This window comes from Lepisosteus platostomus, chromosome 6 (genome assembly GCF_059453375.1).
Source record: "Lepisosteus platostomus isolate fLepPlt1 chromosome 6, fLepPlt1.hap1, whole genome shotgun sequence".
Taxonomy (NCBI): Eukaryota; Metazoa; Chordata; class Actinopteri; order Semionotiformes; family Lepisosteidae; genus Lepisosteus; species Lepisosteus platostomus.
The window spans coordinates 50,325,767-50,466,419 of NC_142616.1; the positions used below are offsets into that span (position 1 = coordinate 50,325,767).

General features: G+C 38.1%; 2 protein-coding genes across 4 annotated transcripts; both read left to right on the forward strand.

Moving 5' to 3' along the window:
* The first annotated feature begins 10,236 nt into the window (after positions 1 to 10,236).
* Positions 10,237 to 111,192, forward strand: synpra (synaptoporin a). 3 transcript variants are annotated; one of them, XM_088636220.1, is made up of 6 exons: positions 10,237 to 10,655; positions 10,792 to 10,857; positions 88,886 to 89,010; positions 102,252 to 102,450; positions 106,347 to 106,538; positions 109,452 to 111,192. In XM_088636220.1, exons 1-6 carry the CDS (start codon positions 10,638 to 10,640, stop codon positions 109,746 to 109,748), a joined length of 897 nt encoding a protein of 298 aa, XP_088492346.1. In that variant the 5' UTR covers positions 10,237 to 10,637; the 3' UTR covers positions 109,749 to 111,192. The 3 variants fall into 3 exon arrangements, with proteins under 3 accessions (XP_088492346.1, XP_088492345.1, XP_088492347.1); XM_088636219.1 differs by lacking the exon at positions 10,237 to 10,655 and adding an exon at positions 53,504 to 53,586; XM_088636221.1 differs by lacking the exons at positions 10,237 to 10,655; positions 10,792 to 10,857 and adding an exon at positions 75,359 to 75,611.
* Positions 111,193 to 117,207: 6,015 nt separating this feature from the next.
* Positions 117,208 to 120,461, forward strand: LOC148661840 (sentan-like). Its single transcript, XM_088636222.1, has 4 exons — positions 117,208 to 117,357; positions 118,007 to 118,041; positions 118,410 to 118,549; positions 119,792 to 120,461. The coding sequence occupies exons 1-4, from the start codon at positions 117,248 to 117,250 to the stop codon at positions 119,942 to 119,944; spliced, it is 438 nt and encodes a 145-aa protein (XP_088492348.1). The 5' UTR covers positions 117,208 to 117,247; the 3' UTR covers positions 119,945 to 120,461.
* Positions 120,462 to 140,653: the final 20,192 nt, after the last annotated feature.

Sequence of the window (140,653 nt, forward strand, 5' to 3'; positions counted from 1 at the left end):
TATGTAGGACTTGTTAGTTTGTTGTATCGACACTACTGTCAAGGAGAGTTCTTTCCGGACCCTATGCAGATGGCACAATCCAGGGTAGAGTGAGGAAACAATGGGAAAAGGGCGTGCAGGGTACGAGAATGAAAACAGGGGGGGAGTGTCCATGGAGTGCTGGTGGTCGGGGGAGGTGTGGCCAAGGCAAACAATCCAGGGATGAGTTAAAAGAGAAATCCAAAACAGAGCAAAAGTCCAAGGTCAGGCGATCCATCCGAGACAAACGATTAAAAAAGCCAGAACCGGGTCGGTTCCAGAGCCTGGAATAGCGTCAGCGTCTGGCTTTTAAGGAAGAACTGAAAAGGGGCTGGAACAGGGAGCAGGTGCGGGAGGTAAATAAACAAGGAAGGGCTGGATCGCCCTTAAGAGGAGGGGTTTATTATAATCAAAATAAAAATAAAAAATATAATTACCACTGATTATTAATTCATGAAACAAATACTGTAAGTAAGTCACCCAACATAAGGGCATCTACAAAGCATAATATATATATTAAAAGAAATATTTTTTTATTAACAAAATAGACAGGATGCATTACATTCTTTGTTGGAATCTTGTTTATTTTTTTGCTTCATATTTTTGTAGAATTTAAAAAAGAACGCTTTTTTTCACTGAAAAATGGCCAATGTAATCAGGAGGCCAGAAACATAAATGCCAGAAAATATTGATTGGTCAAAGGTTTTTTTAAATGGATCCGGTCAAAGAATCGTTTTGGAGTTTATTTGTAATTTCTGACTGTGGATTTCACTGGTGCACTTGAACCGCCAGAGCTGGAGATGGGGGTTGGAAGGGGGAAGAGTGCTGATGAACAGCAGAGGGCTTGGCTGCAGGTGATTGTCTGTTTGAAGACCGAGGGGAGGGCTGACCTTGCTCCTGCTTCATGTGAACAGTAAGTCCTGGAGGGAACAGCTCTGCAGCGGCTACTATTGCTCTGAATGAACGGCTTTTGTTCAAAACTAGCACCTGAACTCTAACAAGAACTGACTGATGTTCATTAATGTTTTTTGCTTGATTTTCTGTGTGTGGTTTTATACAACTAAGTTTGAATTTACGAAGCCTGGGGTTCATAAAACAGATCTCGCCTTCTGCTATCTGGACTGGCTTTAAATATAGTTGATTAAATATAATTTGGTTAGTTTGATTCCTCAACTGTTACCCAACACCCAGCATAATATTCATGACAGATCTAATTATTTAAGACATTTCGATTGATAGAGTAAAATAATAGTATATTATTATATATGTAATAGTACACCTAGTTATTTTAAAGTGGAACCAAAGAAAATGGTAAAAACTAAATTATTCTAGCTGTGTAAAGGAGTCCTCAGGGAATTAAATGTTATATGTTGATAACATTCATTCATTTTCTAACTGCTTCTTCCAATTCTATCGTCTGAGGGGAGCTGGAGCCTATCCCGGCAAGCAACAGATACAATGTGGAACACACACTGGACAGGACACCAGTCCATCACAGAGCAGACAGACACAAACACAGATACACCTAAGGCCAATTTTCCCAAAAGCTAATTAACATACCAGTAAAGTATATTTTGGGACTGTAGGAGGAAACTGGAGCACCCAGAAGAAACCCACACTAACACAGGGAGAGAATACAAACTTCACTGATAGCACCCCCAGGTCCAGAATTTAACCCAGGGCACCAGCACTGTGAGGCAGCCATATGTCCATATGTTGATCCGTATTACATATATTCTCAATAACTAACACTATACATAGCACAATCACAAAATGACTTACAGTGTGGGTTATAATGCAAATTCCAGTTAATACATGTATGAAGTGTAACAAAACACAAGACATTGAATATACAGTATATGAAATAACACTATTACATTTATATTGCTTGTCAATAAGTTAAGTAAGTCCTGTAATAAATAAGTCCTAAGAGATGTTGGTGTGCCTGCACTGCCTACAGAGTCCCTCACTTTCAAGAAGCAGTGTCATGTGTGCACAACTAAGACAACTTGGAAATACCCTGAGTTAAGCACTTTGTGTTTAGCACAAAACTCTATGTGATAAGGTTCTGGAGTTACAATACAATGATATGCATGCAATATAGTTAGTAACATCTACAAGCAAACCAAAAATATTTTGGATTTACTGCCTACAAGAAACAAAAAAAAGCTTACAAATGAGAGGAAGTCATTTAAGCTCCTTTGTCTCCTTTGGATCCTAGCAGCTAATTTTCGAATTATTTAGGATGTCACTTGTCTATAGTGACATCTCTTGTTTTTAGAATATTAATACATTTTATTGTTATGCTATAAAAACAGAATATCCAAATATGCTGTGGCGAGTTTCAGATGTATTTTATGAGGCAGCCATTCATCTGTAAAAAATCATTAAGGTTTTTTGTTTTCAAGCATGGGTCAGAATCAAAGATACTGTATATGTCTTCCTTCATAGTTTTTATTTTCAAAACATTTTAAAAAGTTAAAAGCATATATCACATCTCTCCCACCCCTCCTTCATCCACTTTGTGTTGATAGTGTAGATGCACCAACGTTTCCTTCATTAATGTGCTGTACACCTGGCCTGTGGTCTTTGTTCCAGTCTTGCCTCTCTCTTTGTACTGTGTGTAACCAAATCCGCACACAGCAGCAGAACTGGGTCATGCCACACTGCACGTGTTGGGACAGACAGGAAAAATGCAACGAAGACAAATTAAACAATGTGGCGCCTGGCTGGGAGTCTTATCCTAAGATTTTGTCAAAGACATTCAGCCCTTACAAAACAGAGCCTAGTACGCTAACTGTGCTCTTTTTTATTTTCAAAGTCTTCATTGGGAAGAGATTATTTGTTCAGAAGATTTATTAGCTGGATTAATTAGGATGTGAGGGGGGTGTGGGGTGGAGCCAAATGATGAAAATTTACTCTGCACTTAGCCCAGCCTTTTGCTTATTTGTATTCCAATGGCCATCACTTTAGCAGACACAAGGAGCTTTCCTCGTTTGCAATTACTTTGCCTGAAGAGAATTTACAGTCCAACTCCCTTTGTTGTGCTTCATCTGGCTAATTAGATGACAAATTGCTCAAATTCCACTGGGATAGTTAGGAATGGCAATAGCCTAACAAGGAAGCATAATAATTAAAAGAGTAATCATTGCATTTTGTAAGATAAAAAGCCTCTTTTCACCTTTAAATCCTTAACTCACTATAACATGACTAATAAATTTAACTTTCTTTAAAATGTATAGGTAGATGGTATTAAGCATGCTGAAAAGGAGTTTGTGAATGGCTTGCCCTTAAATTACATAACATTATGCGCTCACTGACTCACATTTTTTTAATGGCTAAGTACTGTATTTGTTTACAGCTGGGATGTTAGAAGCCATGTTCAGATTTTCCCTGCATTTAACACTCAAAATGGGGGTAGTGATGGGGGGGGGGTTGTGTTCTGCAGCTGAGACATTTGCATCAGGGGATTAGGAAATGACTGTTATCTATAGTGACTTTGCCTAGAACAATTTTATACTCTACATGGAAATACGCATGCTTTTTTACAATCACAAACATTCTGTTAATGCATTTTTCATAATAAGACATGCTTGATTTTAGATAAAAACTCACAGGGACTAAGACAAAGTATACAGTGTTTCATCAGCTGCATAGAGTACTGCATACTGTATATGTACTATGTATAAATAATTATTGAGGTAGTATTACAAAATTATATCACCAAAGGTTATTATCTTTCTGGCACCTTAATTAACATGGTATCAAATATTTAGCACATACAAACCAGTTTAACGTGGCAGGGGCTCATCAGCGCAGTGTGACCATGTTGTGACTGTACTCTTATTGCAGCTACAGTATGTCATCCATTTCAACAGACAGCACTTGTCATTACAAAGGAAGGATACTTATTAGATTATAAGTGAGCATCATGACAGGCTATATTAATAGGCTGTGCTCCTCGTTATTTGCAGAACGTTAACATACATAGCTTCAAAAACAAAGTGAAGGGCTACACCAGACTGACGAACCCCAATTTCTCTTTTCCGAGTTACACGAATTCACCACCAGGTGGAGAGAAACCGACAAGTAAGCATGTTGCTCTAAGCAGAAAGAAAGCGGAAGAAATCTCATTTGTTAACTGTTTTGACTACAGGTATTTGAATACACAGTACACAATACCAAACTAAAAATATAATGGAACCATTATTTGGATTTAGGTTTTGTTAATATAGATAAGTATTATATAGAGAGTAAAGGACATTTTATTTTTGACACAGGGTTAAATTATCCAGGATGTTGCGATCTAAGTCTTCAGGTTTTAAGAAAGTTGTTGAAAAATCTCTGCATGACACCGTGCTAATGACACAATGGGACGTTCCTTCCAGGATTCAGTAATCCGGAGATCAGTTCTCTCTCATTTTGTCTGCAGGACGTTATGCAGATAAAAACCTGTGGTCTGAAATGAATAACGATGCACAATCTATACAACTTGATAATTGCCTCTGAAGTACAAAAAGTACAATGTTTATTTCTATGATTGTTCCCTGCACTTCATTATATCTTCATAAGAAAGACTTGAGGAAAAAATATTCTCTTCTTTCTCACAGGTCAGAAGACTTCAAATAAATTAATTTTTATGGCTCTTACACTGACCAAAGATAAAAAAATGCAGCCAGATATATTGGAACAGGAAGCTATTTCATCTGAAAGGACTCATTTGCTATCTCTGTCAGGTCTTCCCTCAGTGTAAACAGATTGCACAGACCGTGCAGGGTTGGTAGTATTATGTCACACATAATACAAAACTTTGGTTTTTCTTGCTGCTTGCTTTTCAGCTCGACAAACACAAATCGCATTTCACAAACCTATATGCAGCATAGTTGTGCACAATACTGATTTAAAACACATAGAAGAATTATTTTCTATTCTATTAACCCACACAGACTCACAGGGACACTTGGAAGACTTAGTATTTTTTAGATTTTTTTAAAGGCTAATGTTGAAACATGAGATCATCTGATGCTTCAATCTGATGCCAGCTCAATATAAAAATTCCATACTGAATTGCTACTGAATTGGTCATTTGACCTTGTGCAATCATATACTGAACATACTGTAGGTATGCAATCAGTGCTGAGTTAAAACATGTTTGCTGAAATAACATACTTTCACCCTGTGCCACTTCAAATGTCTGTATGGCTTGGTGTGCACATGTAATTGTCCTTTGGTTCAAATGATGGAGACTCAAAGCATCTTAAGTAAACTTCTCTGCCTGATAGACTGGATGGCTCCTCCATCCCAGTGGATTTGAGCTTTGTGGTCTAGATTTGTAATATAATGGTTATTAGAAGTTAACCTATTAACCTCTAATTTTGGCCAGCAGCCATATCACCCTGCAACTCACAACTGGCAACCCACTGAAGCTAAGCAGGTGTGAGCCTGGTCAGTACCTGGATGGGAGGTAAAAACTAAGGTTGCTGCTGGAAGAAGTGTTAGTGGAGCCAGCAGGGGGCGCTCACCCTGTGGTCTATGTGGGTCCTAATGTCCCAGTTTAGTGACAGGGACACTATACTGTAAACAGGCACCGTCCTTCGGATGAGATGTAAAACCGAGGTCCTGACTCTGTGGTCATTAAAAATCCCAGGGTGTTTCTCGAACAGAGTAGGGGTGTAACCCCGGCGTCCTGGCCAAATTTCCCATTGGCCCTTACCAATCATGGCCTCCTAATAATCCCCATCTATAAATTGGCTACATTACTCTGCTCTCCTCCCTACTGATAGCTGGTGTGTGGTGAGCGTTTTGGCGCACTATGGCTGCCGTCGCATCATCCAGGTGGATGCTGCACAATGGTGGTGGTGGAGGGGAGTCCCTATTACCTGTACAGCGCTTTGAGTGGAGTGTCCAGAAAAGCGCTATATAAGTGTAAGCAATTATTTATTATTATTATTATTAGAGGTGCGTGCGTTTAAAATCATATATAGAAAAGGTTAGCAGACATGTCCTACAGTATAAGCATGCAGGGAGTTAAGCTCAGTGGACAAATATGTGTTGCACAGTTAATCAAAGATGGTTGTGCTTCCACTCTACTAGCTTAATAAGCAAATGGTAAAAGTATGGCAACAGAGAAATAACTATATGGCAGTTTCAATAAAACAATGACTTTAGTGTTATTAGAAGGAGAAATAATTCTACTAATTCAATAGTTGCAAGGAATGAACCATCAAACAGCCCCACAAAAGAACCCTTGGCACATACTGCTTGTATCAAATTGTAATGGAAACTGACAGGAGAGGTTCAGGGGGAGAAGCTGGGGGCACTCGTCCCCTTTCTCTATAATTCAGTTTTCTCTTTTCTATTTAAACCCTAACCATGCTAACACACACGTCTAAAGTTTTGGGTTCCCTCCACCTCCCCCCTCCTCATTCTGTCATGTTGCCTTTGCACCCAGGTTCCCTCTGGGGGGTCAGTGAAGCTCACTTACCCGACCTCAGGATGGCAGCACCACCTTGACCCCCTTCTGGGGAGGCTCGCACAGAGTGAGAGCTGTAACCTGCTAATTCTCTTCCTCTCTGTCTCCTGAGGGCCTAGCCCAGTCGCAAGGAAACACCTCCAAACCGACTCTCAGCAAGTCAAGGGACTTGTTTCACTTCCTACTCAAGCAGCTTTCTCTTCATTCTCCTTCCCTGGGGCAGCACCTCTCAAAGTGATTCCTCCAGTCAAGGTTTTTTTTTCTTTTTCCTCTCAAGGGATTCATTCCCAGTTGTGAGGCAGCAACTGAAACAACTCTCAGAGAGTCAAGGGGTCTATCTCCTCCTTTCTATTTCCTGAGGGCCTAGCCCAGTCATGAGGCAGTGCCTCTCAAAGCGACTCTCAGCGAGTCAGGGGAGTCTTCCTCTTCCTTCTCTGCCCCTGAAGGCCCAGCTCCCAGTCGTGAGACATTGCCTCTCAAGCTACTCTCAGCGAGTCAGGGGTGTATATGTTTTCATGCCCTGGAGGCTGCCGAGTCAGCCAGCCCAGACAGACCACTGGGGTTCCCAGCACAGTCTGAGTGCCTCTTACTGTACCTGTACATTACTAACCCCAGCTTCTCCCCTTGAAAAATAATTAACAATGAAACAGACCTTACAAGAAATGGGTTGTGTAAACATCTGTGAACCATGCAGATTATATTTACTTCAATGCAACAGATTCTAAATAAAAACACAGTTAATAAAATAGTAAATCATAAAATCTAATGGTGTCTAGGTATTAAGTCTCTCTTGAATATCGCAAAAGACTGTAGTCATTCTAAGAAGAAAAGAAAAAAAGAGGCAGTGGTGCAGGCTGAGTCCCAGCTGGAGTTATTCGTGTGCAAACAAAACAGCAAGCAAAAAAGTCACTTGTGCAAGTCACAGTTTAATATGGAACCTCCACAACACATTTTCGCCTCAGTATTTAAAAACAAGGACCAATAAAGTGGGTAAACAGTAGAGCACGTGAGGTCTTCCCAATAGAGAAAGTGCACATGGTTCTCTTTGCTAGTTCCACTTATGCCCAGCACCCCCCTTCTGGATAACTTTGACTTGGGATCTCCTGTCACAAGTAAGCACTCTTGTAAACATCCCGGGCTGTACGTCCAGCTCTGGGTCTGGCTCCAGAGCAGAACCAACACACAGAGCTTGGCTTGTAAGACTCTTTCCATGAAGGTGTAGCACTTGTCTGTGTGGATCGTGCCAACTGGTATGCAGACAGACACTTGGACCACCAAGTCCAAATCTTATTTTGGAGAGGGAAGGCTACTAACAAACTTTAGGTCTGTTTGTCATGATATCAGCTTTCCACAAGTGGGTGGAACAGAAACTCTTGGGCTCATACTATTTAGATCCCAGTTCTTGCGTTGGGTAACCATATCCCCTGCAAAAGGATACATCGCAACTTAGGGGCCTGGCTTCAGTACTTGTACTCTTTCAGAAGCCCCCTTCAAACCACTTTCATCAGAGGACATACAGAATTTGTTGTTTAGAAGCTGCCTTTCTCATAATAATTACTTCAGACAGTAATGTGTGGGAATTCTGTCTTGAATATTAGTCTATCTGTGGCAATGCTGTAGCCCAATTTAGCTTTCATGCCAAACATTGGGATAGATTTTATCTCAACTGACCACTGACACTTGTTGCCTTTGGTTCCCCTCCACGGGAAAGTCTATATCAGACAACTCACCTCATGTGCCTTTTTGGAGCTCTGTGTAATGTGGCAGGTGGACAACTTCATTGCCAATTGGAATATTTCTGGCCTATGAGTCCTCCTGCTTTCTGCTTGGCCTTGAAGCCCATTCCACTAGAGCCATATCAACTCAGGCCATCTTCAGTGGTGCATGTTGTGAGGGCCTTTGCCAAGAGGCCACCTTCTACACTTGTCCAGTTCCAACTTCAATGTGGATGGGCTGCACTTGGACTCACCCCTCTGATCACGAAAGCCAGACGACTGTTGTCCCCAGTTGGTTATGAATCCATTTGGAATTGAAATGGAATGATGGGCAGATTTTTACAATCTTGGTTCTCTGAAAGAAGCCATTACCCTTCCACTTTGATCCCCACTGACCTCACGGATACATTCAGCAAACTAATGGCAATGATCTGCTATGCAGCTCAGCCTCATAGGAAAGGGAGGTTCTGGGCCTGGCTGAAAGAGTAATAGTTGGGCCTCTCTGATACACAAGCTCAGAGCCAAAGCCACAGCTACTGTATAACGAAAAAACCTACCATTCTGAAACAATTGACAGATGAAAGACCCAAACAACATTATGAACACAAAAATCTATACAGTATATGGTTTGATCAAACACTATGTTAAGACTTATGTCCTCAGAAACCAGTGATTTGATTTTGAGATTTTCAAGGATTGACAGGTTAGGTGTGCTAGATCACAGTTATTGATTCCTTTTTCTCTGTCCTCCAATCTCAAGCTCCCTGTTCTATATCATCCATCTCCTCAGTGCACTAAACAGTGACCTATCTGCTCAACTTTGCATCCTCATTGTGTCAGTCCTTTGCACTGATCGTTCGCCCTCCCCTTAACGCTGACTCTGCCTGTCCATCTTGTGGTCCATTACCTCACTCATCACGTGTTCTTGATTCACAGTGAAATTCAGGTGTCCTGAACAATTACCAGGGTAATCAGACACAGAACAACCCTGAACTGTATGGTTTCACAAAAAAATAGTTAAAATACAGAACCATAAAATAAACACTATTACCTTTACTCCAAAAATTATCATAAGAATTACAGTTTGATAAATCAAGTCTTTCATTACGGCAATAAACAGAACTTCTCAAACACACAATCCACTAATACAGAAATTGTTCATTAATCCAAGACAAAATACATTGGTTTGTCTGCTTTGTTAATAATAATGCATGATAACAAACCAATATTTCCATATAAAACATCCCTGATGAAAGCACAGGCTTGTACTTTGTGTATGCCTTTGAAAAGGAACTCTTACCCTGGATAAACATTAATGGCAACACCTATTTATCAATCAGTTACGCTGCAATAACCATTGAGGAAGCTTTATGGTTACTTAAGTTTTATAGTTCATGAACAGATAAAAATACACTGAAAATCGAAGATCGGCGACTGTGATAATTCTGATAATTAGCTGAAATATTCCAAATCGAAAACGGATTTGAAAATAGCTCGAATCTCCCGATAAAGAAGCTAAACCCACAAAACACAGAAGCAATGGAGAAGTAGCAATTATTCTGCATGTTATAACTGGGAATCATCTGTCATATAGAGTACAGAGTACAAGGGCGGACTTTTAAAAACAGGTGCGCTAATTAATGATTGGCTATGCATCCCAAAGTTGCTGGTCCGGTAAATTCTCAGAAGATTGGTACTTAAAGTTGAAACAGCTTGTGAAACAAATGCAATAAGAATATTCACTTTTGTTAGCTTTTTTTTAATTAATGGATGAAAAATTAAAGTGAATGAAACAGGTCATCCCGCCAAAAAGCCTCGCTTTGCCTTCTCCAAAACGTTGCAAGGTTTAATTTGGGTGCTGCTTATGCATTGTTCCTCATTCAAAATTAGATTCGTCCATACTGTTCTTCCACTTTGTACCCTGCTGTTCCGTTAATTGGTCTATTATGTTAAAAATAATTTTACAGCATGTCTCTTATAGTATCAATTGAAACTCAGCTTTGCAGCACATCACTAGAATGGCGAGGAAGGTCAACGCTTTTTTTAAATTCAGTGACAAATTATTTTTCAGTGGCTTCTTGAAGTTAGCGTAAATGTATTTCTTGCGAAACTCACGCATTTCATTCCGACATGCAGCACAAATGTGTACTTTTACACCAGATAGCAATAAACAGTATAACGATGTCAGTGTTGTCCAATAACAAAATGCAAAAGCTCTCGCTCGTCTTCGGAAAGCCAATCCTGGTCTGTCGCTGTGGAGCTTTTTTATTTTTCACCAAGGCATAGGCAGCCGGCTTTTTCCGTACAGAGTAGTAACATTTGAACAGCGAGTCGTCTGTTTGTGCTGGAGAGACGTGCACGTCAACTGGGTTTTAGGTGTGAAATCCAAATCTGCTACTGCGGAGACAGCGTTCAAAACAAACTATTTCCAAATGGATACGGCTAATCAGGTAATGAGACGGCTGTCTTTTTATGTGTTTTCTGTTTTTACAATGTTATCAAAATGTATTTTGAAATTTTGCAAACTTAAAATCTTGTCGTTTTTTTAAATACATGCACTATTCTTTTTTATTATTATTATTTTAGCTGGTTTCTACCGGGATGTTTGGTATAGCGAAGGAGCCTCTTGGATTTATGCGCGCTTTGGAATGGGTAAGTTCGGTGCTGTGAAGAAACATCAGTTTCCTTGTTTATTTGTGTGCAACCAATGAGCTGACTATGAAGTAACGTAGGCTCACTCCAATAAAGCGAATATTTTTTTGTGTTGTTGCAATGTAATGAAAACATTCCATGTAGTATCTATATGTTGCCTTTCAATGTACTCACAATTTAATATTTGCGCGGAGCGCGCGGCAATTTTGCGTTGGATGTTTTACACAAATAATGCCTTTTGTGCGGGCGTGCGAAACAGGCTATCTTTAGAAGTCCCTGTATTTTTGCTTTATCGTATTTTGAATTTTGCTCATATTGTAAAACTGATTTGGTCATTATTTTATGAAAGACCTATGACTCCTAGTTCTGGTCAGTGCATGGAGTATTTAATTTAATATGACCAGGTGGTTAAGGATTTTAACAGATTAATGAGATTTGTTTTCATTGCAACTGATCAGAACGAACTTCGAAACTGTGAGATACACTTTTTAGAAGGGAAAATATATTTTAAATTGATTATTGCTGAAGGTTTTAAATAATGTGTCTTTCGGTTTCAGTATTTAGAAATTACTAGGAACATCTAAAGAAAAATAGATGAGAGGGAACACGCTGTTTTAAACCTAGTGGTCACTAAGGAGTCAATTGTAAGTATTTTCAGCCATTCAGAATAACTGAGATTTCCTTAACAAGTACAAATAAGTGATTTATTTGCGCTTTTTTAGACGATTTATAATTGTTAAGGTAAGTGAAGAAGAACGGAACTCCTGTTGAGGCGGAGTCCGAATTTCAAGGTTTCTATTTTTATTGTTCAATATGATGATTTCAATTAAGTCTTTTAAGACAAACGGTTATTTTTTGTACATCATTGTCTGGTTTCTTGAAAGCACATACTGTAATAAATACAATTCTTGTCATAAATGTCATTGCCTAGAAACTTGGCTAACCTCGATAATCTTCTGCCTGTGTGGGGCCAATGCGGAGCTTTGGCAATGCGATTTGAAACACTTTCTCTGGTAGAGGCGGCCAACGATGGGTGAAACAGTATTGCTTATTAGTATGATTGTTATCCGCAGTGATATTTGCGGGTCAGCTGACAGATACCGCCAGTAGGTCTTAAGCACCATCTGTATGTTAAAGATAGCCTTGATGTTGAGTTCGTGAAGTGTCATTTAAAATTATTCATATGGAACAAGAGCAACATTCATTTTCATTTGTATCATTTTTTGCTACCGAAAATACAAAGTACAGTATTTGACTTTTCATATGGAGGACTGAGACAAAAACAACTCCACAGATTTTTCGTTTTATGCAAATCAAAAAGTCAGATTCCGTACGTAGCAATTTAGAGGCCGTTTGAATGTTTTGTGTTTATTAGGTGAAAATGAGGTTCTTTTGAAACAGAACACAAAACCCCTGAGGTCTGTTATTGGGTCTCTCTCTCTTTTCTGGTGTTGCCGGCCAGGAACAGTAATAAGTAGCTGAAGTGATCCAGCAAGCCTCAAGGTGGAACAGTGTCAGGAACGTCACGCATTTCACATGAGAGCTGTCGAAGAATATTATTACGCATAGAATCTTGAATCTAGACTATGGCAAAGCATCTAATACGTTTTGGCACGTGTTAATCTAAAAGGAAAAAACAATTTTTGATGGTCAATTAACTTAATGTTTTTCACACCCATTATTGGTAAATACTGTACGTACGAGAAACAAACATCTCAAACATGCAAATATTCATTTACACATTGGCTTAACATGGTTCTCTGTTCACTGATAAACTTTAAAGTGTTTCTTCTTCTCAGATTTTGCATGCTGACAGAATACAGTCATTCTGGTTTTGTGCCAGTAAACTGAACATATTCACCCAAATGCAGCGATACATGTAATGTAAATCTCATTCAATTTAAAGGAATAAGTTTAAGTTAAGCTGTATTAGTTGCTGTCCTGTTTACAGTATGTTTCACATGTTGCAGTGTTTCATGAGTATACTGGAGCTGTATAATGTGACAGTATACTGTATATTGCGTATACTAATACAACTGCCATCCAAAATTGTGGAAATTTCGTTTTATAGGAAAATAGCAGCAAAAAATTGAGGTGTGCTCAATTGATTGATAAACATAAGCAAATGTTATTCATAATTATGCACTATCAAGCAGCCAGTAGTCCTTTGTTTGTGAAATATTTTGCATAAAACCGATTTAACAGTGCTTTTTGTCTATATATTAGCACAGTAATTACCACATTGCTGGCGTGTATACTGTGCATTGAGGATTAGGACTGATGCTTAACAATCAAATACAATACCGATTCATGTTGTTCTTAATTGATGTGTCCCTGAGTTATATAAATGTAAAAAGTAAAAATCCTGGCACCAATTTAAAATATCAGATAAAACTCCCCCCTATTGTCAGAAATGAAAATGACCTAGCATATCACATGGTTTCTTTGTTTGAGAGTGTGATGCCCAATGTAGTGAGGAGGCACACACTTAAGAGACTCATATTTATGTAAATAACTAAACACTAAATACAGAACATGAACACAAACTCTTTACAGTCATGGCAAGTTCTTTAATTCAGGATTCCTTCAGTACAAAGCTGCCTTAGCTCATCCCCTTAAAGATGGATAAACATTTTACACACAACAGATTAAAGAGGCAATTCTGTTTTTTATTTTTGTTTTGAATTTTGAATCATGCATTATGTTTTTGTTAACTGAATTCAGGACAGCCAATTGCATGGCTATCACCCAGTGTTCACATGGCTACTAACATGGCAACTTCACACGGGGAAGAATGAAGTTGAAGAATGAGGAAGCCACCTTGGACACATCAAGGGCACCACAGCTTCAATCAGGAGACTTAACTTTGATTGGAGGAGAGTCCATTGATAACCAGACTGTGAGCCTATGAGCACACAGGCTGCAGGGATCACTGTCACCAGTCATCACCATGCCAACCAATCCCGCCCTTTCCTCTTTGGCCTTTAGCCAATTGTGCAAAACCACTTGGGGAAACCTGGTCACAGATGGGTAAATGCACCAAAAAACACCCTAGTCTTCTCTCTGAAAGTGATGTTAAATTATGAGAACTGTTCTATGAACAAAACAATGCATCCCAGAGACACAGGCTCTGCCTGATGGATAATACATCTTCCTTTAGAAAAGAAAAGCACAGTCTGTAATATCATTTCAAGTCTCTTCAGTGCTCAAAAATGCATCTTACATTTCAGTTCTTATAGAGCAGACATATTACTGGAGCTATGGTATGTTTGAAGGATGAGGTTACTTGTAGTGTCCTGGCTCTGCAACTGCAGAGGATGAGTCAGTAAAACATGGTTGATCCTACTTCTTATAGATTACGCTGGTCTTCCTGGATTGGCCAGTCACCCCTTAGCTTGCTGTTTTATTATCATGATTAGGCATCTTTTCCAAAGACCTCCACTTAATTGTACCTCTCACAAAAAAGGGGACTAGGTTCTGTATATATGGCTGGTGTTAGCACTAATTTTCTGTAATTGCAGAGAACACCCTAAACAACCCCCTGTCTGACCTCGAGGCTCTCCGACCTGCATAGCTGTCAAAATGTACTGGAGCTACTTAGCAGGTGGCCTCCTTAGGCCACATGTGTCCCTGGTTACTTGCCTATTATTTACAAGATACTTGTATTGACTAAATGGTACAGAATTTTTGACTTTCCGCATCTCTCAGGCAGAGGCAGGGGCATTATTGTTATTTGCAACCTTTATAACAATTTAAGTCCTATTACTATACTGTACCTCCTCCCTCTTCTTTTGAGTGCCTTGTTTTAAATGCCTATCCCCCAATCTACTGTCATTGCCACAGTCTATAGGCCACCCTAACCCAGCAAAGGCTTTTTTGGTGAGTTTGCTGATTTACTCTTATTTTTATGCCTTAAGTTTAAAAAAATCCTTATTCTTGGGGACTTTAATATACACATTGACTCAAGGTCTTCCAGTCTGGCTAAAAATTTCCTTTCCTTTCTCTATTGGGATGCTTTGGTCTTATTTAGTTTGTTTGTAGCCCTACACATAACAAAGGACACAGGGCAAAGGATTTAACTATTGCAAATGACTCTTTTGTTTCCCACTGCTCTTCCCTTAAACTAGGCCTCTCTGGCCACTTAGCTATTCTCTTCACTCTGGAATTACCTGTTTCTAACACTTCCCCCTCATACTCTGTAAATTTCCGCAACTGGCGATCAATTGATCAGCCAAGGTTTGCAAATTCTGTTCTGTCCTCCTTATCTTGTTTCTCTTCCCCTGATCCTCCAGTGCATTGTTCTCAAACTTGTTGGACCAAGTACCACCCCTGATCAAACCAAAGCATCCAAGTACCACCTACAAGTCATCTTCTCATAGGAACCACAGAAAATCTCAATGACCAACATGAGCACACATTCACATACAGTACAGTACACATATAATAAAAATAGCACTAAGCACTTACCATTTCAGTGAGAGGGGTGAGCCTGTTTAGTCGAGCAAAGCAGATGTGAATTGTATCAAGGCTCAACCAATGAATTCACAACTTTGACAGCAGAGTCTAACAGATTTTAAATCCTCAGGCATTTTCTTGACTGCCAAGGCCTCACGGTGGATGCTGCAGTGCATCCACTTCTTGTCTGGAGCAACGTCTCTAATTCATGCAACTACACCGCTGTGTCTGCTTGTCATCGCTCTAGCACTGTCTGTACAAACTCTGATGCATTTTATGCAGTCGATACCATTCTCTTCAATAAATTCATTCAGAAGCTGAAATATGTGCTCTCCTGTAGTTCTTGTTGGTAGTGGCTTACAGAATGGAAAGTCCTCATGGGATATGCCCTAAAACACATATCTAATGTAAACAAGCAAATTGGCCAAATCAACGACATCTACAGACTCATCTAATTGCAGTGAAAAGCATCTGCTCATCTTAACAAACTCTATCAACGTACTTTTGACATCATCCACCTTATCAATAATTCTACGAGTGACCCCAAATTCACACCAGAAGCAATACTCTATGTCAGCGCAGCAAAAGCGTAGCGTAAGCAACCATCCATCCAATCCACACCAACTCCGGCAGTTGCGTTCCATATTCAAACATAGGAAAGTCAACAGAACATTTGAGAGAGAGAGAGAAACAGCCGAAGTTGCACTACCTGTAATTACAACACAGTGTAGTTGATTAAAACCCAACACAACCGGGTGGACAAACAACAGTTCTATGTTTATTGTGGCTAAATAATCACAATACTTTACCGTGTTAATGTCATCGGCTAGTTATTGTGGTCGTGACAACAAAGTGAAAAGTTGCACTGTATCAATGGACACTCTGGGCCAGCATGATCATAATATTGTTGTAGATTGTGCTTATATAGTTCACAGGGTATAGAAAGTGTGGGTTTTGAGTGATTTGAATGGATCCCTATAGGGTTTATGCTTCACTCACACATGCAAGTGGAAAAAAAATAGACTCGGAATGTAAAAAAATGCTGGAGGATGGAGCAGACGGACGTGAGACGTGGGTCTCATGGAACCGGTGTGGATTGAAATATTGGTTAAAATGGAAATGTATCTGTTCCGTGAAATGGACGACTGAAAATGTTTCAGAAACACTTTTAGTGTGAATTGACTGTGTCATTCGAAAGGGGCAACAGGTCGAGCTGTTTAGCAGCGTTTTCTCCACACATACAGTAATACGTGTCAGCTCTTTTGCCAACGGTAAACAAAGTTCTTCACCAATAATGTGGGGCTTACCTGCTTAAACAATCCACAAGCTTGCATTTTTCCCCGTTTCAGGAGTCCGTCTCAGAAGTTAAAAGATTTTATTTCATGCACATGGGAGCGAAACACGGAGATGCTTAGTGTATTTTTCTCAAATTAACCTAAAACAGTCCTTAAATATTTTTCTGTTATCTAACGTGCTTTCCTGTACTTACAAAATTGGCAGTGTTCCAAAATCACACATATTCTCCTAAGAAGATAACTTCTTTTAATACAGTTGGTCACTTGGGTTCATAGCACGCATTCCTATACAATGGTATAGAATTTACATAGTAGCTATTGTGTCCACACTGTATCGTCGTAGCTAAGTATGTAGGCTGTATATTTGACACATAAACTAATTTTATTAATATAAAAAATATGAAACCCCTTCCCAATTTTTCAGTGCACACAACAAATTTCTAGGGTTATCTGGCGTACCACCTGCAGCGTACCATAGTTTGAGAACCACGGCTCTAGAGGACAAAATACAGTTACTTGACAGTGCTCTTTTATCTACACTTGACACCTTTGCTCCTCTTAAAAACTCAAACCATCTCATTCTCTCTCCCTTCCCCCTGGTACACCGACCATCTGCGATCTATGAAGCCAGTTTTTCCGCAAACCTGGGCGTAGGTGGCATCTTTCTGGCCTAAATGTACATTATCAGGCTTGGAGAGATTACTTGTCTGAATATAAGGTTACTATAGAGTCTGCTAGATCCACCTACTTCTCTCACGTCATTGAAAATTACCCCAGACATCTTTTCTCCACCATCAACAGTTTGCTGAAGCCAAACTACCCTACCACATTACCTGCCCCACCACAACTTTGGAACACATTCTTAGATTTCTTAAGCTCCAAGATCAACAACATCCGGCATCACATTCTCTCCACTATGCATATCATTTCCATAACTCCTCCTTCCTTATCCAAATGTTCTGGTTCTCTTCTCTCCAAATTCTCTCTTCTTGACTCAGCCCAAATTCTCTCTTCTTGACTTCTTGACTCAATAAACTAGTTACACGGAAGAAACCCACCACATCTATTTTAGATTCCATTCCCACCACTTTATTTCAGTCCTCTTTCTCTTCTCTCTGTCCCATTGTCCTCAATATTATAAATGAATCCTTTAGCACTGGCATTGAACTAAAGGTCCTCAAAACTGCTGCCATTACACCAGTGCCAAAAAGCCTAACATGGCTCTTGACAATCTAAACAATTTTCACCCCATCTCCAACTTACCCTTTCTTGCAAAAATTCTAGAACGTGCTGTCACATTTCAGTTACATAACCACCTCATGACAAATAACACAGCACTGAAACTTCCCTGATCAAAACCACTAATGATCTTCTAATAGCTTCTGATTCTGGTTCTCTTTCTATACTCATCCTTCTTGATCTCAGTGCTGGTGTTCCTCAGGGCTCAATACTGGGCTCCTTGCTTTTCAGCATTTACATGTTTCCATTTGGTCAGGCCTCAGATATCATTTCTATGCTGATGATACTCAAATATACATCCATACCAAACCTGACACTGATGTGGCTGTCTCTATTCTATCTAATTGCATCTCTGACATAAAAACTTAGATGACTCAAAATTTCCTTCATCTTAACTGTGACAAGACTAAAGTCATGCTTATTGGCACACCCCATTAACTTTGTAAAGCCAATCCTGTAACCCTGTCTGTAGATGGTTCGGTATTTGAGCTTCAGTCTAAATTGAAAAACCTTGGAGTGATATTAAATTCTGGCTTAACATTCAACCCACATGTGCAGCATATTTACAAAACATCTTTTTTTCACCTCAGAAATATCGCTAGACTATGCCCTATGTTATCACTAACTGTGGCTGAAAAGCTGATCAACACATTTATGTTCTCCCGAATTGACTACTACAGTATAATGCTCTACTTGCTGGGGTATCTAAATTTACATTGAACAAACTGCAGTATGTCCAAAATCCGGCAGCCAGAACCCTGACCAGGTCTAGTGGAAGTGATCACATTACTCCTATCCTGGAGTCCTTGCACTGGCTTCCTGTGAAATTCCGTGTGGACTTTAAAATCCTCATGCTCACCTATAAGGCTCTGCATGGCTTGGCACCTCAGTACCTGTCTGAACTATTATCGCCCTACTCCCCACCTCACAACTTTTGATCTTCTAATTCTGGTCTCCTTACTGTCCCCCAAGCCCGTCTACATTCTATGGGTGACAGGGCCTTCTCCTGTTATGCCCCCAAGCTCTGGAACTCCCTCCTCAAGGATATCAAAGAGCTACCTTCTCTAAACACCTTCAAATCCAGACTCAAAACCTTCTGCTTTAGAAGAGCCCTTTCTTAACTGGTTCCATTCTTTACCCCTCTGCTTCTACTATACTTAGTACCACCATCCATGTGTATCCTCTGTGTATTGTAATTGTGTATTGTAATTCTTTTTATTTATTGTTGTTGTCATTCTGTAGAGTGCTTTGAGAAGCCACCTTTAAAGGCGCTATATAATATAAAATTATTATTATTACAGTATATTATAGAATGTCTAATGACTGTCATAATAATAAATGATAATGCATCAACAAACACACAACTATGAAAAGGGGAAAACCAGAACTAAGCAATGACAGACTTTCAGTATTACCTTAATATGTCTAATAGTTATGAAAAAATAAGTAATAATAAGGATGAACCATATAAATGAAAACATCATTATTGGAGATAGCAAAGATTTAGGAGAGGCGGATCATACCTAACTGATGTACTAGATTTCTTTGAGTAATTAACTAGAAGGCTTTCAGAAGACGTTTTGATAGTGCTGCAAGAAAGGCTGATCCTCAGACCTAAAGCTGTTGGAAGCAGCATATGGGGGAAAAAGTGCTTTTAAAAAGCAGAACAAAGTGTGTGGAAAAGGGGAGGTCCCTTTAATTGAAGTGAGATCTTTAGTGGGGTACCACAGTGGTTCTAGAACCACTACTGTTCCTAAGCTTTCAATGATTTTGAATAGTGAGGTTCACTTTAGGTTCTCAAGTGCTGCAGGCCACCTTAATATGTAACATATACTGTAGTCGTTAATGAGTAAAGACCAGGAAACAGTGATAATAGAGACCATTTAAGGGAACAGCTGATTCAAATAGTAAAAGTCCAGGGTAGATTGAAAAGCAAAAGAAATCGAGGCCTTCCAGTACCAGGAATGCCTATCAGTGATCAAGACCAGCTGTAGATCTTTTCGTTCTGACCCGTCTACCTGTCAATTAACAACTGATTAAGGCCTGGAAACCTCCCACTTAATTCAGACATGTCATACGTCAGCGAAGTTGGGGACTGAGACAGAATTAGAACCAGAAACCATTGAGCCACCAGGGGAGTTGTCTAACCCTAATCTTGATAATGATCTGACTCTGGTATAATGAATGAAACTTGGATTTGTTTAATCTTAGAATAGTAGCACAAGCAGTTTAAGAGGGTATAGAAAAAAGCAGAATTAAATGGACATTATGTGTCAAATTATATTGCAATATAAAGTTGGGCATGTCCACATAAAGATAACCATTCTAAGGTATTACTCTACATGCAGGGAACAGATTGTAAATTTCTAATGTTTAGGCTACGTATTTGCTAAGTATTGCTTGAGCTCAGTATAGCTAAATTAATTATTGACTAATTTGGCCATAATTATCATGATACCTAGGAACATATTTTTTTGTGCAGTTTTACTGTAAGATCTGGAGAGATGTGGCTCACTAAGACTAAAAATATCTGTATCTGTAGATATTTTTAAGAGTGTAGAATTTAAATGAAAGTATGTCCAAATATTCAATCAAAGCTAAAGAGGACAAAAGGGCATTGTTCTCATGATAATTGGGACATATTGGTTTCATTGTGATTCTGTCTTTCAGAAATATACACGTGTAGAGTAAATTTCCTATGATGCTCTATATATGAGTACAGTACCTCTGTATTTCTTTTTGATTTACAGGTAAGCCTTAGTCTATTCTTTAGACACTCTTTCTTTTTCATGAAGACATTTGAAACTTGGCCTACAACCAGTAGCTATGTTTGTAGTTTTCTATGTCAACTGAAGAACCCGGTTACCCAAAATCTTACTTTATATCATGATTTTAAGTCCCTTTTTATTAACCTGTCATAAAAGGTACTGCTTGTAACAGATTGTTTGATTTAAATTACTGTATTTGTAGAAATGCCAAGACATTCTGCCATCGCTGAATGATGTCTTTTTAACATTATACAGTTTTTCTATGTATCTATACGACAATAAAATAGAAAATTAGGGCAGTGCCATTCTAGACAATGTAATTGTGTATACTGTTGTGCACAAGTGGTTATAATTTAAACCACAGTAAAAATTAAGCAAAATCTTTGCTTCATACTGTTGTTTTTCTTATACGGCTATGTGTAGGATAAATTTAAAAATGTAAATGTCATTTTGACCTTTGTTACACTGCATATTCCATATTTTGCATTTATAATGTCAGACACAATAATTTTAACTTTGTGTTCAAGATTAAGAATCAATATATTTTAGGCTTTGGAAATTTCCATAAAAATCAAATGCCCTGACAGTAACTCTAGCAGAACAGAAATAAGCAGCTACAGTCTTGATTTATTTACTGGTGCACATTCATGCTTGGAGCTATACTAAGTTCCAGAACATCTTTCACTTTGAGATAAGCTTCTACTAAGTTATGGTTTCTAAATGCCTAATGAATGTGGACGTCAGCTCCTGGCTTCTCTGGGTACTATTATCAGATTCATCTGTGATAAGATAACATCAATTTTTTTCCCAGTTAATGTTAAAAGAAAAGTTAAATGTCTGTAAAATAAATGCAAGCTATTAAATAAAATGACAAAATAGGATCTTAGACTTTACTGATGCTTAATATGCTACAGGAGCCATTGTTTCTGCATGGAAGAATTATCGTATGATAATATAAGTACAGTATGTCATGCATCAGTAGTTTGATTTTGATTATACAGTACAAGCACATATTGTAGAGATAATATTTGCATATACAGTATAGATTTATACCCCTGTAATATTTGTAAGATATTACAAAATCTGTGTTCAGTACATGAAAAAATTGTATTCTGTGTTAAATGGTACCTTTTATTGTATTTCAGTAGTGCACATACACCACAGGCAATACTTATTTTAAGCACTGGTAAACACAGGCTAGTATTGGATTGCAATTATACTGTAGGTGTACACAGCATTCACAGGAACTGCAGGTTTAACTGATTTCCTGTATAATCACTAATTTACATTTATATAAATATAATATAGAGAAATATGAGTATTGATTGTTTTTTTATTCACACTAGTAGCTATATGAAGTAAAGTCTTAACTATTGTTCATTATTAATTCCAATACGGTACATATGAATGTGTTGATTTCCTCAAACCAACTATTTTTATTTTTTTATTTTTAGGCCTTCATGTGAATATATATTAACTTTTGATACAATGAACACCATATTATTTGTGACATAAACTTATTTATTATTGTTCAGCATGAACTACATTTCACATGAGATCCATGATGTGATCATTTGTTCTGTAGTAGAAAGTGAAGCCCTGGAGACTGTTTGTCTTATCATCTACTAGTTCTACTGTTTCTGCTCCATCTATGTTTTTCTATGTCTTTGGAATCAAAACCTCTTTCCTAAATGAGGCATGAGTTTGAATTATATTGTCTCGTTTGGTCTCTTCATACAGCTCCTTGATTAAAAGTCTTATAGACTGAATGAAAGTGAAGTGCATTGGAGTGCAGAGGTCTCCAAGAGGTGTAAGAGTTCCCCCAACAACTGATAGAACTTGAAATGAATGACCGAGCATTGTACATACAGTGCTAACAATGCCTGATCTCAGATACCTTCAAAAAGCCTCATGATGTGTTGTTTTGTCTTTGTTATGTCCCAGTGTGTGTTCTGTGTGTGTTTTTTCTGTTATGTCCACACTGCTGACCCTTGATTGTTCTCCCTTCCCCATTGGCCCACCATTACACCACACTTTCAGTATGACATCATCATCAATTAGCTCTCAGCCAATCAGAACACATCTTATTCAGCATATAACATGGAGGTTTTCAGCAAGGAGATGCCTTTCGTTTGACTTCGGTCCTGTTTGGTTTTGATTATCGCTTCGCTTCTGGTTATTGCTTTGGCTTCGTTTGTTGGTTTGTTTTGCTTTGTGCGTGTGTATTTTCGTATAGTTTCGGGTTTGTTGTTTTGTTGGTTTTTTGTTAGTTTCTTTGTACTTTCTTTTGTTTGTGTGTTCATCCTTGTTTTGCCATTACCTTGCCCCAGTGTTACATGTTCAACTTTTGTGTTCTTTTGTATCCTGCTACTGTGGATTACTCTTGCTTATCTTATTTGTATTCCTGGTTCACTTGTGTTATTGTGTGAACTTTTGTATATAAGGTTAGTTTAGGTTGTTGGGGTACACTTTACACACTTAGTTGATTTTGTATTAGTACACTAGTTTAGTACAGGTGAGTGCCATTTGTCTTGTATGGTTTTGGGTAGTCAGTGCAGGTTAGCTAGGGTGTTGAAGACGCCGAAGACCGTGTGTTTTGGGTTTTCTTTTGTAGTCAGATTAGCTTTCCCTCACTGTCCTAGCCAGCTCCATTTTGTTTGTTATTTTCTTTCCTTTGGCACCACTCTAGTTCCTTACCCTTCTTATCATGCTTCCTAGTCCCTCACCAAAACCCACCTGCTTCCAAAAGAATTATCCTAAATGTTACACCCCTATACCCCTAGACACTTAGGGTTGTAACAGTCTTAGAAAGGACATTATTATGCCCCCATAATTATTATTATGGGTTTAATTTCTGCAATCTTATTTGCCTTTTCAGTAAAACCCCAGATATTTTTTTCCTTTCGAAACTGAATCAAAGTCCCTGTTGTTATTATTGAGTTCTGTGATAATTTTTTTTTTATTTAACAATGCATTGTGTTAATGATATTGTTTACCATGATCCACTGTAACTGCTGACCTAACAGCCTTTGCTTCCCAGTTGAGTCTCCTGGAGAGAAAAGCTCCACATGTATCACACTTCACTTTTCACTCAGAAGTTACTGATCCTTGCACGTACAGTACACTGTCCCTCTTGCTCATCTGATATACTTTAAGATAAAATAAGATCACTTTATTAGCCATATACTATTTCTTGCATTAGGGATTCATCTTTTCGCATACCCCAGCTTGCTCTCCAGGAGACACAGACACACAGACAGGGAGAGAAGCTTGGGGTCAGAGCGCAGGATCAGCCATTGTACAGCGCCCCTGGAGCAGTTGGGGTTAAGGGCCTTGCTCAAGGGCCCAACAAAGTAGGATTCCTCCGCCGGCCGCAGGATTTCACCTGGGAACCTTTCAGCCACAGGCGCAGAACCTTAGCAAAAGTGCACCGGCTCTGCCCGGATATGGATATGAGGATATTAGGTTCTGATTCTGGATTGGAGGTTCATTTTTGGTGTAGCATTTTTGGTGTCAGGTGTAGCACAGTTGCACAGAGGTGAGCATTACTGCCTTGCAGTGCTGGGGCACTGGGTTCAATTCCAGACCTGGGATTTTATCTGCATGGAGTTTGTACAGTATGTTCACCCTGTGTCCACAGCGGTTTCTACCAGGTGCTCTGCTTTCCTTCCACAGCCCAAAGACAAACTGGTAGGTTTATCCTCTTCTAGGAAAACTGGCCCAGGTGTGAATGTTTATGTGGTTATGTCTATCTGCCCTCTGATGGACTGGTGTCCCATTCTGGTTGTATCCTTCCTTGTGCCTGTTGCTTGCTGTCTCCAGCTTCCCCATGACCATGTATTGGGAAAAAGTGGTTAGAAAATAGATGGTGGATGGTGTTAGGTTCACAAGACTTTTTCGCTGCTATTTAATTGTGCATGATGAAAAATTTATTAATTATAAATAAGCAAATAAATCTAGTCTGAGTTGTTATTTTGTCCAGTTGGTTAGTTTCCTGGTCATTTGCGACACCTACAAAAAAATAGAATCTTATATTGTTTCTCAGTACATATTTCTAATACCCTGAAGTGTCCTGCATGGTCTAATTAAAATTATATTTTCTTATTGATAAAGAAGCAGTTGTTAACTCGTATTCATGAAGTTTGCTAGTTATTCCAAGAATTTTCTTAATCTACTGCAAATGTTGAGATTGTTTTTGCTTAACCAGTAATCTCTACCAGGTGAGAAGTGAAAACAGCCACAAAAACATATTTTTTTGTCTGAACAGAATATTGGTTGTGACTTAGCCAATAGTACTGTATGTGTTGGGCATTGCACAGCCCGAAGGAGTGTTTGTCAGCTGCTACTTACAATGACCCTCAGGAGGTACAGTCCAGAAGGACCTGGAAAATTAAAAGTAATTTCTTTTAAGGACCAGAATGTTTCATCTAAGAAATAGCAAAGTGAACCTTTTGATTTCCCCTTGTGGTCTTGGGTAGTAGCAATGATTGTTTCACTACACCTAATTGTAGTGTACTTTAATCCCTACATTTTTGCATGAATGGATTATGAAGTTAATTTGCCATTCTCTTGCATTTTTGCATGATTAAAAACAGTTTACAACCTCTTATTTGTAAGATGTAGAAATTATTAAAAAAAGTTTAGGTCCACACAATAATGTATTAATGTATTTTTACATTCAGTACTAGACATGATCTGTTCTCTACAAAAAAGTAAGGTCTCTTCAAGGTCATGTCATTTATTACTTAAAAGTTCCGAAATGAGAACTATAAACATAGATTAACTATCTTGTTATTTAGTGCACATTTACTAACTCAACATACAGTAGCAACAAGAGAAAAAAATGTTATATGGCTAAAAAAATGTTATGGGTTTACATGAGGGTTTTGCAGTGATACAGAGTTAAATTACAGGTCTTTGCTCTCATGTTCCATTGGTACTGTAAGTGAAGAGTGCACTGGGACGTCTCACTACTGTCAGGGGAATGGAGAAATAAGATACAGTAATGTTATTAAAAAGTATTTTTCCACCATTGTACTTAAAAAAAGTGTTTTTTAAGTAACTGGGGAGGTGGCAATACTATTAAAGCATTTTAAACACTTTTGTGAGCAGAATAATCAAAAGCAGAGTTGCTTGAGGCTACAAGGGGAAAGATTTTGAAAGAATCTGAGATTTTAATGCTTCACAAAGACAGTCACAATATTTTCACAATCCCTAGAGGCAGGGTGGTTCTGATCTATTTGTTTATTCCCCCCTTTGTAGCTTATCTGATCTATTTCTTAACTTAATTTGTATCATTTTTTGTTCTAATTCAAGGCAGATACTGTTGCAGTAAATGTCATAGGTAACAGATAACAGGAGTTATCCTTCCCTTGTTCACAGTGTGTAAAACTAAAAATACAAAATATAAAAATAAATTACACGGCATCACAGAATCCTATAAAACAACACATAGTGTAGGTAATTAAAGTACTTGTTGAAAAAAAATCTGTTAACCAATTGATAAATAAGTTCACGTCCTTAAGTTGCACCCATGTGCTCAAATCATAAATGCTGTGATTATCTAGTGGTAAAGGACAGATGCATTAAGTGGAAGTGTCATTACAGATAATTATTGCATTTAAATGCAAGAGAATCAGTCCAAAAGATGTAACTTCTCTTGGGAAAATTAATCTTTCCACATTCTATTTCAAGTGTCCTCTGGAAAATGGAAGGCTTATCACTCACGAAACATACAGTCTAATCATGTTCGGCATATTTATTTTATAATATGCAGGGGCTTTTGGAAGTTGATTTTTTGTATACAGTTTTTAAAAACAGATGTACTGTTTTTGCATACTGCACATTCCCAGATATGAGCTTGCCAGAGTGAAGAGTTTAATAGTATTTCCTGTAAAATATGCTGATACTAATGAATTGTGAACAGGAATCTTGCTTTATGTGGGACATTGTTCTTGTCTTAAAAATGCAATATGTAAAAAAACCCTCTTTTTAGTCTTGTTTTATAGTCTGTGTTTACCTGTTTTCTTGGTACTTGTTTCGCATTTTTTAGACAATGGCATTCTGTCTCTCTTTCCTTGGTGTAGCACCATGTCTGATCGTTATCCTTGTGTCTTTCCTTTGTTAAAACCAGATCTGCAGCAAGTTCTGCCTTCTTACACTATTGAATTAGTTATATTGAATTAAAAGGAACAGATTTCCAGCAGGATCATTATTGATGCTTGAATCTTGAATGTACCATCCATCCAAAACGTTTATCTAAAAAAACAGCCTACTGTAGGTCTGTTAAACTCTAAACCATAATAAAAAAAAGTGATTTATAGTTTTTAATTCTGTTTGTTCAATTAAGTTCATGTCCCCTGAAATATTAAATTAAGCATGTTTTCTTTCATGTTTTTGTGGGTGTGAAGAAAATATTTCAATTATGTATATGAATTTAATTTCTACAACACGCAAATCCTAACACTAAAAGAGGAGAGTGGTGTTTAAATGTAACATTTGAATTCATATAAAAATAATAATTAGTTTGTTTAAATTAATTTAATTATATTTTCCTTATTATTGCCTTGACTTTATCAATGCCTTTGATATTTCTGTAAGTCTGAATCAGTTCCCATTGTCATCAAGACAAAAGATTCATATCTTTTTGCCTGTCAATGTAGGGCTTTTCTTTTAAGTGTAATGAGGTATCTGGTCAGTCTTCTCCAAAAGACTTCTTTTGGAGCTACATCTTTTGTAACTTGGTGATCAAAATTGTGTAATATTTTAAATGTGGTCTTACTAGCACATTGTACAATTTTAATATAATATCATTTGTTTTAAATTACATAATTTTATTTGTGTATCCTTGCATTCTGTTTGCCTCTTTTACTGCTTCCCTGTGTATATGTCACGGACGTCCAAAAGGACTAACCGTGGGGAGCAGGACAGCGGAAAAAGACCCATATGCGTAGCGGCGAGACGGGAAAAAGGCCCGGGCTCATTAGTGCAAAGAGTTCAGGAATGCCGTATAGAAACCTATGCCCTCAGGGAGCAGACGTGGGGCGCCCTGGTGCTAGGCGGGTCTCAGGACATCCAAACGTCAAAGGTGAGCGAGGACAGAGTGCAAGACCCGGAAATATATAGCCCAAGGGAAAGAGAGGAACCGGAAGGACAACAGGAAGGAAACTAGGGACAGGACAGATCAGGAGCGCCCTCTGGCTACAGAGGGCGTGACAGTATAGAGTATATACTGTACACTTCTCTTCAAATTCAGTTTCCCATCTTATTTTTACAAGTGTTTCTTTTCCTCCTTGTAGTTCACTGCACTTACAGTACTTTATGTAGCTGTCGTCTGTGTTGTATCTGAATAATATCTTATTCTTTTATAATTTCCTTTACAGTTTCTACAGTGTTTTCTAATCTTATTTTGTATCACTTGGGAACTTTGTGACTCCATTTGGCCCTGGGAATTTCTTATCTGTTTTTTATAACAGTTCTGCCTCTCTTTAAGCTAATATTGCTTTACATAGACCTTTGTCTTGACTTAGTCTAAGGCACGTTGTTAATTTCTTCATGGGTAAACACCTGAGTGAAATATTTTTCTAATACACCTGCCATTTCCCTTTTATTATCTATGAGTTTTCCATTTTTATCTCAGAGACTCTTCATTCTTTTCTTATTTTTTGCTGCTCTGATACGGAAACTCTTATGCTGCTGACGTGCGATGGCAGGTCGAGACCCAAGTGCTAGACTTCGAGGATCTACGGGCCGTGAGAGACAACACGGTACTTAGGCATCGAGTAGGCAGCAGAAGTGCCCTGGCAGGCTGAGGTTAAGGTGTGAGCAAGGTTGTGGTTGACAGGATGAGGGCTGTCTGTGGAGGAAGGGCAGGGAGACCAGCGGGAGAGGCGCTGCCTGGAAACAAAGGCAGCATGGTGGCTGGAGAGAGTCTGCCAGGAGGATGCAGCGAGTGGGAACAGTGGGATCAAATGACAGTTGGGCCCGCAGAGGGTTGAAGACTAGAAGTGCTGGTGAGAGGGTTTTTAGGGAGAGGTGAGTGGCTCAGTGCTTGCTTGATCAGGTGGAGTGCGTGAGCAGTAGCTTTACAACTGAAACTCAATGTCAAAGGGCCAATCTAGTGGAGAGTCCTGCTTTAAATATGGGCCTGATTAGATGATTCACCAGTAGATTGACTGCCTGATTGATATGTAGTGTGTCTAACTGGGAGGTGGCCCAACCTCATTCTCACAGGGCTGGGGGAAAAGTGAGTCCCTGTGCGTATGTGCTGGTGGCCCCCTGGTGTGACCAGCCCGGGTGTGACAGAAACAATATTCTAGCATCAACTATAATATTCTTTTGTCGTTCTAACCCTTTCTTTGTATTAACTGGAAGCTGTCCTTTTTTCAGAAAGTGCTGTCTTCTTAAATAGATTTTTATTGATTTATTAACCATTTGCAGCACTGATTTCATGCATCTGATTTGCTTTCTCTTGGGATGAATCCGCTCTGTACTTCAAGAAATACAGTATTTCTTATAACTATTTCCATAAATTCTCTGCTGATTCTGTATTTCTCCTGACCAATTCTGCTTCTCTTAAGATCTGCCTCTTTCTTCATAGTTTGCTCTCCTGACTCACAATGAAGTGCCAGCATTTTTTAGCTACAGTCTGTGCAGCGATCCAGATACATCTCTGTCTCTGCTAGAGGCTAAGATTAGAATCATTGTCTAGCAAGAATACCAATTGAGGACATGGTAAATATCCCAATTGAGATTAAGGGCCAAAGAGAAGGATACCTTTTTCCAGAACTTCAACACTTCTGGATGCTCCCACAATGTGTAAAAATGCACCCATAAATCCCATTGGATTGAAAGTACCCCATGAACTATGTTCTTGAAAATGAAATAAAAAAAGATTGATGGCTGATGGCTATGATAGCTGTGACTCCTAGGAGAATGAGGAAGTGTAGATCCACCCATCTTTGAGCCACTCGCCTTTTATTACATCACAGGAAACAGCCCCATACCAGAGGCTTAGAGCCAAGTGGAGGAGAGGCGCATCCCTCACCAATGGTACCGCAAAGCTCAGGAGGTCACAGGAATCGAGAGACCCAGCTAACTATTCCCACCCTACCCTTGGCTGGGTCACTGCTTGAAGAATCAGCTAGTGGCATGACCCTGGCTTGAACCCATGGTCATAGTGCTCAACCTGCGCTTGGACAACAAGTTTGAACCATCATTTTGAATGATTAGGAGTCTGGAAAGTTCATGCCATCCCAAATATTGTACCAAGAAGTTACTTCACCTGCTACATTGAAACAAATAGTAACAGCTGCTAAGGGTGAAGCATCATCATAAAACATCAACATAATAAACCATTATTTTTCCCCTATGGGCCGGCATCCCTTTGTTTTTGTAATGTGAAGAAAATAAAGTATATTTTTTCTTTAAGGAGTGTGTGAATATGAAAAACAGGAGACTGAACACCAAATCACCTTTTTATTTATTTTTATTTAATATCTGAGCTGTTCTAGGGTAATCAGCCAGGAGCTGATTTTGTTTTTTCTTGGATGTCCAGTGGATAGAAGAATACATACACTCTATAATCAGGATTTGTAAATATGAGAAAATAATTTAAATCAACGTGTGTGGGTGTGCGGAGGGGGGGGGGGGGGGTTAGGGTTTGATTTGCAAAGAGGTCAGGGACAGGTGCCCTGCTCCTCCTGTCAGTACTGTTCTATATAAGACATACTGTGAATAGGGCTCGCTGTGACAGGTAGGCATTTCAGAGGAGTGTAAAGTAGCGTGTAATATTACAGCGTGTGATATAGGAGCTGGTGCTAGAAATATATAAACTTGATAAACTTGTGATTTTAAACTGGGTGGGTAATCTAGAAATAATCCAGAATGCTCAAAATTTAATCCTATCAAAAACAGGTATTGTTGTACACTTTTTAAAATAGTTACTTGCATTAGCTAATTACCTACACCTAAACAGAAAAGCATATACATATAAATCATCACAAATCTAGCACTGATGGACTCAGTAATCAATTGGTCAGCTGTTAAGTTTGCACACTCACTCTTTTCTCTTACAGTGAAATTAAATGTATGAACGTCAAATTATTGATTTTTTATGAGATATACAGTACAGTGTCTTACAAAATTTTTCAGACCCTTTCACAGGTGTTACATTTTGTTGTTTTTAAGCTTGCAGTTATGATACTTTGAAGAAGCAAGTGATATTTTATATATGCCACACATTTAATGCAAACAAGAAAAAAGTAAATAATTGATCTAAAATAAAAATGGAGAAGTCACAATAGAATAAGTATTCAAACCTTGCCATCCGTTGTGGCAGATATAAATTAATTTAGGTTCACAAAATTACCTTAAGGAGTCACTCAGTTGGCCTCTGTATGTAAAAATAGAGGTTTACATGATTTCAGAATTAATACGCCTATAATAGTATGGTAGTAGTATTAATAGTATGCTTATCTCTGCAGGGTCTGTCAGGAAGTGCATTTCAAGCAAGGTTAGCAAATGAAGGCAAGAGATTTCAAAACAACTCAGGGATAAAGTTGTTTGGAGGCACAGATTAGGGGAAGGGTATAAAACTTCACAGCTTTCTTCACCCTTCTCCACTTTGCACTTCCTGAGTGGCCTCTCTGCCTCTCTGCCCCTCCTGCCTCCTCCCGGCTTTTGTTCTTCTGTGCTTTTTAATCTTTGCTGTCTGCCCTGTCTTTCTCACACCTGAAAAAGGCTTCACAACCGAAACGGCATGAAATAAACCTATTACTTATTCCTTTGCAGACTACGCATGCTGACGCAGCTACCCACCTGAACTACTTCAAGGGTATAAAACATTTAAAGAGCCTTAATATCTCTTTTGGCATTGTGAAGTCAATCTTTAAGAAGTTGGAGGCACCCAGACCCTCCCAAGATGAATTTGCCCCTCCAAACCGAGCAGCTGGGCAAAAAAGAGAATAGTTAGGGATGTCCCCCTGAAGCCAGTGACAAATTTGGAATGGTGGCAGGTTTTCTGGGATGGGAGAAAATGTCCATGGCTCATCAATATCCTTGTCACTCCACACAGAGGCTTGTACTGAACTAAAAACAAAATATCTCACATCCCACATGGGGTTTACAACAAAGCACTTTTGTGATACTGTAAAGGCCAAAGCTACAGTACAGTACATTGGAGTGACTTAAAATAGGAATGTGAATGAGAATCCTAATGAGCAACTGTGGAAAGACTTGAAAACTGTCCATAAGTGATCCCCAAGCAAAGCTGATAGAGACTTATTGCTGTAATTGGTGCTTCCACCAGACATTGAATTCATGGGTCTGAACACCTATGCAATCAATACATTTCATTTCTTTCCCTTTAGTTTTTGCTGACATTTACTGGAAACGGTACTACCTTACATACAAAAGTTGTATGTGTCATTTAGTAATTTCACAAAATGGACTACTTAAGGAAGGGACAAAATGTGCATGCAAGGCACAAAGTCCTGTAAAGGTTTTAAATGCACAATAATATAAAGGAAAAAATATTTTAAAGTGTGTGGTAAGTACCCCTTTTTATATGACAATTGAATGTGTTCCATGTGTATACAATTTTTGAACTGTGCTATGTTTTGAAATTGAAGACATGTTATGATTTATCTTTCCCTTTTGGATGTGTAAACCTTATGCTTTGTATACTACTCCATCGTCTTTAACATTACCAGTTTGCTGGAGAACCAATTATAGTATTTTATAAAATGTTATCATTTAAAAAAAAATTCATTACATTTTAGGTGGTGCTTTATTATCCTAATTTTTTATTCTAGAGGTTCTTATTTCTATTCAACCAGGCAAAATCCCAGACACACATTTGACTGTCATCTCTCACTAAAACACAGGGAGTGAATAACTGAGGCAGGGACAGTGTCTCCATAGATCTCATCATTGGAGATAAAATTTGATTTCTTCTGTCACTGTAATTCAATGCTTATCTATGTTGTATGTCTGTTACAGGGCAGCTGTTGTTGTTGGGGGATTTTGGTTGGTTGAGGCATCTAAATCACCATAGATGTATTAATTGGCTGTGTAAGGTTATTAGAGAGATCAGGGTAAATGTACACATGGGTTAAGTGCACAAGGTTGCACGTGGGAGCTGTGCAGCACCCTGCTGCAGCTGATGCTCATTAGCAGTCTCTTTAATTATAGTTGAGACAGAGACACAGGAGAGGAAAGGTCACACACGCAGAGAGAGTAACACAAACTAACATCGGTCACGAGAGAACCAAGTTACTTTACATCCGTTTTGAGTGGAGTCTCCCTGGTAGTTGGTTAAGATCTGTCTCTTGGTTGACGTAGGTAGACAGGCTAAGGTTTAGGAATCACCTGAAAAGCATTCTTCAGATGATAGGGAACAGTGGGAGGAGAGAAGCAATGTTTAGTTCTTGCCAACTGGTTAGCTCTGATGGGTTAGGAGTAGAGGTCTCGCCCTCTGGTTAGTAGGGAGTGTTGCTCTCAGCATCTTGTTGTGTTTGCTGCCTCTAAGTTGGGCGGCATGGTTTCCTGTCAGCAACCAAGGAGACTGGGAAGGTAGCAGTAGACCCAACAGCATATGATAGACATCCACCACCTTGCATGGCCAAAACTGTCACCGATTCCCAATGCTAGGAGGAGCTAGTAGAACTATTTGAATGTGTGATGTAGACACTCCTACAAGAAAAATGGAAATGAGATGTAACACATTAGATAGTAGGGTTTCAATATTTTGGATAGCTATTGCACCAGCATCAGAATGCAATACTCATTGCTCATTGATAAAGAAGATACTTCAGTCTCACAGTATCTAATCCTCCTGGAATTGTTTCATTCTAATGGATTGATTTTAATTGTAACTTTTAATTCTAAATTAAGTATCTCAACATTTTACTCTTCATGTTGTAGTGTTTCAATGATGATAAGGGTAGAATCTAGGGTGAAATAAATCTTGGGTCTAAGGTTATCCTTTTAACAGGCGGAAATAATTTTAATCAGGAATTCATGACCTTTTTAGCATTTTAATGTCTAATTCTTAGAATTGCAGTAACATACATAACATACAGATCTACTTGTGTATGTGTTATGTTTCCAGTATTACAGGAAAAAATGAGAGGCTGAAATGAGTAGGTGTTTTTAGGTCAAATCTAACACCATTTTCCACAACCAATTGCACAGTATTGTATGTTGTGGACTGTGAAATTAGTTGTAGGCCTACTTAGACTTCTGTTTATCTTTGATTGTTTATGTTCCTTTGCAGTCTGTGTAACTGCCAAAAGCTTTTGTGTTGGCCCACTTGCCATACTAAAGCAGTCTCTTGGTGCAGAGGTCAGATTCAGTCCCCAGTGGGTGGCCAAGCTGCCTAAGCACAATGACAGTGACTTCAGGGCATGGGTGGGCTATAGCTGGGTCACCTGACAAAGTTGCCATGGAAACCCCTGAGGTAAAACCTCTGTTATCAAAACAAATTGAGATTTTCTGCTTGATAATGGTTGGCGAAATCTGCAGAGACATTCGTTTCTGCTGAATGAAGAAACACAGAAGACAATAAGTATGTTTGGAGATAAATAAACAATAATGATAAACAATTATGCTAAATGCAAAAGCACTCTTACATATCAACTAGATTAAGTGTGACATTTAAAAAACAATAGTATCTTTTTTAGACCAAACAACAAAAGGATAATTGTTGTACTTCATGCATACAGTCTTTTGTGTTTGAGTCAATATTTTTAGAAAGTATAAGAGTTTGCATAAATGTTTCATTTTTAGTGTCAATTAATAAATAATGGAATGAATATTCCATGGAAAGGTCAGGGATCCCTTGACATAGATATACTGTAGCTTCCACTTTCGAATGAGCAGTATCCTAGGCTTCCTGTAGTGCTTTAGGGCATTAACAACCAAATCCTTTTCCAGCATTAAAAGGATGAGAAAATAAAGATAAGATCACTTTATTGGCCATATACGCTTTCTTGTATTAGGAATCTGTCTTTTCGCATTCCCCAACTTGCTCTTCAGGAGACACACAAACAGGGAGAGAAGCTTGGGGTCAGAGCGCAGGGTCAGCCATTTACAGTATACGATGCCCCTGGAGCAGCTTGGCTTAAGGGCCTTGCTTAGGGGCCCGATGGAGTAGCATTTCTCTGCCTGCTGCTGGATACAAACTGGCAACCTTCCAGCCACAGGCACAGATCCTTAGCCACAGAGCCACCTGTTATTGATAGTGCAGATATTTACTGCTTGACATGGACTTTATCATGAAAGTTCAAAAGCAAGGGCTGACCCCTCTCTCCTAAGTATAAACACATCTCATGAACACTCTTTTTCCCAATGTAGTTTTGCATTCCCCCTTTCAGTCTATCATTGCCTTTGCGGGTTCTTGACTCATTCAGCCAAATGTCATTCCCAGAATTACTCACACACTAAACAACTCAATTTTAGTGTTATCCCAAAGTTGATATCCTCATCAGGTTCTCATATCGCATGCAATTATTTTAACATGTTAAACATGTATTTCATGCCTCAACATTACTTACTCATGAATCACAAAGAATATTACAGTATATTCAGGGTAAATTGTCAGGGACTTTTCAGCTGATATCTACTGTAGTTGCACACATTTCTATATTGATACTACCCTGAATACAGTGCCTTGCGAAAGTATTCGGCCCCCTTGAACTTTTCAACCTTTTGCCACATTTCAGGCTTCAAACATAAAGATATAAATTTTTTATTTTATGTGAAGAATCACCAACAAGTGGGACACAATTGTGAAGTGGAACGAAATCTATTGGATTTTTGAAACTTTTTTAACTAATAAAAAAATGAAAAGTGGGGCGTGCAAAATTATTCGGCCCCCTTGCGTTAATACTTTGTAGAGCCATCTTTTGCTGCGATTACAGCTGCAAGTCGCTTGGGGTATGTCTCTATCAGTTTTGCACATCGAGAGACTGAAATTCTTGCCCATTCTTCCTTGCAAAACAGCTCGAGCTCAGTGAGGTTGGATGGAGAGCGTTTGTGAACAGCAGTTTTCAGCTCTTTCCACAGATTCTCGATTGGATTCAGGTCTGGACTTTGACTTGGCCATTCAAACACCTGGATACGTTTATTTGTGAACCATTCCTTTGTAGATTTTGCTGTATGTTTGGGATCATTGTCTTGTTGGAAGATAAATCTCCGTCCCAGTTTCAGGTCTTTTGCAGACTCCAACAGGTTTTCATCCAGAATGGTCCTGTATTTGGCTGCATCCATCTTCCCCTCAATTTTAACCATCTTCCCTGTCCCTGCTGAAGAAAAGCAGGCCCAAACCATGATGCTGCCACCACCATGTTTGACAGTGGGGATGGTGTGTTGAGGGTGATGAGCTGTGTTGCTTTTACGCCAAACATATCGTTTTGCATTGTGGCCAAAAAGTTCGATTTTGGTTTCATCTGACCAGAGCACCTTCTTCCACATGTTTGGGGTGTCTCCCAGGTGGCTTGTGGCAAACTTTAGACGAGACTTTTTATGGATATCTTTGAGAAATGGCTTTCTTCTTGCCACTCTTCCATAAAGGCCAGATTTGTGCAGTGTAAGACTGATTGTTGTCCTATGGACAGACTCTCCCACCTCAGCTGTAGTTCTCTGCAGTTCATCCAGAGTGATCATGGGCCTCTTGGCTGCATCTCTGATCAGTCTTCTCCTTGTCTGAGCTGAAAGTTTAGAGGGACGGCCAGGTCTTGGTAGATTTGCAGTGGTCTGATACTCCTTCCATTTCAAGATGATCGCTTGCACAGTGCTCCTTGGGATGTTTGAAGCTTGGGAAATCTTTTTGTATCCAAATCCGGCTTTAAACTTCTCCACAACAGTACTACGGACCTGCCTGGTGTGTTCCTTGGTCTTCATGATGCTCTCTGCGCTTTCAACAGAACCTTGAGACTATCACAGAGCAGGTGCATTTATACAGAGACTTGATTACACACAGGTGGATTCTATTTATCACCATCAGTCATTTAGGACAACATTGGATCATTCAGAGATCCTCGCTGAACTTCTGGAGTGAGTTTGCTGCACTGAAAGTAAAGGGGCCGAATAATTTTGCACGCCCCACTTTTCATTTTTTTATTAGTTAAAAAAGTTTCAAAAATCCAATAGATTTCGTTCCACTTCACAATTGTGTCTCACTTGTTGGTGATTCTTCACATAAAATAAAAAATTTATATCTTTATGTTTGAAGCCTGAAATGTGGCAAAAGGTTGAAAAGTTCAAGGGGGCCGAATACTTTCGCAAGGCACTGTATATCTGAGAGTGTGGTTTCCCAGATGGGACGAGCAGAGATACTAAACTACGGGGACTGTCAGCAGTCAACATGGCGGAGGTCATACAAGGCCAGCAGTTATACAACATGTCATTCCTAATAGAGACATGAAAATACAGTGGTATCACCTTGACAGGAGCTTGAGGTCAGGTTTGTCCAGTTACTGTATATCTCACACAATATCATGTGCAGAAGAGGTTGGGCTGTTTAACATGTGAGATAGACCTGGGAATACTGTTCAGCTCCCTTCATGAATAAGTGCTATTTCTGTTTGAACTATAAGATGGTAAGACACAGACCTGGAGAAGAGTCAGAAAGTGTTTTTGTGGGAAACATGTTGTAGAATATACAGTAAGTGTGCTTTGCACTGGGATTTCTGCGGTATACTGTACATAACAGCTCTGTATATTTTTATGCAGTAGTCACTTTGACGGCTATAAGATACACAGAAGAAAACCTTGACCGTGTGATGAGACCTTTTGCGATGTACTGTAGTATAGTGGGTCCTTACTTTAGTTAACTGAACAAGCAGTTGTTCGATGTCTTACTAGAAACTACAGTGAAACATTAGTCAAGTAAATCTGTTTCATGCTCCTCTAATCAATCACGTAGTGAGTACCACTGAGTCTGTTCATTTTGAAGGGGGCCAATGATTTTGAGTCACTTGACAATGAAAATTCTCTGACAGAATCCCGGTACAATTAGCTGTGTTTCCAGTGGAGTTGCAGATTTACTAAGTTTAATTAAGTGGCAAGTGCGGCAGGTGTTGCCATTTATTATGGAAGTCTAGATATCAGTGAATTGTCTACTGAAACAGGCCATTTTATAGAACTAATAATGAGAAAGGTTTAGAAGCTACAGTTTAATGAAAATAAAAGTGAAGCTGAGTCAGGACTAATTGTAGTGATTTAGAACCAGTATTGGAAAACGAAAGACAACAGGAGACGGCAATATTTTTGGTTAATTACTTTTCTTTCAGGATCACAGTAAGTGCATTTTCAAGATCCTGTTTATTTACAATGCACGTGATTGTTCAGGTTATGTGATTGTATAGATCAATACTTACTTTGAAAACCTGTCATGCAGAGTTTCTAATCTTGGCATGGGGCTGACAGACAAAGCTGCCCTGACCTTTTCTATGTCATTAAAAAAAACAGTTTCATTTTCTTTTCATATGATTTTATTATGTATAATTGTGTATAGTTGAAATTATGTAGCAGGTTTTCATTCAACATGTTGGAGTAAGATTGTAAATTGTAACTTAACCTGCCATAAAATGAAGCATGTAACTTCTGTTTGTACTGTAGGTATACACTTTAAATATACAGTCAATTGCCCTGTATATTCAGGCAATTTTCATTGCCTTTTGAACCTTCCAGACATGTCACATGAAACTTCTACAGAAAGTTTCAAGTTTGTGCTGTGGTGGATATTCCATAGCCTTTCAAAAAATGCAGAAATGTCATCGAAGTGCTAGTTATCACTTATCTTACCACAACACCCATATCTTTTAACATCTTCCCGACAAACCAGAAAACCTATTTTGATTCACTTAACTTGTAGAAAATGTACCTTTTCCATTACATTTCATTATAAAAGCTTAAAATTATAGTATACTTAAAAAACATTTTTAAGCATTTTCATCCTTTAAAAAACTAGCATGTTTTGTGGACTTAAACCAGAGTAAGTGGTTGAAACCTCACTATTCATCTTAATATTGTGCTTTTGATGGTTTTAAATACAGAAGAGGTTAGCTGTGTTACAAACAATTTTTGAATAAAGACCCACAAGATCAACAGCAGAAGATAGTGAGCCTCAGCAACACTACACTGGCCCACGATGAAATCTCACATGGAAAGAAAAGTACAGCATTAATATACTACAGTAATAAACGTCAATTATATTCTCATTGTAGTAGTTATTAATTGGACCACCTGCACTTCATACACAGTAACTACTAAAAGATGTTTTGAAACATTAACACACGATTATCCAAAATCTGCATGACTAGCATATTGTTTGTAAAGTTAAGTACAGTGTATTCCAAAGAAAGTGTAAATATCAAAGCTATGGTATAAGGAGTAGTGAACTCTACAAGGGATGACACAATGTACTGAAACAGACTATGTGAAAATAACATGCGTTCAAGGCAATTGAGTTAGTTTCTTTCTAGAGAGAGAAGTCCAAAGCAGCTGCGATGGTGAGTGGTACCTGTATGTTTGTGTAAATGCCACTCACAGGCATGTTTGAGAAACAATAATGACTTAGTGCATTTTGTGGTTCCAGCATTTTAGATCTGGATTGTCTTTCAGAATTTGTGACATTTGTGACAGAGGTTTAATCACCCTGGGATCACTGTTCCCCATCATGTGCTCTTTGTAAGAATGATGTTTCAGTTTGTTCCTGCCCTTTTCTGCGCTAGATCCTCCCCATTACAGGCTTGCACATGAGAAGTCTATTTTTGAGTGTGCTCAGGTCAAGTGCAAACACAAGAGACAGAATGAGACAAAGTTTCACTCATTATCTTCTCCAATTGTAGTATTTGTTTTTTTTCTTTTTTCCTCCTGTAACTTTTCTCAAGCTCTATTCTTTTTTGTTTTAATACTACTTTTATTTTATATACTAATTGGCTGGTAATTAACATCCCAAAAATAATAAAACAAATATGTAAATATTATATTGTGTACTGCACAGAATAGTCTATCATTGAATGCCTAGTCTTGTGTAACTTTGGTAAATGTTAATCAGGTTTCTGACCAATGGTGTGTTTATGTACTGTACAGTATCTCATTTTATTTCTATAACATATGAAGTCTTTATCATTCATACCTGGTTTTAAAAACCATCCCACAGCTGAATTGTGTTAATTGCCTCATCCACCATTTCCTCGGCTGTTTATTGCTAGTTCATGGTGTTTTAGAAATCTATTTAAATGCAGACGGATGGGGCCCTGAAAGAACATTATTCAGCTGTCAGTCCTTGGAATCTTCTCTTACATTCACTCAAGAGTAAAGAGGAAAAATAAATTGCGTTCTTTCATCTACTATATATACTGTATCGGAAATAATTATGGAATCATGAAAAGGTGGCTATATCATGTAAATGACATGTTATAGAGTAATAGCTTTTGTGTAAAAATGAAATGTTTCCTAATACAGTATTATATTGGTATTCTACAATGTCATTGGCTGTCAGGCAACAGTATGTGTAAGAGTGATGGTAACTGTGGAGTTTAAGTACAGTATGCGGTGCACACTATGGTTTCTGGGATGGAAATCTCACATGACAAGTGCAGAAACAAGTTGTTTCCCTGGTCCTAGAGGCATGCTTTTTTGGCTGCTTTTTGTTCCGTCTCAGCTCTAAATCTCAGGTACTATTTGATGACTTCATTGATGATTTTTTTGTATTTTTATCTCATTGCTCCAGTCATCCTTTTGTGTCATAAATAATCTACTTCAAGGGTATGGTTTCCAACAACTTCAGCATAAAGAACTTTATGCATATTAATACGCAAATATTCTGCAAAATGCATGTAAAGTTTGTCATCTTAAATTATCTACAGAACATTATAGGTGACAAGGTAATAGAGATCTTGAGAATAATATTTCTGCAAGTATGGCTGTTATAATTTCTTCAAGAACAGAAAGGCACACATTAGCCCAACATGACTTCAAGTACAGTAGCTGCTCAGAAACTTTTCCTTCATTCTTTTTAGCTTCTGAGCAGCCACAGGCCATATCACTTCTCATGTGATTTATATCACATTTAAATCAATGTTACTTTCACCATTATTTTTCCATAACTGTTTGTTTTCACTATGGAGAGTAGATTCCATGGGCATGCTCCTAGCCACAATGCAGATGCAGCAGTTGAAAGAAACATAGATTACTGTCTCTTTGTGTTACATTTCTGAATATTGCCATATCTGAGCTGTGGCTCTTTGTGGAAGATGATGATTGTGATACAAATGACAAAAACGTCCCCACTAATAACCATGTTGATGCACAAGATCACCAGCTCGGTTTTTCGGATATTAAAAATTGAATGAACTCCTCTTGCTGAAATGGTGCTGTAATCCAGACTGTCTAGAGTGTGTACAGAGTTTCTCAAACATCTTCAGAAAGCTTTCACCTCTGGAATATAGTACATCTGAAAAAGAAGATAGATAGTAGAAGGGGTTTTTAATTGCTGTAAAAAGTGCCTTATAAAAGTATTCAGACCCTTCTTATGATATCTCATTTTGTGAAATTACAAAATGATCCATACTAATTTTTTAAAACATTATATTTTGCTCACAATGTGAATGCTCAAACTGTCTAGAAAAGTCAAAAGTCTTGAAAGGATAAAATACATCACAGTAAATTTCAGGAAAAACTAAAGGGAATAAAAATTAATTTGTTGACTGCATAAGTATTCAAACCCATCCATCCAATGGATGGTACAAGGAAGGGTACAGTCTTGGATAGGATGCTGGTCCATTCCAGAGCACATACAGATATGGATATCACACACACTAGGTGATTTTCCCAGAAGTTAATTAACCAACAGTACTAGTACTTGTCTTTGGACTGCAGGAGGAAACTTCCCCACTCAAACATGGGGAGAACATACAAACTCCATGCAGATAGCACCCCATGTCTGGAATTGAACCCAGGGCTCCAGTGCTAGGATTCAGCAATTCTAACCACTGTGCCACCATGCCATCTGTATTGAGACCCATGAATTCTCTATCTGGTGGAAGAACATATTGCAGCAGCAGGTTTTAGACTCTTCCAACTTTTCTCACCACCTTGGTGCAGGTCTTGTCTGTTCTTCTTTCAAATGTGCTCAGGCTCTTTCAGGTTACTTACTGTAGGTTTGCTTATGGACAGTAGTTTTCACTTCTTTCCACAGAATGTTGGATTTGTGTCACATGTAACACTTTGTATTTAGACCAAAAGTCCCAATTTTGTCATGTCTAACCACAACACTTTTCCGCATGTTTTCAGGATCACTCAGGTTACAAAAGTCTTGCAAGATCTGAGATGTTTTTGTTTTTCATTTCATACAAGCTCCCTTTGTGAAGTAACCAGGACGTTGTTGGCCCATGGACATTGTCTCTCAGTTCAGACCATGAGGTCTGTAACTTCTTCAGTGTTGTCATCACGTTGGTATCCAGAACCAGTTTCCTCCCCAGTCTGGAGGGACAGCCTGATCTAGGGAGTGTCAGGGTACCTTCCACCATTTACTTCACCACCAAACATCTCACCAAAGACATATTAAAAAATGTTTTATAACATTTTCCTGATCTGAGGCTTTATACAAATGTATACATGGGTTACTTTGGAAGCTCATTGATCTTCACAGTGTAATCTTTTCTTGAAATTCACTGCCTGACTGAGGGACCCTGCAGAAACAGATGTATTTATTTTGAAATCATGTGAATCACTATAATTGCATGCAGATAGAGGCCATTTAACTAATTAGGTGTCTCATTACGGTAATATTGAGTTGATAAATTAATTTAGGTTTGCCACAGTAAGGGGTTTCAATACTTACTGTATAAGTATGCAATGATGTTTCAATTTTTCTTTCATATGTTATCTACTGTATTTACTTCTTTCTTCTTATTATTGTTTTAATGGGGGCATAGTTTGTGTATATTATATTAATTGCTTCCCTAAAGTGTCATGACTGCAAGTTTTAAAGCAACTGAATGTGAACATTTATTCTGATTCTGAACATTTCTGCAAGGCAATGTATACTGTACACACCATACATTGCCAGGTTTGAGTGGGGAGCTACTTTAGCCTGTGAACTGCAAAAGAGCAAGTATAGGTTAACTGTGCACTGAAACAATCCAATGGTTCCACAGACAAATCTTTTTTTTCTTTTCAGAATGACAATAGCATTTACTCATTCCTAATACAGAATGTTACTAATCTGAAGAGTTTTCATGAATTGCAGCTCAGGGAAAGTTAAATAGAGCAAAGTGAGAAAAATGTTGCAGGTATGCTGTAACTTTATTAACAGAATGCAGTGGCAGGACATAGGTTGATGAGATGGAAGAAATATATAGAGTTTCTGCTTTAAATTAAATTAATATACAAAAGAATATGATCTGCAAAATCTCCACCAATGCCTACTGAAGATTTTTCTAAACCATTTTATTTTTTGTGTGAAAGGCCAATAAGAATGTCTTCCAGAAAGAAAAAGACAATTATTCAACTCAAAACTCATTACAGCTGAACACTGTAATCACACCACTGACATAACCAGCCTTGTTTCACAAAATGTTGTGTGGAGCCCTTTACAACTGTGTTTCAAGGACATTCATGATCTCTTGAAGCATCACTTTGCATGATGAGATTGTGCATAAATTGCTGTACAACCCAAGAGGACTGCATGTCTGTATTTACAACACAGTGTTCTAATTTGAAACTGTCACGCAGGGGCTGACTGCGGAGGATTGGGATCTAATGCGGTGCCCTAGGTAGGGTTGGTGCTAGGCGTAGGCGTAGTCGGAGTAAACAGGCAGGGGTCCGAGTCCGGGAAGGAGTAGTAGAGGCGTAGGCACAGAATCGGTAGGTGAAGACGTAATCGAGGAAGCAGGCTGGGGTCGGAGTCCGGGAAGGCGTAGAAGAGGCGTCGGAGTGGATTCGGAAGGCGGAGGCGTAATCGAAGAGACAGGCAGGGGTCAGGATCCAAGAGAGCGTTCTAGAGGCGAAGGTACAAAATTGAGTGGCAAAGAGGTAGTCGGAAAAAGTAGGGTCAAGGTCCAGGGGAGAATCAGTAGTAAGGCGAAGGCGTAGATAGTAGGTAAGCTCAGGGTGAGAATCTCAATCGTGAGCACTGACTGGGGGACTGATGAGGGTTTAAGTAAAGGACTGATTGACGCATGCACGTTTGGTACGGGGAGAGCTCGTGGGAATCCGGACGTCGTGGATAGAGGAGGAGCACAAGAGTGAAGAAAGTCCGAGATAAGGGTATTATCCAGGATGTCCCATGCAGAGACCCAGGTTCTTTCCTCAGGACCATAGCCGAGCCAGTCGAACAAAAACTGTCTCGAACCCCTATGCCAACGGCATTTGAGGACCTTATTGACTGTATAGGTGGTGGATCCGGAGATGGAACGAGGTGGAGGTGGAAGAGGTTGTAGTCTGGAGAGGGGTGACCTGTGGTAAGGTTTGAGAAGGGAGACATGAAAGGTGGGGTGAATGCGAAGAGTGGGGGGGAGAGCCAAGCAGTAAGTGACAGGAGTGATCTGGGAAATGACCCGGAAGGGACCAATAAATCGAGGGTCCAACTTGTGGGAGGGTTGATGGAGAGAGATGTTGCGGGTGGAGAGCCAGACAAATTGACTTCTGCGAAGTCTAGGAAAAGGGCGTCTGTGCCGATCCCCGAAAGATTTATAACGGTGTGAGGCCTTTAGGAGGGCACGCTGGGCCATCTTCCAGAGTTTCCTTAAGGCAGAGATATATATTTGAACAGAAGGGAGGTCCGAGTCTGAAGGCAGTTTCCGGAGGAGCGAAGGTTGATAACCCAGGGAGCATAGAAAGGGAGACTTGCCAGTAGCCGAAGAGTATAGAGCATTGTGAGCGTACTCAGCCCACGGGAGTAAAGAGGTCCAGTCGTCCTGATTGGCTGAGATGTAAGCCCGCAGGTAAGTAAGGAGGTCCTAGTTAAGCCTTTCGGTCTGGCTGTTGGATTCTGGATGATAGCCAGAAGTAAGAGAAACGTTGGAGCCCAGAGCAGAATAGAAGGCCTCCCAGAAGCGCGAGATAAACTGTGGACCCAGATCAGACACAATGTCCTCCGGGATCCCGTGGAATCTGAAAATCCCGTGGAGCTGAAATCACCAATGAAACGATGATAGAAGTTAGAGAATACAAGAAAGCGTTGAACCTGCTTCAAGTTCCGGGGGGTTGGCCAGTCCCTAATGGCCACCGTCTTGGAGGGGTCCATCTCGATACCCAGGGGAGGGATGCCATAACCTAGAAATTGGACAGTGGAAACATGAAAATAACATTTTTCCAGTTTGGCATAGAGGCTGTTCTTAATAAGGTGGGTGAGGACCTCCCTGACGTGAATAACATGCTCCTGAAGGCTACTGGAAAAAATAATAAATCATCCAGATAGACGAGCGCATACTGATGAATGATGTCCCTGAAGATGTCGTTCATAAAATTCTAAAAGACCGTCGGAGCGTTGGCAAGACCAAAAGGCGTGACACAAAATTCATAATGGCTGTGAGTGGTGATAAAAGCCGTCTTCCATTCGTCCCCCTAAAAATGCGGATAAGGTTATAAGCACCCCGCAGGTCGAGTTTGGAAAAAATCTTTGCGCCATGAAGAGACTCCAGAGCAGCAGGAATGAGAGGCAGAGGATACCGGTTCTTAACAGTAATGTCGTTCAGACCGCGGTAATCAACACACGGCCGCAGAGAACCATCCTTCTTGGTAATAAAAAAACTGGCGCAAGCAGGAGATAAGGACGGGCGGATGAAACCAGACTGCAAGGCGTCTTGAATGTAGGTATCCAGTGCCTTGGTTTCCTGCACGGAGAGGGGGTAAACACGCCCTCTAGGTGGTAAGGCTCCAGGGACCAGATCAATAGCACAATCGTAAGGGCGATGAGGAGTAAGCGAAAGAGCTCTTCGTTTGCTAAAAGCAACGTGAAGATCGGCATACTCGGGGGGAATAAGTGGGGAGGTGACGTGAGAGATCTGAAGAACATGAGGTTTCGTGGGGAGCTCACAGCAGTGGGTCAGGCAGTGATCACTCCAGGCAGTGAGTTCCTTGTCGGACCAGGAAATACGGGGATTGTGTAACTGTAGCCAAGGGAAACCGAGATAAGTGGAAGAGAAGGAGAACAGAGGAGGAGAAGCTGAGTACATTCTGGGTGGGTGGCACCAATACGCAGGGAGAGGGGAATGGTCTGCCACTCCACCAATCCCGGAGAGAGGGAGGAGCCATCGATGGACTGGATACAGTTGGGTGGGGAAACGGGCAGTAATGGAATCTTCAATGAGGCAGCGAGTCCGGAATCTAAGAAGTTTCCCACTGCACCTGAATCAACGAAGGCAAACAGGGATTCGTGAGAGTCACCCCAGGAGAGCACAGCAGGGAGGGAGAGTCCAGAGGCAGAGGGGTTGAGGGAGAGGATACTGACCTTTGGAGGCAGACGGACGGAACAAAGGGTCGCACCGGACAGGAGACTCAGAGGTGGTCGGAAGCACCACAATAGAGGCAGTGCCACTCTGACAGCCTGTGGTTGCGTTCCTCAGGAGTAAGAGTGCGTGGGAGGTGTGACAAGAGTGGAACCGGGAGCGTTGTGGCTGGCAGCCGAACGGAGCATGAGACATTCAGTCCTTCGTTGTTGTAGACTGACATCGATCTCTGTGGCCAAGAGAGCAAAACTCTTCAGGGTTGGCGCATGGTAAGGGAATTGGGCTAGACGATCCTTAAGTTCCTCGGAAAGGCCAGCACGGAACTGATGAATGAGGGCTATTTTATTCCAAGCGAGCTGAGCGGCCAGGACCCGAAAGTCCATCACATATTCCTGGAGGGGGCGGGTACCCTGCGATAAAGCCGATAGATGCGAGGCGGCAGAGTAGGAAGATTGCACCTGTCCGAAGGTGGCCGTCAGCGCTGCCTGGAACTGTGCTACGTCCGAGGTCTCGGGGGCATTCCTGGCGAGAAGACCTGCAGCCCACTGCATCGCCCGGGCAGAGAGGTACGCTACCATAAATGTAATACGTTCGCGGTTGGTGGGAAAACAATCCGGATAAAAGCTGAAAGCCATCCAGCATTGAATCAGATAAGCCTGACACATACTCGGGGTGCCATCAAATCGGTCCGGTGTGGGAGGAGGCAGGGGAGAAGAGGAGGCAAGAGAAACTGGTGGCAGAGTGGGATTTATGGGAGGGTGGGAAAGGAGAGGCTGAGGAGGGGAGCTGGAGACCAGATTACCGAGGTGTTGAACGCTGGCATTGAGCTGGTCAAGAGCCTGAGAGTGCTGGGAGAGCACCGCCATGGGATTGAACAAGCGACAGGCAGGGGTCAGGATCCAAGACAGCATTCTAGAGGCGAAGGTACAAAATCGAGTGGCAAAGAGGTAGTCGGAAAAAGCAGGGTCAAGGTCCAGGGGAGAATCAGTAGTAAGGCAAAGGCGTAGATAGTAGGTAAGCTCAGGGAGATAATCTCAATCGTGAGCACTGACTGGGGGACTGATGAGGGTTTAAGTAAAGGACTGATTGACGCGTGCACGTTTGGTACGGGGAGAGCTTGCCTGCGTGAGGGAGATTCGTGACAGAAACTGTCTGCTTTAAAACATACAGATCTTATCTCATACATATCTTTTCTCTGGCCTGGTCATTTGAGCTTAGTACTTTCCCTGTCTCTTTTATTTTCACAATTTGAAAATGAGTTTCAATGTAAAAACATTCAAAGGCTTTCTCCTTTAGTTATAATGCAAACTATCTCCAATTTCTAAAATCATAATCATTACATTTTCAATTGTAAATGTTTACACTTTATCCTGATCTGAGAACTCAGAATATGAATATTATGTTAGTGAATTAACCAAAACGTGTATGTATTCAGACAGTTATGCTGTTGATGCTATATTTTAATCCCAGTATTTTAATGCTTTATTTGCTACTGTTCTAAAACCTAGAAAAAGAATCCCTTTTTAGGGGATAGCTAAAAGCACATACTGTAAACTCTTTTTGATTTTTAAGAAGTACTTTTACACTTCTACACAGACATTCCTTTAAGAAATTTTAGAAAACTTTTACAAAGTATACTACAAAAATAACCTCAGAATTTCAGACAGTTAACATAATAGCAAAAACCTAACACTGCCGCAGTTCTGCTAGTTAGGCTTGTAGAAAAGGTCACAGGCAGATAATGTAATGCCTGGTTAATGTGGGCTTGTTTTATTAGCATAATGACAGCACAATGCATGGCACCTGTTGTTGTTCACATTCATTTCTTCTTCCTTTGGAATCCATTACTGAGCACGTTAAATTTGTGTTCAGCAGATCCTAATTTGTACCCTTTTATCACAGCATTTCTGCCTGTTGTCACCAGTTTTAGTGTGCTCTGAAGAATAAGATCTTTGTGAAAATGCTGGTGACCCAGCAGGTGAAAATATTAACTGTCTTTAGCTTTTATTCAATTGATGTATATTTGCTGCCTTGTTACAAGAAAATTACAAATAAGATTTGAAGAACTCCACACTATCCTTTTGTTCTCAGCATTGCGAAACAGCAAAGTATGAATAAACAGCAGAGGCAAACAGTTTCAGAAAAGAATACATATATTTCATTTTAATTTAAACTAAAGATTCAAATGAACGTAATCTTACATGCAACCAACTGCTTTGATAAATATTTCTTAAATCCATCAACCTAACTTTTTTACAGTGGGGAAAAATGTGTAATACATAGTTTTAAAGAGCAGTGCAGGTATTGTATAGCCTCTTATGGCTGTATTGGCTTTGTGACTTTCCTATTTATCAAAAACTTTGTTTTCCCTAGCATAACACTAATCAGGTTTTATGCTTTTCTTTGAGAAATGTTTCACAAAACGCTACAAACCATGAGGATTTATCAATTCTAGATTCCACCTTTTGCTGAACAAGCATGTTTAGTTTAGGAGTGCAGGCAATGTATAAATCTAGGTTCTGGAGATGTGCTAGTGTCAGAAGTAAAATTTAGAGTTTTGTGTACTTTGCATAATCAACCTTAATGTTGTCTTAATAATCAAATTTCACTTCTTATACTTGGGATCCACTCCAGATTTCCTTCCCTTAATCAGGGTCTTTATGAAATTACTGGAGTATGTGTTTTAATTGACCATATTCAATGGCTGAACTGCTTTAACCGACATGGGATCTGTATAATTGTCATAATAACTTCCATGCCAATGTCTTCTGTCAGTTTCAGATTTTGAGGATTGAGGGATTCTGATACACTTTCGTTATGTTGATCATGGTAATCATATTTTCCAGATGGAAATCACTTATATCTCTTATAAAGAGACTACAGAAATTATTGTACTCTTAAAGAAAGGTTGACAATCAAAGATTAAACATTAAAACATTATTGAGAATCACACTACTGTATGTTTTATAGTAGATTTGTTGGTTACAGCAATACTGACCTTAAATCTAATTTATAATTATAAATAATGTTTTACACATAGAAAATCTCTCCAAATCTCATACATTTGACTAAAGAAAAATGTTAATGATAAAAGCTACATGCATGCTTATGTTCTTTCTTGACAGCTCTGAATTTAATATTCAATTTACTGTTTTCACTCCAGCAATGATTTCTTCATATAGTCATGGTATTTATTGTAAATTAGTTGTGTATTTAAAAATAAAATGTTCATACATGTTTTTATTATTAAAAACATTTGGGAAGGCATCTAAATTTCAATGGTTAAAGGAATTTAAAAGGAAAGTAAATGATTTACAGTTAGGTCATGGAATTTATTAGTATTTTTTATATGAAATGGAAGTTTCAGAAATAAATTCTGTGAATACTGACTGCATTGCAGTAAAATACTGCCAGATATGTAATTGTCATTGTAAAAGCTTTTCTTAGTTTGATGCATCAGCACTGTGGAACAGAGTGAATAGAGAGCTAAATCTAATGTATAACACAGAAAGCCAGTGGAAATTAGCAGCATGTTTAATTATATGACTAGATGAGATAAGCGGGTTCCAGTCACTTTTGAAAAACGAATTAAAATGCTATTATCGGTCTGTAACCCCATCCCCCACCCAATCAGTTTCTGTCCTTGGTTTACTGAGTGTAATAAAGAATTTTAAAGAACTACATGAATTGTGTGAATTATTTCGAGAGGCTATCTTCTCATTTACAGTTGTTATTTATGTAACTTGGAAATGAAAGGTTTTAGGATAGAGAAACATTTGCTAAGTTAGATTAGTTAGAATGTGGTGCCATGGTGGTAGAGTGGTCAGCATTGCTGTCTCACAACATTGGGGCTCTGGAGTCAATTCCTGGGGTGCTATCTGCGTGGAGTATGTACTGTATGTTCGTGTGGCTTTCCTCCAGGTGCTCCAGTTTCCTCCCAGAGTCCAAAGGTATACACAGTACTGGTACTGTTGGTGAATTGTCTTTTGGGAAAGTTGGCCCAGGTGTGAGTGTGAGCGAGTCTGTGTCTGTATGCCGTGCGATGGATTGGCATGCCGTGCAGTGTGCACATTGCTTGCCTGGAGAGGCTCCTCCTCTCCCGTGACCCTGGATTGGAGAGAGCAGTTTGAGAATGGATGGATGGACAGCTGGAATGTTTTACATGCACAGAAAGCCAGCTAAGGTAGAATTAAAGCTGTTGTTTCACCAGGCTTTTATTCTCCAAATAGGCATAAACACTTCAAGGCAGAAAAGTGTATATCTAAGTTGCAATTTTTAAATATGATTTTTTTTTCATGTCCAGTAAGCATGGAAACATCAGCCCTCTTCTTGTAGCTGTTGTAATATCCCTGTTACCTTCCTCCAATAAATGCTCAAACAGTCACTTTATAAACAGTCTCTGGAGAATTACAATTCCTCTTTCGTAGTATTACGCATTTTAATATTCCTTTAAATATTAAGTTATTACATATGCAGAATTATATTTTGGAGAAAGAACTATCAACAGAGACAGATTTGACTTTGAGATCATAACATTTTTATTTTTTATTTTTGATGGGGTAAGTTGTCCCCTTTAAAGCTTTTTAATTTTTTTTTTATTCTGTATTGATTTCAGTTTAAGGTGCCATCCTAGAGCAGTGATTCTCAGCCCTGGTCTTGAAAGAACACTCTGTCTGCTGGTTGTTGCTCCAGCTGAGTTGTTAATGACAGGCTAATTGATTTTAGTTTTCCATGTGGTTTCTGTAAATTTCCTTTCAGCTCTTAAAAGGTCAAATGGGATTTGTAATTTGTAAACCTTGCATTATTTTTTAAGCTTTAAAACTACCCATGTGCATTGCCTAAATTGTAACCCATCTGACCTCTGCAGAAGGAAAAATAATCTTTACTGTGGGCATGTCTTATACAAAATCATTCCCACCTGTATGTGTTCATCATCACCTGATCAACTAGAAATCACCTGACTATTTAGTCAGAAAAAACAGCCACTAAAGGGTGACAGAAGAAACAAATTAAATTCATTGATCAATTCAGTTATCCATACCGATGGAGATGAAAAGCTCAGGTGGAATGAAATGAAATGACTTGCCTTTACATTACTTACTACATGACAAGGACAAAACAGTGAAACAATTAATCTTATTTTGTAGAATCATTGTGGCTGATGAACACTTTCATGGCCGAATGAAGTTGAACATGCAGAATATAGGTCATACAAAGCTGAATTTTGCATATTCACCGAGGTGTTTGACTTTGCAAAATTTCATTTGCTTTTTTTATTAAATTGTGCTATGAAATGAATTACTTGGGATATTTGCAACTTAGTTAGAACTCTATTTGTCAATATGTCAGTGTCAATAAATGGTTTCCAGAACTACTGGAGGAAACCAGTCTGATTTTCCATAGACATTCAAATCAGAGAGCTGAACCTTCAAGTTCAAGTTCTAGCTTGTAAGAAGTTTCTACTGACTAGTTATTAGAGAAAAAGTCACCTAAGTGGGCATTGTCTTACATTTAGTTTATTTAATCATTGAGAGATATTTTACATCTCTAACTTACAGACCTGAGTAATTTATTTTTAGAAAATGCAATCTATACAACTCCTGTCAGTAAACTAATAAGAACAGAGTGATAAAAGAGCAGCTAATGAAATCTCCTCTTCACCCCCTGCAAAACTAAGCAAACATTCACTGATTCCCAGTTGTAGTCTGTTTGAATTGATATTAACAACAAATTTTATCACAAGTCTAATAAACCTCAATAGACTAAATTATTGTACTCTTTTATTAAACAAAATAAAATGTTTCTGGCTTTAAAAAAGTACTCAACAACTCTGTGTACCGTGATCCATGAAGGGTTTGTTTACATACTGTAGCCTTCATACAAAGGTTTATACTGTCTTTTTGAGTTGCATCTTTATTCTGTACATCTAGTATTAGCCATTGATTTGTAACTTACAATATTTTGGTGTTCTTATTTTGACTAACTCAGTTAAACAATAAGCAATTTGTTCATAATTACAGAATGTCCTTCACAATTACTCAGATTTACTCTGTGACCAAATTCATTATTCATTTCCATGAGTAAAGTTGGTGGGTTTAAAATAAAGAGTTAAAGGTATTTCAGATCAGGGAACGAGTCCTTGTTTGTCATTGAAATGCCTTTTTTTGATCACCAGGTGGCAATAATATTCTGACTAAAAACACTGTTTTGCTGTGTAAGTAAATCAACAGGAATCTCCTTAAAAGCTGCTGGCTTTATTATTGTAAAAAGACCATATCTTTTACTCTTCTCAGAATAGTAAATATGGACTTTCAAACTTGAGACCATTAGGTTTAAAAGAGGAACTCAGTATATACTCCTAAGCCATTATATATAATTACAATATATAACTATATATAATATATGGACTATATATAATTACACTATAAACTTTATGCCTTTTTATGGTAAACTCTGATATAGCTGTGGCTGTACCTGTTTTTGTTTTTTTCTCTTTCATTCTCTTTTTTTCCTTAATTTCATTTTTCATTTCTTTTTCTTAAGTTCATTGTTATTCTCTTAAAAACTGTGAAAATTAACGTCTGCTGTGACTACTCTGAAATATTTAATAAAAAAGTGATAGGGCACAAACAGACCCTCTAAATGCAAAATTTCAAAGCTTCAGGACTTTTATTTGTGGAGAGTACTATATAAGCACTAAATTGTACCTGTTTTTCTCATTATGTGCATTAAACTGGGAAAATTACAAAAAAAAAAAGATTATCCAAAGCTGGGTAGCTTTTACAAAAAATATTTTTCTTCTTTTGGACTGGGTTTCCATTCAGGGTGTATCCTTCCTTGTGCCCATTGCTTTCCAGTATAGTTTCAGTTCCCCTGTAACTGTGCTGGATAAAAGCAGTTAGAAAATGGATGAGGTTCTCTTCAGGACACAGTAGCTGTATTTCTTTATGTAAACTGAAGAGGGCAGCAGAGTCATTCATTTCAAAGAGAAAATTCAATAAAATCCAATTACAACTCAGCATTCAGTAAAGGGAAAAAGCCTTCTTGTCACAGATGTTTGATTTCAACACTATTTGCATGATTGTATCATTGCAGAAAAAAATAAATTGGTGTTAAATAGGTTGCATTTAATAGACCCGATTCATAACTGCGTTTGGTGTAATCCGATAAAGTATATTGGAAGAAGCCTTGTTTTTTTTCTTGGACTTTAATTATTGCTGTAAGTTGTCTGACTCATGTAGGTTTCACACTGATGGGGCCTTTCACTAATTAGATCAAAATGGAGTAAACTAAGGGTGTACAAAACAATACAAGCTTGAGGTGTGAATTAGATTTGCTAGATAATTTGTTGAGGGAAATATGGTTTTAATTAGTATGGTTTTCAGAAGTCAATTATGCCTGAAAGCCAAATGCTTTATATCCCCAGTAAACCTCTGCGACAGACAGCTCAGTGGGTGGCTTCAAGAAAGCATGATTTCTAAGGGGTTCCAAGAAGAATCTGAAGTAGAGGTACTGACTAAATAATCCACATCTAATAATATTACTATTGCAGATAAAATGTCTAAAATAATTATGTATATATTTTATGTCTTCAGACTAAACAATATTCTCATTAAATAGAAAATGTGTGCCTTTTTGTTAGAAAAACAAAAAGTAAAACCGTTTTTGAAAGGTATGTCAACAAGATTCATTTTAAAGGAGTAGGACAAGGGTAAGAATCAATGCTCATGTGTTTCAAACTGTTTCCTTCAGCAGGTTAGTCTGATTTCTCAAATGTGTTAGCCTTTGAGGGTGACGCAGTGGCAAAACGGTTAGTATTCTTGCCTCTCAGTGTGAGGGACCTGGGGTGCTTTCTGCTTGGAGTTTGTATGTTTGCTCGTGTTCTCATGGGTTACCTTACAGGCCCAGCTGTGAGTGTTTGCTGTCTGTGTGTGCCCTATGATACTATCCAGGTTGTACCCTGCCTTGCAACTGTTGTTTGGGATAGACTATGGCACTACTGCGACCCTGTATGAGAAAAAACAGTTCGAAAATAGATGGAATAGATGTTTAAATGAATAACAACTACCCATCACACCTAATCAATTATGACATCATTTTAATAAAAATCACCAACTTCTACGAATCATGTCCACCAGTACTGTGCTATATTGATCTTTTGCACTGTACATGTCTGCACCTTTGTTTATCTGGTACATTTAACATGTGGAAGGGAATTGGTTACCATGTACCTCCAAGGTAACCAAAGGTAACCTCAAACAGTTGTGGCTGCTGTTATCTAGGTTGTCATGACAGAAACATTTGGCTGAACTGATTAATTAGTTTCTTAGAACAGAATGCTGCATGTAAGTAGTTGCTACTATGTGATCGAGTACCTACAGTACCAATGGGATCCCAGCTCCAATCCTTAGAAACTGGAATCCAAGATGTTTCTAAGTCTCTCTTAAATATTTGTTTAAGAACCTTAACTGGGACCAGTTAAGCCATATTCCATGTAGAAATTTTTCATATTTTAAGAAAACACAGAATCCCTGCTGGTTTCTGGACAAAAAGGCAGAATGTGAAAGCTGCTGAGCTGGAGAATGAGTGTAAATTAGACAATCTGCTTGCCATCTAAGGAAAATTATCACTTCTTGTTTCAGAATAGCTATTTTGTTTATATACATACTGTACCGTATACAGGCTTGGGTTCCTTGTTCTTAAATCTTAATATTTATGCAATGATTCAACATTGAGTGTTAAATGATCAATAATGATTTAGAAAAACAACAGCAAAAAGAGTTTGACACTTCATTTTTCCAGATTGCTCCAGAAGACTTGTGGATTATTATTTAATTGAAGTTTTCTTCAACATTTTGCAAAAGTTTGTGGGGAGAAATTAAGATTCACTTGGAAAAGAAATTATTTATTTGTCTTGCAGGATAACTAGAGTGGAAAACCCTTCTGTTTTTTAAAAGACAATGGTTACCAATAGTAATTAATGGACTTATACCCGGACAGGTACTAAATGGTTTCCATTCATCAGTCCTTAAAAGTAATAAGAAGCTTTAGTACAGTACACTCTATGTGGAGATTGGTTTAGAAATTGATTATGGGTTCACATCTCTAATAATCATGTGTACAGTACATGTTGTTTCCTTTAGAAAATCAAAGCAAAATGAAGTATGAAATCTAAGAGTCACTGTTGAGCTAGAGGAAGAAGAGGACATCCGAGCAGGAACAAAGAACATCTGAAAGTATTAATCACGGCATATTTCCCCAAACCACATCAGCCTTAATGCTGCTTACTATAAATAAAATCATAATAAAAACGAAATTCCTAAACGTGTTATTAATGTATTTCAGTCTTTTTTTTTTTCATTGGGATTCTCAAATGTCCAATATGGCTTCTCTGGAAGACATGTTAGAAATGCGCAGTAATTTAATGCTTAACTCTATTAAAGGGTAATTAAGCATGCTGTTGCTCAGTGTGACAGTAAATAGCATGCCACATGCTCCCTGACAGGGTATCATGCTGATAAATGGAGAATGGCTCACACTGATTTGTTTTATATATATATAAAATCTCTTCCACATAAGATCAACAGCAGCACTTTGAAATTGTTCTCCATAATTATCATGCCAGGTGGTAATACAGCCAAAAAGGATTCGTTTAGTCTTTTGTTTCCTTCTAAATAACTATCTGGAAAGTTTTAAGCTGACAATTTTAAAGGTTACCGCTAAGACACATTGTAATTTAATGGGAAAGTCAAGCAAACAGAAATGGGGGGAAAAAACTGCACGGCCCATTTACTTCCCAGATGCAGTATATCTCTGGAGATGTAGTATTTTGTCTGAATTTAGACAGAGCATATTCCTGCTCTCAAATGAGTACAGGGACAAATTATTTGGCTCTTATAAAATCACCCCTTAATCATCCTGTAGTTCTGACCTTTCTTTCTTTCTTTCTACAGTAGAGTAATGTATGTGAGAGGAATGTCTCTTGACTCTGTCTCGTAGTGTAAGGTGAAACTATTCAGGTGATATCATTCCCTGGGACCCTCCAGAGTCTATAGAATACCTGTGATCAGAGACCACAGCCTTTTGCAGTAAAGAGTTGGAGACTTAACAGGGCTGTGCTGGTTGAGATGCCCCTGACAGCAGTTTGAATCTGGGATCTGATGTTACATCCTGCGGCCCAGTTGCCTTTCATCAGAACATAAGATGGGTTCAAATAATGGAGGCTATTTTGCCTTTCATGCTCGTTTGGTTCAGTTTTAGTCTCATAAGTATTCCTGGCAATACAGATGATAAACTCCACTAGAAAGGGACAATTTAGAATAGTCAATCAAACCCAAACTACTTGTCTTTTGGGAGTTTGGAGGAAACAACAGCACCAGGTCAAAACCCTTGAGAACACAGAAAGAACATGCAAACATGCGCCCAAAACCAGAATCAAACCTGAAATTGCAATGCTCTGGAGCAGCAGCAATAACCTGTTTTGGCACACAGGCTGGTTATTTTTAAGGCAATGATATATAGTTAGTTTGGGTGGTACAGTATTCATTGTGCCATATTTTGATAAACACTGATGTCCAATGATCTTCACATAAGCTAAAAGACAATGTAAACTATCAGAGCTTGTGGAGCAGGGTTCTCAAAAAGTCCCTCCTCCTTGCTTTAAAAAAGCTGTGTCAGGTCTGTTCCCAAACATACGTAAATGATCTTAGCACAATCAGGAGCTACAATATGTTATTAACATCAACAGTTTACTTAAACCTGGCACTAGTGTTTTCTATGATTAACAACTGTCTTGACTTGTCTTAAGACATGTGAGACGAAACCATTCTTATCAATAGGGACCCTTTTAATTCAGGCTGATCAGAATCTTTAAAAAGCACATCACTAAAACGTAAGATAAATTATACAGTAGAAGCAAATATGACGAGTTGTATTAATTCATTACATTTATCAATCAAATCTAATTGACATAGTGCGCTATGTTAGAAGACTTTTGTACAATCCTGGGCCTTGGTATGTATGTTATGATTTATGAGAAGTGAAAAATCCACTTCTGACCATGCCACAACTAATCATGTAGAGTAGTTACTCTACTAAGTAGAAATAGGCTCATGTAGGAATAGGGTTAGTGTTGGTGAACAGCGTGGATACAGTATAAACTGTCAGAGCAGTGCAGTGGGAGTGCTCAGAAAAATTAAAGTCCCTCTTCCCTACTCTAAAAAAAGCTGTGTCAAGTCTGTTCCATAACATGCTCAACCCTCAGGCGTGGTGTTATAACCTCATCCAGATCTCTCCCATCATTTTAATATGAAGAACCCCCCAGTGCTCGTGCTCTTTCTTTATGATTGCCTCAGTGACTGTACCTGGTGTAGTAGAAAGTCAGGGCTTAGCACAGTGTTTCCAATGCTGGTCTTGTAGGGCTGGTATCCCTAGGGCATCAGCACCTGAAGAGCTGGAGAATGTTGTTAATTCGATCCCAATTAAAGAAGTAATGAGCTGACTTGTGTCATTAAGATCTGAGTTGAAAACCTGCAGACATACTGGCCCTCCAGCACTAAGCAGCACTGTTGACTACGTGTGTGTGAGTGAGAGAGAGTGACCTTCTTTACGATGAGTCCCTTAACTACAGGTACAGTGCCTGGGTTTGTTATGGATTTAAATCCTGCACCTCCTACTTTTCTTCACAATGAACATAGAACCCTGTGGCTTTTGCTTGTCCAACCAGGGTGATAGTGAAAGACAGAAGAGAGATTTTGCCATAACTTTTTATATTTATATTTTTTAAATGAACACTGCCTTTTGTACTGCTGATTCAACAGGAATATATGCATACCATTATGCAGTAACACGTTTTGTACAATAAAACAAGTTATCGGTCCGTAACTTTAAAAACAGTTGAGAAATAAAATATTGGAACTGCTTTTGATGTTTTTAGTCCAGTGTCAAAAGAAACAGCAGAATTAGCCAGTGACTTCTGAAGACCGTGTTTCTAGTATTTTTTTCTTCTTAGTTTTGAAAATAATATTTAAATGGATTATACAAAGTTTAGGCTTTTAAGAATGGTTATATACCTAACTCTGTTTAACAGAAATATTAAGTTAATTAAAAAACAGTGGTTTCAATAGTATTAAATAATTTATCACATTTAAATCACTGTTTTAAGTTTGGTTGCAATGCATTTTTTCTTTTGAAAAGAAAAAACCTGCCAGCATTATTGAGCTCCACTTAGTATATTCAGGAATGCTAAGATGAAGAACTAAAATACCTCTGCTACCAGTGTTATTTGCAGTGAAGTCATTATTTGGTGACTAAACATCAATGTTCCTGGAATACTTTTGTAATTATTTGAAGATTTCCCACATGATTCCAAAATTCCTATGAAACTCAACCCCCTGTTTGAAAAGTCGTGAGACTAAGCAGGAATTTAAAGGCTTATGAGAAGCTGGGTCAAAGCTAAACTTCAGAGCCATCAAGTCACATGGTTTGGTCACCTTGTCAGTAAATGACATAATTTGGAGAATGTTGTTGTTGTTTTCTTAAACTCAACATCATAGAAGTTCAAAATTCTTAGAACAGAATGGGCCTTTTTATACTCATTTACATAAATGTAAAACACACTAATTTTTAACACTCTTTTTACACTCAATAAATTAATTTATTAAAAATGTGTTTATTACAAAGTCATTGGTCGTGATTGGTCATGTGGACAGGCTGCTATCTTGGATTTGGCAAAACAAATCTCCAATTAAATCATTATACCAATTAAGCAAAACTAGTTACACATAGGTATGTGTTATCTGTCAAATTGTTTGTGGCGGGGACACTATACAGTAAAAAGAGGTGCCATCTTTCAGATGAGACAAAAAACCAAGGTCCTGACTCGCTGTGGTCATCGAAAATCCTCAGGTGTTTCTTAAAAAGATTAAGGGTATTACCCTGGTGGCCTGGCCTAATTACCCATTGGCCTTTACCAATCATGGGCTTCTAATAATCCCCATCTATGAATTGGCTTCATCACTCTGCTCTCCTCCCCACTGACAGCTGATGTGTGGTGAGCGTTCTGGCGCACTATGACTGCCGTCGCGTCATCCAAGTGAGGCTGCACGTTGGTGGTGGCAGAGGGGGGGGAAATCAAAGAGGAAAAGTAGCCTTTGGGAATCGTGTTACATAACTGAATAAAGCTGATTGTTATATGGTGTGGCAGCCATATAACATCTTTGATATGTCCTTCTTGTCAAATGAAAATACCTTATAACTCTAATGTGTGCAGATGGGGTCATTGTTACTATGGAACATACTGTAAATAGGATCTCTTACTGTATGTGCTTCAGCAAAAAGACTTTGGTTGTGGCCTTTGATCTCCCTCAAAAATCAAAAGTGTATCTGTGTTATAACAGAAAAGGAAAATGTCTGCTTAACCCCTGATGATTGCTGCTTGCATCTAAAGTATGTTTATATGTGTGTTTCTCTTGCTCAGGTGGGAATTTAAGAAATAGCTCAGTCTGAGTTGTTACTGTACATCCTGAAACCTGCAATAATGAAAGACACAAGCCAGTCTTATCTTAGTCTTTTTAGAACCACATCTTGTTTATTTCATCCGTCTCAAGTTCTTTTTTCTTCTGCATAGGATGCCCTACTCAAAACCATCATTTTCAATAAGAACTTCAATTTTTAAACTAAAATGCAAATGGCTCATTCATGTCTTTTATCAGAAGATGCTTCTAAAAATGTACACATCTATGTGTAATCAACTAAAGAGACTGCTCATGCTAAAGCAGGCAGATAAACCAGAGTTTAAAGGGTGCAGAAGTGGGTCTGCTTTTAGCTGAAGTCCTTGCCCATTGTAGTGCCAGCACAGCATTAGTGCTCATGCTTTATCTGGTGAAGATTTCCTTGGGAATTTGAGAGGAATTGGCCTTGCCCAGTAATTCCTGTATCTGAATCCTGTGGACTCTGGGCATGTCTTCTTCCTTTCTTGTTTGATTTTCCTGTGTGCAAGGAATGCTTCCATGTTTTGATAACCCACTGGTGCTGCACTGCTGCTTTTTAGGAGGATCTCAGCTCATTATACTTGCTTTCCATCTGTAAAAACTAGCATTCAAGTTAGATGCAACCAATACTTTGAAGAGGTTTGTGAATAGCATATGCATATTATTAACCTCATCACTTCTATCATTCCTCATCATATGCATACATTGGCGTATTAGTATATTCATTAGTATGTACATTAATATATTCGTTGCATATAAATTCAGACATCTTCTAAATTTTTTATCTATGCACGCGCCTGTAAGGCTTTTAGGTGCTTGTAATTGTGGATTCCGAATGCTGCATTTCATTATGTGCCCCTTATGTTTGACTTAGACACTTCTAATTACATTAGAATCTTTCATGAACGAGGCACACAGAGGTTTTATTAACTACAGTACACTACAGTGCCCTGAAAGAATAAAATGAGAATTCTGTCATATGTAACACAAGGTGCCTATTGGGCTGTTGGTGCTAGTGTGCTCTGGATTGCTTATTTATAATAATAGCTGCACCATCAAATTGTAACTTTGTTATACAGTATATATATCAAGGGGTGCTCATTTTATAGTACATTGTAAAATAAAAATTTCAAGTCAACATGTTTCACGATTATATTCAGCTCTATTAAAATGATTATGGACCCCACTTGGATTTCTGATTGACTAGTGTTGAATTGAAATTTTTTATTAGCCTCCTCAGCCCTGTGGGAGCCCACAGCTCAAGAAATTTTGGTGTACTGCACATTTTGGTTGAGTTATAGGCTGCTCCAGCTGGGAGGTCTGTCTTCCAGGAGATTAGGAAATAACCATGTTTTGTGTGAGTTATGTAATTCAAGACATGATTGCTGCTGCCTGCTGCTGTTAATTAGAAGGACACATGATATGGACAAGGAATCTAGTTTGTTAAGACCAAAATCCTTCATATTTCTGTAGTGCTGTTTTATGATGGAAAACATACATTCAAAAACTAAAGCTGCTAAAGCTGTTTTTTTCTCCTGAGCTTTGATACGGTTTATTTGCAATTTACGCTTATTTTTTAATAACACTACACAGAAACATAATGCTCTAGATTCACAACAGATACTGTATGTTCCAGTGAAAAGCATTGTTTTTTTGGAGGGGGCAGGGGAGTCAAATGTTTCAGTTTAAAAAGTCTTTATGTACAGTTGACAGGTTTGTCTGGGAAATGTAATCCTCACAGGGATCCTTTTCTGTAGAATTGCTATGAATGATAAATAGATCTACCTTTTAAGGCCCTGATCCCCAGGAAGAGAATGTGCAATAAGTGACAATATGTTGTACAGTATTTAAAGTGTTTAAATAATATTATTTTAAATAATGCATCCAGTATTTATGTAGTATGTCTTAAATCCCCAGCTCTTAAATATTGTACCAAATGCAAAAAATAGCATTATAGATATCCACATTCTTTAGGGTGGGAAGGGGCGGTCAACCTTTACAAAACTTCTGAGTTTGTATCCTTTTAATTGTCAATGTTAGTCAAAACAAGACCCCGAGCGTACAACCGAAACTGATAACAATACAAACAGTAAAAGGGGGGTAGGCAGGAAAGATCAGCATTTATTTCTGTAGGTTTTACCTTGTGTTCATAAAACTGTTCAGGTTTATGTGTTAAATTGAAATACTAGGTAACACTGGATAATTCTTGATCAACATGCGACTGAATTGTTTTTTTTTTTGTCATAGTCTGCTTTTCGAGACTGTAAATGTGAGTATGTATAGTATGTATTTCAGGATTACGTGACTTAACTTTGCATTTGAAATCTTCACTTTTCTTTAAGTTGAAGCTTCTGTTCGGGTTCTAAAAAATGAACCTCTATTTGCTATTTATAGTGACTGTTTATAACTGTGAACCTGTAACCTCCTAAAGAAGGCAATCCTGAAGTCGTGTCTTCAACCAGGTCAGTCTTGTCCAATTATTGCTCTTCCTGAAGTGACTCATATCATTGCAGGATGAAAGCTTCAATCAGACAATCATGTCTGAACAATGAACTAAAAATAGGAAACAGAATTGCTCTTATAAAAATAAAAATGGGACCTTTCAACACTGACATGTCACCAACCTTGGTTGTGATATGGAAGTCCCATGTTTTGCTTCCTGACAGAAAGAGTTTGTGCGTAGGCAGCTCTGGAGTCTGTGTGTAGAATGTGACCCAGACCCTTCTTTCTGTTTTCCTGCTGCTTTGAAGGACTTTGTCACATTTCCAGAGTGGCTGGGTTGGCGAAGAAGTACTGTTGTTGGAAATGAATTATGTACAGTAGCATGCTCTCTGCTCATCAGCAGACATGAGTGTGTCTCCACCCAGACCATCATACTGCCCCAGACTGTCAGTCCCCCAACTACCCAAATTTTTTAGGTGTTTTTGATGAGATGAGGTTGAAGCTCTGCTGGGGTCCTGAGGATCTGTTACTCCAAGAGCCTGTCCATCCTTGCCTGTCCATCATGTGCCACAGTTGTTAGTCAGGTTGTTCATGAAACCAGACTTCCAACTTTTGGTGAAACTGAGTTTCTCAGTTGCCCTGTGTGGGGTTGGCATTGTATTTCCCCTTCTGAAGAGCTCTGTGATCAATGGCAGGTGACTGAATGCTGAAAATAGGGTGAATGGGGGACAGTGATAGCCCAATTTATAAAACTTATAATAAAAACTCAACTGGTCAGGTAATACCATTTGAAGTTGCATGTTTTTTTTTATTTTCTGTTTAATTTCATGGTGAGGAAATAAACAGGCAGTCACTTCAAAGGCAAGTATTAGTTACACAGAACTATAAACACAACACAAACTTATATTTACAACTGAAGCGGTCTAGAGCCCAAAGCTTTACTTTAAACTTTCCCTACTAGATTCCTAATATTTCCTACTCTGCAGGCATGTGGTACTGTTGGTAAGCGATGTGCCTCTTCTGCAGCTGGCTTTGACCCTCTGGTACAGGGCTGTGGTGTTCTAAAAGATGAGTAGTTTAAAAGTGGGCAGGTCTGAGGAATCTGCCTACACTTCCTCACTCTCTCCCATTTGAGGATCAGGTGCTTTGTAGCTGTGAGTTGTGAAAAACATAATTGCCGATTCCGAATTTTGGTAAATTAAAAAAAAATAAACAGCTGCACCCAGTACTCTTTCATACTACATCCAATACATAACAAGATTATTTAAATACCAGTAATAGAGACATACAGTAATGGTGGACAGAAAAGGTCTTTATTTTCCCACTAAGAAATAGTTTGTTTTTGCTTCACAGTGACAATACTGTGCTGTCAATGGCTTGTGCCTTGATCCACTGTACTATTGTGATACAGCAATTTATATTGAGTAATCAGCTATGGGAATGGACTCAGGACCAACTAAAGAAAGCATTCTTGGTTATGGAAAAAAAAGGGGCCTCCATTGTCTGTAGACACATATAAAATTGTGACTTCATGTTTAAAATAGTCATAGTGTTAATGTAACTCTCGATAAAAACAGCAATATACATATAAATGTGGATTATACACTAAAAGCAATAATGGCCCTGTAATAATTTTTAAAAGATATGTTTACAGTAGTCACCATACAATACCTAATTCCATTCAGTCACACATTTAATTAAATGATTAATGAATACAGTACAAAGGCTAGATATTGGCCATGCATGACTATGCATAAAAATTGTACGCCCTTTTCCCAGCATTCACTGTGGTGGATCACTCCCTTCACTCCATTATCATCCTCTCAGAAGCTCCTGGCTTAGTTTGCTTAGTTGGGGGTTGTAATGTCCTCATTCTTATTGCAAGTCTCTGTCCCCTCGGACAAGACAAATCTTTATCTCAAATGGATTATTCACTAAACCGCTCAATGTCTCTCTTCAATAATGCTTTATTACTCCTGTCTGGGTAGCTGCATCCAGAGGGATCACTCTGTGCAATCAAAAAACACAAAAGAGAATATTAAAATCTGGGATCTGGAACATCAGGACCATCATAGTTGGCTCAGACAATGACCAGACAAAACCCCATACTACATGTGTGGGTTGAGAGCTCCGGAGATTTGACATTGACATCACTACCCTGAGAGAACCTTGATGAGCTGGATACAAGCAACTCACTCAGGGAAAACCAGAAGAAGATTTTGAAAAGAATTTGGTTTGACAGTAAGGTTGAAATTATCAAACATCTACTGTACAGTACATGATTTCCCTGTTGGAATCAGGGAGCACCTCAAGCATCTTCATCTAAAATTAGCAAGGGAACTATATGCCTTCATAGGAACAGGTAAAGGTTCATTCTATGCTGAAAGGCAAAGAAAAGAAACACTGCGTTATGTCAAGGCTATACAAGTGTAGTGTTCTATTCTTTTCTTTACCTTTCAATATGAAATGAACCTTCACCTGTTCCTTTGCAGCCTTTGCAACTGATGCTGCATCCTACTCAAATGTCTTATACTGTATGCCTACATGATTTCTGCATATACACTCACTCTAGTTTCAGATGACAAAACAGTTAGGAAGATTTATATGCCAAGGGTGAAAAACATTCTTTGTGGAATCCCAAAGGAGGACACATTAATTCTACTTGGAGAATATCAGAGTTGAAAGAGATACCATTCTCTGGAACAGACCCACTGGTAACAAAAAGGTTGTAATATATCAATGAACTAATCACTACCAATACCCTGTTTTTCCAGAGGATCATCTAGTTATAGTTATTGTTTCTACAATCTGCACAGAATAGAAGTGGACAAAAATGGACACAACATCCTGGCAAAATCCGCTATCTAAGCACTGGCATCTGATTTAGTATGTTGTTGTCTGTGTTTAAAATCACAACAATGTTTGTCATCTGAGCAATGACAAGAGCCCATGGGTTCTAGAATGACCATTGATTGTTGCATATACATTCAAATATGGCTGTCAACCTGGCTTAAAGATATCACTTGCAAAAGAGGCCATGTCAGTGTCAAAGCAATGTCAAAGCAGCAAAGCACCCCACTAAAAACCAAATGCTTTAAAGAATGCATTAAGGGAAAGCTCTCAAGCTTCTACAAAGTACAAAAGAGAGCTGTTCACTTGATCACTTGGTAAGACCTTAGGACAAATATACCATTGCTTGAAAAGAGATGATTGGAGTTTTTACTAGAAAAATCACCAGTGATCTTATTGATCACTAGCACAGAATTGTGTGTATGCCAGAGTAATTCAAACTTTAAGCAGCAAATGTTGGCCCAGCAACAAACAAAAACATAGTTTCAAAGGAGAACTGTGTGCTATAGGTGTAAGAAAGACCAGACAAAAAACAATATCTACAGTATAGTTGCTTCACTGCTACTTGTTGATGGCCAGGGTGTTTATGGAAAAGTTCCTGTGAGACCTATGAAAGAGGGAGACTTCTTCAAAGAGAGACTGTCAGTACTCATTCGAAGATGTTGTTTTAAGATCTGTTCCATCTGATAATACAAAATATTAAATCTGTTCAGTTCAGGCCTGTCAATAAAACATATTCAATTCCATCCCACAACACCCAATTAGAGAGCAATGAAGCTTAGAACTCTGCCAGAAACTATTGAAGTGATGAAAGCTACCATACTAATGAAGAACAACAAAACAGCAGGAGGTGACGGAGTTCCTCTGAAATTTTTAAGCACAGTGGACAGGAACTAAAATTTAATCCAAAATACTCTCATTGTACAGATCTGGAATGAAGAGTTGATCCAGTGGTTTAAATTATTTTATTTTCTTTTATAAAGGGAACAAATCCAGCTGTGCAAATTATGGAGGGATCTTTGTGCTGTCCATCATGGACAAGGTAATCCCAGTGTAGTATCAGATCCTCAAGAGGCATGGCTGACATGATTTTTATAGTTAGCCAGTTACAGGGAAAACTGCAACACCCCCCATACTTAGTAATTTATCTTTGACTTGACAAAGGCATTTAGCTCTGTGATTTATTAGAAAGCGTCTTCAATATGATGAAATATGTCTGCTGAATCCTCAGCAGTGGATCCATTACAAAGTTCTTTGAAGTCCAAACAGGATTTGGTCAAGGGTGTGCAATTGCTCCAACTCTTTTTTCAGTATTTCGGAATGGACTTTTCCATTACTCCATTAAACTACCCAAAAACTCCAAGATGCTGATAATGTTGCTGCACCTTGACATACAGAAAGTGGATTTCAGTTCAGTTTTTATATACTGTATTTACTGAGACATATCACAGAGATACACTTAATATGCAGAAGATCAAAGTTCTCCATCAGCAACCACCGAAGATTGTTCACATTGGAACAATCAATTCAGACTTACAATGAGTGACTATAGAATGTAGAACACTTCCTGTAATTTGGGAAAGAGTTTTCATTGAAGATTGATGTTGTTGAGGAAATCAATCATTGCCTGAAATGCAGCCTTTGGTCTCATACCATTAGGAGGTTAACATCAGCTCCATTGGGCTGGTCAGGGCATCTGGATGTCAAACTCAGAAATCCCCAAAAAGGTCCTCTTCAGCTTAGCTAAAACAATTGGACCAGAAGAGGGCAGAAGAACAGTTTTAAAGATAATGTAAAAGTTAAATGTGAAAGAATTAAACATAATATTGGAAGAGTATGGTCATTGACTGAGCAAGATGAAAGACAAATACTGTATCTGGAAGGAGCCCAGCACTTTGAGACCCAAAAGTGTCACAACAAGGAGGCAAGGAAAGCACACCATGATGACATTGCACAATATACTGTCAGCTATCTCTTGAGTCAATACCTGCCTAACCTGCCAGTGCACTTGTAGATCCCATACTGGTTTTATAAGTTACCATTGGGTGCATGGAGGACAAATTATCCTTGAACGTGAGAAATAGCCAATGAATGATTGTTTGCCTCCATTCCCTATCTATTAGCCTAAATTACCATTGCCTGCATTTGAAAATGGATGGTATAAGAGTGTACAGGAGAAGATCCCTGTCGAAGATGCAGTAATTGATGAGTGGACTCTGCAACCCATCCAGAATCATTAAATACTATGTGAAAAGCTTGAGAAAACTGAGCAGAATTGCTCCAGATGGGGTCTGATCTCTCCCAGAGATCCCCACATCAGCACTACTCAGTCAGTAAAGAAATCACATACGGCAACCTGGCTTGCTCTGTTGAGAAAGTTGACATCTGCATAGCGACAAACTATCCCACATTGTGCAAGAAATTCTCTGCAGCCCTCAAGATCCCCTGAATACGGTAGTGGAGGGTGCATATGGGGTTCTGTTCGGGGAGTGACACTGGGAGAGAGGACAAGAGGAGACTAAACCTGCTGAGCAGGGTCTGGAGCTGCTTTACCAGCAGCCTGAACATGGGACAAATAAGAGGCTGCTGAGACTGACTGTAGTGCTTTTTTAAGCAGAGCTTGCATCTCCTGTTCTCTGCTCTGTTGCTGTCTTGGGATTCTTAGGCCGCCTCATGGGGAGCCAAACTTTGTGGGACCTCACAGAGCCCAGCAAGATTATTTTCTTCAAACTCCAATGTGATGCAGCAAGGCAATCCAAGCAGCGGCGGAGGAGTACAGCTGAATGCTGATTTCCAGGGGCTGTGAAGTGGCTGTGTGCTACAGGGAGCTGTGCAGGGTTTTGAACCAGAACCCAGGAGGGGAGGCTCAGCCGGTGAAGCAGGAAACTTCTGAGTGTCTGCAAGCGCTGTCAGATGCACAAGCAGCGATCTTAATCAAGGCTCAATGTTGGATCGCTTCCAGAGTGGAGCCTAGAAAATTTATAGGGAACTGAAATGAGATGATTGGGTACCTGCCTGAAAGAACGTGGGTCGGACCGATAGGCTTTCAGGCCCCATTCTCAGCTCCACAGGAAATGTTGTGATTTGTTGTTCCAGTCCTATCCTATCCTAATATACTTTTCTATATACTGTATCCTATCCTACTAGTCTATGTCTTATATCCTATCCTGATGTGCTTTTCTTTATTGCAGTCTCTTTCCTTCACAGTGTTCTTTCTGAAAGTTTTTGGATTTGATTGAACTCCCAGTTTCAAACTATACTTTAAGGCACGTGATAGTATGACCACAGCTCCCCAATGGGACGCTCATTTGTCTTTTCCTCATTCTGTCCTGATCGTTTGAAAAGACGAGATCCGTACAGGCTTCCTCTGTGGTAGTGGAGGTATTGTAGAGGGTGCTTGGAGAAACCTGGGAAGGAAAGCTGTCATAATGTCCAATACTTCAGTTTCAGCTGGTGGCATCCCTCGTGGTTGTTTACAATCTGAGTGAAGGAAACTAAAATCACTCATGTTAACCATGCCTTTCTTTGCAGATATATTCCATATATTTCACTATGCAACACTACATTTACTGTATAATTTGGTGATCTTAAGTATACATCAAACACAATTTTTTATATATATTGTTTTAATCTCAATTCTGAGAACCTTGAATCTTCTAGGTAACATTCCTGTCATGTTGCCAGAACACTCTTTCATTCTGTACTGTATAGTGCTATTTCTCTCCAGTCTCTCTAGAATTCTGTGTATCCAATAATGTTGCATTTGTCAGCACACCTGTCTTTTAGCTGTTACATCTTAATCATATGTGAGTTCAGTAGCTTCTTTTTTGTTTTTTATAACCTGGTCCTTTGATTTTAATTTAGGTTCTCTTTTTTACCTTACTTCCTGTGCATCTCCCCTGTGCTGGATTGTTCTTTTTAATTCAAAGATTATTTTTCAATTTCTCTGTCTTGATCTTTGGTACAAGCATTGTCTTAGAAATCTAATCACTACTTGTGAATAGGTTTTTTTTGTAAAGCATGAAAAACAAACATAGTTTAACTTATTCTCCCAAATGTGCAGTATGTTACTCCATTTTAAGTTAATTCCCTTGCTATGACTGTAAAAAACCATCAATCCTGGTTAACATGGGTCTGCTTACATTAAGCACTTTATTTTATTTATAGAAAATTCCTTTCACTAGAGGATTGACTTCATTGAGCTAAGCTGCTGTCCTCAACATCCTTAAACGCAAGGAGCAGTTAAGGGTAGAACTAAAGGGGCATTTTGTGTGTTTTGTTTAACTGGCTACTGATATTTGTTTTGTGTTAGGAAAGCTTTTGCTAAAATAGTACCACAAAAACTATTTTGCTGAACAACTGTCTTCAAAATAAGAGGCAGAACAAGAAATGTAACTAATTGATTTATATGCCTTACTGCTGTGCAAAAGGAGAATTATCCTCCATTTAATTAGATTTCTTATATCTAACAAGCAGTTTAGATAGTATCTCACAGAGCTCTAGATAAGGTCCACCTGTTAAACAGATTTTTAGACTGTGCCATTTCTAATGGAACTCATGCTGCAATATTATCTTATTTTGCACCCTATTGCAAAAGTGCTTGTCTCCCATATCATTGTGCTCTGACATTTTTCCCAATTTTAAGACCTGTGGTAAGATCCTGTCACAACTAGATGCCATAAGTAGCAGGGGGACACAGTGAAGATACCAAGGTAAAACTTTTTTGGAAGTATTTCAGATTTTTTTTAGCTCAAACGTGGAACCGAATCCCAATACACATGGATCATGCTGTTTTTTTATTTTTTTACTTGCAAACTATTTAATGAGAATGTTTCAAAAGTCAGGAGCATTAATTAGTTTATATGTTCTATGTTGACTTTGACAGAATGTGCGCTGACCGCTTAATATAAAAAAGTGAAGGAAGCACCATATGTCTCATCTTGTAAGTCAGTGGGTTTGGGTCATATAAGAAGGGGAATATTATCTGCCTTAAAAGAACTTCTTCCAGCATGGTGAAATCACTTGAGTTTTCCTTCTTGTGATTAAAAAAAAAACTCTCTGAATGCCATAATAAGATTAAATTGCAGTTCAGAACAACTGATTTCCTAAATGATGGTGATATTTTTGTCTTTGTGTTTATCTTCAATTGAAAAAAACGTCCTAGTGTTTTTTCTCCAAAGAGTTAATTTTCTGTCAGTGCCAGACTAGTGTGTTACCATAGCAACTCAAGAGAGGCACAGTGAACGATTATACAGAATATGTTTCTGTTGTAGTTGTGAAAAAAAATCTGTTCAATGTTTTATTTCAACAACTTTATTGGCAGGGAGATTTTCTGCAATTAGCTAATTAAATGTTGGGAACAATTATGATTTTTGTTATTAATGTGTTATTTTTATTAATTCTTTATTGTATTACCAATGTTACACTGGGTACTAGTGACATGTTAGTATCTAAGGACCAATGTTGATTAGACCATTAAAACAATTCTTTATATATGTTTACTGTCTAAGGAGACATAAAAAGTCTGTGAATCGGGAATGAAAGAAACTGATTCATCCAGTGAGAAAGGAATTCTTCACCTTATCCTGTTTGAGTTTTTTTATTAGTCTCAGTCATACAGTATGCAGAACCACTTCCAATTAACAAGATAATTTTCATTTGATTGGTTAATTAGAAAATAATACGTCAACAAAAACATAGTTCCATAGGTCCTATCTGTCTATCTGTCCCTGTCCCATACTATCTGTCCCTGGTCAGCCATTTTAACCCTTCATTCAAAGTGGAAGCAAATAATATTAATAAACCATCCTCTTTATACAATGTGGGATTCTCAGAGGATCTTAAAATAATTTTTAGAAAACCCTTTATTTAACCACTGAGAACAAATTTTCATCTACAGTGACATACAGCAGTGTACCCAGTTATGCAGCAGGACTTTTATTGGAGCAATTTGAGTGAAGTACTATACCTTGGTCAATTGTACAACAGCAACATCTCATCCAGGACTAAAATCCAATACCCCCTGGTCAGGAATGTAAGGCACTCTTAGATTCCTCTAAGAGATTCCTCTAAGACCTCTGCTTCATCCAAAATGACTGGTGGAATAGGGAAAAATATCACTGGACAATTTTTCATTTTGAAACCAAATACTAAAGAAAGATTAAGCTCATAATGACTTTGTGTTTGGCTGGACTTAAAAATATTTGGTTAATAATTCATACATAATTAATAGAGTTAACAAAGCATTACATATAATTACAGTAATAAAGACTTCTCAGTACTGCAATTATTATGTAAAAGGTTATCTTATTACAACCCTCTATTAACCTATTGTATCTGAAATGTTTTATTGATGCCTTGTAATTTTTATTTTGTATAGTCAATATGTACTGTATACTATAGGCAACAACTTATTATGCTGTTACTAAATCATAAATGAAGAGAGGATGGTTTTGTTTGTGTCCGATATTATTGTATATATGTGTAGTGTTATAACCTTTTCTCTATGAAAGGATCACAAATAAATATCAGGCTGTTAACCCAAGTTAAATAATCCATTAATTGCACTTCCAACTAATTCACATGGATTGTTTCAGTGTTAAAAGCCAATGAGACTAAACTATAATCTTTTCCTTCAGCATTCTGGCCGTCCAGCTGTTGGGAATACAGGAAGGAAGTTGAATGTTAATTAGATGTTAACAGTAATTATTGTAATTATGTCTGTTTAATGGCTTTTGGAAAAGCTTCATTTGTAAATGTGTTAAAAATAAAAGAGTTTGCTAAAACCTTTTGTCAAGCTGGAAAGTTTTAAAGCACTTAACAGGAATAAAAATGACAATCCTAAAAAGGAACAGAAAATGCATAAAAAAGTAAATAGAAGCATTAATTGAATGTTACTATAAGCATTTTTAATACTACATCAGTATGATTTAATTTAAATATGAATTTGATTATTTCAAAACTTATTATTTAATAATACCTATTAAAATTTTAATTGGTGGAATAATCTTTTTTTTTTTCTTTACCATGAGAGGTCAAAGGATGTTTGACTTTTAGAACCAGGAGTGATGGATATCAGAGGATAGTTAAGAAGTAAGAAGAATTAAAACTGTATTTCTACATTTACATTTTGATTTTACAGCGATGTTATATTTCAGATAAATGGAAGGTCTGCTGGGTTCAAAAACTAGCCCAATAATAGCACAAAAACCAAGACTGTCAATTCAATTAAAATTATTTTTAAATGCTTTCCCTATTTAAATGAAAAAAAAATGGATTAATCAATTAATCCATCAACAATTCAGAAAGTTAAGGTCTGCTTTGATGGAAGAGAATTCCTATATTTCAACAGATGTTGTCTGGGTAACTGATCTGTCTTCCCAGTGTAAGAACTGGTTTGAATACTGCCAAGGTGATATGCTAGATAAATTTGTATCCAGTCTCTCTGAGGCTTTTCTTATGCAATATCAGTGTCTTCAGGATTGTTAGTTAACTGAGTGCTGGTGTTAATTCTGACTGGAATTCATGCTTGCTCAGCTGGAGGCAAGATATACAAAGATATATCTATCTGGTGGATTCATTCAAAATCTATCTAAAATCGTAAGTCAGGCCAAAAGACTTAATCTAGGCCAGATCTAAATTTGCAAAGAAACAAGTAAAGGTTTATTCCATGCTGAAAACAGAAGAAAAGAAACACAACGTTTCAGCTATGGAGCCTTCTTTGGGTCTGACCCTCAGCTGACACTCAGGGAAGCATTTTTCAATGATAACTGAGAGTTGCATCTGCCACAAATATGTGTTTTATACACAAAATGATCTTGTTAACACTTGGCAACATTAGAGTGCCAGGCCTTTTAATATAGAGAGAACTAGAAAGAGAAGGTCCAGCTAAAACAGTCTAAACTTGGACAGCAGACATTTTTATTTGAACTATATTTGAGCAGTCACTGTGCCGTTAGGTACAGTAGGTAGTAAATGATAAAAAGTGGTGCCATGTTTTTTTTTTCTTGGAAATCATTATTTTAATCATTATGGAAAAGAAGAGGCAGATTTCTGAATTTGCTGGTATTGTGAATTTCTACTACTTCTAAAGTACATATTTGACTGGTTCGTTTTGTTAATAAGCTAATGTTTGATTAACCAATCTTTTGTGATTTCTGCAGTACAGTATAGTATGAATACCTTGTCCAAGTTTTCTGTCAGGAGTAATAAACCAAATGTCTTGTAAATGTAGGATTTGGGGAATTGGTTTTCATTAAATTGCATGCCTCTGAGACAAAATACTTTATCCAAGCACATAAATGAATTTGTTTTCCAATAAGCAAGTGGTAATTTGTGTTCTTTGGTCTTACTCCAGTAGCTAGTAGACATGATTTCTAATAATTACATCATTATTGCACACATTGTGACTTGGGCAGACAACTCTACTGTAGGCGCTGGAAAAGACAAAATCCTGATGCCTTGCAGATGGAAGCAGTTAATTAAATAAAGAATACATTACTTATTGTACATCATTAGAAAGAAGGAAAAATTATTGTTCCTACATGTGAATATATGTTGTGTAAAATGGCTTCAGATTCCTTTTGCACAGTAACAACTATTTAAACGAGTGGACTCTGCAGATAAGATGGGTTTAGCAGCTTAAGTTAAGCAGAATTCATTATAGATTTGAGAATTGTGCTTGCCTAGAGGATATAATGCTTGAATGACATTGATAGGATGGAAGTATTGATATACAGTGTAGTAATTGTCATGGTCTGGGGGGAAAAGCAATTTGCAAAATGTGCATTTTTGTTTTGAACATTTTGTAATGGAAAAAATAATGCTACAGATATGTTTTGTTGCTTTCCTTTATGAGAACATTTTTCAGTTATTCAGCAGACCAACTAGAAGATCGATTTCAATTGATGGTTTTTGATGAATGCAGCACTCTTCAGTGGCTCAGGTGTTTTAAGACCATACCTTAAGCGGGTTCTCCAAGGGTGCAAGTCAGAAACAAAATAATCATCTCCAAAACTTAAGCAACTACATGTTTTCAAATCAGATCTCAGACACAAGTGAGAAGAGCATGGTATAATGTGTTTTACTGAATAGAGTGGATTGGAGTTCAAAATTGTTTTTAGTTAAAGTGAATGATATTATGAAACTTTGCCAGGCATACTATTACTTCTAATTGTCTTCATATTTCCCTGTAATGCGAAGCACTCTCCAGAATGCACAGAGATCGATTTCAAGTCCATGGTTAAAGATGAGCAGGAAACGGTCAGGAAAGCATCGGTAGCCAACAGATTTTCCCAGATGTCGGGAAAAGTTCCAACATGTTAGACAAGTGTTACAATGAACTGAAGTTAGCACATTTAAACAGCAATATTTTTTAAGATAAGTAAGGTAAACTGAGAAGACTCAGAAGAAGAAGAAGAAGACTGGGGATGAGAAATCTATGGCATTTCGGGTAATAGCTATTGATAACGTAAGCAATGAGTACTCCATGCACATACCGTAATAGAAACCCATAACTGGGAGTCTTCATCTGTGGGAATTTTTAGATGACAGCTATAGGATCTAGTACCCATTAAAGTGGATGCAAAATCATTGCTTTAGGTGCAACAAGTTAATTTTTTCTTTTGTTTAGTCTTCAAAGATATCTTTTCACCTCTGAAATTGAGAAACATTTTGACAAACTCGTAACGTGTCTTGTTTAATAAGCTTTTCTACTACTTGTTTAATATTTGGTGCATTTTTTAAAGAACCTCCAATTGCTAATTGTTAATGCACCTGACATGTATTTAATGTTCAGGTACAGCTAGATACGTCAGCATGCGTAACATTTTTAAAAGTAAAAGTTTATTCCATGCTGAAAAGAAAAGAGGAGGCTACTAGAAGAAGGCTTCACAGCTGAAAAGTTGTGTCTTTTTTCTTTTCAGGATAGAATTAACCTTTACATGTATTAAATGATGGCATTTTGACTAGATGAACAAGTAAATGTTTATTGTTCTCATTGTTTTACGTTTGTGTAGCCTAATATAAATGTGCAAATCACAGCAGAATGAATATAAGGATATAAGACCTCACAACATTAAATTGTAAATTATTTTTAAAAAATGTAATTTTAATCCTGACGCTATAGCTCTGATACTGTGCATCCATGCTGCCTTTATCAGTGTAAATGCTGTGTAAAATCTTGTGGTTATTATTTCACAATTCACATGAACTGAATCTGAAATCTGAATTGCATTGCTTTTAAGTTGGATTCCTTGTATTATATTGGTAGAGGGTGGTATACATATTTTTTTCATCTGCAACAAATACAGTATGTATCACATAAAACTGCTTCAGGGGATGATTTGCAATACCTGAAATTTTTTTTGTAAGTAATGCAAGCTGCTATTAAGTTCAGATTTCAGAAATCACAATAGGGAATAAATCTTCCTGTTGTGGGAAGCGCCCATGGAGCTTTTGTTGAAATTACTTGCCGTCGGTCCCACTAGAGTATGACTTCTTTGTCAGCCCTCAGCAAATAAGGCAAAGCCTGCTGCCTGATAGGTGTATCATCTCACTTTCCCTCAGCATTGATTTCTGGCTTCTTTATTTACTTCATAAAAAGAGGGAAGCAGAGGGAGATGAGACTGCACTGTCTTTGGCCAGCTTCTTCGGAAATCTTTTTATTAGTATGAGAAAGCTGTTTCTGCTATTTTGTGAAGTGAAGCTGGATTATATTTTATTTTTTAAATGTGTATGGTGATATTTGCTCCGGTAAGTATTTTTTTTTACCTGCTCTATAGTTTTCTGAGTGGAGAGGATAATAGCATACAGTAGTAGTTAACATCTGAGGAATGATTTTTGGATGTAAATTTGAGTATCTTAAATTATATTACAGCATTGCCCTTTTGTGTTATAGCTTTATATGCATGTGATAGTACAGTTCTGTTTTAAGGTATACATTTTAAATGTGCAATCACTGAATTAAGGATGCTCCAGTTTTTCTTTAAACTGAATGCATGAATTTTTTAGATTAAAAATCAAAATCCTGTTCATTAGGGTTTTGTGTGAGTGTAATTAGCCTGATACACATCATACAGTTTCACCGCAGATAAGTCTTAGTGAACATTGCAGAACAGTTTTATTTTTACTATAGCAGTAGCCTTTCACTAGCTGTTAGTATGAGGGATTATTTTCCATAAAGCTTTATCTGTTGAATGCATTTGCCATTCTCACTCAGTTAAAGATCACTGTTGCTAGTGTTAAAATATCTAGGGAACTACATAAACTACTGTATAGTAATATGCACAGTATTACTTGCTTCTACCTGCTAAATGGTAAATGTTAGCAAATCTAAACAGGTTCTGTGGCAATTCTGCAAGTACTGTGCCATTGTACATTTTAAAATCTGCATTGTGCAACAATTTCAGTCTTGTTTGTTTAACAGATGTGCTTGGCATACTTTAGCTATTCTTTGTAGTAATTCTTTATCAGTTGTGTGTTCTTGCAATTTTACAATCTTGCAATATATAACAATCTGAGGGGACATTCCTGTGAATATGACATATTTTAAAAACAAACCAAAACAACTCTGTAGCCTAACACAAATTTCTTAATTTCTCAATTTAAATAATGGCAGTAAACGTTTTAAGCAGTACCTGTTGTGCCTTTTCTCCAGCCAAAGTTTTAACATCTGCCTCTCTTGTTTCAAGATTAAAATATTATGTTAATTTCCACCTAGCCTTTCTAATCCCTTTGATTTAATTCAGTGCTTTTTTTCACCCGCACTAGCTTGGAAACATACAATTATATTCACTAATTTGTGCAAAGTCTTGTAGATTAGATGCTTAATGATTTGTATTGTTACTTATGAACATACTGACACCAGTTTTAAAGTATGATCTGATACAGAACAGAAAGACGACAGAACTATTGAAGCATTTATCTTTCTTAACTTGTTTTTCCATCTGTGTGCCTGTACTATTCTCATAATGCGGTTAATTACATGCACTGATATTTCTTCAGGTCATTTCAAAGCTGTGCTTGAACTGCTGCATTGCCATTTGAACATTCTCTGTCCAAATTTGAACCTCTGGTGCAAATTTTAAGTATGAAAGTATCCAAATGCAATGTTTAAATATTATGTATGGTGTTAAGCATCATTTCTAAATACATCACAAAATTGTTTAGTAAAAAAATATGACTTTTTCTGAGGTGTTCAGTGTGCACCTTTATTCAAGGTGTTCAGGGATAAAATGACATTGAAACATGGGGTCTCACACAGGTTTGGGAGTTAGCACTGCGGACTCATAATCACTGGGTCCCGGGTTTGGTTCCAGACTTCTGTCTTCTGTGTAAAGTTTGTATGTTCTGGCATCTTCCTGCATTCCAGAAATAGACTGGCTAATTTCAATGGTTTCTCTAATTTGTCCATGCTTGTGTGCCCTGTGATGGACTGCCATATTGTCTGGAATGTAGTTCTGCCTCATGCCCTAAGCTTCAGGGATAGGCTTAGGGTTGCTGTAAACCGCACCAGGAACAAGTGGTATTCTGTTAATGGATGGGATGAATGACATTCACACATCAATAACAAGAGTATCCTGTCAAGGGTTACAATTTAGTCCTTGTAATATCATGTCACCTTGCTGTGTTACTGCATTATCACACAGAATAAAAGCCTCAAACCCTGTAATCACCTCTAGGTCTGAGTATAGGCTTAAGGTTCTGTTGATGCCTAAGAAGCTATTTTAAACTGGGTGCTTTTTTTTGTTAAGGTAAATGGAAAAGTGCCAACTACCTTACATATTCAGTAGTTCAGAGGTCCAATTGAACAATGAAATGAGAAGCCGAATATAAAGGTATAACATAATTAATACTTTGGTGTTAGCTCACCTGTCTGAGGAAATGATCTTTGGCCAGCACTGTATCAACCTCTCTCACTTACGAGGAATGTGAGGGAGGGCTGTTAGAAAAAATTCGCACAGAATAGAGGATAGAGGAGCAGTCAGAGAGTTTTCATACATAGGAGAGCATGAGTCCAAGATTACAGTTTAACCCTCTTCCTGAACTATTAAATTACTCCATTAATAACAAACAAAATAATTAAGGTTCCAGCTTCTAAACAGTGGCACTCTAGTGCCAGTTATTTGCAAAATGTACTTTACATTGCTTCTTATATTTTTGATGGATTCTTTACTATGATGAGTGTTACAGTGTGTTCTTAAATATCCATAACATTGTAATGTACTATTGTACTCTGTTAATCTATGTACCTAATATTTACTTAGAGTATTACTGTGTTTAAGAAAGTGAGAAATGTTACAAATTTAGGAATTTTCTTCATGTAGTATTTTAATGTGCTTGAAAATATTATCCAGCCCCTTCATGATAGAGTCCAGGAAACCAGATTTAAGACTATGGTTTGTTACATTATATCCTGACACCCATACACTCTTTTCATAAAAATGTACTGTACCTCTTTTAGGTGTGCTCCTCTTGATTTCCACCTGTGCCCTTTGACAAATGTTTCATTGTTGATCTTGTTGTATTATTCAGTTTGTGAAAACAATCAAGGATCTGAGTACTTTTGTCTAGCCCCTTCGTATTATATTAATCTTTATTTTATATTCATAGTATCAAGACTAAAGAAATTCAGTTCCCTGTAGCTTTTCTGTACATTGAATGTCTTTTAGACAAAGGGTCATTGTAGTCAAAATGTGGGAAAGAGCTTTATTGGCTATGTCTTTCCCAGGCTATGTCTTTACAAGGCTATGTCTTTTCCAGGTTTGGGAAACGGTTAGAAATGGAGATTAACTAGATACAGCAGGCAAATGTTATTGTCATCTCTTCTTTCTCTCTGTTTACTTGTGAGAGCAGATGCTACCAGAAAGTGAATTAAATAATAATTGCCTTTTGTGTTTGAGGTACAAAAATGACTGATTCTAAATTCATATAGAGTATTCTAGGTGAACCTGTGACTGTAATCTTTTGCTCCTTCCTTTTCCCTTTAGCATGGCATTTAATAACTAACTTCATTCATTGTGCCTTTAGGTACATCAAAGTCAATATACTGTATGTGATTATCTAAAAAATAAAAGGACTATGTGTAGCAAAGGGTTATGCTACAGAATGTCTTATGATTTCCATAAATATCGTCTGCAGTGGGTAATGGAATTATCAAGAGCAGGATGTATATTGAATAAAGCTGAGAAAGTTTAGCTGTAAATGCAGAGTGTTTCTTACTTCAAAGGGTAAATGGATATTATAAAAGTACATTACAACAACGTATTTATTTCCAAAAAAATGTCTTTCCTTGCCAAAGCAATATGAAATCATATGGTAAAGTACAATAATACTGTATTACCATTTTTTTATAATTAATTCATGTCATAAGATTCCCCATTTTTATAATAAGCATTTTTTTCTTTGGGGTGTGTATATTTGAAGGTAATTTTAGATGCCAAAACTTGTAGATGCCAAAAAAAACAAGGATTTTTGAAGAAGTCAGAAATGGCAATTTGATCAATAAAACCGTCTCTGCTCTGTCACATTCTGATTAAGTCACACTCATTAAAAGAATTTTAACGAGCTGCGTCTTCATCTAGCACACATTATGTAACCCATGGGTTCTGCGTCTTTTATGCCTGACACTAGCGTAAAATATTTCACAGTTAGAGCCCAGTAGTTTCTCATATTTTCTTTAGTAGGGTGTTACTGTACATAGTTGCAATTGAAATTAGAAAGGGGGGCTTGATACTGTTGTACATCTATGTATAGGCTGGCATTTAAAGCTACAGTACTATTTTATTGATTTTCATGTGAATTTGGTGTTGTTAAACATTAAGTAACACTTCTGAGAATTTATATTCTCTTGAGACTCTTGATTATAAGAAAAATCACTGTCTGTAACCCTTATATATATCCCTTTCCCGCAGGTCTATTTTGTCTATCAGGCACTGATGTCAACTTTGGCAGTTAAGTGAAATTCCCAGAGGTATTACTCTCATCTGAGACTGCCGGGCTTCGCTTTTGTCCAAATATCGTGGTGCAGTGAATGCAGCTGAGTGGTCTTCATAAAAGAAAAGGCGTGTTTCATTTAATAGGCGAGGGGGGTCCCGAAAATAGGAAACTGAGTTCAAAGAGAATTAATTCTTCGTGTTTTTACTTGAAATTGATCCCTGCTTATCCTGAAACATTTAAAAGCCTGGATTACAGATTAAAAAGACATGCAGTATTTTTGTTTTTTGTCAAATATAAATGTTTTTAATTAGAGACAAAACCATTACCTGATCCTAAGGCAGTGTGGCTGTCCAAATCCTGGAAGGCCAGTGTGTGTGCAGTTCTTTCCATCTCAGCCATTAACGACCTACGTTAGCTCATTATTGGCTTAATTGGACCGGTTTGACAACTTCCTTCAAGCAGTGGTGCTATGAAGAGACCTCAAACCTGCCATGCAGCAGAACTGCCAATCCATGGTCAAAAGGACAAAATTGTTTCTGACACGACTCTTTACAGAAGGAGAAAGTGCTTAGTGTGACTCAAATTCAGTATCTACTTTTACATCAGGAATACGCTAAAGAGCAGTGTTTAAACAGTGGACCTTTTTGTTGTAAACTTTTTTTTACACATGCAAGAAAGCGCTACAAATAATATAGTGCAGTATATCCCTGAAATCCCTGCTTCTTTCCATTCTTCTCCAGCAGACAAAAAGTCACAGGGCAGTGCAGGAATTGATTTTTATCAAATCCTACCTGAATAAATGTTAGGAGTAACTGTAATTATATCAAAAAAGTTTAATATACAATTAATATGCAATCCCAGCACAGTTAAATGAGGTCCAGTGAGACTGGAGATTTGATATTGCTGGAGAAGACTGTTGTTCATATTCTGAGGCACTCTTGGGCCATATTGAACTTATATAACTTGTGGCTTACATGCTGTTTAAATATTTACTGTGTTAGTGATAGGATAGAAGGATAGAAGAATACAATTTCTTTTCCCTTTGGATATTGAGATACTTGTTTTATTTCAAAATAAGGGTTGATAATAAAAATCAATGGTTTCCCTCTTTTTGGGGTTGGGTTTTTTCAAAATACAACCATGAAATATATCTAATCTCCTTCATAAATAATTGATTTCAATCATCTCCACACACCAACTGACCACTTCAATGAAGCTTTATCTTTCTTTTGTCTTTTTGTGTGGTGCAGGTATATGAACCATCACGATGTACGGCAATGTGAAATATAGTCTTTCAGGGTTTAAAAATAGGCTTCAGAAACGATGCAGACTTTCTAGGAATAATGAGCAGAATTATTTTATTAAATTGATCGTGTTTGTGCCTTAACTTGATACACTTCAATTGTCTGTATTTTAGGGAGCTCTTGAGAGCTTCAAAGCACTGCAGATTGGTTGACTGCAGTCCTGGGTCTGTTGAGGCCATTTGATTACATTACAGAGACAGTCGGCAGCTCCTGATCTCAGCCATAGAGATTGAATGTTAAGAAATCTCAGACCAAATGCTGAAGTGCCCCACTAATTCTAGAGGTCAATAGACTAGAAATGATAGAAGGGGTTACATAATAAGCATCTATTATTTATAATATACATAAATGAAGATAAGAGGCACGTTGGCACATAGTATTGCTGCCTTGCAAAGTTGGAGCCCTGGGTTCAATTATAGACATGAGATGCTATCTGCATGGAGTTTGTATGTTCTCCCTGTTGTCACAAGGGTTTTTGCTGGATGCTTCAGTTTCCAAATAAACTGGTCAATTAATTGACTTCTGGGAAAACTGGCCCTGGTATGAGTGAGTGCTTGTGCATGTGTGCACTGTGATGGACTGGTTGGGATAGGGTCTCACTGCAAAGTAGCCCTGTGTGGGATAAAGTGGTTAGAAAATGGATGGGAGGATAAATGTACATCTTGACTAATTAATAACAATGTCATAATGGGAAGCAAAGAATATACTCAGTTACACCAAATACACATATTAAAAAAATGCCTTTTTTAATTTTCTTCATATGGATGGAACCGTATGCAAGAATTTCAGACTAAAGTCAGTTAAAACAAGGGAGTAATAAGAGAAAGGTTTAGGAGTACATTTGGCCTATCAAAGATTGATGTTGGCCTATCAAAGTGCTTAATTTTCACAAATGGGTAACAAAACCATCAGCTTTTCATGACAATTACTCTCACAGAGCTGCCACAAATTCCCAAAAGAAAAAAAAACCATGACAGGAGAAGGTTTTCTGGATGATGTTTTTTTTTTTTTAAAAGACCTGCTCAGTGACTCCATCTCTGAATGTAATTGGTGTAATTTACTACTGCAACATCTGCCTGTCATCAATGGGGGTTGTGAGGTACTGCCATTTTATTGTTTTTACCCTCCTTCTTCAATTTGCTTTGTTTTCCTCAACCAAGACACCTCTCTATAGCTATAGAGCATAACAAGTACAGGTTTATTAAGAAGGGACATTTTTTTATCTTATTTATCTTAATATACAGGGACCTTATGAGTTCATGTTTGTCTTTGGTGTGCAAATGGTTGTGAGGCCTTCAAACTCGAGAGCTGCTGGGGTAAAACCAGTTTATGGAAGCCCCCAAGAAGGTCAGTAATTACATAGTCTTCATTTTTTTAAAAGAAAGCCAAAAAATCATAAACACTGGATCCCTGCTTGCAAATGTCTTTAGTTAAATAATCTTGTATCATGCCTACAAATCTACTCCTGCTGCAGATCAGAACACTTTTCCACATGACTCCAGACAAGAACAGACCTGGAGTTTAAAACAGCAAACACTGTTATTCCCATGCCTCATCCTGTATCCTATCACATCAAGTATCTTCCACAAAAAGAAGATTATTTTAGTGTATTTTGACATTGTTTAGTTATAAGTTATGATATGTGGACAAAAAAAATAGAAATACCTATCAATATAAAGTTGCATAAAAGGGCATGGGGTCACAATGTGTGACCAGTATGGCCTAAATGCTCTGTTATCATCCAAAATATACACTTGGTATCCATCATTTACTCACTTTTTGTCAATTTCTGTACATACATTATGTCAATTAAGGAACACAGGTTTAAACACCATTCACGATTTGATCTTCATGGATGTTTCTAGGAAAACCAAATAAGATGATTTCAGTCTTATAACTGAAGTTGAGTTCTAAACGAGATTGCATCCAAAGTGTAATACCGGCTACTCATATCGTATTCTTCTATGTCACATTTAGTTTGCAAGTAAAAGTAAGTCATCATGAGAATGAGGATGGAAATTTACACTATAGAGCCAACCAACATGGTGAACTAGAACTAGACAGGAGAGAAGGAAACCAACCTGGTAGCAAACATGAACAGACCAATAAAGACTTTGCTTTCTGTGAAGCAGATAAAAGCTAAACAGACTGAGAGTTCAATAAACCCTAAACCACTAATGGAGCAACACAATCGGTCCAAATTCTTTTAAAAATGGATAATTGCACTCAACTGGAATAGAAAATGAACTTATATATTTACTTTTCTCTTAAGCCATAATCATACAGCATCAATTTGCATGTCAGTATTTTATATAATCAGAAAAGTGAAATAGTTTCAAAGGTGGTTATGTTATTACAGTGTGTGCTTTCGTTTAAGAAGTTAAGCATTTTCCCCCATAATTGACTATAAGAAGGTTAATAGTGTACTTTCAGGTTTCTGTGTTCAAAAGCTGTTGACATACCTTGATGGCTTCAGGGCTAGGATGTTGATATTGGAAAAAATGGTACTCATGTTATGATGTTAATGGAAAACAATTATACTTTTGGCACTATTTCTGTCTGGTTAATCAAAAGTACTTTCCTGTACAACATACAGGTAATACATTTGAACTGTCCAATCCAATTAGCAGTCAGGTTTTGCAATATTTGTAATAAAGGGTAGCAGTGTTTGGAAAGCCCTTGTCGGATTTAATTGGCAGCACTGAGCCACAGCAACATTTTAAAAATGGGGAGTGCAGAGGGTTGTTTAAAAATATATTTCTTTATTTCCATTAGGCTTCATTTTGTAAAACAAAATTTTACTTGATTTTCATTTAGAGTCAGATTTAGAAATGTTCCAAATGTGCTGATGCACTAGCACACAATTTTCTGTCATTTGGAGCCAGCACTGAGCAGGATTAAGGACCAAGATTCTCCTCTGAATCTGCTTTTTTATGACACTGAAAAATTAATGTATTGATACAGGTGCTCATTTTTGCTAAATGAGGCCTACCGCATCTGAATTGTTTATCAGAACACCAAAAAAGGTGGACATCAGTCAGCCAAGGCTGTTCTCACTCCAGTGAGCAGTGAATCTCCACTTCAACTCAAATATGTAGGCTTACAGAAAAGAAGGATTGTACTGGTTGGAATTTTCTTCAGAAGTTTCTATCTTGATCATTTAAGTACTTGTGCACTGATACAAGTTGTTATTCAATTACATTAAGCAAAATATGATCCCATAGCTTTCAGAAATGTCAGTGGGGTTTTGTAGTATTACTTTAAAAAAAAACAGTGCTCCAAATTACCTGTTCTCAGAGCACCAAATTATAATAGCACTAGTTTAATGACATGGTATTAAATCCTCATTATGTTCACATTAACATAAAGAAAGGCAGGAATTAGTTTGCAATTCTGCCTTCACTTCAGTAGTCAATGGGGGTCTATAGAGAAAATATTTGTAAAACCAGTGTGTACGGGTCTTCCTGTCACTGGACCAACCACAGTTCAATTCATAAGAACATAAGAAAGGTTACAAACAAAAGGAAGTCATTTGACCCATCTAGACTTGGTGGCTAGTACCTAATTCTTCTAAGGATTGAACTTCAGATACAGTAGTTCAAGACTTTTGAGTTTAAAAGTACATAATGCAGATTTTGTAGCTTACTGGGGTGATACATTAATTTTGTATACTGAAAGGTAAGACAAAAAATTGTGTATTGGAAAAAAACACCATTTGTTGGCTTTCTAGTGCGTCTCTGTTTATTTAGCAGTTTGCAGGAGATAGTTTTCAGAATGAAAATGAACCTTTTGTTGTTCAGTCTAATTTGTATGTATTAGATTCCAGTCACGTTATTATTAAATTCTGATCGTGATGTTTTGTTTCTCTTAAATCTACAAAGCTAAATGTAAGGGGTTGCATTGAAATCTTGACAGATGGTAGGTGTTCCACCTCTTCCTTGCATTCATGTGTGTTTGGCCCAAATACTTATAATCATGTCCTAATTTAGGGCTTCTCATATTAATCATTTTGGTCATTTTCCTTCATCTGATTACAGTGTGGCGCAGGGCACAGCCTTCCTACAACCAAGCTGTGACTGTTGTCTCACTGACTCACATTTAATTTGCACTGGTGTCTATTTCTGTTCCTCACCTGAAAAAAAAATCTGTGCCATGCATGCCCTTTTATCTCAAAGCTAATAGCATTCTCAGAGGGAAATGCATCGATTGGAAAGACATCTGGGCTTTTAATTGATGTCACTTTCAATGCTGCTCATACCACCTTGCAAGCTCACCCTGTGCTACCAGATACACAAGACTTCTTGGGCAACAGCTACAGGTCCATAGAACTGTTAAAGAAAGGCACGTGTCAGGTTTACAGGTTATTTCACTTTTGTACTTTAATGGACATGGTTATATTTTTGCAATTGCATTGTGTTGCTCTTTTCTGTAACTGACCTATCCAGTTTCTTTCATGCAACAGCAGGGAAACTGTTTCTTTTTCTTTCAGGACATAGAGCAGGGACTGTGTCAAGGCAGAATTGATTAATCAAGAGAGCAATGCATCATCTCTAGAGGAATTCTCTTTAAATTTTCTCTCTTCCCTATGGATATCAAACTGTGGAAAGGTGCTGGCACTGGGAACAGTCAAGCAAAGGAAAGCAATACAAGCTTCTTATTTGTTTTCTTCCTGTTTTACCTGTTGGTCATATCAAAGTTCATTTTCATACGAAGGGAAAGTTCTGGGAGTTTTCTCCAAACATCTTGGATGATTACAGGATTGAAAAGCTGCAGGTTTATGAGTTTATCTGATGTATATCTTGCTCTTTATTTTTTTAACTCAGTACTGAAGTGGAAATGTTTTTCTAATGTGTTTCTGTCAGTATTTCTGAATATGAGAATGAAGGTCTTTCTTTTAATAATAGTTAAGCAAACATAGTATGTTTTTGAATAAAATATCATATTTCAATAGTTAGATTATATAAAATACAATATAATTAGTTAGATTACCTTTGTTATTTAAGGTGCATTTTCCCAACAGTTTCTGAGAATAGGTGAAATACAGAACACTGCTAGACCTTTGGAATTTAAATTCCAGAGACCAAGAAGACAGTTCTAATAAAATGAATGGATTATTGCCCTGATGCAGTTTAATAATAGTTTCTGAAGTGTAATCTGTCTTGTTTTGGTTTGTTTTATGTGCTTTGTTCTTAGCAAGAACAGTGCCAAAAAAAATCTTTCCAGCTATCAGTTCTAATGGCCTCTGTGGGTTTTGCAGGTAATGAAAAAAAACTGCATCTTTAATATCAATAATACAATATCTTCCCCTGTCAAGTGCCACTTTTTCCCCTAAAGCTGTAAGAGAAAGATCTGAAATGTATTTGTACTTACACAGTAAATCTCAGCCCTCTGAGTGCTGTTGTGAGAATCATCTTTTTGCCTCCAGCCTGCTCATCAGCACTCCTTCCTGCCCTACTTAAGGTATTGAGGGATAGATGCATTGCTTTGTAGTTTGCTTTGATACTGTTTTGATTTGCTCCCTTTCATACCCTAACATATGTTAACAGTAGAAGCACATTGACTAACTGTATTTTAACCTTGAGCGTACAGTAGTATTAAATGAACTTTTAGTTATGGTAACATCAATATATTGACTTAGGATTTAGATGTTTCAAGAACTCTTTTGAGTAAGATGGAGCCTCTGAATGGAATACTTTGCTATATCTTCCTCTCTCAAATCCACTTCTGTGGAAACTTTCATGTCTAAGTCTACCTACAAACGTGGTTTAGCTTTGTTGTTATTTGGCATTTAAGTTTATTTTTCTTTCAAATCCCATGCATAGTTTTCATCATGAGATTTGTGTTTCAATTGAGTCTTTCCTTTTGTTTTTTTTCAGATGTATAATTGGTAAAGTACAGTACTATGTTTTAGACAGATTAGCTGGCGTAACCTTTTGGCTACTATAACTAAGAAGGTTAGTCAGATTTCCTCAAAAGTTTGCAAGACTTTAATCTGCTGTGGTGACACATTGCCACCAGATGTCAGACAGCCTCAGTTGTTTGATATGTTTAAAGATAATTGATCCATTGGTTAATTACTATGGATAGCTATGCAATCCTCTGTGGCACAGCCACTATTCAAGGTCTAATAGGCATAGGAATCTCACTGTGTTGAGCCTTTGCTTCGTTTCCTGTTTTATTAAACCATGTTTTATTGTTACTGTAGCAAATCTTGTTTCTTTAGTTCAGGACAAATGGTACTTAAGACACAGACTGGAGTAAAACTAAGGGCCCAGGTTCTGTCATCTTTATTGCTTTTATTATTTTGAGACATGCTGGAACATAACAGAGCAAAAGCAAGCACCTGCCAAGCTCAGCCCCCGTCAGCGTTTGGACTCAAAGATTGTGGGAGCCCATGCTTGTCCAGGGCAGTGACTTCAGGGGAAAGAGGCTTCCCAGGTGTGGGAGAGACCCCTGTTCTCTACAAGTCCATTAGCTCCCAGGGGGCCCCTCTCTTACATCTCCTCTCTCCTGCAGAGCTTCAGTAGTCCAACTCCACCCACACTACTGAGATACACACACTGGGAGAACGTTAACTAGCCAGAGCTACAGTACAAATCTGCTTTATTTCATCAGGGTTCCATGACCTTAACATAATGTACAAGTGGGGAAAATAGGTTAAATGAATGTGAAGTATGTTTAATAATGCTTCAGCGTGGATAGGAGTGTACCATAACTACACTTTGTACTTGCAAATGAACAGCTATGAAATGCAACAATGTGCAAACACTGTGAAAACCATGGACACTCTTATCACATTTCTGATCACGTAATGACTAAATTAGCATGACACTTAAGATATCATAATTGTATGTGCACTAACTTATAGCAGGCTGCGTGGCTGTAGAAGTGCAGACAACACTGGTTAAGCATTCGTTCTTTGAGTTTTAGACAGGTTCCAGGATCCACGATCCTTCAAGAGTGTGCTAGCACATCCAGTGGGGAGTGCACCAAGAGCGGTACTGCCACTGGTAGCTCAGTGACGGAGTGCTTACTCGATGGTGTTTTAGGATTAAATAGGGAGTTAGTGAAAATAGATTAATTGGATGATTGGTTGTCTGACTGGTAAAGGGAAGGACATTCCAAAAGGCGGCCCAACCCCATCCTGAGAGCTACAGGATAACCATGATCGCTGCAAGCTGCCACTACCTGGGCTTAGCAGTATCATATCAACTAGGATTAGCTTTCAGATCTTAACCTACTGTAGCAATGGTGGGGTGAGTTTTAAATATGTGGCATGAACCAAAATGTTCAAGTTACAAGATTTTCAACTGACCAAAGGTGGAAAAGTAAAGACAAACAGTGTAGCCAAAAACTGGGTGTACTGGATGTACCTTCTGAATATCATTAAATACAAACAGTGCGTCCAAAAACAGCCAGCAAAGGCTCTCACTGAGTGCAGGGTGAGCTGTGTGATCTGGGAATTTCAGGTTTAAAGTAATGTGATCAGGACTCTGCAAGCAGGAACGCACAAGCAGATAGTTGTGTCTCTATCAACACTCGGGGAAACATAGAGCCCTGTGGCCTCCTGGACACTTGCAGGCTTGTAGTGCTGTCAGTAGGGGTAGTTCCTCTCCTTTCATCAGCATTAAGCCACCAGGTCGGAGCTGTGGTGCCAGTGATGTGTTAAAAGATGAGTGGGTGGTTTTAATGTGTGTGCGTAGGAGGAGTCCGCTTACACTTTGTAACTCACCCCTGTGAATAAATGGGAAAAAAACATTTAAATTATTTGTGTTTGTTTTACAGCTTTTTGCAATTTTTGCATTTGCAACATGCGGTGGGTACTCCGGCCAGCTGCAGGTCAGTGTAGACTGTGTAAACAAGACGGACAGCAACCTGAGCATTGGCATCGAGTTTGCTTATCCTTTCAGGTAAGGAGATCAGCTATGGGCATGTTCATTTCAATCTCGTTTTTGGTACAAAATGAGTTTTTCTCTTAATATTCTTTAAAAATATCTCGCCTGTATCATTCAGAATGGTTAAAGATTGGCTGAAATACCATTCTGTAGCCGTCTAAAAAGTGGTTAAAAAGTTACTGACAGAGCAGTGCCTTACAGACACTATGCAGTCTGGAGCCAACCACTCTTTTTTCATAGTAATTTTACTGCTGTTAATTTCTGTATTTTCAATTTATAGTCTTGTCTGGCTACTCTGCTAACTGCTGAAGCATCTACAGTGCATTACAAAATTATTCAGACCCTTGCAAGGTTTTCACATTTAGTTGCTTTAAAGTGTGCAGTGATGACATTTTGAAGTAGCAAATAATGTTTATTATACAACCATATTACTGACTCAATAGGCATTCATGGAAAAGCTAGTGTTTGGCTTGAGAACTGATTATTAAATAGAAATCAGAGGGTACAGGTATGAGGTGAGTACTAAAACTGGGTTGAGGTAATTAATGGAGTACTGCAGGGAGCAGTACTAGGACCACTGCTCTTGATTTATATCAATGATCTACTGTAGAAGCTGCAAATGAAACTCAAAGAGATGTAAATAAAATACACAACTGGGAAAAGATATAGTGGATTTAAGGTGGACAAGGCATTGTGTACAGGTAGTAAAAATAAATTATTATTACAAAATGGGAACTGCTGGGAAGAGAGTAAAGACTATGGTGTTTATGTTGATACATCATTTACATCTTTCACACAATGTGGAGAAGCAAATAAAATGCTAGGATATATAGTTAAGTGTATAATTTAAATCAAGGGATTTTATGTTAGAAATGTATAACACATTTGTAAGTCCCGATAGAAAAGTTATCTGTGCTCTGGAATCAGTCCAGGGAAGGGTAACCAGGGAATGTCTTCTACTGATAGACTGAAGGAAGTGAACCTTTTCAGGCTTGAACAGAGAAGATCATGAAGGTACCTGATACAAGTATTCAGACTCCTCAAAGCCAGTGTATTTCTGCTGAATGAACTGTGAAACATGATCTACAGGGCTCAGGCGGAAACTGCATGCAAGTGCATTTAGAACAATAATGCAAGGCACTTCTTCACCCAAATGGGTGTGTCTGGAACAAGCAAGCAAGCCATGCTGTTGAAGTCAATACCCAGGTTTCTTTCAAGGAGGAGATCACAAAGGGAAAATTGTGATTGTGTTAGCTTTCAAACCTTTTGCTATGCCAAAATTAAATTAATTTAGGTGCACAAAATTACCATAATGAGCCACTCAACTAGTTGTGTAGCCTCTGTTTGTGTACAATAATAGTTGTTCACATGATTGCACAAGACTCCTGTAAGATCCCTCAGTCAGGTATGATTCAACCATGAAATCAAAGGAGCTCTCAAAACAACTCAGGAATAAAGTTCTATAAAAGCACAGATCAGGAGTAGATTTGAAAAATGTCAAAGACCATTAATATCTGTTTCAGCATGGTAAAGTATTAATTATGAAATTTAAGGCACCCAGACACTGCCTAGATCAGGCTGTCCCTCCAAACTGAAAATCTGGACATGGAGGAGTTACAGAATTCAGTGACTGAGATGGGAGAAAATGTTCACGAGTCAAAAATATCCCAATCACAAAGAGGCTTTTATGAAACTAAAAAAACATCTTGAATCCAGCATGGGGTTTTAAACACAGCACCTAAATGATACTGCCAACATGTGGCATAAAGAGTTGTGGTCACACATGACAAAATTTGAACTTTTTTGTCTAAATGTCAAGCAAATCGGCTGCAAACCCAATATAGTGCAACATCATCTCCACTGCCAAGCATGGGGGGGGGGCAGTATCATGTTTTAGTTTTGCTTTTCACTAGGTTTCTAGTTCCGTCTGAGGAGAAGCATTCTCGTTTCCTGATGCGGCCACCACCATGCTTGACTGTAGATGTGATTTTGACTGGGAGATGTGCTGTGTGGTGTCTGTGCCAAATGTAGTGCTTGGGATACAGAACAAAAAGTTCCACTTGGGTCACTTGTGACCTCAACATATTTTTCCACATTTTTCCAGGATCAGCTTTGTGGCAAACTCCATGTAGGATATTAAATAGCTTATTTTTAGTAATAGTTTTCTTCTTGCCACCCTACCACATAAGGCTAGTAACTGTATGTGAAGGATTCTGGATATTGCTGACTGATGCACAATTTCTCATGTCTCAGCCACTGAACTGTGTAGTTCTTTCAAAGTTGTCGTTCCCTCCAGTGTCTCTCAGTAGTTTCCTCTTTGCCTGGCTACTCATTTTGCAGGGATAGCCTGATCTCGCAGGGGCTGGGTGGTATGATGCATCTTCCATTTCTTGATGTTTGAGATGACTGTTCACAGGAATAATTAGAGACTTATATTTATTGTACCCTTCTCCTGATTTCTGCTGTTCATCTTGCTTTGAAATCTCCTTAGTCATCATGGTTGAATCTTTGCTTGAAATTCATTTACCTGACCAAGGAACTGCACAGTGACAGGTGTACTTATTCTGAAATTTGACCACTATTGCACACAGACAGAGGCTCCTCAGCTAAAAGTGTGGCTCAATACTGTAATTGCATGTACTGTACTGTACCTAAATTAATTTAGGCTTGCCACAGCAAAGAATATGAAAACGATGGTATCTTGACTTTTCTATTTTCATTCATAGTATTTCAATAATCATGGTTCTATATTCTATATTCATTTTTCTATATAGTATAGTATATCTATTTACTTCTTTCTTTTCTTGTTTTGAATCTGTGCATTTGGTTGTGTATATACAGTAACAAAAAATAATAGCTATTTCAAAGTGTCATGCCTATAAAATTTAAAGCAACAAAAAGTGAAAACATTGTACGGGTCTCCATACTTTTACAAGGCAAAGTATATGAGGATAGAGTTAAGTAGAGCTCAGTTTTTGAAATATGTGCAGTCATCACCATAAACACTTTAATCATCTCTACACTGGCACAGAAATGTATCTTCAGTGAATCTGAAGAGACTGCACAGTGGTCCCGGCACTGGTTTTGCTTCATCTAAAAATAAGTGTGCTTCTCATTTTGGGATTATTTGCAGTGATGTTAGTGCCCTTCATTTCTCTTTAAATGCCTAGAGATGCACAATTTGCTTGAAAGTGTCCCGCAGCAGAGCTGTTATTAACAGAAGCAATTTTAATTTCCATTCTCACCAGAGCAGTGAGTAGTGAGTCTTGACTTAAACTTCAGGGTGCTTGACATTTAGAGATGGGTCGGCATTATGAAATAGGTTAATATATTCTTTGTCTTAAATGAAAAGCCCTGTGTGTTCACATTTACATATTCCTTCATCAGCTGTCATGAGGGGATAATAGCAGTCATTCTTACAGTCTGTTGAAAGACTGTATATATAGGTCACAGTAGTTGTTGAAACCCTTTTTATGATAAACTTTATTAACGCATTCTTGCAATTTTTGTAAAGTTCAAATTTTAATTATTTTTCCCATTTGATACACACTTAACTTACTGTACTGTATAGCAGGAGAGAAGAAGGTAACTGTCACGATCGTTACTCCTCCTCATAAGGGTGCTCCAGCCCTTCCTTGTTCTGTCCCATTCCCCACACCTGTTCCTTATTCCAGCCCCTCTTTAGTTCCACCTTTAAAGCCAGACGCAGGCGTTTGCCCGAGGCTTCTCATTGAATCCCGTTTCGTGAGAGCCCGGGGTCCTGCCGCGTTTGGCTCCGTTATGGTTTTAGTTTCCTGTTCCTGATTCCCTGCCCCGCCGGTCCCGACCCGGTTCTGGTTTTTAATTACTTTGGATGGATCCCCTGGTCTTGGACTCTGCCTCCCGTATTGGATTTCCCTTTTGGATTTATGCTTGGATTGTTCGCCCCGGACTCACTTCTGCTCACCTTGGACACGCCCCCCGTCTCCTGACCCACTCCTGCATGATATTTTTCCCTATTGTTTCTTCACCTTCCGGATCGTGTCGTCCGCATAGGGCCCGGAAAGAACTGTTCGTGACAGTAACATAAATTGTGTCAGGTACAGGCACTGTTATCTGCTTTTTAATGTCATTCTCCCAGAATGAGAAGCAGCATAACTGTTTTGGGCAGTGAACCCACATGGTACCAGAGAAAGAGCCATACAGTCGTAGGCATTGAACTAGCAAAGGTAGCCACTGGTATGCAGCAAGCAGAAAACTCTTTAGTTCACTTGATTTCAGTACCCCTTTGGTTAACTATTCAGCTGTGCACTAGCTACTCCTGGGAACCCTCAGCACAGCTGTCTGGTAACATAACTCCAAATTAGTGAGCCGTACATCCCGTACTTCAAATAATAACTTCTCCCTGTCATGTTCGCCATGGCTCCTGAATTGCGGTATGAGTTAGTTGTGGCGCGGCCGCTGGTGATGACATCATCTACCTAGCTCCCTTCCTCATCTGTCACAGAAAATTAATCAACCTCGAGACTCAGAGCACTTGAAGTCCGTTTATGACCATACAGTCTGTCTCTGGCTTTGAACATGGACTCATGATTCCTGGATGCGCCATTGACTTTGTCTCCTACAGTGTCTCCCCAGTTGCGAGCCTTTGCTTGTATCAGACTACAAATCTGGACTGTTTGCCTGCACCACGCTCTGCTTCACCAATCTGCAAGCGGCCTGCTCCCTGATCCCGGAGTGTTTGTTCCCCACACCCCTCTGATCTCAGTAGCAAGCTTTATGCATTTTCTGTGTGATGTTTGCAGGCTCCCAAACTCAGCCACCTGCTTGCTCAACATAGTGGGTTTTAATACTCCTGAAATGCACTCCGAGTCTCCCACCTCAGTAGCGCAACATTACACTCCCTGGAATCATCCCACATAATGGGATTGAACAAGTAGCATGATGGGCAGGGTCTCCCCTCATTTCTTAGTTTTCTTATGTTCTGAACTGTGTGATGCTTCTAGGGGTGTAGTAGCAGATGGGCGATACTTTCAAGAGCATGTCATGGATTTTAGTGATGTTTTTGACTGTATTGTGATAGCCACAGAAAGAAACCGGACATTTCGGGAACAGGTGCACACCTTGTTCCAGACAGTATAAATCGGTTGCAGATATGCTAAGAGAAAGATAAGAACACACTATGATCTGAAACAGAGGACTAATACACTGCTGTGCTGTAAACCACAGCAGCCTGCCTGAATACCGAATACTGAATACTGAATACCGAAACTGCTAACGTTGGATGTAAATGAGCTGGGAAGAGATACTGAGCGAGCTAAGCAAACTAAATTAAAGGTATACCTGATGCTTACTGGATGTCTTGAGTTTGAAGTTCTGCATAGGAAAATAAAGTAAAACCGAAAGAAGCTGAAGGACACAACAAACCAAGACCAGATGAAACTGAAGGTTGGAGCTGGATTTAGGCTAAGCTTCCTTTTTCCTTTTTTGAAAATGTTAAAGACAGTGAGATAATTTTTCTTTTGGCATGTTGAGAGCAGCATACCTACCCCTGAAATTTAGATACAAAACTAAAAAAAGGTAGATTCTGCATCCATGAGCTAGGCTTTATTTTCCCCTTAATATATTAAATAGTGACATTATTTACATTACTGACTGGGAGTGTCTTTTGTCCTCCCAGAACCTGTATGATAACCGCACCCCCTGCAGCATCTCAATTGTTAGTGTAACAAGATTTATAGGATACTATAATCAAACACTGTATCAAGAAGCACACAATCTTTTGATTATAATGCCCGAATTAAGTGTTTCTAAATGAATATGATCGTTGATAACAAAATTGCAAATGGGGATCATGGGGCAAAATTGCATAAGTGTGATGGCAAAGGTATTTTTTTAGTGAAGCCAAGGATTAAAAAAAAATATTCCTGTCTGACCAGGTTTCAGTACCTGGAAATATGAAAGTGGTGATTTAAATTTCTTTTAAGTTAATAGATTTTGCCCCTGTTTTCTTAGCTTTAAGTCTGTTGTTCAAAGTGTGTGGAGCAGTACAGAACAACTCACGTTCACTAGAGAAGTATTCTTTTCAAGAGACTGAAAAAAATATTAAAAAGAGGTGATAGGGAAGGGGTACTTACAGTTACAGGCCTTGGAATTCAATTTAATGTCATTTAGTACAAAGCCTTAGAGTCTTCCCTTTTTCTAACAGCTTAAACTGATAAATTCAAAAGAGCCTTTACATAAATAGCCTTTACTTTCTAGAAATCTAGAATCCCCTTGAAGATCAGGCACCAAGCACATTATTGAGCTTCATATTTTCTGTTAAGTGGCAGGTAATATATAAAAAGGTTGCCAGGACCATTTTGGGCTCATTGCCAAAGATTCTAAGACCCCCATGCTAATATTGCAGAACTCTTCCCACTGAAATTTAAACTACTCACTTGGGGATTTCTTAGTACATCTTTGATATAGGTGCAAAGGTTTCGTGCTTTTCTGAAAACCTGCTGTGGGGAGGGTTAAAAATAGATCAGCCTTAATCTGTCAAATACCCTGCTCTGATATTACAGATACATGTTAGAGAGAAATAAGTCGTAGTTGAAGTATCGTAATATACTGTACTGCATTGGCTCAGTAAAGAGAAAGACAAGTTGTTCAATAACAGATAGTAAGAGGACATTTTGATTGGAAAACTTTTTTTTTCCAATCAAAATGCTGAGAAACCCCCATTTGTGGTGTACTATTGTGTTTAAACTTTAAACAACAGAAAAAAGGGCATATGAATGTGTATGTGTTTTAACAAAGAATATTATTATATGTGCTCTTTGTTTTGACCACAGTGGAATATTTGTTTCTTTCTCGTGTTGGTCTTCATGATAAAATCTGGATTACTTTAGCCAGTTGTAAATCAAAGCTACTGTATATCTATAGGCTCTTCGAATTGTTTTCACTCATATCTTTTTGTTGCCTTCATTAGCACTTTATTTGACATATTTTGAATGAAGACTGTGACTAAGACTTAGTTAAAGACCATTTTATTCACACATTTTAGGATATCTATTATATTATATTAAGTATCTGATATTAAGTAAAACCAAGGAAAAATTGTCCCTGATTGCACAGTGAGAATGAAAGAATGTATAGCAATCTGTGCCATAAGAAGTATTAAGAAGTACTTTAAAAGTGATACAGAACTTCTGGCATCTCACTGGGAAAATCTTTCTCAAAGTGGTCAAAATATATATTTTTTCACTTTCAGCTGGTGTTTCTTATGTCCATTATAATATAAGAACATCAGAAGTCTTTGTGTTCAAGCAATAATTTAAAAACTCTTTAAAAAGATGACATTCGATTTAAGTGAATTTTGATACCTATTACGAGCATAAATTGAACCCTTATTTGCAGACCTATCCATGGGACATAAAGCTTTTTCTGGTCTGCTTTTAGATCATAATTAAAAGAGCTGGGCTGCTTTGTACTGTCTCGCCCCCACTGTTTTCTGACCACATCTGAATGTAAGCATAGCTATTGAAGATTTTCCTGTCTCCTGTCAAATGAAGATGACATTAAAGAACATTTTGGAGTACCAAATTTAGCTCAGGGTCAAACTGAAATCAATTAAATAGACTCCCTGACTGTGTTAGGAAAGTATGTAACTGAAAATAAATGCTTAGAGTGCTTGCATCCATTTATTTATTTAGAAGAATACATACAGCGGATATCAAAAGTCTACACACCCTTACTGAAATGTCAGCTTTTGTTACAGACTGAAGTCGAGACAAATCGTGTCAGATCTTTTTTCACCTTTAATAAGATCTTAACCAACAATATTTAAGTGAAAAACAAATGGATCACTTTTAGGAAAAATAATTCAAAATAAAAAACTTTCAATGCCTTGGTTGCATACTGTAAGTATGCACACCTTTTAACTAATACTTCATGGAAGCATCTTTTGCTTTAATTACAGCAGTAAGTCTGTTTTGATAGGTCTCCCATCAACTTAGTACACCTGGATTTTGCAATTTTATCCCAATTTTCTTTGCAGAAGAGTTCAAGCTCAGTCAAATTGCAATGGGATCTCCTCTGCACAGCCCTCTTGAGGTCAGTCCACAGACATTCTATAGGATAGAAGTCCGAGCTCTGACTGGGCCATTCCAGGATATTGATCTTCCTTTGTTTAAGCCATTCCTTGGTTGACTTGGCTGTATGCTATGGATCGTTTTGTTGAAAGGTTAAATTTTTCTTTAACTTTATGTTAATTTTTCTTTAACATACAGTTTTCTGGCAGAGAGTAGCGAATTTCATAACAAAATATCTTGATATTTGGAGCTATTAATTTTCCCCTCCATCCTGACCAGAGTCCCTGTCCCCACTGAAGACAAGCAGCCCCATATCATGATGTTGCCACCACCATGCTTGACAGTAGGCACTGTGTTCTCTGGGTGATGAGCTGTGTTGCCTTTTGGAATTAAGGCAAAAACATTTTACCTTGGTCTCGTGAGACATCAGACATTTTCCCACATGGTTTTGGGAGATTGGAAACTTTTTACATGCTGGGATGTTCTTTTTCATGAGTAATGGCTTCTGTCTTGCCACCCTACCCCACAGCTCAGACTTGTGGAGAATACACAGAATGGTTGTAATATGCAGCGAGTGGCCAGTTACTACCATAAATTCCTGCAGCTCTTTTAAGGCTGCTGTTGATCTCTTGGTAGACTCCCTATTGAGCTTTCTTCTTGCTGGTCATCATTTCTGGTGGACATCCTAATCTTTGCAATGTCCTGGTGGTGCCATATTTCCTGCACTTCTCAATGATGGTCTACATATTGTTCCATGATACTGTATATGTAATGCCTTCAATTATTTTATATCCCTCTCCTAATCTGTACATTTCAACAATAAAATCACATAGATCTTCTGTTATCTCCCTGTGAGTCATGGTTATCTCAGTACTGTGCAGCCAAGAAACCTTCAGGGAAATCCTACAGGCGCAGCTGATTTTATTTAGGGCTAATCGGAATCACTTCAGTTGATGTCAGGTTAAGGCAAATTACCTTACATGATATGGAATGTGATTGGTTAAATCTGAATAGTTGCAACTCCCTTTATAAAGGTTGTGCACACTTACTGTATGCAACCAAGGCATTGAAAATGATCAATTTGGTTTTCACTTAAATATTGATGGTTACAATATTTACAATATAGGTGAAAAAAGGACTGACATGATTTGTCTTGATTTCAGCCTTTATATCAACCAATAAGGGTGTTTAGACTTTTGATATCCACTGTACAGTATATGATTCCTAATTATATCAGCCTGCTACATAGTTACACCTAACCTACTGAAACGGTACTTCACAGTAATAAACAATATTATTTTTTAAAATATTTAATTTTGTTTGTGTTTGTGTTGATGCTATTCTTCTTTGGACTTGGCTGAGTGGATGCTAATTTATTTTATATTTTATTTTAATATAGTGCCTTGCAAACTTCATTCATTCAGATCCTTCCTAGGGTGTCCCATTTTGTGAAATGGTGCACATAGATTTTTATCTTCATATTTTATTCAGAACTTGAATGCTCAGACTGAAGCCTTCTAATTGTAAGATGCTGTATGTTACGGTAAATGTCATCAAAAACTGAAGACAAAAAAGTGAAATATGTTGATTGCATCAGACCCAGTCAGCAGCCATATCACCTTGCAGCCCTCAACTGGCAACCCACTGAAGCTAAGCGGGGTTGAGCCTGGTCAGTACCTGGATGGGAGTCCTCCTGGTAAGCTATGGTTGCTGCTGGAAGTTGTGTTAGTGGGATCAGCAGGGGGTGTCCACCCTGTGGTCTGTGTGGGTCCTAATGCCCTGGTATAGTGGCAGGGACACTATACTGTAGTGGGTGCTGTCTTTTGAATGAGACGTTAAAACAAGGTCCTGACTCTCAGTGTTCATCCCCTTATCAAGTGCATATCACGATCCCTAGGCATTTCTTGATAAGAGTAGGGAATTTCCTCCCTTTACCTTGGTCTCCAAATTGTCCCCATGTATGATTAGCTTGCACTTGCCCTGTGATGTAACCTGCCTTGCGCTGGTTGATTGCCGGGTAGGCTCTGGCTTCCTGTGACACTGTATGGTATAAAGTGGTTTGGTAAATGACATAACCTTTGACAGGAATTACATATGCAAGTCTCCATGAACTTTTCACACGGACCTGGACATGCAATTTTTGTCCATTCTTCTTGGCAGACTTGCTCAAGCTTTCTCAAGCTACAGTGTTTGGGGACCTCTTAGAGACAGCAGTTTTCAACAGACTCTCGATAGGATTCAAATCCTAAATTGACTGGGGCACTCAAGGACATTCAATTTCTTGATCTCTCCAGTGTAGCTTTCATCTTGTGCTTTGGGTATTTTGTCCTGCTGAAAGGTGAATTTGTATCCCACTTTTAGGTCTGAAGTACGTTTTCTTCTAAAATTCCTCCTTACTGTTTCCATCTTTGTTCCCAGAAATCTTGACAAGACTTCTAGTCTCTGCTGATGAGAAGTGCAACTCTAACATTTCCACACTCGTGCTTTACAGTAGGGATGTTGTTGACAGTGATGCCTTACTGTATGTTGGGTTTGATTGAAGTGCAATGCTTTGGACCAACACCAATTTTTTCTTATGTTTGTACTTTCACATACTGTATTTATTTTGTTGCAAACCCCATATTAGATTTGAGGTTTTTTTTTTCAGTTCTATACAAACCTCCTTTGTGGAGTGTGACTAGGATATTTCTGTCCCATGGACATTTTCTCCCTGTGGAACTTCTAGCCAGTTTCCTCCTTGCCCAGCTTCTCGGTATGGATCTAAGCAGTGTCTGAGTGCTTTCAACTTCTTAATGATCTACTTCTTCATGCTCAAAGAGATATTAAGGGTCTTTGAAATGTTTTATACCTTTCTTCAGATCTGTGTCTTTCATACAATCCCTGCGTTGTTTTGAACGTTCCTTGATCTTCATGATGTAATATTTTCTTGGAATTCTTTATTTGACTGAGGGACCCTACAGAGACAATTAACTTATTCTGAAATCACATGAATCACTATTATCGCACACAAAGACCATTCAACTAAAAGATTGATTCATTAAGGTAATTTTGTTCACTTAAATTAATTTAGGTTTGCCACAGTAAAAGGGTTTAAATACATATGCAATCATGAGTTTTTATTTTTTCTTTGATATTAATTAAACATTTACTTCTTTCTTTTTGTTTTTTCATTTGAATGTGAAGTGTAGCTTTTGTGTAGTGAGGAGTAGGTGGTGTATATAACAAATATTAATTGCTGTTTCAAAGTGTCATGGATGCAAGCTTTAAAGCAACAAAAGGTGAAACCCATCTGAATACATTTGCAAGGTACAGTATTTACCTCATAATCAAGAAGCCTAATGCAACTCTCGCAGGCTCATATGGATGAGCCAGAATATTTATTGACTTGCTTTTCAATGCTGCTTTCCGTCTTGACTTCAACCAGGTGTTTTAGAGGAAACATCACACCTTATTGTGAAAAGCAGAGAGAGCTTCTGATGTGGGTAACATGACTCCCTTTGAAGTTCATTTCTGCAGAAAGTGTTGAACATAACTCAGTTGCTCCATGTGACACTTCCAGACAACTGCTCATCTGATGAGTCAGAAGAATGTCACAGAATATCTGTGATGTTTAGAGGTTTACGGATCTAACCAGACAAGGGATTTTTAACCAGGAAGGTTAAAACACAGTACTTCTAAAGAATATCAAAACTCAAGACTCAGTTTCAATTAAAACATAGAAACTACAAGATTGCCAGTACATGGGTGTCTGTAGGAGTTGATAAAAATGTTTCTACTTCCTTTATGTATGTACTGTATGTTTGCTTCTTGTGCAATGAACACCCTATAGAGTTTCCTTGTCTACTGAAGAGAAATAAGTTAACTTTTCTGGTTGTCTAGGTTTGATTTCATCTTGTATCGGTCAACTTTTTGCTGCAGCAGACAATAAGAAACATATACCTGTTTACTAAAAATACAAAACAAAATAAAATAAGTGGCTTAGAAATAATGGAATTTAATTGAGTTCAGGTGCTAACTGCTTATGTGTTGAAAGAAATAACAGTAATTGTGACAGATAGATCATGTACATGCTTTCAGAAATCTTCCATTGTGTCACATAAAACTGTTAATGCTTGTTGTTTCAGGTTCTGGACTGTACAGTATTGTGTTTTCAGCTGCAGACATACTGTACAGTATGTGCCAGTACCCTGAAACAAGTGCTTCAAATCCGTTTTAATTCAATAGAACATCTTAAATTTCACTAGTGCAGCGACCCTTGTCTGGAAAAACAAATTGAAAATGGATTAAAATGGATGTTCCACAGGCCAGGGCAAAGAAGTATTCCACAAATGTAGGAGAGGGATTTCATTAATAAATTAGTAAATTACTTATTTTGGGCACAGTGTTTTAAATCATTTGCTTGTAACTACTGCAGTATGATTTTTTTTACTGAATTTTGTTTTGCACTGATTTTATTTTTATTCAGTCACCTAATGAAATTGTATTGATAGAGGAGGCCGATTGAATTCTCAGTGGGTTCCCTGGTTGTGAGGACCTTTGCTCACTCTGTGTAGTGAGGCATGCAGGCAGAAGATCAGTCTGGTGCAACTGGGTTCAGCAGTTTCAGCAACAAGTGCCTATTTATTATAATAACAACATCACTTTATAAACCCTTTACAATTTCTTGCATTAGGAATTATCTTTTCACATACCCCAGCTTGCTTTCCATGAGACACACAGATAGGGAGAGAGCCTGGGGTCAGAGCACAGGGTCTGCAATTGTACAGCACCCCTGGAGCAGTTAGGGTTAAGGGCCTTGCTCAGGAGCCCAACAGAGTAGGATTCCTCTGCCAGCTGCAGGATTTGAACCAGCAACCTTCCAGCCACAGGTGCAGCTCCTTAGCCACAGAGCCATCACTCCACCCACATAGCATAAACATTATGTTTATTTGGGGGTAGTGAGGCAGCTGGGAAACAATGAGAGAAAAAAAAAAAACAGATTCATAGCCCTCCTGGCTACCCTTTGGGTTGCAGAGGTGAAGTGACTTTTGAATTGGGCTCTCTGATTTGGACTAATGGGGGAGTTAAAAGTAGCATTAACTTAACTTATGGTAAATTCACAATTCCTCCTTGCAAATAATAAAAAAGTGTGTAGTTACTTTAATTCTGCTGTACAGTGCATACTGTAAATGCCCTTAACATAAGCATCTTGTTGTTTTTCAGGTTGCATCAGGTTCATTTTGATGCCCCCTTATGCGAAGGCAAAAGGCGAGAAAGGCTTTTCCTGATAGGAGACTATTCTTCATCGGCTGAGTTTTTTGTCACCATCGCTGTCTTCGCCTTTTTGTACTCCCTGCTGGCCACCGTCGTGTACATTTTTTTCCAGAATAAGTATCGAGAGAACAACAGAGGACCACTCATTGTAAGTCTATTGTAATTCTCTCTGTCTTTTTGATGCTCAGATGAAAAATCTTTGAAATACTGGTTGTAGCACAAACTGACTAAGCTAGAAAAAAATGTATTTGCTGATTTATGTTGTATGTATTTTCCCAGTGGTTGTGTTGTTTTTTCATAACATGTCAAACACTTGACACTTGTTATACTGTGGTGGATGATTTGGATCCCCTTTTATATAGTATATCGTTATTTTATACTGAGTATTTTGATTCAGATACCCATGACTAGCTGGCCAAGTTGCTGATGAAAGAGATTTTCTACGGTACCCAGCAGTTATGATAAATGAGTTTTCCTCTTCAACAAGTCAGTGTAAAGGGAAAATATACTTACATAACTAACTAGAATTGTTTCTAGTACAGAACAAATGAAGAGATACAGACAACCATCTCTTTATGGTATGCTGACATGTCATAGAATGTCATTTTTATTTGTGTAAAAATGTGTCATTTAAAGGGTCAGCATTTGTGGGATCTTTAGACACGTTGTAATTTATTAATGTATATCTCATTTAATTAGAAATATGCACACTATAATGCTAATTTTGTTTTACGTTTATTTTTTTCAATACAGTTAAACTGGAATATATTTCCTTTCCTTTTTTAAGAAGAAAAAAAGAATTGTCATCTCACTTAGATGTTCCAAGGTGTTCTTGGTCTTAAAGGACACTTCTATCATTTTTTGTGGTCAAAAACTTCACTGAACACTTACTCCACTAAACTTCAATGAACAATTGTCTGAACTATCTCAATCTCAGTTACTGTGATTACTTGTGAGCTTAGCTTGAGAAAAAAACAGAAGAGTCTTGGAATCTTACCCACCATGTTAGTCCTGATCATTTTCAGTACAGAATCATGTATTCTTCAGGAATGGGAATGTGACACAAAATATGAAGCATGCTTTGTATATATCCAGTTAAAATATCTGTATAGTGTGATAATGTAAAACAGTATGGATGGTAAGTCTCATTATTATTTAGGGCAGTGTTTCTGAAGAACCACAGTGTCTATTGGTTTTCATTCTACCTGAGCTTGTAATTACTTAATTGGCCCATTTATTGATTTAAATGGCTTTAATTGCTAATCTTTACAAGTCTTTAGTCCTTGAAGAGTTTGAATTTCCTAGAAAATCTTGAGGACAGTGACTCAAGGACCAGGAGTGATAATCACAGATCTGGAGCACATAGCATTTTATGTTCAATTTGTTTATTGGTTCTTCATGAAAAAACAAGAATATAACATTGTTATATACCATATATTGTACAATAATGAACAACCATCAGGGCACGACAGACTATTTTAAGATACAGTATATTTGAATATTTATAAGATGTATTATACTTTTCACTTAATTTTGAGAAATATTTGAGAAATTTCATACAGAAATTAGTTTAAAATGTTTTTATTGTATAGATATTTATATGCTGAAATGAAGCTGAGATACAGTAACTTTAAAATATATTGTTATTTTAAGATAAATTAAAATATAAAGCTAACTTGAAGTGATTTAAATTTGTCTTAAAATGATTGACTGATGCCTAAAGTATTTTTAAGATATCACATTTAAAACAAGATTTGGTGTTGCGGGAAGCGGGAGCCTACCTGGCAAGCAACGAGCACAAGGCAGAGTACACCCTGGACAGGGCGCCAGTCCATCACATGGCAAATGCAAGCCAATAATACATGGGGACAATTTGGAGGCCACGGTAAAGGCTGAGGGGAGGAATTTGGCCCAAGGATCTTTAATGACCTCTGAGAGTCAGGACCTTGGTTTAACGTCTCATTCAAAAGACAGTGCCCTCTACAGTATAGTGTCCCCACCACTATACCAGGGCATTAGGACCCACACAGACCACAGGGTGGGCACCCCCACTGGTCCCACTAGCACCACTTTCAGCAGCAACCATAGCTTCCCAGGAGGACTGCCATCCAGGTACTGACCAGGCTCAACCCTGCTTAGCTTCAGTGGGTACCCAGTTGAGAGCTGCAGGGCGATATGGCTGATATCTAGCTGTGTTATGTGGATATATGGGAATTGTATTGAGATTTTAAAATATTTTCTGATATCTGTTGACTTTAAAAAATATTTTAATATTTTCAAGTGATGTGTAACTATCTTAAAATATTCTAGGATATTTGCTGTTTAATAGATTCATCATTAATCAGTCAAGTAAATTAGGACAGTGGATAGAGGGGCTGATTTAGGATTTGAAGAGATTACTACAGCTTTGTAGACTACAAATCACCTGGTCTTTGGGATTTGAAAGCATAAAAGCCTGCTCTTGCCATGAAATTAAGTTTTAATAGAGAGCTTTTCATTTTACTTTGAAATCTTTTCTATTTCTTGTAACTCACCTCCCAGCTCCACGGACTATAAAGCTACATTGTAATAAGAACAGAAACGTTGGCTAGAACATTAGTTTCAAGGCTGATACATTTTTGATTGTGGGGATGTGTAGTATGTGCTTTAAGCTTGTAAAGGAAAATCCGTAGATGCAGTTCAATCTACACAGGCCCTACACAGAAATTCAACAGGGTTTTTTATGAATCCAATCAAGTCCTTTGCATGAAACATTCGATGAGAGAATATTCACAGTATATTGAATTCAACTAATATTTATTAAAAGCTTGCACAAAACAAATTTTGTCCACAGGAACCCTCATAGCTTCAGTATTATTTCTCCCCCTGCATGGCTTTAATTTGCTTTATTCACATACTGTAAGTACTTCTGAGCTGAGTGTTCTTTTTATGGTGATGGACAAACAGAAATCAATATGTGGTGGGTTTCCTTCCTGCAGACTGATTTAGAAATGCAGTCTTTCTCTGTAATGCCCTGTCATGGAGGGATGATAATGAGTGGGGGAGAGATGACTGCATGAAGGAAATTAGCTACTTTGTGTCAGTGATTGTGGTTCATTTTAAAGGTAGACACCCCACTGGCACTCTGCCAAGTGATGTGGATTCACACCGTGATTCCTTCCTTAGGCACTTTGACCATCTATCTTAATCTCTGCTGCTTATGCTTAATGCCTTTAACAAGTAAGGGAAAAAGTCATGAATCATTTAAAGTTAATTACATTAATCTTAGTTCCTATTATAGTGGTTGGAGATGAGAGAGAATGTGCAATGATAATCGTTTTTATTGTATTTAGCTGCATGTCCAAATGCAGTACCGTAATGTGTAACAGGTCCTCTGAAATGAATATTGGTGATGAGTCATAAGAACATTACAAAGGTTTCAAAGGATGGCATTTGACCTGTCTTGCCTAATTAGTAGCCAGTCAACCCCACAGGTTCATTGAGACATTTCTTGGACATTCCTAGGTAGTCAATTTCAACAGCCTGGCAAAGTAGTATGTTCCACACGTCTGAAAAACAAGGCACTAACTATTTCACCCCTAAACTGTCAGGCTGATTTTTGTTGCTTTCTGACACTTGTCTAAAGAAGCACTTCCTGTTCTCTGTTTTAAATGCACTTCCATATACAGTAGTTTCTTCTTCTGCCCTCTGGTTCCTGTTGCTTTTGGAAGAAATCTGCTGGGTAAACCTTGTCAATGCCTTTGAGAATTATGAATTCTTTTATCACAATCTTCTCTGTTCAGACTGAAAAGGTTTAGTTCCTTCCGTCTGTGCCTTAAGCATGGGCTTTGAAAAAATGAAAACTTGCAGCCAAAATAAATAATTTGACATTAATCTTACGTGATGGATGTCCTATTTTTTTTCTTTTGCTAGGAGCGATTTATATCCCGTTTGAGCACACGCTCTGCCTACCGCCACTGTTGACATTTTTCATTTGTGCTGAAATCCCAACCTCGGTTTTTCTGTTTTAAAAGTGTGTGCTGTGTGCTGTGTATCCCCATGCAGGACTTCATAGTGACGGTGGTGTTCTCCTTCATGTGGCTGGTGAGCTCCTCAGCCTGGGCCAAGGGGCTGTCCGATGTGAAGGTGGCCACAGACCCCAATGAGGTGCTGCTGCTCATGTCGGCCTGTAAAGTCCAGGCCAACAAATGTCTTTCAGTCCGAGGACCTGTGTGGTCAAGCCTAAACACCTCTGTGGTAAGTTAAACACGCTCTACGAGAACAGACTCAGCATTTCCTGTTACTTGAGTCTTTCAAAAAGTGCAGGAATTTTTTTTTTGTGTAAAGCCATTTTCAATATAATGTGACATTGTTGTGACGAACCATAACAACTACCTCTTGAAACTGCCATCTTGAAACCTGTGTTAGTAAAATGTAAAACTCTGTATTTATTGTCACTCGTGATTTTTCATCAGAAGTGTTGGTTTAATTTAGATACTATACATGAAAAGATTTATGAAGCTGATAATAGAAGCAAGAATGCTGAATATAACAAAATATAATGGAAATAATTATATTAATAATATGGATGTTGTTCTAAGCTCCTGGTATAATTAGATTATCTCTCTTATATACACTGAAAAAAATAAATGACAGTGAAAAGCTACAATGTTCTTTGATGTGAAGAATAAGGATTGCTGGATTCCTGTGAAGTTCAGGACTTGAGGCCACTTAATAGCTGCAAGAGCAGAGTTTCTCATATGTATTTCTGACTCTTTCAGTCCATTTTCATTTGTGTCAGCATTTGCTGCAGTTCTGTATGGCAAGAAGCCTCTCTTTAAAACAACCCATTTGTTTTAGTGGAGGAAGGTTAATTAAGAAACAGCTTAATTTAATTGCTATTAAGCTCAGATTTGTGGAATTAATGTGATACATTTAACTGTTATCTCTTAATCCTGCTATTATCTCTATTTATCTTAAACAGTTTAAAAATGCTATTGACCTCAACAGATGTTGAATATGAGATTAAATCTTAATATTTTAATGAACAATGAAATACATGAAAACTAAAGGAAATTCATTTCACTTGTCTGCCTGAATGTCTGTCTGAATGTTATTATACTGGCTAGGCACTATAATAAATGTATTAATGCTTATGTTTATATTTTGGTGATGTAAGTGTATCAGATAGTAGATAGTGTTTTTTCTTCTGTAGGTGATTACCTTCCTATTCTATGTTTCAGAAGAACAGTGCAATTAGGACTCCTATGTGACAGAGAATCTGTGATTTAAAATAAGGACTAACACTATGAAGCATAATGTTGCTGTAAAAACCTCAATAGCAGACATGTCATTCGACACACCTTCTTTGTTTCAATGTTGTTTTAAGTCCTTGTTTCCCCAGGCCCACCATTCGTTTGAATGCATAAACAATTGAACCATTCAAAAAAGCTTACAATACTTGCAATCTCAAATGAAGCTGATATTTAATCTGATAAGTAAACTGGAGCATACAGGTACCATACCAGATGAAATTAAAAAAGGAAATATTTTTTATGACTTTACAGCCTAAAACATCAACTGAACCGGGGTCTGACAGTATGAAAAAATAATGGCATACACAGAAGGAAATTGTGTTTCAATTGTGTAAAAATGTTTCAATGCATTCAGCCTCAGATAGCTGCATGAGAATTTGCAACTAATTAATTTGGCTTCAGTTAGTCTGGGTGACTGGCATAGGTGTACTGCTGGCAGACTCTTAGACAGGTGGTGGCTTGTTTGGCATCCAGTGTTAATGGAAAAAAGGAAGTTTGAGCTAAATTATTGTACCAGACAGGCCCCATCCCAGCAGGTGAGCTTATTACACACCTGTCGGTCCATGCTTTTTTTCTCTGCTCCCTCACAATAACATTTTCCTTCAAATTTCTGATTTTTCTACACATTTTCTTTCCTTTTTACACATTCTCACCACAACTAATAGCTCGCAGTCTGACATGCACTGTCCCCCTGCCAAGACCTCTGTCCGTGCAATGTAGATATGCCTAACATCACTCAGCACAGGAAGGCAGGAGCTGGAGAATCAACCCCTCCTACTCTTTATCAAAGAACAGAGACACAGACTTAACTGCACGGACCAGACAGTACACCAACGTTAACCCTCTTCTCTTAGACTGGGGTTTACACAGGCACTTTTAACAATAACATACATGTTTCAGTCACCCTCAGACTTTATCATACAGGAGAGTTGGAGTCAGGCTACAGTCTGACAGAGTGCCAGGAAAAACAATCCACACCTCCAGATCCACCATGTACCATACACTGAGTCCACCAGCATAACCCCATACCGTGGTCTGTCAGACAGAAGCCCTTTTCTGTCAGAACCCTCCCAGGATCTTAGTTCTCACATGTTGTTCCACTTCTGGGGACAAGTGTACGGCCTTCTCCACCCACCAGTCTTCCCTTCCACTGGTTTCCTTCCAAACACAAACACTTGTTACCCACACTTCCAGCACCACCGACGTCTGCTGCTACAGACGCCTATCACCAGTTTCCTTCCCACAGTGCTTCACACAAATTGTAAGTATTTTGACAGGCAGTTTAAAAAGGAGAGCTCACAGCTATAGCTGATCAAGGCACTTATTCCCTGCAGCTGTGGCTTGCAGACGAATATTGGCTAACGGCCTGTCACAATCATGTTTCAGTTTGCTCTATCCATCCATTCATTTTCTAACCACTTTATCCAACACAGAGCTGCGGGGGAGTCAGTGGCTCTCACAGAAAGCAACAGGAACAAGGCTGGATACACATTGCACAGGACACCAGTTCGTTGGAGGACACACACAGATACAAAAGACACAAACACATCATTTATCACAGAAGCCAGTTAAATCACTTGTTCCCCCTTTGGACTGTGGGAGGAAACCAGAGCACCCAGAGGAAGCCCTGGGGAAAACCCTGTGGGAGCACATACAAACTCCACACAGATACAGTAGCACCCTGGAAATTGAACACATGGCCCCATAGCTGCAAGGCAGCTGTGGTAACCACTACACCATCATGCCACCCAACTTACTCTCTGTTTAAATTATTTATAGTGGTTCAGAAATCAGTTCATAAACTACTAACTACCTAAAACTACTATCTTAACTGTGGCTTCTGATGTCTTTTCAGGTATTTGGATTCTTAAACTTTATCCTGTGGGCCGGAAACATTTGGTTTGTCTTTAAGGAGACTGGGTGGCATTCCTCCGGACAGAGGTATCCTTCCAGCAGCACAGAAAAACAAGCAAGTGGCTTTAATCAGCAGCCCTACAATCAAGGTGGATATGATCAAGAAAACTTTAGCCAGTCTGGTGGGTACAATCCACAAGGGGAGTACGGGCAGCAGTCCAACTACAGCCAGGTTGGCAGCTATAGCCAGGCTGGGTATGCCCCAAGTGGGCCAACCTCCTTTGCCAATCAAATGTAACATCCGTACCCTGGCCATTACTGCAATTTAAGATTGGAAAATCAAGGGAGATCTCATGGTTATGAGTTGCAGCCTAAATTAGACTCTGCAATGGAATATATTCTGTTGTTAGTAGTCTAGTGATTGGAAGGCATTTGATCTAGTTTGTAAAAAATGCAGCATATCTACAGTAGGTTGTCTGTACAGACAAGGTATTTTCTGGAGTGGCTGTCCCTGAACTCAGTATTTCTATTGTAAAAATCAAAATTGTTTTTTTTTTCCAACTTTGGTTTTATTTTCTTTTTTGAATGTTGTATTGCAGTGGTTTCAATTGTTCGTAAGCAATTTCTTTTCTGTGATAGGTGCTATGCCACAGATCATTACGGTAAGTATTTCTAAACTGTTTTGCACTCTTGTGGAGAAAATGTGGTACTTTGTATCTTTATTGAAGATTACTTTATTGTGTTAATAAAGTGCATGAAATTGTGCATTTCAATTAATATATATGCCTGTATGTGCACACTTGAATAATTTTATAACACATAGTGCCGACAGGATTAAACTGATGTTAACTTACATAAAAAATAGGCTTTACATAAGGTTAATTCCTTTTAATTTGTCTTATATTTTAAAGTTTAAATTATTTATAAAAGATGCTAGTTCTAATTGTTGAAAATCCTGATATACTTTCCTCACACTTATTTGCTTTTCTTAAAAGTTAATTTTGGAGCATTTTACAAGATGTTTGCTTAAAAAGGGTCAAGTTCACTTTTATTGGATATTAATGATTTTATTGCACAAAATGACTGCCCTTAATGGAGAAATATCTGTTGTGGATGTTTTGTGAGTACAGTATTTTGATGTTTAGTGTTTATACTTGTAAAAGGGGCCATTCATTTGTTAAAAAATGTACTTTTGTGGAATTTTAATAAAGACAAAGATTTGGACAGGTGTTTTAAACTTTTGCTGCAGTCAAAGTAAGCAATTACTACGTTTTCAAAGCATGTGTGATGCAAGAAAATAGTTATGATGTCAACACCTTTTAGCCAGTAGCAACTAATAACAGATTAATGCTTTTATGTTGCAAACCGCACAGCTCATCTAAGTGTTGTTTCCTTTTCTATTCAGAACACCACAAAAATTGTATTTAATGACATTTTAAATAATTTGTTCTGATAAGCCCAATTTGCACAACTATTAATAAGATTTATACATATATAAATTCGTAATTTAACTTTTCCTTCCTTGTTTTTGACTTTCAAAGCATGTGGCCACAATCATCACAGTAATTGCATTTGTTAGACCATATATATACTGTATATCATCCTTGTGTTTGCTCTTCAGTGTTACATTAAAATGTGATAAAGTTGGAGTCCATATACTCTTGTAATCTGTAAGCGATTACTCAGTGTGAATGATATTATATATGCATTTCAAATAACATTAATAAAGATGTTGCACAAACCATGCAATGATGTGTCATTCTCTGTAGTGTAGCAGACCAAACAAATCCTCAGACACACATCAAGATTTCCTCTTTTGTTTACGTCTTGAATTTACTAGTAGTTATCAGATTTTTTAAAAATATAAAAATATCATTTTTAGCAAAATAAAGCTTGTGCATTTTTGCACACCTGACTGCATAGATAAAGTTAGTGGCCTGTGAAATATTAAAAACATCTTTTTGAATGGAAGAAAATAGTTTAAGAAACGGTTTGATAAAACAAAAGGATTAAATTAGTTTGAATGAAAATGCGGCTTAATTATGGAAACACTTCCATTTTTGATTTTCACTCCTATGACAAATTCCTACTGCAAGAAATTGTATATGGCTAATAAAGTGATCTTATTCAAAAGGAGAAGGCTGTGGTCACTGAACTGAGTCCACTGCATATAGATTGCAACACTAACTGGGTGCTGTGCATTAGTGCATTAATACAGTACCACACAGACTCACTCCTCTTACTTTGTTCTTTGGTGGTATTTGGACTAAATCCCACAGTACATAAGTTGTGTGGACAAATCCCTGCAGGAAAAGATCACATACCTGAATAAAGCAACAAAATTACACCACAAGTGCATATTTTTAAAATAATTGTTTGCGAAAGTATTTTTAACGCTTACGGCCGACAGGCACTATGTAAGATCCAGCTTACCAGAGCGGTGACGTCGCCGCCCTTCCCTGTGATAGCAGGACTACAGCTACTGGGCTGTCGAGAGATCTCTCTTTGGCTCACCGGGCTGGGTCCTTGCGGGAGTCCTGGGTTCAAGCCCCCAATGGTGGGGGGCTGACCTAATGCGGCAAGGGCGCCCGCCTGAGCCCCCGTTGTGTTACAGTATTAAAAATATTAGTTAGCCTCATGGAAGGCAAGTAATATGAATAATGGTGTTTAAGAATCCTTTTGTTTTATAATGAATAATGGTGTTACTTAATCTTTAATATTGTTGCTGGCATTATACAGTGGTCTATTTGTCAGCACACTTTACATACCTCTACCTCTGCTGTACAAAGTTAGAGATGCTCTGATGTTAAAATGATGACAGTCGCCCCCTAGAGGCTTTTCTGTACTTCCTTCTGGGATCTCAGTGTTATCATTGGTCGCAGAGCTTCCTTCACCTGGCCAAAGATTAATTTTCTTTCAGTGCCAGTATGGGTTCTGGACTGCTTAGGAAGGCCAACCATTTATTCTGTTACAAGGAGATGCACTTAAGAGTGGCAGATGTGTGGAATAATAACACTGTCCTGCCCTTGAAGTGTATACTGTGCATTAACTAATTTAACATTTAGAAAAAACTTAATATGAGATTAGGTTTCAGCATTTCAGCAGGAAAATTCGAAGTGAAAGTGCTACTGTCCTGTTCGAAATGTGTGTTTTGTAGTAAACGTGAGGTTAAACGTGCGTGTTTTCTTTCCATGGACTTTTGTCTACAGTAGATTGCATAGCATTGTGACTGTGTCCTGGGCGCGATGTTGCCATCGTCAGCTCTGGAATAGTTGGCTGCCGTGGACCATCCACATCTACTGTGTGAACTGACACTGGGATGAGGGTTCTTTCTGAAGGAATGGCAGTGTATTAAAATTGCTTATAAAGACGCCCCCTTTTTTAATGCTGTCTGTCACAGCTTGAAAGTCCACACAGCCAAATGTGCTCAGAGACTTGTTCCAAACTGAGTTTTGGCTGATTAATTTCCTGCATCTGCCGTTTCCACAAATAAAGCAGAAATTGAAATGTCACTAATTGTGTGTATTTAATTGTATTTCAGTTTTTAAGTGTTTTGTGTTGGTTGTGGAAAGAATATTGTCTAGTTTTTGTACATAATGGATGGCACAGACAGACTGAAGTCTAAAACAAAGCACTTGTTTTGTGAAAGACATACTGCTAATGGTTGTTAGCATGTCTAAACACAGGCAACTCCAGTATATTATTCAGACATTAATAAGCCTGTAAATATTGATATCTACAAGAAGTATGAATATCCATATCTATTGTATATACATACGATTTCTTCTGCACAGTGCGAAACCTTAATGCTATATTACAAAAGGCTTGTGAAGGAAACATACCTATACAAAGGCTGTAAGAACAGACCCTCAATCCTAGTTTCCTAAAGCCATAGGTAATATGTTAAATGCAGCATGTTGGACACACATTTCTTATACTGTTTTCTGTTAAAATGAAAAAGATTCATTTAGACAAAAGAAAATAAAACACTGCAAAAAGGAAAGTTACCCCCAAGACATTCAGGATATTAACGACGTCCCTACTTAAACCAATGTGTCAAAAACGGAGGAAATGGCTTCACCTGTGATAACAGCTGCCTTCCACATATGTGACACTCTCACAATAAGCTGCAATGTGGATCATCAAAATTAGTGACTGGAACAACAGCAGTGCTACTAAAACATTTTAAAGTCCTTTAACAACTTTTCGCAGCAGACCAAAGGACTCGAAACATAGTCCCAACATCAAGGTATGAAAAAAAAGAAATGCTTTCGCTATACCTACTAGATACATTTGAAATATTTTTCCACTTTGTAGGGCATTAGCATGGCTAAATCACCCAAAATGACTTTCTACTATAAATACAGTATATACTGTAGCTCTAGATGATGTAACCAGAAGGATGGAACCCAGAATTAGAGCTTCTATACGCATCCACTTTATGTTATCCTCCTTGTTTTTGATTTATTTCTATTCCCTGCCCATTGAAGAGGTAGGGATGTGGGAAAAGTTGGATTAGTTTCCTAATTAAGATGCTAAACTAATCTGACCCTCCTGAGCTAGCCAAAATGACCACTCTACTACACACTCAATGGAAAAGCAGGCATTGCTTCTTAAATGTAAGATGGAGGCAGGTTTGGACTACCAATTTGGCCTTGGTTGAAAAGGCAAAATAGAAGCTCTGTTCTAGCTAAAAATTGCTGCTGGTTGCTCTTTTGGGTAAAACAATTGATGTTATCGATGTGAAAATGGGAAATAGCATTAATATTCATGGCACAATGCCCCTGACACCTTTTTCTACCACAGATTGGAACACATGTAGAGAGTCCTCAAAAGGCAGAAGGTATTTTCTCTTCAATCAGGTAAACATCTCTTATTAATCACATCTTCGTGCACAATGATGATTACAGGCTATACGAAGACATGTAGCCTCAGATCAAAATATCACTCCAACTTCAGTTCTCCGGTCAGTCACACAGAATGATTTCATACTTTCTCCTCTGCTTCTCATTCTTCCGTTATTCCTCTTTAGATCTTCAACACCATGGTGCTCCCTTTTACAATGGACCTTGTTTTCGGTCAGGTCTTGATGTTGAAACCATTAATGGTACATAAAATTAATATTTTGAATTAAAGAATACAGTATAACAATACATATGAAAAAAACAAGCACTGTCGGAAACATCAATTAATGCCTAAAATGTCAGTAAAATGGTGCCACAACCTTATATTCTCACGGAACACAGTTCGTACACATTGTAAGTTGCTGTATAAAGAGATATTCGCTTCACCCCTGAGTAGGAAACTCATGTTTCTATACAGCTGCCCACCTTATGTAACACTGGGAAGTGCTGATAACGAAGACACAGCAACCGAGCTGTTAGGAGGACTTGAGATCAGATCAATAGGGTTTAAAAGGCATTGTTGTGGGATGTGTACTCTGGGGAAAAAAATCAACAATCTGGGAGAAAGTGGGAGAATATTTTCAGCGAAAAATAAATTAAGCTTATGAGAGAGGAGTGTAAATACACCGGCTGACTAACTAGGTTTAAAATAGTGTTTATTGACTGCAGGATACTAAGATAGCTTGGTTTTGACTTCTGGAGTAAGTGTGATGTGCTGTATGTCGACACTAAAATAACTGACCGAAAACAAGCCTCAGGCAAGAATAAGGCTCTAAAGGTCACTTGTCTAGGTGTGTGTGTTGTAAGGTTCTCTCTGTTGAGCTGTCAGCCTTTTCCATCCTTGTCCTTGTCATCACCTCTCCCGGTTGTGAGAGTTCGTTTTACAAGTTCAGCTACCAAAGGCTGACAACATGACAGATTGCTGCTGAGTTTTAATTTAAGCTTTTTCAGTTAGGCTGTCTACTGAAAATATTTCTTAAACTTCTTGTCTTATCTAAATTGGAGATGTATTTTAGAAGTTAAAAATGTTTAGAAAGTTTATTATATAAAAAAGAAAAGGTAAAGTTTTTTTTTCCAGTTTTAAAAAAAATTTATGCTATAACAAACATTTTAAGTAAAGCACTTTTTAGTTTTGAAAAATATTTAGAATGTATATTTTATAAAAAATAAACTTTGAGGTAAAGCATGTGTTTATTGTACTGTATTTAAACCAATTTCCCCTTTTTTTATTAATTTCACTGACTCACTTACTGTATAATGGGCTTCATGCTTGACAGAATGTGTGATTTGACTCCCTAAGCAAATAGGAATGTAACATTGTGGCATTTTTATTAAAGTGCTTTACCCTCTGCATAATGACTTATATGAATATTAGAAATTACTTTCATTTGGTCCCTGGTGTTATTGTAAACTGACATTTTAATGAGGATGATTAGCACTTGATTTTACTAGCTTCAGGTACTACATTTATCATTTTCTGGAAATATTAAATATTGTACAGGGATTTATCAGCAAGAAGCTGCTGTTGATCACGACTATTGGAAATATTTTTGGTATATTTTTGGTTTACGTACATAATAATACAATCAAAAATGTCCTTGTGTAACTAAGCAGGTCTTGAAAATCTATGGGGATGTTGTGCTGATCTATGTAGCTGGAGGCAGCTTTTTAAAAATAGCCATGTCTGAATTATTTTTATTTACAGCTGAAATGCTGAAAGTGACAATGGGTGAGTCAGCAATTCAGTTGTCCTACTCAAAGGTAATTACTGCAGCACAGGCCATTAACTTTCAAATGTGTCTCTTACTTAATGCCCCTTTTATTAAATGACAGTGTTAGATTCTAGTCTCTGTAACATACAGTCTTATTTACAATGCATAACATTTTGAAATAATAATTATATACAATACATTTAAAATCTTTGTTCTCACAGTTCCTAATGAATTGCATCTTCTCTTTGGGGGCACTTGTCCAACTGAAGTTTCATACTGTATGTTTTAGACTCAACTCACAGTTTCTACTTTTAAGACACCAATCATTTCATTGACCAAACTTGAAAACTCTTCACATCAGTGTCTAGTGCGTAAGCCATCTGAAGAAAAGTGTTAGAATCTGCTGCAGGAAGAATGTTTTTATGTCTCGTGCAAATACTATTACAAAAAGGCCATTAGGTAACTTTTTATTTTAAAAAGAAAAATCCATCAAATGGCAGATTTTGTGTCTAGCAGCTATGGTCATGTTATTATCACACAGACAATTACAACATTTAGGCCAGGCTAAAAAAGACTTGCTCTGCCCCCAGCTCCTCCTGATGGACTGGGAGCCTCCATTTACCCAGAGGTGAGACATGCTCTGTAGCCCTGATACAACATAGTGAATCTCACAGATAAGGACCAGACTGAGGATCCACCACAGGCACGAAAAAGATACAAAACAACCAATACATTAACTTATTTGTAATCAGCACAAACCTTTTGTTACAGGATAAGGGCAACTGGTAACAAAGTGAAAAGACTTGTGATAGACCTAAACAGAGGTCATGTGACAAGGATCTCCACCAGCCCCTCATCACAATCCTTCCTCTTAAAATATCAGAATGTACCAGTTTTATGGCTATATTATGCATCTATTATGCACTCTGTCAGATGATACTGCCACTATATTGGATACATTAAAACAGCAATAAATGAAATATGGTGTTCCGGTAAATCCATATGGTACTGTTTGTTCAAAAGGTGCAGCTATATCATCCTTTCCGGGCAGATTGCTGTTTGTTAAGTAAACAGTGCTCAAGCCCCTGGATGTTAAGTGCCAAGCTCAAAGTCAACTATGCACCAGAATGCCCGTTGCTAAGTGACCTATTGTACAGTAGGTAACTGAAACTAGCGTTAATATGTGTGGGTCTGTTTCGAGTTCTGAACAAGCAGGACAATTAACAAATAAAAAGGGGGTTAATTCTGAAAAAGTGGGTTACCGGTTAACATCACAGAAAATGTCAAAGAGGTATGTTTATTGTTTATATATTTTTTTTACTTTTTTCTTCATCAGACACCTGACAAAATACATTGTGAATGCTTGACAAATTACTTTGTAGCACATCAACAATTGTCTACATTAAATATTTATATTAGCTAGTATGTTGGGTTTTGTACCTTAAATATAGCTAAAAGAATACCAAAACATTGGTAAATTGATTAGAGAACATTTAGATTCCTTGTTATAAAGATTGCTTCATTTCTGTTTGCTGTTAACAGGGCATTAATACAGAACTGTGTTGATAGGTTTACCTTCCACCTGACAGAGGTTTCTGACAAACATTTAATTTCATGATTAAAGCAGTGGGACTTTAAGTCACCTCCCATGGAGAGCAAGGAGAGCTTATTTACTGTGAGAAACATTTCAAAACAATAGGTTTGAGTAATTTCAAAGAGGAAATTTGAGCAATGTACTTCACTTCTTTGATACAATATGTCCATATTAATAAGTATAACTTTTCTAGGTGAAGTTTTCCATTAAAAAATAAGAGTACTACTTAAAAATCTGAGAAAAAAAACAAATACTTACAAAGAGATCCTTTAGCTGTTATTTTTTTTATTCATATTGCCTAGTGCTTTCCTATAACTCAATAATAGCCTCTCTGTTGTTCAAACAGCATGCCAGTATCCAAACAGATCAACTCTGTCAAAGGTAAGTCTTCACCATTTTAACGTTGCCTGTGGCCTCTTTACAGATAAATGAACTGCTAAAGCATACTGTTTGCAGTTACACATTCACTTATACTCATACGTGTCATCAATCCTTGTGCAGAGTTCTGTTTTCATCATTATTCCATGTCAGAGATGCTTTGTACCAGTAGCCACTTGTCTCCAAAAAAGATTAACACACACTCCGTTGTGAATCTGGCCCTTGCAGTATCATATCCGTTTCTTGCAGGCACTTTACCTTCTTTGATTGATTACCAAGGTTTCAGGGAAAAGGACAAATACAGTAAGTATTAGTACATGTAATACCAAATGTGGCAGTGTTGTCATTTTATTTTCCTCACATGCTCCTAGCTTTGGGAAAAGGTTCAAACCTCGAAAAGGCGATAGCAACTGCTGCACTCGTGTTCTATAACTCTGCAGGAGCAGATGGGAGACTCACCAAAGGAGAAGCAAAAGAAATGTTACTGTCACAGTTTCAGGCATTCATACGGGTAAGACTTTGTACTGCTGGTATAAAGCACCATTCTTGTCTTGCATTTGGGGCTAGGAAGGGGTTAAATCCAACTGAAAACAATAAGCTTTCATCTCACTTTCTGGTTATAATGTTAATTTTCAGAAGCTTTTACTGTACATGGCATTGGAATCTATTGTTTCTGAACCAATAAGTTACAAATGAGCATTTTTAAGGACAGAGAATAACTAGAAATGTTTAGCCTATAAATAAAAATAATATACAACAGAAAAGTGCAGCACAGTATGTCTACAATAAGTATATCAAAATAAGGTGAGAAGGACACCTCCCTGCTTACCCAATTCTTACTAAAAAATGGGAAAGGCGAATACATACAGTTTGTAAAGTGTATGACAAATTGTGATAGTTATCTTTTAATTAGAACACAAATTCTTATAGTAATCTTTTAATTAGAACAAAAAATGTTATTCTAAACCTTTTACAGTGTAGTACAGATTATACCAACCACATTGGATGTTTTTGGTAGCTGAAATGTTGACTTGTGGTGTTTCTTCACTACAATCGCTGTCTTTCCCCTCAGATGTTTCCACCTTTTTAAGGGAATTGTTCCTTGAGACACACCAGCAACTTGGCTTTCTTAAATATGACAGCCTTACCAACACAGTGTAATGGTGCTGAATTGGTATGCTCCAGTTGTAGGGCTCTATCAAAGTCTGCCAGTTTGGCTGTCTTTCTCATTAAGACTGATTCTGACTTGCAACAGAAAGCTGCACATCCTCAGGAAGAATGCCAGGGAAATATTTCCACAGTGAGTTAATCAGTTGTGTGAGCAGAAGCCATCTTAGATCATGTTAAGGTTTTTTTTTCAGTTGGTCAGCTACCTCAAATTGTACTGAAATTTCATGGACTTCTGCCTCCTTTTCATTTCACTGCTTTTTGGTAGTTTAATGAGATTTCTTATATGTAGAAAGTACATGGAGGAGCATGGCCAGAAAACAAAGAATGAGCATTCCTATAGCAAGAGCCACTGAGATAGAGAGATTGTGTCACTGAATAACATTTCCTTGTCTACTAGTATTTTCCTTTTAACTGTCAATGAAGAAAGGGTGTAATTCTTCCCTGGGAAAAAAAACAAACAACTTTTTACTTTTAAATCACTGCCAGTGCAACACATTTACTAATGACTGAGCCTTCTGCTGTATGTCTTAGAACGCACCACAAAGCACTGAAAAGGGATACTAAGCATAAGCCTATTTTACAGGGTCAGGAGGGAAAACCGAAATACAAAGAGATCTTTGCAGACCTCAGTGAAGATAAAGAAAAGAAAATCGCTCTTGAAGACTTCATGGTTTTAGTAATCAGTCTCACTATCATGTCTGACATTTTGAAAGATATTCAGAAAGCCAAAATATAATTAAGTTGCAGCCATTTCCCAGTGAATTGATCTAAAAAAAAATGAAATGTGAAACATTTTTTCTACTGTAAGGATTGAAAACCTTTTGCAGTGCAATGAATGGATAAATGTTTTGCATAAAGTGGAATGTTTTTCACTGAATACCATAATTGTCACTTAGTCATTTTACATTAAACAGTTTTTGATAAATGTTAAATACACATTAGCCCAAAAAGGATAAACAAAAGTATCTGTTTACTCCATGTGTCATCTACATAAAGGACTTACAGTACTGCTGAAGGCTGAAGGCAACCTAAGGAAAAAATCAAGTTTAAACACTAAGGAATCAAAAAAGGGTTTTATTATATTTCATATTTTTGTATTTTTGAAGTCTACTCTTTGTGGAGTATTTTGGCTCCACTGCTAAACAATGAAGAAAAAAGTATTGATCATTTAAATTTGTTATCTTTGTAACTCAATGAGGTCCACACATTGGAACACACTGTATGATTATATAAAGAATTTGTTTTGAAGTGTATTCAGATTTGAAGTGCATTTATTTTCATAATCTTTACATTTCATCCATCTGAGATGATAGATTACTTCCTCTATGTTTCACTCAGTCCAGTTTCACATTGTTTAACATCATTATTCATTTTCAAAAATTTGGATTTTTTAACAATTTTTCAAAACCTCAATAAAAAATATTGATGTAAATTAATTATTTGTATTACAATCTAATGTTCTTCTTGGTTCCAATCAACGTTACTCAATTTGTTATAAACCATCTGATATAAATTAAGAATATCTAAGAATTTATTTCAATTAAACATTAAAATGAAGAACAAAGTAAAACAGACATATTGGACACTAAAAGGATTTAGTGTTTGAGAGTCATATTTAGTAACCATGTAGTATATCAGTATTTGAAATATAAGCAATATTTTGCTTCAGGAGCAAGATAGCACCTCTTCACAAATGATGATATGTGGACATCCTCAAAAGGTAAATGGATGTTTTATAATCCAAATGGAAACTGCTGAATGTAAAACTGGCACAAGTATGCCTTCCTTGTGTGAATTTTCAGTTCACTGGAGTATGGAACAAGAGATAAAACCAGATTGAAACTCATTGGAAAGTTGCTATAATACAAAAGCATTTACAGTTTGCCTCCTGATGCAGTGGCATACAGTGTTCACCTTCGTTTAAATAACAGTTTTCATTACCTTTGTTAAAAAGTTTAAATTCACATTTATTAGCAATAAGCAGCATTAACATCATTGTTTTAAATACTGCATTACACTTGTGTTTCTAACACTTTAGTCATGAATATAAATGTTTATTCACTACGTAAAATAGTAAAATAGAGTTTACCCATTTCAAGAAAGCTTCCTTTTTTAGTCATTTTTCTATATAGTATATGTACATAGTTTCTCCACTTCAAATAAAGTGAGAACTAGCGAATATGCTCTCTGCAAATCTGGAATTTTAGGAAAATAACTCCTTATCTGGTCTTTAGTAAATATTAGTGAATATAAGTGACTCTTGATTTCTCATACTCCTTTCAAAATAAATTTTAGAATTTGGACCAGGGACATGTAGACGCTAAGGACTGTTGAAAATAGATTAAATGTCAATTAACTTTGATTGGTGTGAACACAAATCATGGTGGAACAACAAGTTGTCTACAATATTAAATTCTCTAGGGTCTTTTTCGAAAAATGCATCAGTCCTGTGGCTCTGCAGTTATCTCAAAGGAATTGTGACATGTAATTCTCAGCTGGACACAATGTAATTATTCCAGATTCTAGGAAATGGAAAATGAATTTGTCATTCGCAGCCAGAAAAGCCAGCAGAATATTAGAGCAGGGGAAGATTCATTCCTTTTTCTACTGGATAACACAAAGTCTATTGCTTACCCCTTTCTTGTTTGTTTTTAATTCACATTTTAATAATTTCAGTAGGTTCATTGATTTTCAAGGAGCTTGGAGTTTACAAATGAGACTGCAGAACGTGCAGAAAGTGCAGTGTGAGAAGACTCACCTACGTGTGAATGGGAAACAATAAAAGTGCTTGGTAACTGGCGTCATTTCGGTTTTCAAAGAAAACCACTGTCGGCACAAGAGATTGCAGCCTATTTCTTTCTTAAAATAAGAAACATTCGAAAAGGAACAGGCAGAATGAGGGAATTTGTCCCATCTATCTCATTTCTGTAGGTAGTTGTTAATTGATTCAAAGATCTCGTTCTTAAAAGAAACTAGGGTAAAGGCTTCAACAACATGACTGGCAGCTTGTTATACACTCCCACAATCTTTTGCTTAAAAAGCCTCTCCTGCTCTTGGTTTTAAAACAGTTTTTCAGATGTGTCTTCTGGTTTATGTGTCACTGTTGATCCTCATTTGAGGTATTGAATTGGGTCCTTGTGTAATCCTCACTTTTTAAACTAAAACGATTCAGTTCTTTTAACTGTAAGTGTAGGACATTCTTTTACAACTGGAAATGTTGCCTTGTTAATCTTCTGTGGACTGATTCCAAAACAGACTTTGTTCTAAACATGTAGACCAAAATTGTATGGAATATTATAAATGAGGATATTAATCTTAGTAATCCTATATTTTTTATGTATACTGAAGATCATATGATGTATAAAGTCAATATTTTTATCAAAACTTGAATGCTGAAACTGAATTCATGGGTAAAAAGAAGAAGAAAAACTGCAGAAACACCTTTAGCAGGAAATAACAGCCGTGCATCTTTTGGGTAAGTCTCTACTAACTTGGTATAGCTCAGTCAAAATTGGTTGGAAAGTGTGGATGGACAGCAAAGTCTTGCCACAAATTTTCTAAAGGATTCAAGTCAGGAGTTTTACTGGGCCACTCACATTCACAGTCATTCGCTTCTTGTTAAGTCACTCTGGTGTAATTTTGACCTTGTGTTGAAAGGTGAGTGTTCACCGAGTCTAAGCTTTTTAGAAGACCTAAACAGCCTTTCCTAGAAAATTTGCCTTAACTCCATCCATTTTCCCCTCAGTCTTGACTCCCAGTCTCTGCTGATGAGAAATAGCCCCAGAACACAATTCTGCCACTACCAAACATACTGTAACAGTGACTGTGCTGGGTTTTCACAAAACACTTTGCAATGTCCATTTTTGTCAGACCACATAACAGTTGCCACATGCTTGCAGTACCTATCAATGCTCTGTTGCAAACCCCTTGTGGGATTTGAGAATGATTTGCCACTCTGTCGTACAGGCCAGCTTTTTTGGAATGACTGAAGTCTTGTTGACTAATAGATATTTTCTCTCATTTCAATTATTGATCACTTCTCATTAGTCATACTTTCAAAGTCTCCGATGGCCTCAAGGTGACATCCCTAACCGATTTCCTCTTTGCCCTGCTGCTCATTTAGGAATGACAGTTTGATTGCAGTGTCTGACTGATGCCTCCCACTTCTTAATGATTGAGTCACCGTGATCAAAGGGATATTCAGTGTCTTTGAATCATAGATGAAATCTTGAGCTTAAGAATTTTTAATCTGACATTTATAGTTTATGTTTCTGCTACCTGATGATAACGTCAGATGATTGCCCAGTTTTGATGTGTGTCTAAATTGTTTTGAATTTCCTTTGCATTATCTGCAGTGGTTTTTGCTTTATTTTCTTTTTTAAATCTGCAAACTATGCCAGAGCCGATATTCTTCCCATAGGTTTAGCATTGGTGGCATGACAGTGAGTGTTGGTTCCTAAGAGTGGTTGGGTTCAGGATGTGATTTGAAACTGCTGAGTCTTCTGTATGGAGCTTGCATGTTCCCTTGTGTTCCTATGGGTACTCCACACAATTCACAGACATGTTGGCTAGGTTAACCATTGTCTCTAAATTGCCCCTATGTGCACCCTGCTATGGGCTGAGCATGCTTAAAGGATGAGCTACCTTTTGCTGTGACCCTCACCTGAAAAGAAGTAACTTTATCTTAATGGATGGATGTGATGAATTTTACTTAATCCTTGGTTCTGTTCTGCTGTTGTTATACCTGAATTTTACTTAATCCTTGGTTCCGTTTTGCTGTTTTTATACCTTTTGAAATAACATTTTATTATTTATTTTAGTTTTCATTGCAATATGTCTTTCCATCTCCCTCTGTCACACCCAGTACACCTAGATGGCGCTCTACTTCCCTCCTGTTTCTAGTTCCCTGTGATTATTCATGTCTTTCTGGTGTGTAGCCTATTTACTTCCTGTGTCTGCTCTGCTGCTCGCTCATCATTGAGGTTCGGATGTCCTGAGACCTGCCTAGCACCAGGTTGCTCCTCCTGTCCGTGGCCTGTGGGCATAGGTTTCTATACGGCATTTCCTGAACAGCTGAGCCCGGGCTAACCCCATCCCACGGCTACGCATAGGGTCTTTTTTCGCTGTCCTGCCATTCCACGGTTCATCCCTTCAGACATCCGTGACACCCTCAGCCTTTATGAATGAGGGATTACTTTTTCACTAACTCTCCCCTGTTGTTTCTTCATTATTTTATTGTGTGTTCTTTTCCATTAATCAGATCCTAATTGACTTCTTTAACGATTTTAAATATACTGATGAACTATAAGTTATAGCTTATGTACTTTCACAAAAAGTTGTCAATTTGTTTAAAGCCCTCTGACCAGCAATGCAGCTTGTGCAGTGAGGCGTTGCAACTTGCCAGTCACACAAAAGCTCGTTAGGTGCACTTTTAACCAACGAGGTCCAGGTGGAACAATGCCTGATCAGGTCACCTTTAAAAAGGCCTTAAATCAATACTTAGGTCACAGCAAGAAAAAGGCCACACTTAGTCAGTTTTCTGTGCATTCTATAATGCCTCAGATCTCACCAGAAGCAAGGGAGAGGGCCATTGGCATGCTGCAGGCAGGCATGCGCTGTGCCAGCGTTGCCAGACACTATGGGGTAAGCCACTCCACTGTGTCCTGACTGCAGAGAAGGTTTCAGCAGACCGGCAGGACAGATGACTGTCCAAGATCCGGTCGTGTTCAAGTGACCACACCAGAGCAGGACCGACACATCTGACTGGTCCATCTGAGAGATCATTTCAGATCTGCCACCCGTACTGTTGCTGAAACTGCCGGTAGACACGATGCCCGCATCAGTGACAGAACAGTAAGGCTCCATGCTGGCAGCCTTAGAGCAAGGCGTCCTGTCAGATGCCCTCTGCTCACACCTCCTAGACGTCACACCTGACTGGCTTGGGCTAGACAGAGGCAGCAATGAACTCATCAGCAGTGACATCAGGTCCTCGTCACGGATGAGACACTCTTCAGCCTGTTCCATGCAGACAGGAGGACCAGAGTGTGTAGGAGAAGGTGTTGCATTTCTTTTTCCCATCAGTATATATTGTTTAGATGTAAGAGTCGGTCTTGAGATAAATCTGCTCTGTGCTTCAACTGTTGCTATCCATTCTCCATCCAGTTCCATATCTATCCTGTCCCATTCTATATCTCTTAACCTTAGCCACATTAGTTCATATTCTGCTTACTGAACCTGTAAGCTTTTGATTTGAATTCATTCGCAGACTCAAAAACCTTTCAGTTTTTAGCTAAATCTGTTTTTTCTAAATCCTTTTTGAATAACTCCTAGAATCATATGATCATGAAATTGTATTTATTTTATATTTATTAATTCCACCAATTCTGTTCTTATTACCATTTCTGTAGCTTGACATATAATAAAACTCAGTTCTGTTGATCTATAATTCCTTCGCTCAGCTTGTTCCTGCACTGCTGAGGGTTGTCAGGGCAGCACCAGCAGAATTTACAGTTCAGGTGCTGCAGTGGATTACCTCAGAGATCCACCCTTTATGGACAAGAGCAACTGTCTTGAGATTATTGGAAGAGTTAATAGACTATAAATAACATTACCTTATCTAAGTATAGTTAGCAGAATGTCATCAGATCTGTTTGTATTTCTAATACCTGTAATATTTTGGCCTCTCCAGATTGTTACACCAGCTGCTATTCGGAATCCTCCACTCCATCAGCACTGCATGCCCTTACACAGATTTACTACTATTTAATATAGAACCGAGTCTTTGATCTCAGCAGGAGAGATCCTTGGTAATCACCTAAGAGAAATATGTATAATATATATATATTAGCGTTTCCAACTAATATATTTAGCATCAAATTTTCCTATTTTTAATTCTGAGACACAAACTTCAGTCATTACCCTACTTCAGATGTTGTACTGCTGAAACAAACATTCATTTTAGCCTCCATTGCAACATTCATTTTCATCTCCCTCCGCCTTTTAAAAATATCCCCTTTAACCTGGGCTTGCAAACTATTGGACTCCATTTGTTTAACCAGATTCTGTTCATTTTCATTTATCTTCTGCTACCTTCAGTCCTCCACAAAATAAATGATAAACCTTCAGTGTGCAGTGCTATAGTATCATGCAAAGGGCATTCCTTCCCTGAAGCAAAGAGTGATGAGAGCATGACCCATATTGGGCCAAAGTTAGCCTTTCTAAAACACCTGCCTCTCTGCAGAATTCTCTTGCTTGTGCTGTGAGTAGGCTGCAGTGATAATCACTATATTTGTCTTTTGAGAAATATATTCTATTAAAGTAAATACCATAATGTAATTGGAAGCCATTTTCAAATTGCAAACTATATTTCCTGTTTAATTTCATCCAGCACCCTGATGTCATGCATATACAGTAGCCTGGGGTGGTTTCAATGCATGTGTGCCATGTGTTTAAGATTATAAGTACACAATTAGTAGGCATCATGTTCACTTTTCCCAAGAACATTGCTTCCAAGGCACACTGAGGGGAACAGTGACTTTAATATACCTCCCTAGATATAATAGTTATAACAGTCATATTTTTGTACTTATCTCATAGGCCTTTGCTTTCCTGACCCAGCTCTATGTTAACTTCTATAATTAAAGTAGAAAATAGTCTTTCTTTTTGGAAAAGGTCTTTCTGTATGGCTCTAAGATAGCTTTTGCAAAATCAATTAGTATTTGTTAAACAATATATTAATTAATGCCTATAGCACAGCTAGCCTTATGACCTGAATATTAGCTAGCATATAAACAGGGGTTTAATATAAATAATGATGCAAAAGGAAACTACGATGCTTAACTTTATTTACTTACTGATGAATATAAGGAATATATAGCAAAAAGTTAGCAAGTATAGCAAAACATTCTATATGAGCTATCATTCATGTATCTTCAGTACATTGACTTTATTGTTTATTAGCCAGCAGCCATATCACAACTGGTTACCCACTGAAGCTAAGCTGGTGTGAGCTTTGTCAGTACCAGGGTGGGAGACCTCTTGGGAAAAACTAAGGTTGCTGCTGGAAGAGGTGTTAGTGTGGCCAGCAGGGGGCGCTCACCCTTTGGCCCATGTGGGTCCTAATGTCCAAGTATTGTGATGGGGACACTATACTGTAAACAGGTGCTGTCCTTTGGATGAGATGTAAAACCAAGGTCCTGACTCTATGTGGTCATTAAAAATCCAAGGGCTTTTCTTGAAAACAGTAGGGGTTTAACCCCGGCGTCCTGGCCAAATTTCCCATTGGCCCTTACCAATCATGGCCTCCTAAAGTGCCTTTACATGGCACCTGTAAAGTGCTTTGAGTGGAGTGTCCAGAAAAGCGCTATGTAAGTATAAGCAATTATTATTATTATTTGCAGACTGAATCCCTAACAGATGGGTTTAGCCTCACACTCATGCTCAAAAACAGCACAGAATCAATATTCTCGCATACCAAAAAAGTATCTTTTTATGTTATTTCTTAAATATGACTTTAAATAATAATTACTAAAACTACAATTTCAAACGAAATGTTCTCATCTGTTTCCAATGAAGAAATGCTTACTTGTCCATACAGATTTGCTGTAATAGACACATAACCACATGACTTGTGACATTTGTTTCAGCATTTTCTTGTTAATTTTTACCAACCAGTTGATGAAAATATTATTTATTATGACATGACAATATTGTTTATGACATTATTTTTAGTTCAACAAAGAAGGTATTTTCAGCTCCTGGTAAATGAAAATAACACTTTCAAGACATAAATGAGTGTAGATGTTATGTTGAAGTAGAATCATTACTGGTATTTATTGGTACATTACATTATCATTAGATTACTGGTAACGTCATTTCCTTGACGTTAAATGGAGTTTATATAATGAAAGTTCGGGAGGGATGACAACAACCACACTCAATCGTTCCCAGTCGTCAGAATTAGCAATCACTCCCTTCATCCTTTCTCCACTAAATGCTATAAATACCAACGTGATATCTCTCTCTCCCTTGTGTGCGACTTTTGCATGTTCGGGTGTGTCTTTTGCATTGCACAAGCCCGTGTTATTTTCTCTTGCGGTTCTTGCACCGTTCAGGCATACAAAAAAAAGAGAAAATATCAAGAAAGTACAAAACGTGAATACACAAGAAGAGAAAGAGAAAAAGAAGCTAGGCTGCCCGTGCCTCCGCCCCTCGTCTTCCGTTGTCATGTCCCGCTACACCTTCATCTGCGTCTCTTCTTCAACCAACTCGCCTTCACCAGGCAACTGCATTCCAATTCTGCAAACCCACTGTCAATGGTGTCCAAATCCAAGCCCACCCTCAGGTAGCCATCATCTTCGGATCTGTCGTTGGAAACATATGAATCCAGGGAGAGGCTCTCCAGCTCGATGTCTCCCGCCTCCAGCCGGCTCCAGGGAAGTACAGATTGGACCAGTCCTTTCTGCCGTCCTTGGCCTCTATCTTACACAGCTTCTCCAGGGAGCCCCGCTTGTCACTCACGACAGCCACCACCGTGTCCTTCTCCAGGTCGAACACTGGGAGAGTGCCAATTGGGCCTGCACCCTGCTCTATACTCGGCCTCCTTTCTAAACCCTGTGCCGCAGCCCCGCACGCCTCGCTGGCCCCGTATAAACGGCCATGCCTTTCCCAAGACCAGGACCCGCCATCCCCAACCCGTCCATTTGAAACACCTAGCATCTGAACATCCAGATACTTCTCCTGTTAAAACGAAATTGGACTGCTCTTGGCAATTGTACACTGGCTGCCACATTTGCAAATCCCTGGCATTCAATTCAGCCCCGGGTTCCTGTTTCCGCTGCTACTGTGGCCATCTCCCCAGCCCTGGGTCTGTCCGGCGTCCTACCTCCAGCCCAGCCAGCAGCTGTCCAGTCTCATGTCCCCATATCCGGCATTCAATTTAGCCCCGGGTTCCCGTCTCCGCTGCTACTGCGGCCACCTCCTCGCCCCGGGCCTGTCCGGTGTCCTACCTCTGGCCCAGTCAGCAGTTGTCCCGTGTCTTGCGTCCCTGTCTTATTCGTGTTTTTGTCCAATTCAGCCCTTATCTCTCGTGTCTTGTCATGTCTTGATCCCCTGGTGTTCCATTTATTAGAAAAAAAAATACATTCCAGGCTGCCGCGTGGCTGCATTTCTCCCAGGCTCAGACAGAACTGCTCACAGAGTTTGGGCTGTCCCGAACCTACCTCGATGTTCTGGTGTCTCCCAGTCCGGTATATCCATATCCAGGAATTCATCTCCTAGTCCGGGGCTTCTCCTGGGGTGTCTACAGCATTGTTGACAGGGTCTCCAGTATCTGGGAGGGGACTTTGCCTAGCTGACTGAACATTACTCCAAATTTGGAGGAAGTAGGGACAGTCTCTTCCCAACACCACCGGGTAAGGTAATTGGTCCACCACCCCGACCGTTGATTTATATCTTTTTGGCAGCAATTTCGCTAAGGTCCATATCTAGTATTTTAAGTAGGTCATTCTGAAAATACCTGTTATGAATGACCCTTCCCCTGGTCATCTTACACTACATTAAACAATATATGGTCACAGGGGAACTAGAAGCTATTCCAGCAAACAATGGTGAGAAGACAGCTTACATCTGGATGAGATCAACACAGAAACAAAACACTGACACACTCACATTTCTGGAGTGTGGGATGAAATTGAAACAACATACAGTACAAACTCCATGCAGATAGCACTCCTGAAATTGAACCCTAGGCTTTAGTGCCATGAGGCAGCAATGCTACCCACTGTGCCACCATCTTGTCCTAGAGCTTACTGTACTTACCGTAGGGTATTTGTCCTTTTATCGCAGTTTTACCAGTTTTTCTCTGGTTTCAACATGACTTCGCTGTGCTTTAATATAATGGATCATGAAAATATTGTGCTATAGTAAACATGCCTTATGAACATTTATCATGGACAGGACTTGACAAAATACTGCAGAATTCACTCAGGGTTACAGAAAATATGCAGAATACACTAGATAAGACAAGAAAAATTAAAGAACTTCACAGAAATCAAGTGATACACAAAAATTTATGTATTACCTGTTATCATCCATTGTTAACAACAAACCAATGTCAATATACTGCTGTAATACATGCACTATTTACAGTACATTTACTACTGTACGTCAGAGTTCATAGTTATGTTATTATGGCTGCTTTTGTGATGAAGAGCATTTTGCTTTGAAATATTGCTATATTGCTGTTCCTATATTGCAATCTATCTCTGTGGCCTGAAACAAAATGCTGAAATCTCAAAGTTCAACAGAAAAAAATAAGCCTAATGCTTATGATGTTAGAGAAAAGCAGTTTTCAACCAGAATCACATCAAAGGATTGTACATAACACTTGAAGATGATGCTATGGATTTTGTATATTGTGCATATTGTATATGGATGGAGACCACCTATGCAAACAGAAACTGCTAGAATGTCTGGAGATGAAGAAATAAAAACAGAGTGCAGGATATAGGAGAGCAGCATTAGAAAGAAAACGCTGCTACATTGTTTTTGAAACAGCTGCAAACCATTTTCAATTTCTCAGCCTAAAAACAGAATTATGAAAAAAATTGAGCAACACTAAAAAGATCTTGAAATATTTATTTTACTTCCAGAAATGTCTGCTTGTTTAATAACTTTTTAATACAGCATTCATCCTAGAAATTGATCATTAAAAATGGGAATCATATTTTCATCACTACTTTTTTTGGTACTAGTCTACAAGATTCATGTGTTTTAGTGCTCCAAACAATTGGCTTTTAACTTAACCTTTTGTAAAAACCAGACTTTTTGGACATACTTTATATTGTATATGAATCTAATGTTTGTATAACCAAATATGAGATCTGCCTCGATATAAAGGGAAGATCAAACGTAATTGTGACTTTGTGACTCCTGTTGTCTACATCATATGACTCAGCAGTCATCTTGTCTGTTTAAAAGCATTTGTTAATAGTTCTCGTAAATCCTGCCTATGATACACATTGGTCTAATAAATTGGATCTCTAGTGCATGAACATTTAAGAAAGACAAAAGCCGACAGAAGGATATAGAAGTTCTGTATATGTATATTTTGATAATTATGCCAAAGAGTGCTCTGTCATTATTATTTGATTGGTCATAAGAACTTACTGAGGGCAACATACACTTTAAGTTCTTTAAGAATGATTATGAATAACATATACAGCATATACTGTATAGTGCCTTGGAGAAGATTTCAGCCCCTTTCAAATTATGTTTGATATTGTTTAATTACAAAGCCAATATTTTTATCAAAACTTGAATCCTCAAACTGAACATTTTTTATGGGTTACTGTAATTAAATGTTAGCATAATCTGCAAAGAAAAATCAAACTCAGATATGCTGATTGCCTATGTATTCACCCCACTAAGGCAATACTTTTGGGAAGCATTTTTGGCAGTAATTACAGCTGTGAGTTTTTGGATAAATCTCTACCAACTTTAAACACTTGGACGGTGGAGTATTTTTACTCATTCTTCTTTGTAAACTTGCTCAGGCTCTGTTAGGTTGGTTGGGGGTCATTGCTTGACAAAAAGTCACAGATTTACTTTCAGATTCACCCAAGGTTTTTGACTAAGGCCCTCAAGGACATTTAATGTAGTGACTAAACAAGAAGAAAGTTCATCTTTGGTCTTGTGCTTTGGATCATTGAAAATGATCACTGCAAAAACCTAATGAATTTTTGTCCTAGGTCTATGTGTTTCTGTTTTTTGTAAGTTTTCCTGCAAAGATTTGCCGATATTTTACTCCAACTATTTTTCCCTGCTGAGAATCAATAGTGCTACCATCATGCTTAACAGAAGTAATGGTTTTGACTGGGTGTTGTGTTGGGTTTGTGCCAGGTGTAACACCTTGCATTCAAACTAAAAAGTGCTCCTTTTGGAGTGACAGCCTGATCAATGCAATGTCTCCGTGGTACAAGATACCTTCCACATTCGACTCATCTTGCTCAAAGGAATGTTCAGTGTCTTTATATATTCCAATATCTATGCTTTCCTACAACTTTATTTGTGTGTTGTTTTGAAAGCTCCTTGGTTTGTGGCTGTCCATCAAACTGCATACCATGCAGTGTCTCAGCTGTATGCCATATTGCATGTTTTGAAATTATTAAAATGTAAAACAAACAAGCCACATTATTTAATCTTCTGCTGTTCTCAGCAGAATAAGATTAAATAATGTTGCAACTAAACCTTGATGTATTCAAAGCAATAAGGCACAATTTATAGTTTATAAATATCAGTACTAAAAAAATAATGGAATACATTTTAGAGATGTGTTGAAGATGCAATTTATGGGATCAAATACTAGGATGAATATAGTGATAAAAAATTGTCTGGAAAACTCTGAATATTTTTAATCTGTTAGTTTCCAGAAAAAAAAAAGTTTATTGTATAAGTATTGAAAATACTGCAAAATTGTGTTCACAAAATAATGCATGAGGGATGTTGTCTTACAAATGATGTCTGGGCTCAGATCTCCTTGGATGTGAACTCTAATTCACTTCCCAGCCTCTGCAGTTATGAGAACCACATCTTGAGTGTAATGTTCATATCAGAGTGCTCTGCCAGCTCACCCCTAGGTCACGTGACCAACAGAAGCACCAGTATTTTATACAGAGAGACAGCCAGTATTGGCACTGTAGTAAGAGAATGAAAGAATGTAAAACATCTGCTCTCTTCCCTTTTCATTAACTGGGTGTGCACTAGCACACTTCTATAAGACATCATCATGGTAGCTGCTTGGAATGTAGTCCTGTTATTGGGATGTGATGGATGTGATGTTCCTATTGGAGAGTTTTGCCAACATGCACATCTGAGCATGCAGCTTCACTGAATCTACAGTAGGTCATGCAAACTAGCAGCACCAGTATTACATTGACAGCTGGGATTCTCATATCAGTAGCAGAATTGAACAACATGCATCTCCAGCCTCAACATACATTGAACTCCAGCACTCTCCTTGCTGTAATGTAGGAGAGACATCAGTACTTATGCAAGCTGCTCATAACTTTTGCAGGTTTTGACAGCACATCTTGTACATAGTGTTTGTATTTTAGAGCTCGGCCAGCATTATCATTTGACCTTTCTAGAGTCCAACAAATGCACATCGAGTTGCCATTGTTTTTTATACAGAGAGCAGCACTGCACTTAGTAGCAGCAAATTCTGTGCATTTACTCTGCTGGCTGTAAGAGAGAAATCAGTACTTATATGAGCTCCTTGTAATGTGGGCAGCTTATGAGTGCAATTCTTGAATGTAATATTTGTATTGCAGTGCATGGGTCTTTGACCAACAGAAATCAGATGTATACCCTAAAGTTCGACACAGGCATATTTTTAGTATAAAAAGAGAGCTGGCATTTCATTCATGGTAGCAGTATACTGTAGATTGAAAGATATATATATGTAGCACCCCATCACCTCCACCCCTCAAAATACCCCTGTATTTTACTTTAGCACTTATAATAATTGTAATATCTGTAATATTGATATTATATTATCAATATAATAATTGGGGCGGAGTGGTGGCTCTGTGCCTGTGGCTGGAAGGTTGCTGGTTCAAATCCTGCAGCCGGCAGAGGAATCCTACTCTGTTGGGCTCCTGAGCAAGGCCCTTAACCCCAGGGGCGCCGTACAATGGCAGACCCTGCACTCTGACCCCAGGCTCTCTCCCTGTCTGTGTGTCTCATGGAGAGCAAGCTGGGGTATGTGAAAAGATAATTCCTAATGCAAGAAATTGTAAAGGGTTAATAAAGTAATGTTGTTATTATTATTATTATCTGCTTGAAGCCTATACTGCTTATGAATGTACAGCTTGTATGGGATGTTCACATTAGAGTCCATGTAGCAGTATCAGTGCTTTACATGTAGAGAGACAGCCTGCATTGTGTCGTTGTGATCAAATAGAGTAAATAGAGTAAAATGAATAATATTTCTTCCTGCCTCCCTGCTTAGCGTTTGTGCTGCAGAATTCTGTTCGATATAAGGAATTACAGACAGACATCCACGCTTTTAATAGCTACTTGCAATTTATGCTGCTTATGAGCACCTCTTGTGTTTGTTGTTCAGACTGAAATGCTCTTCCTCACACATTCAGAACAATAAAACAAAAAGCAGTAAACAGATGACTAATATGAAAGAAAAAAATGTAAACGTCATGATCCCTTAAATATTCAAATCTGTTCCTGAAGCAAATCTAAATGAATTTAGGTGAACAAAATTACCTTAATAAGCAACAGAAGTAGCCGAGTGGCTTCTGTCTATGTACAATAAATGGAGTGCATAACAAAAGTTCAGGAGGGATGTCAACAACCAAGTTCAATCAGACTCAGCTGTCAGTAGTTAACAATCGCTCCTGACATCCATTCCTCTCCCAAAATGTTATAAATACCTATGAGATCCCTATCTCTCTCTCTTGCATGTCTCTTGCATCCCACCACCACCCCATCTCCACCCCTGCGGCTACCCCCTGGTCACCCTGCATGGGGGTCCTGGCCTCCTTGTCCTATGGCCGGGAGGTCAACCCTCCGCCAAGCTGAGTATTCAGTATTCTGTATTTAGTATTCAGTATTCAGGCTTTCAAACAATATTACATTTAAAAAATCCATAGTCAAGGTTTTGTAATTTCACAAAATGGGACACCATAGGAAGGCTATGAATACTTTTACAAAGTACTGTATGCTCTCACTTGCATCTTGTATGTGATGTTTGGATTAGAGTGCTCTGTCCGAACACCCATTTAAACATTTAATTAAGCTGAGATCAGCACATGCACCCTAGCAATACCCCTGTAAAATATAGTAATATTTGCAGTAATATTTGCAGCAAAAAAGCTCTGATTCTTCTTGGGTATGTCTGTATCCACACCTGTTTTTGGGGGATTTTCACTCATTCTTCCATTCACAAGCTCTTTAAAGTTGGATCTGTGTGTCTGTGTACAGATACAGGTTGTCTTACTAGAGCTATTCTTTCTTCACATTGGTTGACACGTGTCCTTGCAATTCCCACCATGGCATTTCTGTCCCTAATTTCTCCCTAGGAGCTTCCTGCAGAACAATTACACTTTGATTTTTAAATGGGCTTTAGTTCCCTCTTGTGGCTTTAGCCAGGACTACGTCTGTCACAGTCACCCTGAAATGCAAAACACACACAAAAGTATAACATAACACCAAAAAGGAAATGCAAACAAAAATGAACAGAACGCAAGCAACAAAGGAAACTCAATCTCAAATAAAAAAGAAAAGTCAAGCAGAAAAGGAAAAAAAATGTAAATGTAATTTATCACAGCAGATATGGATCACTACAATGGCCTAAGTTGACTAAGGTCTCTATTATAGCTAGTTGATGTGTGTAGTATTGTTAAAAAACAAGCATTTGTTAAACAAATGTTTCTTGGACTTTAATTTCATCTACTCAGTGCAGACTATTTCTTGCTTATTTTGTATTTTTTCGTTCCTCTGCAAGGAAGGCATTATTTTGACCAAGCTGTGGTGAATCGATTGTGTTCTGCCAGACATGAAAGATAGAGAAATTGCAGGTAATATATCTGGTTTGCTTGTATCCTGTAGGATTTGTAGTTTATGTTGCTGCAGCACTTTACCTGTGTTGTTGATTATTAGCTTGGATGTTAATTATTTGTGTGAAGTTAGGTACAGTATTTTGAAAACTGATGACTGTAGGCAGTCTAATCTGATAAGGGAGTACTTCATCAAGAGTTAAACCTGTAATGATATTTTCGATTAACTGACAACACATCATGATTAATGAGTCTGGAACAGCTCTGTCTAAAAAGACCAAAGGAACAGAGATACAGAGACTGGACCAATGCCTGCAGTTCATACAGTACCACAACACACTAACCACTTCTCTGGAGCAACGTGCTTGCTTTGCTTACATCAGCTTCAAACCATATAATAGAATCCTTTTTTGACACATTTTATAAAATAACAGTATGTATTTATAGTCATACTACTTTTTAAACCTGCAATTGTTAACCCAAACTTTATAAAATTGATCATTCTTATTCAGTCATTATCTGTGAGCTTATATATACAGTATACAGTATATATACAGTATGGGGCAGAGCGGTGGTTCTGTGGCTAAGGATCTGCGTCTGTGGCTGGAAGGTTGCCAGTTTAAATCCTGCAGCCGGCAGAGGAATCCTACTCCGTTGGGCCCCTGAGCAAGGCCCTTAACCCCAACTGCTCCAGGGTTTTTTTACAATAGCTGACCCTGTGCTCTAACCCCAGGCTTCTCTCCCTGTCTGTGTGTCTATGTGTCTCATGGAAAACAAGCTGGGGTATGCGAAAAGATTAATTTCTAATGCAAGAAATTGTAAAATGCTAATAAAGTGATGTTATGTTATGTTATTCCCGGAGTTGCTATGTACCAGAGACTTTCTTAGCTAACAGAGGGAATAGACTGAATGGGATGCCACACTAAGGGAAATGAGAAAGGTTAAAAATGAGTGGAAGCCATCTCCTCTGGCACATCTTACCAGGGTATTGGATTCAATAACATGACTGGGTAACCTTTCCATAGTTCTACACTGTGTGGGGAAGGACGTGCCTCCTATTCCCGTTTTTAAATGCACTTCATTATTATCTGCTGCTTCTACAGCATTTGCTAATCCTCCTAATTTGGTATAAATTATATTTGGTACACATTTCTGCATATTTGTCTACTTTTCTAACTATTCCAGAAGATAAGTGATATAAATTAGTAAGAGCACTGGGTCTAGTACAGATCCTAGTACTCCACTACCCCCATTGTACTCACCCCGGTTTGAGTGTTCTCACCTTATCTGTACCCTCTGTTTGCTATTTCTTAACCAACTGGGAATACAAACAGTCACATTTCCTGAATGCCTATTGCCTGCAAGTGATGAATTAATCTTTGTAGTGAATTTTATCAAAAGTCTAAAAATCTGAATACACCATATTATATGTTCTGTATGTGTTTGTTGCTGTTGTTGCCGGTTCAACTGACTCAACAAGAGTTAGACAAGACTTACATGTTCATATTGCCTGTACCCTGGATTATTATTTGGATATACCATAGGTGTTCCTCTGGTTTAGTTTTAATACATTTTAGAACACTCTGTGACAGTTTGTCTCTGACAACTAACTTAGAAATCAGGTCTTTAGAATGTGAGAGGAAACATACAGGACTCAGGATATGTGAGTGACACTGCTAAATTGATACTGAAGGAGATACTGAAGATTGACCTCCTAGGAGACCTGAAGGATTTGGACCATTTCAAGGGCAGTCACAAACACAAGTGTTTGCTGCACATCTCTCTTGTTGAAATCCTCCAGAGAGATTCACATTAAAGGGAACACAGAATTAGACCATCATGTTGTCCATTTGTATTCCAGTCTTCCTCCTGGGTATAATCTACAATTTTAATAACAGTGTACTGTGATTAAACAAAATTGGGAAGCTAATTTTTAAATATTAGTGTCAGGAGGAATATGCTAAAAACTTAGTTGTGTTATCTAAGATTTATTGGCTCTACAGATGCCATTATCAAGAAGAAAACTTAAAAATAAGCAGCAATACATTAGGTACCTACAAAAAATAAATAATACATATACAGAAGAAGATAAAATATGCTAATGATAAGAACATGAAACAGTTATGCAGGAACATAATAGCAGTCCGATGTTTATGCAGTACTGAAATAAAACATCCATTTTGTGGTAAATAGCATGGAAATAAGGCATCACTACAGAAAAGAAGCAAAGTTTGAATATTTGGTTGTATGAATTTAAAGTTTGTAGTATTTCTAAATTTTGATTACGTTTTTGCTAATATTCGAACTTCCACATTCGTTTTGGAGCTCCAACACTTTTTAAATGAGCTTTATCACACGATGGCCTGCTCTTGTCAAAGGAAAGTAACTGAGGACATTATTGTCTTCCTCTTGTCTAAGTCTCAATCGGGGGACTGTGGCTATTCGGCAGATCGGCAGCAACTCAAGGAAGACTTACTAATTGGAGAAAAGACAGGCAGCAAGGTGGCACAGTGGTTAGCATTGCTGCTTTGCAGCGCTGAGGCCCTGGGTTTAGTTAAGGACCTGGGGTGCTATCTGAGTGGAGTTTGTATGTTCACCTCATGTTCATGTGAATTCCTCCAGGTGCCCTGGTTTCCTCCCACAGTCCACCTGGTAGGTTATTTGGCTTCTGGGAAAGTAGTCCTGGTGTGAGTTTTTGTGTGTCTGTGTGTGCCCTGCAACGGACTGGTGACCCGTCTAGGGTGTACCCTGCCTTGTGCTCAGTGCTTGCCAAGAGAGGACCAACCTTAAATTGGATAAAGAGGTTAGAATATGGATGGATTGTGAAGACGTTTTTCCATGTGGTGCTAAAGACATTTAAGCATTTATTGTTCTGCAACATGCTGCTTGATGTAAAATAGTAGAGAAAGATATCAGTGTTTATGAGTGTTCATCTTGTAAGCGATGTCTGCATTGGAGTGTCATTGATCTTGTCATTTGACCTATTGCCTAAACTGATTCCAGCACATGGGCCCTGGCTGTACTCGTGTTTAATATAGAAACATAGCTCAATTTAACAGAATAGTGTCCTAGCTTCCATTGATAGGCCTTGCTTTATTTTATCCTTCCTGAGGATACTGCTGCCAATTTCAAAGGAGAGAAGGAGAGAAGACAAATATCTGGCCCTGCTCACATTGTGGGAATGCCAAAGCCAAAACTAAACTTAGGTGAAAGAGCAACAGTTGGGGAGAAAAACAGAGGTGGGGAGCACATACATTTCCTGGACCTCCACCTGCTTGAAAGTCTTCAACCTTAAAGATAGTGTATCTCCCTCTCTTTCTCGGCCAATGCATACTCTGTCAGAACACAGTTCCCTCCATGGTATCCTGGGTAAATGCGCCACAGACAGACTAAAAACAACAAGAAAACAAATTACACTTCCCAACTGTTACTCTGAAATATAGTTGCTAACAAACTAAAACTGACTATTTCTCTTGCCCAGTACTATATATCCATCAGCTGCAGCAATTCGGTTCCACACTTTTGTGGAATTTTTGACTCCATCTCAACCTTCCATCCTGCCAGCCATTCTGGATCTTTTGGATGGGAGGGGCTCTTGGGTCCTGCACAGGTCAGTATCTTCATTCCTTGGGGCTGTCTATCAATTCCCCGGGAGCAGCCCACATGACCCAGTTAAAACAACCTCCAATGAGGGCAAGAAAAATGCAGGTGATTATGGGAGAATGAACAGAAAATGCCGTCTACTGCCACGAACTGGTTCGGCAGTCCGTGTTGGGTGTTGTAGTAGACCCTGTGCGAAGCGGCTTGGGCTGAAGGAGACAGGAGGCGTAGTACGGGGAAACACACACAAGGATTTAATGGTACAATAAAGTAAACAATGAGAGTTCGTGAGACAACGAACAGGGAAATAAACAGTGGCATCCAAATCTGAGCGGGTCCAAAACAGGGTCAGGGCACAGTCCATGAGGCCATTTCCGAAAGATCCATCCTGGGACGTGACAAGGTTAAAATGGGGAAAACACGAACTCATGAACATGGAGATCCTGGGATTTCGGGGCGAAGTCCTCCAGACCCCAGGATCAAAAGTGGGTAATGTCAGGGATGAGGCCTATGCCCTCAGGCCATGGACGTGGGTTGACCTGTTGCTAGGCGGGCCTCACGACTTCCACATCCTAATGCTAATCCCTGAACCCTGGAGGCGCTGAGAATAAATAGGGGGAGACATAAAGGCACACCTGGAACATATAAACGATCACAGAGAACTATTGACAGGAGTAAATGGAGCGCCCTCTAGGGGTGGAATGTCGACAGTGACAGCTACTGGATCATGCTCAAAAATAAACAAATTTACAAAGTATGTGCAAAATAAATTAAACATAGGTCACTGCCTTATTTCTACTTTATTCTTTCAACTATACATCCAGCCATTTTCTAACCACTTCTTCTAATTCAGGGTTGCAGGGGAGCCGGAGCTGGAGCTCAGACAAGTCCATCGCAGGGCAGAAACACAGACACACACACACACACTCACACCTAGGGCCAATTTTCCCAGAAGTATGTTTTTGGACTGTTTGAGGAAACCAGGAGGAAATTCACCTGAATGAGAAAAAATAATATAGACTTCCCACAAATAGAATCCCCACACTGGAATTGAACCCAGGGCCTCACTATTAGAGGGCACCAATGCTAACCACTGTGCCAACCTTTATGTTATACAAGCAGGCACACTTTAAGAGTAAATGTCAGTTTACCCCATAAATGTTACGATGGACAATCAGCACAAAAATGAATACCAATACAAATTCTACTTTTGTGAAGCTACATAAGCACAGGAAGCAATGAAATATCCACAGATGTGTTTAAGTGTTACAGTA

Coding starts and splice junctions, on each gene's coding strand:
- synpra (XM_088636219.1), top strand. Junction 53,587..88,885: donor AAGAAGAATCTGAAGTAGAG/GTACTGACTAAA, acceptor TTTGTTTTACAG/CTTTTTGCAATTTTTGCATT. Junction 89,011..102,251: donor GAGTTTGCTTATCCTTTCAG/GTAAGGAGATCA, acceptor GTTGTTTTTCAG/GTTGCATCAGGTTCATTTTG.
- LOC148661840 (XM_088636222.1), top strand. CDS start 117,248: ATGTGTGGGTCTGTTTCGAGTTCTGAACAAGCAGGACAATTAACAAAT. Junction 117,358..118,006: donor TCACAGAAAATGTCAAAGAG/GTATGTTTATTG, acceptor TTGTTCAAACAG/CATGCCAGTATCCAAACAGA. Junction 118,550..119,791: donor AGTTTCAGGCATTCATACGG/GTAAGACTTTGT, acceptor CCTATTTTACAG/GGTCAGGAGGGAAAACCGAA.